Here is a 140121-nt window from a genome sequence, read left to right as displayed (position 1 = left end):
TAAAACTTCTGTTTTCTCTTTTATTTTTAAAATGAAATACCTTCACTGAGCTTAAGAACAAATACCAGTGCTGGACGGGGCACAAGCCTTGGTTCCTATTTTCTGCCTTTGCTCCACTTCAGGCGGTGCACTGCCAGTTCATGAGTCCACAGGTCCCTCTGTATCCTTCCCACTCAGTCCTCAGACTTGCACTTGAGCTGGCATTCATCGTCTTCCATAAAAAGCAGCACTATAGATGGCTCTCCACATGTCAGCCAGGCTATTTTTAAATCTCCTCTCCTTGAGAACCCTAAATAAAAGTATTGTGGGGTGGGTGAGGGCAGCCCTACTCCTGTCCAGCTCCTGCCCACCCCGTCCCCCACCCTCCTCCAGCCCTACTTGGGGGCCTGGCAGGTTGGATGGGGAACTGACCCCAGATCCTAGGGAAAGGACCATTCCTGGAGGGAGGTGCAGCCACCACCAGGCCCAGCTCTCTTCCTCCCAGTTCTCTGGCCCATGCTGCTTGCTTATCATGCTCTCCTAGGGAAAAGCTGCCCCCTCTCCCTTCTTGGGCCCCTTGCTATCCCCTTTCCCAGCCCTGACAATAGCCTGGTGCCCTCCTTTGGGCCAATTTCCTGGGGGCTTCCTCCTTAGTGGCCAAAGACCCAGAAGCCTTGTGTTTGAGTCCCCCACCCCTTACCTGTCATCCACTGAGGACCCTGCTGTCAGCTGGCTGGCCTGGACTGTGGCCTTAGGTCCTTCTCCTCTGCTGCTTTCCCTGGACAGCCCAGGCTAGCCAGCACCCCTGGGACAAGTACTTTGGTTCCCACAAAGAACTTGCCAGCTGCCATCCCTGCTTCCCCGCTACACACACACACACACACACACACACACACACACACACTCTACCACCACCACAGTCACCAAGCCAAGGTCTAAGTTTGTTGATTAAAACTCATCAGAGAATAAAGTGACCAGAAAATGAGGAGGAAGGGAAGCTTATTTCATACATGCCCTTTCTGACCTTTTGTATTTCATGTCATGTAAAATTATTCACATTATTGTGGACAAAAAAAGGGCTACATACTAAACCTGGTAAGTTAAGGGGAGGCCTGCATGGTGGGCCTTTCAAACTCAAGAGACTAAAAGTAAACACATAGGGACTTCCGCCCAAGATGGAGGCATAGGTAGACATACTGTGCCTCCTTGCACAGCCAGAATAAGGACAACAGAAATTTAGAAGCAAAAAAATAACCAGTACTGACAGAAAATTGAACTGTATGGAAGTCTACCAACCAAGAAGTTAAAGAAGAAACATTCATCTAGACCAGTAGGAGGGGAGGAGACAGGCAGCCAGGTGGAGAGTGCTCTTGGCAAAGCAAAGCAGTGGCTGGCATACCCTGGGCTTGCAAGGTGGCAATGGGCAGACCCAGCCAGGTGGTGATTGTGGAGGGGCATAATGCACAAGGCGACTGGCAGACCAGACAGTACCACATCCACACACAGATAAAACAGGCAAAACTGAGGAGTGGGACAGACTGCACAACCCAGAGTTCCAGCAAAGTAAAATAAAGCCTCAAAACACCAATTGAAAACATCTGTGGGGGTTGAGGTGCTGGGAGATACTCCCAGCCTCACAGGAAAGACCCGCAGTGTCCCAGGATGTACACAAACCCATCCACACAGGAATCAGCACCAGAAGGGCCCAGTTTGCTTGGGGAAAGCAGAGGAAGGGACTGAAATCTGGCAGAGAGCAGAGCAAGCACCATTGTTCCATCTCAGACCCCTCACCCACATACTGCGTAACAACCCAGGAACTGGGTTGCCCTGCCCTGGTGAACACCTAAGGCTCCACCCCTTACTGTGTAACAGGTGCATCAAGACAAAAAAAAAAAAAGGGCCCAAGTGAAAGTACAGGTCAAAGTTTCATAAAAAATACAACCAAGCAACAAAGAGATAACCAATCTATCAGATGCACAGTTCAAAGCATTGGTGATTAGGATGTTCATAAAACTGGTTGAATCTGGTCACAAATTAGATGAAAAAAATGAAGGCTATGCTAAGTGAAATGAAGAAAAATGCACAGGGAACCAATAGTGATGGGAAGAAATCTGGGACTCAAATCAGTGGAGTTGACCAGAAGGGAGAAAGAAACAACCGAACAGAAAAGAATGAAGAAACAAGAATTCAAAAAAATGAGGAGAGGCCTAGGAATATCCAAGACATCTTTAAACATTCCAACATCCGAATTATAGGGTACCAGAAGGGGAAGAGGAAGAGCAACAAGTGGAAAAGTTATTTGAACAAATAATAGAGAACTTCTCCAATCTGGCAAAAGAAATAGACTTCCAGGAAGTCTGGGAAGCTCAGAGAATCCCAAAGACGTTGGACCCAAGGAGGATAACACCAAGGCACATCATAATTACATTAGCCAAAATTAAAATGAAGGAGAGAATCCTAGAAGCAGCAAGAGATAAGGAGACAGTTACCTACAAAGGAGTTCCCATCAGACTGTCAGCTGATTTCACAAAAGAGACCTTACAGGCAAGAAGGGGCTGGAAAGAAGTATTCCAAGTCATGAAAGGCAAGGACCTACATCCAAGATTGCTCCACCCAGGACAGCTTTCATTTAGAATGGAAGGGCAGATCAACAGCTTCTCAGATAAGGTCAAGTTAAAGGAGTTCATCATAAAATGTTAAAGAGACTTATGTAAGAAAAAGAACATAAAAAACATGTATAGTAAAATGATAGCAAACTCACAATTATTAACAACCACACCTAAAACAAAACACAAAACAAACTAAGCAAATAACTAGAACAGGAACAGAATGACAAAATGGAGATCACATGGAGGGTTAGCAACCGGGGAGTGGGAGGAGAGAGGGGGAAAAGATTCAGAGAGTAAGTAGCATAGATGGTAGGTAGAAAATAGACAGGCGGAGGGTAAGAATAGTATGGGAAATGTAGAAGCTGAAGAATTTAATATGACACATGAACATGAACTAAAGGGGGAGAAGGTGGGTGGGAGAGGGTGTGCAGGGCAGAGGGACATAAAGGGAGGGAAATGGGACAACTGTAATATCACAATCAATAAACTATATTTTTAAAAAACAAGTAACCACATAGGATGGTCTGAATGTAAAATTCCTAACTAAAACCTGGTCATGGTGAGTAGTCACGCCCTAGGCTATAGCTTCCTTAACAAAGGTCAATCTTCATCTTAACTGAGCCTGTCTATTATTATCTTTTTGCATCTACAATAACAAAACTTTGAAAGGTCAGAAGAATCTACTTTTCAAGACCCCTCAGGACACAACACCCTTCAGCAGAACAGAAAACCACAGAACCCCTCATTGTCAGTTATCTTACTCCCCACATACCATGTCTATGTGCTGTAAATGTTAATTATTAATGATCTTGTACTCACCAGTGTAAAAGAAGTGTGTGACTCTCCATTTCACTTTTTAACCAATCCCAGAGATTTCCCTGCTTTGCTTTCCCCTGCCCCTACTCCACTACCAATGGATTTTATGTAATGCTCCCATGTTTCCTCCTTTGATTCTGTATTTTTTATTCTAATTTATAAAGTGAGACCGTTCTCCTTAGGAACATTTTCTCAATTCCTGGAGATATTTGCTTCCTAGCAATTTTCATTAGTTTGGCTCAAATAAACTCATAAAAATTCGCTACAGGTGTGGATGCTTCTTACATTGATATTATTAAAATAAAACCTTGCTTTTTAAGTTGAGGCTAGTTACATTGGTATGTTCAGTTTGTGAAAATTCAGTGAGTTCTGTGTTTAGGATATAGGTACTTCTCTGATATATATGTACTTGAATAAAAAGGTGTTGTTGTTGTTTTTAATAAAATAAAACCTGTGGGCAAGGAATAAAGTGCAGGCTCCTGTTGCACTGTAGGCAAGAGTGTGAATAAGAAGCCATACAGATGTGCTGGACACAAACAGACCAGAAGAACCGAAGAGCAGGTTCACACCCACATTTTATGGGACTTGTTTAAGTTGTGTTTGTATAGCTACAGTAGCAAGTTTTAGATTTGTTGTGCTGTTTTGTATTTGTTTTGATTGTTATTAGATGTTCGATAGGGTTAGGGAACATGATTTGTTTTTTTATTTTTTAATTTGTTTAGCCTCACCTGAGAACATGCTCATTGATTTTAAAGAGAAGGGAAGGAGGAGAGAAAGGGAGAGAAACATTGATGATCAATTTGTTGCTGCTTGTATGCACCCCCAACTGGAAATCAAACCCATGACCCTTCATTTCACAGGACCATGCTCAAACCAACTGAGCCACACCAGCCAGGGCCTATTTTTAGAGAGGAAGAGAGAAAGAAAGACAATGTGCTTTGTTGTTCCACATATTTATGCATTCATTGGTTGATTCTTGTATGTGCCCTGATCAGGGATCAAACCTACAACCTTGGTGTATGGGGATGACACTCCAACCAACTGAGCCATCCAGCCATGGAAATTTGTTGGGTTTTGAAGTCTGACAGAGCAGAGCACTTAAGTATGAAAGGGGATTTTGTCCAGGAGAATTATAAAAGTGCCTACTTATGTATTTTAAGTGTTTGAAGTAATCAGATATTACATTCATAATATAGATTGAACTAAGGTAATCCAATAAAGTTTGGAAGTACAAGTATACCTCATTTTATTGTGTTTTGCAGATGTTGCATGTTTGATAGATTGACTCCAAGACATCCCCACTGGCAAAAAGATTTTGTCATATTGTAACACGGGCTTTATTGATGTGGTCTGGAACCAAACCCAAAAAAGCTCCAAGGTATGTCTGTACTGTTGTTTGGAGATTTTTCTTGCGGGGGTGGGGAAATTTAATCTGTTCAATATATATACAAATTGAGCATTGTTTAAAGAATAAGGAAACAGTGTCTTTTCATTTTTTAACATTATTAGGTGTTTGAATCATTTAGCAAGATTTATAAACTGAACATAAGGGTTGAAGAACATAATGCCCCCTCCCCACCATTCAATTGACAGGTCTCCACAGTTCAGTTTAGAAAAATAAAGGAGATACAGCTGCTTGTACTACAGAAAAGCCCAAGGCTCTTTTCTCCTAACAACACATGATTTTTTTTTATCTGAAAAATAAAATTTTTGGAATGTTTATATAAAAGTAGTATTTTCTAATGAGATTTTCTTCCCTAAAAGGGCATTATCAAAGACAGATTTCCCTGTTCAGTCCTTAGAAGAGCTAAGGACTTACAAGGACTCATTAAGTCTTAGAAGTTCTGGGGATTCTCACCAATGATTTGTTTTTTCTTTCTTAATCAGGCAAGGATTAAATACCACCATTCAATGACATCCCTTCTATTTCTTCTACTCTTGGTTAAGGAAAGACTCAAGGGAAGCCCCTCAGTATATCCTGTGTCCTTTATTGTAGGTCTCATATTTCTATATCCTACAACCTGGCAATGTCTCAAAACTATTTTGTTTTGAAGACCTGCATAGATTTGTCAACCATTTATATGAACAAATATGCAGGAAACAAATAAATAAATAAAAATAAAACCATACCATTTCCCATCACAATTATTTTATTACAGAAATAACATTTTGACACCAAAATGCAGAAAGGACATGACTTTGACTAAGGACAATTTTTAACATGAAATACACACAGCTGAATGAAAATCTCACAGTTGTCCATATTCCCCTGGTAGAGGTATAAATGTCATAGGAGAGAGACCAATTTCCAGCTGGGAATCAGGGCCCAGAGAACAGGCTGTGTGCACAGTCTTGCCCCTGCTGTGAGCAGAAGCTCCTATACTCGAACCAGTCTAACTCTGTCACCAAACTGGCCCATTATGGTCAAGCGTGAGGACAGCTCTATTCCTCCCTCTGCCTCCTCCTGAAGAGCCCTGAACTTCCTGGCCCTCCTGGCCCTTTCATGGGCAAAATATCAGCCTCCTTTTTAAAGTATCTGTGTCTCTGGATTAATGAGCCTTTCAAATGATAAATCAATATTATTTTAGACTTCAAGGCTATCACTGGGCCAATTATGAGCTTGAAGACTTCACTTGAGTCCTTCACTTCCCCTGGGGAACAACTATGGAGAACAGCTATGATAGAAGAAACACCCTGCTTCAGAAAGGAGAAGCATCCTCCCATTGGACTGCGCTGCCTTCCTGGCAGAAAATTTAGTATTATTTGGCTATTTCCATCTTCTGTAAAGAATAGCCATCTTTCCCAAAGAACACGTGGGGGGGGGGGAACCTTCCATATATAAATATACCAGATCACAAGTATTTTCTCTGTGTGTTATTCATCTCATGCAGAGGCTTTTAGACTCCTAGAGAATAAGGCTTCCTGAAAAAACTACCCAGTATATTTGATTACTAAATTGATGTTATATTAGAGTTTTCTATAGACTTGGAAAATTTTTAAGCCCAGTATGCTTCACCTTCCTTTAAAGACTTTTGATTTGTGAGGGGAAGAAGATGGCAGAGCAGTGAATGGAAGTCACACAGACCTTCCCCCAGGACCATTCTGGAATTACAACTCAGTTGTGGAGAAACCACCCAGAACAAACAACTGAGCAATAGCAAGAGAGAAGCCTTATAACCTAGGACAGACAGAAGAATCAGCTTCAGCACAACCTATCTGGTAAGGAGTACAGTAGAGACTTGAGAGAGCTGGCTGGGCACCCACTAGCAGCAGCGCTGGAGGGATAATTAAGTGCCTGGTTGGATCCCCCTGAGAAGAATGGGATCCCTAAGCTGGGATGCCCAGCCTAGAACACCACAGCCCAAAAAGTACACAGATAACAACCAGCAGTGAAAGTGGCACAGTTGCTGTCTGCCAGAGATGGTCATCTGGAAGTGCAAGAGCTGATTAAAGGGCCAACACACAAATTTTAATTTACAGCCACTCTTCCCAGTCTCTGGCAAAGGCAAGGGGAGAATGGGCTGATGACAACTGAGGAGAGACTGAGGACAGAAGCTTCGGGGAGAGAACTAAGAGAGTAGATGCTGGGATCCTGGTGCTGAGTCATCTCCCATACAGCAGCAGCCATCCTGCTCAGGCAGACCACTCCCCTCCAAGCAGCTGCAGCCTGAGGGGAAACAATAGCCCCCACCCCAAGAGGGATTGGGCCCCACCTATGGTGCTTAAACCTGACTGTTGAGTGCTGAGTGACTAGATTAACAAGTGAAGGAAACAGCCATGGACAGTAGATCCCTGGAAGTCTCAAGCAGGCTGCCTAAGGCCAGATGGGGTCAAAATCTGATATTAGCAGAGGCAGATCCAGGAAAAAAAAAACAGCGGTAAATACAAGAAGCTACTGAGATGAAATACATTGTGGTCTTCTCCATGATTTGCAATATTTTCTTTCCTGCATAGCTTTTTAACATTCATTTCTTGTCCAGCGAGTTTGTGCATATTAGTCACTAGACACTTTTAAATATTTTATTTAATTACTTAATTAATTACTTAATTAATTATTTTTAGACAGAAGGGAAGGGAGGAAGAAAGAGGAGAGAAACATCAATATGTGGTTGTCTCTTGCATGTCCCCTACTAGGGACCTGGCCCACAGCCCAGGCATGTGCCCTGACTAAGAATGGAGCCAGCAACCCTTTGGTTTGAAGGCCAGTGCTCAATCCACTGAGTCATACCAGCCAGGGCTTAAGTCACTAGATTTTATACTATAGTGCATTTCAATTCATATATTTTGCCCCTCCCTTCTCTTATCTCATTTTACTTTCCTCTTTCCTTGCATTTTTTCATTTCAGATTCTGTTTTCTCTATTGCTACAACTTGTTTCCATTCTGCACTCTTACTGTTTCTCTCCCATCCAGACACACAAAACCAATTTTCTTGTCAATGGTCATGTCACTTTCTTTTTTCCCCCACCCTTAAAATAGCCACATTCTCTCTCTACCTTTAACAATCTTTGCTAGTTGGTTGTAGGTAGTTGTTGCATTTTTTTTTCAATTTTATCTCTAGAGCTTCACTAATTTTGTGTTTCAAATAAAAAATTTTAGTATTCCCTCTCTTACTCGTTTTTGTCTCAAATTTTTAATCTTGCCATCTTAGCCTGTTTTTTCTTTTTTTTGTCTTTCTTCTATTTCTCTTTCATACTGCGCTTTTATTTTGCTTTATTCTCCTTTTTATTCTTTTTCTTACATCCTAAATTTTAATTTTTCCCTGTCTTAGCCTAGTTTCTGTTCCTCACTCTTAGTATTCTCTCTCCTTCCATCATTTCAAAATCACTTCCCATTTCTCTACACATCTCTTAAATTTTTCTTTGGTTCTTTTTCCCTCTTATTCCTATACCACCTATATTAATTTTAGCTCATTTCTGGTTGATAGTACTGTGGTGGATCTTTCTCTCCAATTTGGCTCCTATATTTTTATTAATTATTTACTATTTTTCCTTCCTTTTTCTTTCTCTCTCTCTCACTTTATTTTATATTATTTTAATTTCTGTTTAAAACAATAGTATATACTTTTGAACTAAAGAACACAGTAGAAGAAATCAAAAGCAGGCTAGATGAAGAATCCATCAAGAAGACATAAATATTGTAAACATATATACACCCAACATAGGAACACCCAAATATATAAGGAAATTCTTGGAGGACTTCAACAAAGATATAGACACCAATACAATTATAGGAGGGGATTTTAACACCCACTGTCAAATATGGACAAATCTTCCAAATAAAATATCAACAAGGATATTGCGGCATTGAACAGTGCCCTAGATCAAATATACTTAACTGATATATATAGAACTTTTCATGCCAAATAAGCAAAATACACATCCTTTTCAAATGCATGTGGAACATTTTCAAAGATAGACCACATGATGGAACACAAAAAAAGTGTCAACAAATTCAAGAAAATTGAAATCTTATCAAGCATTTTCTCAGACCACAAGGGTCTGAAACTAGAAACCAACCTCAAAGAAAAAATTCATAAGTATTCAAACTCATGGAGCCTGAATAGCATGCTATTAAACAAGGAATAGGTTATTAATGAGATCAAGGAAGATATTGAAAAGTTTCTGGAAACAAATGAAAATGAACACACAGTAATCCAAAACATAGGATACAGTGAAGGTAGTCCTGAGAAGGAAGTTCATGACAATACAGGCCTACCTGAAAAAGATAGAAACATTTCAAATAAACAACCTAACCTTACATCTACAAGAACAGGAGGAACAACAAGAAACAAAGCCCAGAGCAAGTAGAAGGAAGGAAATAACCAAGATCAGAGAAAAATTACGTGACGTAAAGACTAAAAGAACAATTGAAAGGATCAATAAATCCAGGAGCTGGTTTTTTGAAAACATAAACAAAATCGACAAGGCTTTAACCAGACTCATCAAGAAAAAGGGAGAGAAGGCACAAATAAATAAAACCAGAAATGAATCAAAAGGAATTATAACTGATACCACAGAAATACAAGGGATTGTAAAAAGTTAGTATGAACAAACATATGCCAAGACATTTGAAAACCTGGGTGAAATAGAAAAATTTCTAGAAAAATATAATCTTCCAAAACTGAATCATGAAGAAGCAGAAAGCCTAAACAGACCAATAACAGCTGGTGAAATTGAAGCAGTACTGAAAAAACTCTGTCACTCAAAAGCCCTTGACTGTCTGGTTTTGTTACAGGGTGCAGCCAAGAGGGGGGACCCCAAATGGGCATTTGAAATGGGGTCCAGAACTTTAGGTGTCCAGGAGATTTTAAGATGTCTCCACCCCCCCACCCAGGGTGTGGGTTGGGGGAAGGGACAAATGGAGTAAGGCCACTGAGATCTGTTTTGCATAGCAACAGCCTTGCAGCTACCCTCTGGCATGGTCATTTAACATATCTATAGCCTTTGGCTGGTCGCTTAGATATGTTAAATAGCTGTGATCATCTCTGAGCCAGGGGAATGGAAGTAACTTCCCCACCAAGACGTGACTGGGGGCAGATCCCCCAAGCTACAGCGTCTGCGTGGGAGCTCGGAGAAGATTGGCTCCAGGACATGGGGCCACACCTGCCCAGACTCAAGATGGCAGCCCAGTAAAGCTGGAAGGACATGAATTCCGGCATGGGAAGCCGAGTGTGGGAGGAGTCGGAAATGAGGCTGCAGAGGAAGATTGTCCGCAGGGATTTAAAACCCAGACTTGGCGGCCATTGAGAGAGAACCACGTGGCTTTGACGGAGTGGAGACTCCCGCATCCCTGAGAAGGGAGAACCACGCGGCTTTGGACAGAGTGAGGACTCTCCCCTTCCCGCAGCCCTGAAAGGGAGAACCACGAAGCCTGGACAGAGCGGGGACCCCCACAGCTTTAGAAGGGGAACCACCACCTGGTTTTAGCAGAGATCCTGGCAACTCAGCCGAGGGTGCTGGGAACCCAGGGAGGTCTCCCAATCGAGAAGGAGGACTAACTAAGAACCAGAGGACTGTCTGAGCCATGGACTTCGTTTTCCTTCCCTGAGATACGGTACTCTGGACTGGGCAAAGGGGGGAAGGAAGGAAGGACTGTGTCTGTTTGTGGGTGTTTTGGGGGACTTTGGGATTTTTGATAAAGACATTAGGTCACTACTTTAAGTTTGTATAGCATTAAATAAACATTTCCTTTCCTTTACACGAATCTCTGGCATTGAGAGATGTCTTTCCTCTGGCGGCGGACATAACGGACCCGGGGCCTTCTTTCAATAATAGTATATCGTTCCAGGTCCTTGTTCTGTTCTGTAACAGTTTCACAGGAGAATTTTACAAAACGTTTAAGGAAGAGCTTACCCCTATCCTTCTCAAATTATTACAAAAAACCCAAGAAGAGAAAAGACTCCCAAACTCTTTTTACAAGGCCAGAATCATCCTAACCCCCAAAACAGACAAAGACACAACAAACAAAGATCGTTATTGGTCAACATTGCTGATGAACATTGCTGCTAAAATCCTCAACAAAATATTGGCAGACCACATCCAGCAATACATCAAAAAGATCATACACCATGATCAAGGGGGATTCATCCCAGGCATGCAAGGATGGTACAATATTCACAAATCAATAAATGTAATATATCACATAAACAAAAGAAAAGACAAAAATCATATGACTGTATCAATAGATGCAGAAAAAGTATTTGATAAGGTACAGCACCCATTTATGACAAAAAAAAAACCAGCAAAGTGGGAGTAGAGGGAGCATACCTCAACATAATAAAGGCCATATATAAAAAACCTACAGCCAACATCATACTCAATAGGCAAAAACCTTTCCCACAAAGATCAGGAACAAGACAAAGATGTCTGCTTTCACCACTTGTATTCAACATAGTATTGAAAGTCCTATCCACAGTGATCAGACAAGAAGAAGAAATAAAAGCATCCAAATTGGAAAGGAATAAGTAAAACTGTCATTGTTTGTAGATGACATGAGTCATTGTTTGTAGATGACATGATAGTGTACATAGAAAACCCTATAGACTCTCCCCCAAAACTACTCCTCCTAATAAGTGAATTTGGCAAAGCAGTGGGATACAAAATCAATATTCAGAAATTGAAGGCATTTTTGTATAGCAACAATGAAATATCAGAAACAGAAATCAGGAAAAAATACCATTTGATATAGCAACAAGAAAAATAAAGTACCTAGGAATAAACCTAACCAAGGAGGCAAAAGACCTGTACTCAGGAAACTACACAACACTGAAGAAAGGAAGACATAAATAAATGGAAGCATATACTGTGTTCATCAATTGGGAGAATTAACATCAAGATGTCCATACTTCCCAAAGCAATTTATAGATTCAACACATTCCCTATTAAAATACCAATGACATATTTCACAGATATAGAACAAACATTTAAAAAATTTATATGTAACCATAAGTGACCCTGAATAGCTGCAGCATTTTGAGAAAGAAGAACAAAGTAGGAGGAATCACCATACCTGACATCAAACTATATTAGAAGGCCATGGTAATCAAAGGAGCCTGGTACTGGCATAAGAACAGACACATAGATCAATGGAACAGGATAGAGAGCCTAGAAATAAACCCAGGTCTCTATGGTCAATTAATATTTGACAAAGAGGGCAGAAGCATAAAATGGGGCAAAAATAGCCTCTTCAACAAATAGTGTTGGGAGATCTGGACAGCTACATGCAAGAAAAAATGGAACTCAACTACCAACTTATGACATACACAAAAATAAATGCAAGATGGATAAAAGACCTAAATATAAGTCATGATACCATATAAGTCCTAAAGGAGAACATAGGCGGGAAAATCTCAGATATTCCATGCAGCAACATGTTCACCAATATGACCCCTAGAGCAAGGGATGTACAGGAAAGAATAAACAAATGGGACTTTATCAAAATAAAAAGCTTCTGCATGGCTAAAGAAAAAAACAGCGAAATGAAAAGGGAACCAACTGTTGGGAATACATATTTGCCAATGATACCTTAGTCAAGAGTTTGATCTCCACAATATATAAAGAACTCACATGACCCCACTTCAGGAAGACAAACAACCCAATTAAAAAATGGGCAAAAGACATGAACAGACTCTTCTCCAAGGAGTACTCACAGAGGGCCCAGAGACATATGAAAGGATGCTCAGCATCACTAGCCATCATAGAGATGCAAATTAAAACCACAATGAGATACCACTTCACACCAGTCAAAATGGTCATCATAAACAAATCAATAAACAAGTTCTGGCAAGGTTGTGAGAAGAGGGAACCCTAGTGTACTGTTGGTGGGTGTTGGGAACTGCCCTGCCTGGTATCAGAAGCTGTAACCCCCGCCTAGGCTAAGGCTAAGGGAACGCCCTTGGAACCATAAGCTAGCAAGGAGACAAAAGCTTATCTCCCTGGCAGGAATGCTGCTTCTGCTGCTTCATTCATAACTGAACCCCAAAGCTTGGTTGGTTAGCCAAAGATGGTTAAGATTCCCCAAGGGGGGAATGACCTAAGACAGGCACAATCACGTGGGAGGCCCCCCAAAAGAAGGACTTTGGGGGCTGCAGCAAAAGGGGGTGATGGACCCTCACTCCTCGGCTTTGACATAGCCTGAGTTCTCACCGTCTGGGAGAAAATCTCCTTATCTCTTGGTTGCCTTAGTTCCCATGCTCCAACTAAGCCTGAAACAATGACAGGGTGGTGCAGCTCTGTGCTGAAAAGGGCAGATTCCCCGGGTGATCAGGCCTAAGAAAGAATATGTAAATTACTGTGAAACCTTCTTTGTTTAGAATGCTCTCAGTTGAATGAGAAGGGTCCAAGGAGGAAGTTAGTTTGTTCCTCAAAGTCTTACAGCTCTTTGACCCCAACTCAAAATAGACCGGCAGAGTTCCTTGTTATCTATTGTTCCTTACTTCCCCCGATTGAGTACTGTACTTTACCTGAATTATTATGCAAAACGAGCCCAATAAAAGCAGGTTTGGACAGTAAATCGGCGTGCTCCCCACTAGAGGGGATGGACATTCCGTCCCTACTTCTCCACAGAAACTAGTCTGTCTCTGTGCATGTTTTTGTCAAGCCACCTGCAGTGTTCCGTGATCACTGCTGGCCAGTGACCCACGCATCAGGTGGGAATGCAGACTGGTGTAGTGACTGTAGAAAACAGTATGGAATTTCCTCAGAAAACTAAAAATGGATCTGCCTTTTGACTTTGCAATTCCACTGCTGAGATTATACCCTAAGAATCCTAAAACACCAATTCAAAAGAACCTATGCATATTAATGTTGATAATAGCACAGTTTATAACAGTCAAGTGCTGGAAGCAAGCTAGGTGACCATCAGTAAATGAGTGGATCAAAAAACTGTGGTATGGCCCTGGGTGGTGTGACTCAGTGGATTGAGTGCTGGCCTGTGAACCAAAGAGTGCCTGGTTCAATTCCCAGTCAAGGCATATGCCTGGGTTGCAGGCCAGGTTCCAAGTGGGGGGTGCACAAGAGGCAACCACACATTGATGTTTTAAAAAAAAAGAAAAAAAGAAATACTGTGGTACATTTACACAATGGAATACTATGCAGCAGAAAGAAAAAAGGAGCTCCTACCCTTTGCAACAGCATGGATGGATCTGGAGAGCATTATGCTAAGTGACATAAGCCAGGCAGTGAAGGACAAATACCATATGATCTCACCTATATGTGGAACCTAATCAACAAAATAAACAAGCAAACAAACTATAACCAAAGACATTGAACTAAAGAACTAACTGACAGTGACCAGACGGGAGGGGCAAGAGGATAACATGGGAGGAAAGGGAAAGAGTCATCAAAGAACATATATAAAGGACATATGGACAAAGCCAAAGGGGGATAGGATAAAGGGTGGGAGGTGGAGATGGGTGGGGTGGTGGGGAGTGGTGTGGGGAAAATGGAGGCAACTGTACTTGAACAACAATAAAAAAAAAAAAGACTGCATACCATCTTAATACATGAATGTTCCACACATTTAGCACTTATTTTGTGAATGGAGTGATTTCAGTTATTTTGAAAGTATCCTTTGTTGCATTTTGTTCTTTTCCTTTGGAAGCCTGCATGTCTCTATTTCCTGGAAGTTTAAAATCTTTACCAAAATACATCAGACATTGATATCTCCTCATCAGTTTTTCCAGGAAAATGGCTGCTTGCTAAAATACAATATTTTCCATGCTTGCTACCTTCATGTACATAATATGTATCTTTTTGTTAAGTTCTTCTGAATTCTATAAATGTGTCTCTATCCTCCATTTTGCTGATTCAGTTTTGTGTTCTATCACATATTTTTTGTTGTTGCTTCAAAAAGAAATAATTGTGGCTAATGTTTTAATTTTAAACAGGTGTTCTTACTTAATAAATAAACAATTTTCTTTTCTAATTTAGGAAAAAAGAATATTTAAGTTTACTACTTTCTTAGCAAATTTCACTTATATAAAACAATGTTATCAACTAGAGACACCATGTTACACATTAGATCCTCAGAAATTACTCATTTTGTATCTGAAATTTTGTACCATTTGATCAACCTCTCCTTATTTTTCCCAACCCTCAGTCCCCAGCAACCACTTTTCTACTCTCTATTTGTATGAGTTCAACAGGTTTATTAATTCTACATAAAAGTGATGTTACAGAACAACAAGAAGGGCCTGGGACAATATACTATTACTGAAAGGAACCCCCAGGTCTGTTGTATCCGCCATCTATAGGAAAGACATCTCTCAATGCCAGAGATTCATGAAAAGGAAAGGAAATGTTTATTTAATGCTATACAAACTTAAAGTAGTGACCTAATGTCTTCATCAAAATCCTAATGTCCCTTGAAACACCCACAGACACCCACAGTCCTTCCTTCCCCCTTTGCCCAGTCTGGGGTACCATATCTCAGGAAAGGAAATAGAAGTCTGTGGTTCAGGCAGCCCCTGGTTCTTCTCAGTAATCCATCTTGGCTGGTAGACTTCCCTCAGTTCCTGGCAACCTCAGCTGTGTCACCATAATCTCTGCTAAAGCCGGGTGGTGGTTCTCCCTACCAATGTTGTGGGAGTTCCCACTCAGCCAAAACCACATGCTTCTTTCTCCTCAATGGCTGTGAGGAGAGAGGGTCACCACTCTGCCAAAGCCAAGTGGTGATTCTCTGCTAAATCTGCATGGTGATTCTCTCTTACAGGGCTGCAGGAGTCTCCACTCTCCCAAATCCAAGTGGTTCTCCCCTCAATGGCTGCTGTGTCTGGGTTTAAATCCCCGCGCCAGTCTTCCTCTGCAGCCCCATTTCTGACTCCTCCTACAGTCGGCCCCACATGCCAGAACTCATATCCTTCCAGCTTTACTGGGATGCCATCAGGAGTCTGGGCAGGTGTGGCCCCATGTCATGGAGCCCATCATCTCCAAGCTCCCATGCAGGTGCTGTAACTTGGGGGACCTGTCCCTCAGTTAGGTCTTGGTGGGGAATTTACTTCCATCCCCCTGGCTCAGAGCATGGCCACAGCTATTTAACATATCTATGTAACCAGTCAAAAGTTAAATATATGTTAAATGACCACGCCCAGAAGTTAGCTGCAAAGCTGTTGCTATGCAAAACAGCTCTCAAAGGCCCTGCTCCATTTGTCCCTTCCCCCAACCCACACCTGGTGCGTGGGGATGGGGGTGGGAGGACATCCTAATATTTCCTGAACACCTTGAGTTCTGGACCCCATTCCAAACCCCTATTTGGGGTCCCCCTCTTGGCTGTACCCTGTTACAGTGAAAACATGCAGTATTTATCTTTCTCCATCTGGCTTATTTCACTTTAGCATAGTGCCCTCCAGGTTCATCCATGTTGTCAAAAACAAAGGATTTCCTGTTTTAAGGCTGAATTTTATGTGTGTGTGGATGTGTCACATATCTGATATTTTCTTTATCCACTCATCTGTCCACAGAAACTTTGGTTGTTTCCATACCTTTGTTATTGAATAATGCTGCATTATTTTAAAATGTTCTCACTTGAATTCTTTTTTATTCATTTTAAGCAAATTAGTCTTTACATTTTTGGCAGTGTCTTTCACAAATCTTTTAATTTTACAGATTAGTTGATAATGAATGTTTTTCAGTTACTTGTTCATGTTTGCATAATTTCTTTACACAATGGGGAGAGAATGGTATTATTTTTAGGTATGTTTAAAGCAACCGTGGCACAAATACAAGTAGTCGAGCAAAGCCAAGCATATGGAGATATAAACTCTTTGGCCCAGCTAGACATTATGCCTAAAATTTCTGACCATCCTGCTGGCAGAATTTTAGAATCCTTCCATGTGCTCAAATTGTAAAATAAGGAATGTGTTCTCTGTAGCCGTGCCTAAATCTGGAACCTACCACAAACACTTAGATCTATCCCTAGGGTACTTGGAGAGTGATCATACTGACAGCCTGTGGAATAAACAGGTGGCGGTGCTCTGTGTAGCATCCAGCAAACGTGAGAACAAATATCGGAGACTTTCAGGGTACCAAAGATGTTACTTTATTGGCCAAGTTTAACCTGCGCAGGGGCGAACTCTCAAAGTGTCAGCGACACAGTGCCCACAAGGAGCTGCAAACGAGACCCGCGCTGAGCGCTTACAACTACGTCCTTATATAGGGGCGGGCAAGCAAGCATTATACAGAAGCAGACGTGGCAGTTAGCAATTCGCTTACAAAGACCGCGCACGGGAATTTCAAACCAAGCATTCTTGCATAAGGCAGGAAGGCAGGATGTTTGTTCATTAACCTAGTAATCTCCTGGCTCTAGCTAGCTAGGTTCCTATTTTCTCATTAAAAACTACAAAGCATTGCTTATCTAGCCTACCCAGGGGAGAGCATCTGCTCGACACAGGATGTTTGCTTAACTGCACTATGTCTCCCTTATCATTTCCTTTTAGCTACAATGTAGTTCTTGTCTACTAAAGTGAAATTTAGTTCTTAATTTCCTTATTCCCAACACTCTGCAGTCCCCTAAGGCCAGGGGCCCCAGGTTTGTTCTAACATTGCCCTTTCTCTGGGTGGGAGCTCGCAGTGCCTAGATAGTCATGCTTTTAACCCTAACAATACTGACTCAGAATGCAGCTTCTGGTTTTTCCTTCTAAGATTTAGGGAGCAATGGATGGTACCCCTTTTCTGTTTTTGCACTGTTTTTAGAAATCTTCACTTTATTATTAATACAAAATTCTTCAGAATCCTGGGAAATATGCTGTTGTCTTAAGTAAAAAGTCTTATAGAACACGAACTCAATAAAACTGCGAACTTGAACACAGAACTGAATCAAATGAATGAATAAACCCCAGTTTGAGGATTCAGGTATGTCATTTGTTAGTGTCACAGGTGGGCACAGGTACCCAGGTTCTTAGTGATCGGGACAAAGAATTGAACCGAACACCCATAGTTCATAGCAGAGAACGTGGGAGCAGGCCAACTCCAAGCAGAGATTGACCTCATGGGCTGAAGGGGCTCCATTCTTATAGGGCGGATCTTTCCTGGCTAGTTTTAGTGAGTTTTTATTGAGTATATAAAAGTAGTTGCATTACTTTAAAGCTAGTGCGCATGTGGTTTCCCATGATCCTCCCCAATTGGCCACCAGGGAAGAGGGTCCCACAATGCTACCGAATTGATCCCTGTTTCTCTTGGGGTCTCCCTGTACTAGGTTCACCTTTCCCTAAGCCAAAGAATTATAGCCCTCCATGCTAGAGACTGGTGAAAAAGCAAAGAGTTATTTATTCAAGTTATACAGACTAAAAGTAATGACTTAATGTCTTTGTCAAAATCCCAAAGTCCCTTGAAACACCCACAAACATACACAGTCCTTCCTTCCCCCCTTTGCCCAGTCTGGGGTACCGTATCTCAGGGAAAGAAGTAGAAGTCTATGGCTCAGGCAGCTCTCGGTTTTTCCTAGTAATTTGTGCTCAGCTGGCAGGTCTTCCTTAGTTCCCAGCACCATTGGTTGTGTTGCCAGGATCTCCAGCTAAAGCCACGTGGTGATTCTTCTCATGGCTGTGGTGGGGGGCGGGGGGTGGATCCCCCTTTCTGGGAGAGCGACGGTGGCAGCAGTGGTGGCAGCAGTGGTGGCAGCAGTGGTGGCAGCAGTGGTGGCAGCAGCGGCAGCAGCAGCAGCAGCGCCCAGAGGGCTAGCGCGGAGCTCATTGTGCCCTGGCCCCAGATCCAGAGCATGTGGCTGCGAGGTTGGCTGAGCCTGAGCAGTGAGAGCGCAGGCACAGTGAGCGGAGGCCTGGCCATGGCTGCGGTGGCCGGGCAGTGACCCAGTGCTCCCAAGTCACTTACTGGTGGTCCCTTCTCACGGTTGTGGCTGCAGAGCTGGCTGGGGCTCAGAGCCAGGCGGTAGAGGAGCAGCAGGCGGCTGCATTGCGGACAGTGTCTGCATGGCTGCGGGACTCCCCACTCTGCTAAAGCCGCATGGTTCTCTCCTCAGTGGCTACGGTCCTCCCTGCACTGCCACAGCTGCATGGTTCTCCCCCCAATGGCTGCCACATCTGGGTTTAAATCCCTGCGCCAATCTTCTTCTGCAGCCCCATTTCTGATTCCTCCCACACTCGGCCTCACATGCCAGAACTCATATCCTTCCAGCTTTACTGGGCTGCCATCATGAGTCTGGGCAGGTGTGGCCCCATGTCATGGAGCCAATCTTCTCTGAGCTCCCACACAGGCACTGTAACTCGGGGGACCTGCCCCCCAGTTACATCTTGGTGGGGTAGTTACTTCCATTCCCCTGGCTCAGAGCATGGCCACAGCTATTTAACATATCTAAGCAACCAGCCAAAGGCTATAGATATGTTAAATGACCACACCAGAGGGTATCTGCAAGGCTGTTGCTATGTGAAACAACTCTCAATGGCCCTGCTTCATTTGTCTCTTCCCCCAACCCACACCTGGGGGGTGGGGATGAGGACATCTTAAAATCACCTGGACACCTTGAGTTCTGACCTTCATTCCAAATCTCTATTTGGGGCCCCCTCTGGCTGCACCCTCCTACATTAGGAATATGAGAAAGCAGTGCAAGTAGCCAAACAAAAAGCAAATTATTAAATTCTGGAATGCAGATGACGTGAGAACAGTGCTGATACTATAAACATGAAGTCAGGCTGACCTTGTAGAATAAAACTCTATTAACAACTTTGAAAGAACTGACCTATATGGGAATAAAAGAGACATCTCTATATACTTTGTTTTCTGACTCAAGTCTCAGTGATGGCCTATACTACTACCGTCACCCCCAAGAGAAATATGCTTGGAGGGGAAAGTTGCATGGAGCAATGAATGGTTCAGTGTCCTTAGGGATGTTTTTGTACACTGGAAAGATTATTCAGAGCTGATATTTTGTCCTAAAAATTAATATTTGATTATTAAATTTTTAGTTCATACTCTATTTAGCAAATTTTAAGAATCACTATTAAAGTGATTTTTATTATTATTTGCAAATTTTGTTAAAAGAATTTAATCCTACTAGATTGCACTTATATATTTAATAAATAAATATTCACAGATAATTTCTTAACATAGAGATATTGATAATATGAGAGGGCTTTTTTTAGTATTTCTTTATCTAGTTTTACATCCTGCTGTGGCTAAAAGATGCTCATCCACCCAGGAAACAATGCTCAAGCAAATTCAACAAAGGTGAGGTTTCTGCTCCATGCCTTTGCACTTAATAGAATTCTGGATCATTTTCTTATTCTTGTTGTTGTTGGGACTGCAGAGCTCACCAATATGACAATGATGGCTGATTGAATTTTGCATTTATCCTCTGGTTTTTGTCTGACTCTACAAACCAATTTTCAAAGTCATCTGATGCCAATCTGTTGCTTTACCCACCCACCAGTTTGGCATCCTGATTCTCTTGCATCCTACGTAATGTTTTCTCCTGTCCAGCCACATTTCCAACTTCACCCAAGACCCTCAGTGGTGCCTGCTTTCATTGGACAGGGCCACCAAATGAAATAACTGATAATATCTAATTCTGCATCTCTCTCCTCTTGTTTTCCTAATCACCAAGGAACAATAGACAATGAAGAAATATCTTCATGGATATGTGAATGAATTAATGAATAAACAAATGATATACATACAGATAAATATACACCAAAATATGAAATTTATGTTCACTTTGTTTTCCCCTTAAATTGGGTTCTTCTCTTGGCAGAAGAGACTCAAATGTTAGTGCTGATTATTATATTTCCTTTTGATGACACAGACAAGTAGAAAATTTGCTAATTCAACATATGAATTTCCTATATTTGCTAGCTTTCTTCTTCATCTACATATTCCTAAAAGGTATATGATGTATGTGCTCACTTACTCACTCTCTTTTTTTTCTGTGTGTACACACCTATACTGAACAGTTTTTTTAAATTTCTAAGTTCAAATCAGATTTTTAAAAATGTAATATAAAATGTTGTCTTAATGAAAATATGACTGAATTTGATAATTGCCAGGAACTCTATTTTAATAAATTTAATCTACCTTCAAAAAGCATGTGAATTTTTTAAAGTGCTCCATACAACATAGCTGGTTTAGAAAGCATGCGTGTTTGTTTCTTTAACTATAAGCATTGGAGCTAGATGCAGGCTACTACAAAAGAGGGAGTATAAACAAATGAAAGCATGGAGAAGAATATATGAAAAATGAAGATATGTCAGGAGAAGAAAGAGGCCTGGCAGGATTGAGCACATTCATGCATTTCCCTGTTTCTGCTGTGGTTACCAAAACAACCTGATAAAGAGAGTACATGTGTGAATACCTCAAAAAATACTGTTTGTATAATGAAGACGTAAAGCTTTGAAATGAATTTCCTTGGCTCAGTGTTGGTCATTGTTCCATATACCTCAAAATGTCAAGTATTTTGAAAATTGAAACAAGTGTAGCAGAGTCTCATTGTGTCTTCCTCTCAAATATTATTAATAACTTTGTAGCATTTTTATGTACCAACATACAGTGTCTCTTTAGGTTAAAAAAGAAAACTTTGCAAATGGATCATAAGCTTTCAATAAAAAAGGCAGAGAAGCATTTCCTTGAAAACTATCCAGTTTTAAAATATAAGCATATAAAAGAATCTGTTAGTTTGTTCCCCCTTCCATTTATTTTCAACCCCCTAAACCTTCCCCAGTCTGAGATCTGAGGGTGAATTACCTAAGGGGGCGGGGCCATCTATTACAGGAAGAACTCAAAAGAAAGCATTGCCCCTTTGGTTAGTGCTGACAAAGTACACATTTTGAAAAAATATATGAGGCAAAGCTCATGTCTCTCCCATTCCCAGTAGAAGAGGCAGGGGAGGGTGGGCGGAGAAAGAACACAGTGAAGGAAGAGTTAAAGCCTAAGGCCAGGCACCCTGCTTTCTCCTGAAGAAAAGTGGAGCTGGAAGCAGTGGGAGAAGATGTTTCCTGGAAAACTTTTAGGGAGGCTAGGCCCCTTTCCCTGAAACCTGGGAAACATGAATGGTCCTGGTTTACTCCTGCATGACACCAGCTTAGGGGAGGGAGCACCAACTAGTGGAAAATGTCCATGATGAGAGGACCAGGCTGGAAGTCCTCCATGGGGAGCCTCCCAAAGCCACAATGCTGCTCAAAGGGCTCATCCAGGAACCAAATGACCTCAGGGTTTGAGGAAGAAACTAGCATGTAGCTCAGTCAAAACCCAACCAGGATAACCAGGGCTACTTAGGTGTGGATGGCCAAAGGGAGGAATGATTGCAGGAGCCTGGACCTGGCAGGTCTTACCTCACCACCTGCCAGTGTTGGACAGAGCAAGGACCAAGGGACAATGTCCTCTCCCAAGGCCAGTCCCTTTTGCATGGACCCACCTAGGAAAAAGGGAACAGCTCAAAGCTGAATTGATTGAATTTTAAACTTGAAATGTCTGAAAAATCATTGATATGTTTGAGATATCTTGGAAATAAATAGATTTAATTTTCTGCTGTCATGCAGGAGGGGAGGCTAGAAAGAGAATTTGGTTATGGGGAAATAAAGAGTTACATGTACCTTATGTAATACCATCTGCTCTGTATCATTAATCTCATAAACATCATCAGGAAGAATTTCAGATGCATGGAATTAGAAATAATGAAAAATATTAAGTATTTTAGGAAGTCTGGGCACCTTCCTGGTGGGACTTGTTATAAATAATTTGTTTCATTATTTTACAGGACTGAGGCCTTACAGGTTAGAGTTTAATAGAATGAAGGTGGTGCCAATTATTGAAGTATAACTTCATTGTCTCTAGGACCTATCAGTGACCATAGGTCAAGGTAGGAGTGAGTGGAAGGCATAGCAAAGAAGAAATAGGAGTCCCAGAAATGCTTTGCAATGTTCTAAAAGCCAGCATACCATGTGCATTTTAGGGGTGAATCACATTCAGCAGGCACGGTAATGACCACACATTAACCTTTTCCTCAATGAGAAATGACTTGGGAGGTTTTTCCAGAGTAGGAAAAAGCATCTTCTGTTTTACAGTGGAAATAAGTGAGTAGAAATGACCCTGCAGAGAATTTCACAGACAATTCTGCTGGAGAAGAGCTTTTTCCAAGGACTCAGAGAATTGTTCCAGGAATTGTTCTTTTTTGTACACAGAGTGTTGGGTGATACTGAAATACAGAACACTTGCTGGTAATGACCTGTCTGTTATAATTTAGTGAGAAGTTGTGGTGCTGACTGAATTTATTGCATAAGTAACCCTGAGTACCCGTCAGGTTGTGGGTAGAAGGGTTCCCTCTACTATTCTGTTCTGGAGAGCCATGAGCTATACTCCCTACTGCCCTTTACAAGACCTCTTGTCGGAGAAGAGCTACTGATAACCTTGAGTATAGTGATGCATGAAGCAAACCTCTTTGGTTCCTAGCTATATCAGTTTGTTAGAGTTGCCATGAATAAGTACTACAGACTGGGCGCTTAAACAACAGAATTTTATTTTCTTGCAGTTCTGAAGGCTAGAAGTCCAAGATCAAGGTGTCCTCAGGTTTGGTTTCTCCCAAGGCCTTTCTCTGTGTCTTGCAGATGACCTCCTCCCTCTTTCTAGGTCTGTGTCCAATTCTGTCTTTTTATAAGGACACCAGTCATATAGGATTAGGGCTCACCCATATGACTTCATTTTAATTTAAGTAACTCCTTAAAGGCCCTATCCTCAGATACAGTCACATAAATGGGTACTAGGGGTTTTGATTCAGCATATGAATTTTGGGGGAGACACAAGTTAGCCCCTGACACCAACTTTCAACATATGAGGTTAAGAAGGGTCAGATATTTTCCTAGGCCTGTTTCTAGCAATTCAGATGGGACAGGAGTGAAAATCTGCTCAGGAAATGTCCAAATTAGCACATCTTGGTCCTGGAAGATAATATCAGGTTTCAAAGTAACTGGGAAGCCAGAAAAGTAGGTAGAAGAAAAGAAAAACTTCATTTGACATTTGGTTTATTTAGACTTTGCTTTGTCCAGAAAGGACATGGCAGAGGGGAGGGGGATTTTCAGATTAACAAGAACATAAAGGGCAAGACAAGGAGACAAAAGACCCTGTGCAGGAACCTTGCATACCTCTTCCTGTGACCAGAGTGCCTACCAAGTTTCCACTCTTGGAGTGGGAATGTGAAGGAGGCAGTTAGGAAAGTTTTTCAAGGCAGGGAAAGGTACTCTGGGGGCATACCACAGTTAATGTGATTTCCCACATTGAAGAAGCAACGTACAGACTGGTGGTGAAGAATATTTTATGTTGCCAGGGAGAATCATCACTAAAGCACGAAAAACTTGAATAATCCATTAGAGAAAAAGCTGATTTTAGTATTCAATGATTAGCAGATACTTATTAGGCCCGTATTATGTACCGAGCCATATGCCAATCACTGGAGGCTACATTAGTGAGCCAACTTTTAGTATTGGCAAACACACAAGTGCCAACCACATGTATATTAACCCATATAACACTTACCCCCCAAAATTCTTATAGTTGAGGAAAACGAGGCAAAGAGGGTATCTGTAACTTGCTCAAATCCACATAGCAAGGAAGAATTGGAGCCAGTGTTTTATCTTAGGAAAACCTGGCCAGCTGCAAACTTCTTACTGGTAAAAACCCCATAATTCTGCCTTAAGATATTTGGAAGTTAGGCAAGGAAGCTATGAAGGCTCTCTCTCTAGAAATTTAGGTAGGCTGAGATCTGTAATAAGAGTTTATCTAAAGCTATAACTAAGCTTTAGGATTGGTCCAGATAGAAAGTAGCAGAAGGAGGAGCAAGATGTTCAGAAAGGGAAGCCGAAAAGAGGCCAAAGACAAATTTCATCACTTCTAAGTTTGCTTAGAAGTCCAGCTTCCTATCTTGAAAATCATGAAAAAAATGAACAAAAAAGATAGTGTAAACCGTGGCCTGTAGTGGGAGCTGATCCAATTCTAGGTCTAGTTTTCTGAGCTGTGGGACTAAGAGACTGGGCAAGTCAAATAGAGAAACCAGCTCTCTCAACCCAGCTCTCGCTTCCTAATTCCGTCTTGTTGTTTTTTTAATTTTTATTTGTCTCATACCGTACACCTAGAGTTTCTCTACACTGAGTGTTGTGAAAACTTATTTAACATAAAGTGCTCGAAGACGAAAGCTAAAAACATTTAATCCTATCATTAGGTTAATTGGGTAAAATATATGTCATAAAAGTTCTTGTACAAACTTCCATTGTTCTCCCAGGCTCTGAGACGTAGCAATCCAGAATAATTTTATGTGGGTCAGCATCTTTTATAAAGGAGTAGCAGGCAAAACAGCTTATGAAATTAAACTCTTGGAAACTGCGGAGTCTCTCTCTTGGGAAATGCCTTTTGTTTATTTATGTTTAGGTGGTGCCAGGATTCAGCAGTGTTAAAGGCTCGAAAGGTCATTCCTCATTATAGAGATGAGCTAGTCACAAGCTAGGGCTCCACATCGGAGCTGTGAGGTCAGGCAGTTATGAAATCCAGAGACTGTCATCGTAATGTTTGGTTTTTAGCTGAGGTGAAAGCTTCTTGTTTACATCCAAGCATTACGGAACACAGGAGCTTTGTGTTCTCTGCCGCGAAGGACTAGCGCCCGCGGCTGACAGAGCAGGCTGAGAGCAGCACTGGACATTCAATGGCCGATTCGTTAGGAGTTGAAAAAAGTTCCTTAAGATCTGACTACCCCTCGAGCCACGTGTGCGCCCGCCGTCAGGGGGTGGTCTTGAGGGTAGGAGGCGTCCCCAGCACGTCCGTGCTGGGCAGAGTCTTGGCCTCGGCCGCGCACGCCCACCCAGAGTGCAGCCAGTCCCGGGATCCGGACCCCGCCAGGCCTGAAGGCTTCTGCCCTAGGCCTACGGTCACCAGCACCCTCCCTTCTCCCGCCTAGCTAAAGTGACCAGAGCGCGACTCCAGGTTCTGCGGACGGTGCGGAGAGGAGACTGACAGGAGGGAGCAGGACGGAGCGAGTAGGCGTGGAAGGCTGGACGCGCTGCGAGGGAGGGCGGGACTCAGGAGAAACGTAGTGCAGCCCTAGGCTCTGGGTAGGGCGGGGCTCGGTGAAGAGGGGTGGGGCGGGGGGGGGGTTGCCCGAAGTAACGAGTAGGGTTGAGAGCTGTGAGGGGAAAGGCTGAAGCGGGGAGGACACGCAGCGGGGTGGGGCGAGGCTGGGCGCCGGGTCGCAAAACTCTCAGAGAAAGGCGGGGCTTGGCGCTAGGAGGGGCGGGGAGAGGTGCAGAGTGGGGCATTTCGCGGGACAGTAGGAGGGCGGGGCTTAGTGGAAAGGACAGAGTTAGGGGTGGGACTTGGGACCCGCGGCTCGGCTTCCTCCGCCCCCGCCCGTTGCTCGCTCTTTCCGCGGCACAGCTGTGGTGGGACTGGTGGAGGCAAGAGTGGCGGGAGTAAGGCTGAGGGCGGAACCTGGTTTCGGAGCTGCGGGGGACGGTGAGACACCGGCGTGGAGGGCTGGAGGTGGCAGGGCCCGGCGAGGCCGAGATGAAGCCTAGCCGCGAGGACGAGGCGGTGCCCACTGGGGGCCCCTGGGAAGAGTGCTTCGAATTGGCAGTGCAGCTGGCGCTGCGGGCGGGACAGGTGAGCGCTGCGGCCCTCCTCCGCCCTGAGTCCGCGTGAGCGTGGCTCCGCGGGCCGGGCTAGCACTCTTGTCTCATCACACCAACTCGTCGCTTAAGAAAGTCTGAGCAGTAGTAAAGTCGAGTCAAAGGGGCTTCTCTAGGACTCTGGAGAGCACGGCCCTGGACCACGTGCGGCCGCGAACTGGCGGGCTTGGGCTGAAGGGGGGGGAGGGGGGTCTTAGAGTGGGAAGCCGGACCCGCGCAACTGGGTGGTGTGCGGTGGGTGTTTGGTGACTGCGGTCGAGGCATGATACAGTGAAAGAAGCCTTTGTGTTCTTTTCCTACATAGACCTTTCCTTTACCTTCTCTACCCCAGGAGCCGGAGGTGAGCACCTCTCTCTTCCGTGGTGGTGGCAGTCACCCAATAAAGCATCCTGGACACGACCCGCCTCTCTCCTTTGGCAGTTGAATGGCTAACTGTAGGTGACTTGACCTTTGCGTAAAAAAAGAGCAGGTTAGAATATATTGACTATGCAAATCAGTCCAGGGCTTTAAATTGTTCTTCCTCGTTTGAATGCCACAGCTGTTGATTTTTAAAGACCTTTGAATTGATCTAGTGGCCAGGACATGGGTGTGGTTTGCTCCAGGTTTAAACCCCAGCTGCGTTGGGACCTGAGAGGCTTGCTGTTTTTCTTTCCTCATGCATCTTAAATGCAGTCTTACTCTGACCCACAACCCAAAGTGGTTCCACTCAGTGATTGAAGGAACTTCTTAATAACTGACCTACAGGATTAAAATCAAGTAGCAGAGCTTAAACCTATGACTAGAGTTTGAAAAATGCAGCCCCTCTTCTCACTTTCATATTTGTGTGCTTTGTTTCACATATTTTCCTCAGTAGCTTCAGTAGTGCCTGGCACGTTAGGGACGTGTTCCATATTGTGGGATTCATCTATGTGTATGGGTTCTCCCAGGACTGTCAGGGAGGGGTTAGATGAGTGGGAAGATGGTTTACTCCTGCTTTGCTTGGTAAGGTACTTGATTGTGTTTTGGTGATCTGGAGGATAAAGATGAACAGAAGTTGCTGTGAGAGGAGATTGACATATATCCAAACAGCATTTTCTTTATCAGGTCTACCAGTCTGAAAATGCTCTGTACGTTTGCCCACAGTGTAAAGATCAGGCTGTTTTGAATCCTAAATTTGGAGTAGTCATGTGCACAGTGGATAGTTCTTTATCTTGGTATGAATCCTCTCATCCTCTTTAATAGTTAATCTTCAACAATGAGTAAACTTGGATTTGAAATACCCAAGACTCTGTAAGGAATACATGATTTAAAGGAGTATTGTGAAGCTATCCTTTGGCTTCATCACCTGGTCTTCCTGTGCAGAAAGGAACCCCCCCCCCCCAACCTTATGAGCTAGAATGATGAAGCTCCCAAAAACATTCTTCCTGGAAAGTAGACCCACTGTGTGGGGGGCTGGTGAGGGGAGTGGGTATTCATTCTCCTGTGCCTCCCTTCAAGCCCCCTTCCTTCCTTTCCAGAGTGACCATAACCAGAATATTGAGTAACTTTTAGGTTCCATCATAAAACTTTTCTTTCTGGAGATTTTGAGAAGCCAGCTTAGGAGTCAAGCACTGCTATGGAAATCCTGGTGAGTTGTTAGGGGTTTCTGTGGTTTTTCAAATTTAGATCTTTGAAGATACAGCTCGGGGGGGGGGGGGGTGCAGTAAACATTTTAGCAAATGATTATGTAGAGCTTGTAATATGACAAGCACAATTCTAAAAATCTTATGAATTTTAACTTACTTAGGAGGTAATCTTGTGTTTGCAACTTGCAAACAACAAAAAGCTTTTTTTTTTTTTAAGAGTGGGGAAAGGGTGAAATAAAGATTCTGCCATTAGGAGTCTGGTCAGGGAGCCCAGGACTCCGGGCTCCCTCTTGAGCATTATGCCGATGTTTCCTGCCTGCCCAGCAGTGAGGAGGATGGCCAGAATGGTCTGTCTGTGCTGGAACAAATAAGCCACACATGGTCATTACAACCTGTGTAAAGAGGGACAAATTATCTTAATAATGTTCTCACAATAATGGGGTGCTGGTCAGAGAAAATCTGACCTATAACCAGATGGGCCAACAAAGATGAAATTGTAGCCAGTGGTGATTCTTTTTGAGTCCTTCTTAACTAAGGCACTGTTTGGCACATTTTTCATGGCCTTGTGGCCCAGCATGTCCACCCCTTCACCAGTACCCAGTGTTTTGCTATTTTATTGAGTTTGCTACCCTCAGTTGCTCCTGAGAGGGTTCTGTGTTCTGAATTCTGGAATCTGGGTTCTATTTGCTGAAAGGTGGGAGCAGAGGGAGGGGACTCCCAAGTGATAAATGTCACTGCCCTTGATCTTTCAGACATTGGTTCCGGTCGGGGTAGCCCTAGACAATTAGCTCCCCATTGTTCTGTCCTCAGAGGTCTCCACAAAAACAACCTGAGTGGCCTTCTTGGCCCAGAGTGCTGCCTTTGCATAAATGGCCTTACCATTTTCCTCCCTTCCTCCTTGCCTTTCTACCAGGCTTCCTGTAGTGCCTCTAAAACTCATCCCCTGCCTTCCAAGCCTAACCACCCACACCACTGCAGGAGCCCTCACTGGCTATTGGCCTTTGGTGTGTGTGGGGTGGGGACTTCAACTCCACTCATCACCACCACCAAATACAAATAGCAGGGTTCACTGAGATAGGTGTCTGTCGGGTCAGGGCAGGGGGTTTGTGACAGGTGAACAAACATATCATGGAAAACTGCTTTTTTAGTTGTCCTGCTAAAGTAGATTCAGGTTTTGTTGGGCATGAAGCTTAAACAAGTTCGTGACCCTCTTCATAACAAAAAAAAAATAACCTAAAATAAATTTAGAATAAGAGAAATCAGTAAAATTTTAAGATGCTAACAATATAACAATACATACAAATGATTCTTTAACTGCTTCTCAATCTTCTGTAATACTTTTTCACATGGTTTGGCTTTATACTCTGCATCTTCAAATGACAATGATTTTGTAATATTTTCTCTGGAGACAACAGAAAGATAAATTAGGCTTTCCTATATCATGGTTGATCATAATTGATGAGTGATGGTTTAGAAAAGTTTATTTAGACTTCAAACTTGTTACTGGTGAAGTTTTATAAATTTTTAGAATTGCCTTCAAATTTGAGAGTCCTGTCAATTTTCTTTTATATATTAGTTGTAAAATGTGGGGAAATTTTCCACAGACTAGCATCTGGCTCCATATAGTTGAAGCCTTGTTTCTTTCCATGATCCTTTGTGCCGACTGCCCCTGCCCATGCTCACACAATTCTCTGGTCTTGCTCCTTATGTCACCATGCCAGGTGAGTTGATGTGGTGGATGACAGAAGCACTTCTGGAAGCCATTCCTACACAGGATGACTAATAGTAACTTACAGACAGATGTGACTACAAACTCCACAGATATATCCCATCAAACCCAAAATAAATGCATGTCCACTCAACTTACCTTTAGCCAAAAAGGCCAATACCCCACTCCAATGCCACCTGACATGAAACGTGATGGAGGGGAGGTCATAGTGGAAAGAGCAGTTAGATCTGCAATTAGAGGAACTGAATTTTACAAACTTAAAATAGATATTTATGTGTGACCGTGTCAACACATGTTGCTGTGGTCCCTAACAGAACCTCATGCGAGGAAAAGGCCTCGAAGCCTCATTGTCATTAGCTTTACAGTAAATTCATCTCTGTTTACTGGTAACAAAATCTCAGGACAAAGAAGAAAACAAAAATCCAGTCCTTATCCTTAGGGTTTCATACATCACCTGTCTAGTTTAGCCTTACATACCCTTGCAGGTTATGCTTACCAAGGCATAGTCTTGAGAAATGGAGTCTGTTGTCCCAACAGCCCCTGAGTGGACCAGCCTTTTGTTTAACAATATGAAACTATTCTCCATTTTCAAACCACACATGGTATTTTCCTGCCCTTTTTCTTGTCTTTGTTTATTGGAAACCACACTCTTCCTCCAGGGCCAGGCCCAGGCCCCTGTGCCCCTTCCTTTGTGGACCTTCCCATGTGACATTATTTATCTGGCCTGCGCCTCTCCCCATCCTGCTGACACTATCCTCTCTGATCTGGTTGGTGTGCTTTTCTCACAGTGGGCTCTGAACATGGAGCAGTTTTATCTGGCTCCCTAAGAGCAAAGAGTGCACATTGGTGGGTTCTGACAAAGTATTGTTTTGACTTGTGATTTTAATTTTTGTTAGTTATTGACACAGGGAATTTAATAGGTGAAATACTGCTAAAAGGACTATCATGAAAAACAGCAATGCCCTGGCCCATGTCATCCTTCTATATTTTCCCAGAGATCATTGTTTTCAATTTTCTGAGTGACAACCATTTTCTAAATAATAGAATTCTACTGCTCATTTTAGACACTATATTATGTTGTGTGGCTGTGTTACCTGTTTGGTTCCATTGGTATCCATATCACATTCTGATGACCATACAGTGGTAATGCAAGGTTGAATCAGGCAGTACAGTGAATACTACATATTCTTTTCTTTCTTATACAACCTGTGTTTTTCTTAAAGTAAAAAAAAGTTTGTTTTGTTTCTTTTAATTTGCTTAGTTTTTCGACAGTCATCTTCCCAACAGAATTTTTCATGCTCTCAGCATGGTCAAACTCATCAGGTTAGTTGCTGTAGAGAAGTGGTTCTTACACTTTAACTTGTATCAGAAGCACCTGGAAGGCTTTTCCAAGCAAGCTGAGTCCCACTCCAAATATCTGATTCTCAAAGTCTGGAATTAATTAGCATTTCCACCAAATTTCCCACTGATACCGCTAGTCTAAAGAGCAACCCTTTGTCCACCTTGATCAAACTACTCTATGTTTTCAAAGCACTTTGATAACCACTGCTATATAGTACAGTATTTTGTTATGTGAATACATGAAAATTTGTTCATTCAGCTCTCAAGGACACATTGGATAATGTCTAGTTTGGAGTTATTATGAATAATGTTGCTATGGACATTCTTGCATGTTTTAGTTATGTATGTATGCATTTCTGCTGGGGATATACTAATAATAGGAGTGAAATTGTGTCATCAGATATGAAATTGTGCCAGGTTTTTTAAACTGGATGTATCAAGTGTGTATACCTTTCATGGGAGTGAATCCTGGTCCATGACAGTCATGGTGCATAGCAGTTGCTTGTTGTTCAGAAAGGTCAGTGACTGTTGCCCTTCCACCTGATGCCCAAAGGCCAGGTGCTCCTAGGCCCACCTGAGAACTCTGGTGCTGCTTCTCTTCCTCCTTTCTGGGGGCTTGCTTTTTTTCTACCATAGTCTGACCTCTTTCCCTCCAAGAGTTGGGGTTAGTCTCTGAGAGGTGAGAAGGGTGAGTCTGTCTTCCTGGTATGGTTAGGATGGTTCTTTGGGGACAGTGTTTAAGATACTTCTGGGGGCTTGTGTGCATATGGAATGAAGGGCTAAGCATCTGCTTTTTAGACATGCAATATGGTATATGTGGAGTTACAAAAACTTCACTGATAATCTAAGACTCCAGCAGGGCAGGATGTGGTGGAATGGGTTATCATCATCATTGAGGTGGAGAAAGTAAAAAAGATAGTGATGTCTGGGTTGTAGCACATAACAAAATGACTTTAAAACAATTCTCAGACAAATATCCTCAAAAACAGTTTGTGGCTGGAGAAGGAACAAATAGGAAAAGACTGAAATTCCAGTAGCTGTGGGTATGTCAATAATTGATGAAAATGGTAAAATTATTGGAGAAGTCAATGAGGAGAAAGACAGTTTTGGTAGCTGAAGGAAGTTTTGGTGGTACTTACAAATTTCTTAGCATTTAAAGGCTGGAAATAAGTAGTTCGCCTTAATCTAAAACTTATAGCTAATAAAGCCTATTGGGAGTACCAAATGCTGGAAAATCTTTGCTAAGTCAGACTTCTCATGCAAAACCTGTGATTGCAGATTATACATTTAAAAAGCCTAAACTTGAAAGTTTATGTATAAAGGTTTCAAACAGGTCGATAATTCTGGATTTTATCTTTCTTCCCAAACTCAATGTAGAAGTGCCTTTGAAACTACAGCACTTCTTACAAAAGAGTTGGAGTTGTATAAAGAGGAACTTCAGATAAAACCTGCACTCCTGGCAGTTAACAAAATGGACCTGACAGTTTCCAAAGATAAATTACATGTACTGATGAACCAACTTAAGGATCGTAAAGATTTCCTGCATTTATTTGAAAAAAAAAAACAAACAAAAAACTAAACAACAACGAAAACATTCCAGAGTAGACTGTGGAGTTTCAACATATCATCTCCATCTCTGCAATTACCAGAGAAGGAATTGACAAATTAAAGAACTGTATAAGGATATCTCTGAGTGAACACACCAACTGAGAAAATGATGCACATTATAAGAAACACTTGCTTAATTTATAGATTTCCAATGTAATATCTCGTAGTGAGCCACCATGAAAGAATGCTGTCACTAGTTCCAAAATGGATATAATTTAAACCTACTAAAAATGATATTGAAATTGTGTTCATTTGAAAGCTTTTCCACAGACACATATTTTTTTAATGTTATTAATAACTTTCTGATATATAAGGTCTGTCTGGAAAAAGTCCAGCCGTTGGTAATATGATGAGAACAGTTTGCACAACATTGATGTAACCTGACAGCCAAGGAGAGTGGACTGGAATGTGCATGTGTGAACGATAACTTCACTGTACTAGTCAGTGGGGGCAGTAGATGCTGTTGAATGAGCGTGTGTACTGTGTGGCCATCACATTCAAAATGACTGAGCTAGTAGAACAATGAATCTGCATCAAATTTTGTATCAAGCTTGAACATTCCTTCGTGGAAACTATTTGGATGATTAATAAATCCACAGCTATAGGCAACTGGTGATTGGCAGCTTCATCATGACAACACGCCCAGTCATGCATCACATCTTGTGCAGAGTTTTTTTTTGTGAAACATCAAATCACTCAGGAGACTCAGGTCCCCTAGAGCCCATATTTGGCGCCCTGCAACTTCTGGATTTCCCAAAACTAAAAAAGTTGCCCCATCACCTTTGAAATAGGAAGAGATATCAGACCATCAGTGAGATTCAAGAAAATATGATGGAGCAACTGATGGCACTTGGGAGAATTGTGTGAGGTTCTAAGGTGCTTACGTTAAAGGGAACTGAGGTGTCATCATCCTTTGTACAATGTTTCTTGTACCTTGTATCTTCTTCAGTAAATGTCTCTTTTTCATAGTACCTGGCTAGATATTTTCTGGGCAGACTTTGACTATTCCCACTTGAAAACCATCTTTTTTCATTTTTAAAAAACATTTTATTGATTATGCTGTTACAATTGTCCCATTTTTTTCTCCACTTTATCCCCCTCCACCCTGCACCCCACCTCTCAACATCACCCCTCCACTCAGTTCATGTCCATGGGTTGCACATATAAGTTCTTTGGCTTCTCCATTTCCTATACTGTTCTTAACCTCCTCCTGTCTCTTTCCTACCTACTATTTATGCTACTTATTCTCTGTACCTTTCCCCCCTATTCTGCCACTCCCCCTCCCCACTGATAACCTTCCATGTGTTCTTCATTTCTGTGATTCTGTTCCTGTTCTAGTAGTTTGCTTTGTTATTGTTGTTTAGGCTCAGTTGTTGATAGTTGTGAGTTTATTGTCATTTTACTGTTCATATTTTTCATCATTTTCTTTTTCTTAATAAGTGTTTGGTGATGATGAACTCCTTTAATTTTACCTTATCTGGGAAGCACTTTACCTGCCCTTCTATTCTAAATGATAGCTTTGTTGAATAGAGTAATCTTGGATATAGGTCCTTGCCTTTCATGACTTGAAATACTTCTTTCCAGCCCCTTCTTGCCTGCAAGGTTTCTTTTGAGAAATCAACTGATAGTCTTATGGGAATTCCTTTGTAGGTAACTGTCTCCTTTTCTTTTGCTGCTTTTAAGATTCTCTCCTTATCTTTGATCTTGGGTAACGTAATTATGATGTGCCTTGGTGTGTTTCTTCTTGGGTCCAACTTCTTTGGGACTCTGAACTTCCTGGACTTTCTGGAAGTCTATTTCCTTTGCCATATTAGGAAAGTTCTCTTTCATTATTTTATCAAATAAGGTTTCAATTTCTTGCTCTTCATCTTCTGGCACCACTATGATTAAGATGTTGGAACATTTGAAGTCATCCCAGGGATTCCTAAGCCTCTCCTCATTTTTTGAATTCTTTTCTCTTCGTTCTGTTCTGGTTGAATGTTTATTTCTTCCTTCTGGTCCAAACCGTTGATTTGAGTTCTGATTTCCTTCCTGTCTGTGTTGGTTCCCTTTGTTTCACTTTTCATAGCCTTCACTTTTCCCCCTATTTTGTGACCATACTCAACCATTTCTGTGAGCATCCTGATTACCAGTGTTTTGAACTCTGCGTCTGATAGGTTGGCTATTTCTTCATTGCTTAGTTCTTGCTTGGAGCTTTGATCTTGAGAACCATATCTTTTAAAGTTGTTTTGTAGTTAAGTGTATTGACAGTAAAGAAGTAACTGTGAGCTAAAAATGACGGTTTATAATTTTATGGCCAGTCCACCTATAATCAAACCCTCTGATATTCCTGTAAAAAGTAAAATAAAATGGAGGTACCACGTTACACTTCTCCTAGCAGTGAAGGTTCCTGTTGCTCCACATCTTAGACTACACTTGGTATTGTCTGTCTTTTCATTTTAACCATTCTGTTGGATTTGAGGAAGTATTTTATTATGGTTTTAATTTGTATGTCCCATATGATTAACTTAAATGTCTTTTATGTGTGTTTATTGGACTCCTGGATATCCTGTTTTTAAAAATGGTGGTACTAAAATGCTGACTAGAAATTTATGTATTTACTTAACAAATATTTACAGAGTAACTCTAGAAAGAACTTTAGTCTGAGTGTGATGTGAGGTTTTGGGCAGAGTCCTGTGTGTGGCCCTACAACATGGTGGGACCAGAATCGGATACCTGAAAGGAAGCTGTTAAAATAGTCCAGGTGAGAAATGAGGGTAGGTTTGATTGGGTAGTTAAGAAGGTGGCAAAAACATGTACCATATTTTTCAGACCATAAGATGCACCTAGGTTTTAGAGGAAGAAAATAGAGAAAAAAATTCTGAAGCAAAAAATGTGGTAAAATATTTAATAACATAAATAGCATAATATTTCACCAATGTAAATGTAAACAGAACTCAACAGCAGCATTAACAACCATTATTCCTCCCAAATTTGGGGAAAATATACCAAAAAATACGGTACTTTAAAGGCTGAGGTTCAAGTTTTTTTTTTTGCTTTTTTGTTTTTTTTTAGATTTTATTTATTTATTTTTAGAGAGGGAAGGGAGGGAGAAAGAGAGAGAGAGAAACATCAGTGTGCGGTTGCTGGGGGCCGTGGCCTGCAACCCAGGCATGTGCCCTGACTGGGAATCGAACCTGTGATGCTTTCGTTCACAGCCCGCGCTCAATCCACTGAGCTATGCCAGCCAGGGCAGGTTCAAGTTTTGTCAGAATTGAATTAGGGTGTGAGAAAAAGAAGAGGAAAGGATGCCTTCAAGGGTTCTGGCTTGAAAAACTGGTTGAATTAATTTTCTCATTCCTGAGATGGTGAAACTTCAGGAGGAACAGGTTTGGAGGTGGAAGTCTGGTGTTGTGTTTTGATCAAGTTAAATTTGAATTGCCTCATGGATTATTCTAAGTGATGTTGAGTTTGGAACCAGAGTTCAGAGGAGAGATTAAGGGTGGAGATTTCAGTTGAGAGCCATTGACCTGTGGTGATTTTAAGGCCAGATCCAGGAAAAAAGCAAGATTGTTCACCCCTGGGCTCTGCTGTGGGATAATCCCAGGTCAAGCCTCTGGTTTTTCCTCTAGGAGAGTCCCAAACGTCAATATGTAGAGGTCTTGGGTTGCCCGTTTTTTCACAAAAGACTTGTCTACTCTCCTGGCTAGGCTGAATGCACCTCCCACTGGAGGAAGGGAAGGTGGCAGATGGTGATTTCACCATTTCCTCGCCTTCAGGCCCCTGCCTCATCATGGTCTCACACTGTGCTCCATGGCCTGAGTCTAGGCCTCCAGTTTTCACTTAGCTCCACAGGGTGGGAGTCGGTCTGATAGTTGTAAAACTTTCACCAACATTTAAACTTCAGCCAAGACAATTCCTGTGAGAAAACCGGCAGGTGCAGAGTAGCAGCTGCCCCTTTTTGGGTCCAAGTGTCCAGGGACCACTACTCCCTGACCCTGTGTGCAAAGCCAGCCATCATTTTCCTTATCCATGGTTGTAATAAAAGTGGCATGTTTCTTATGCCCATTTTGCTAGCAAAAGCTGTTCGAGAAAAATGAGGAGCACTTTTTTTCCAGAGGTGTTTGGACCCACAGCCCTTGCATCAGCCCACCTCTTGGTGCAGGACTGAGTCAGTGAATTCCCCCCCTGCATCTCACTAAAGGGCTAGAAGGAAAGGCTGGTGTCACCCCATGTGGAAGTGAATTGGTCTCTGTGGATATTTACCAAGACGTTTACTTGCTAGCCCCAATGAAGCAGTTAGTAGCAGAGAGTTCTGTCTTCAGGGTTGGAGTGAGAGGAGCCAGAGGACGGAAATGTGGCTAGTGGATTCCAGGGAGGGAATAGAAGAAGGGTGCTTATGATTACTGGGGCTTATCATCTATCCCCAACCCTACAAGTGGGGGTTTGGATGGTGGAACTCAGATCTGAAGAACCTGAGGTTTAGGGGAGAAAAAAGGGAGTTTTGAGTCCAGGCTCCTTCCTGTCTCTTGGCTCCATAAGACAGAACCCAAGGGTGGCCTGGCTCACGTCTTTCTCCCAGGGGATGAGGGAAGAATTCAGCCCACAGGCAGTGTGTGTCCATGTAGCTAAGCCAGTCTCAGAATCATGTGTCCACTGTCCCAGCTCCAAACTCCAGGGGCCAGGCAGTGCCTTGGCCACCTGGATGTTGTATTTAGCATGGAGCAGAGTGGACATTGCAGCTTGCCTCACAGACTGCCCCAGGACAGAGGCCTAAGTCTGGATGACTGTGGTGGGGGTGATCCCTGGGGGAGACTAGAGACAACTTCCTGGAAGAAATGTACCTGAATTGTATCTTTAAAAGGAAAAGCAGGAGTCACCTGTAGCAGTTGGGTGAGGGGCTTGGGGAGGGTGGAGGGGAAGAGAAGGGGGTGGAAGCAAAGAAAGAAGATTGACACTGCAAGGGGTGAAAGTGAAGGCAGAACCTAGGAACTGCACCATGGCTGAACCGTAAGATGGAAGAAGAGAGTCATCCACTGGGTGGGAGAAGTTTGAGGGATATGAGAAAGCCCTCAGTGAAGAGCAGAGTTGCAGGTAGGTGTTACACTCAAGACTGCCCAAGGTGAATCTTGATAATTAATTGCATGTTGGGTGGACTTGGTGATGAATTGTAAGTTGGAGGTGTAGCAGTAAAGAACTTCTGGGTTCCTTGCTTGGAAAACTGGGTGGATTTCATTGTTTTAAAGGAAACTGCACTAGAGAAGGATTTGGCAACTATCAGTCATGATAAACACACCCTGGGAGAGTAGACTCCATTTAGTGGTGGAAGATTTGAAGTACTGGTATTAAAATTCCTTTTCCTGCATTTACCTGGCAACTTTCCTAATTTATTAGTGCCTCAGTTTCCTCATATTTAACAGAAGAATAATAGTTATGATTACCTCAGTGTTATTGTGAGGTCTAAATAACTGGGTATGCATGAACTAATTAGAACTGGGATAGAGTTAGCCCTCAGCAAGTGTGAGCACAAAAATTGTGGTGATGGAACAGGTAGAGTCTAGAAAACACAGCTCCTGCGGGTGGGGCCCAGCTTCAGTTCTTGTGAAAAATGGTCTGAGGAAGAAGCACCAAAGGACAGTGGTCTCAGAGGCCCTGGCCAAGAGGGTTAGATGACAACGAGAACACACCTGAGGTATAGTTGAAGAGGGTCCCCTGAATTTGGCGTGGGAGGTGGCTGAGTGCCCATCAGGGCTGGTTGAGAGGAGTGCTAGGGTGCAGGGGAAGGCAGTGGGCTGGAGCATAATGGGAGTTAGAAAGTAGAGAAGGCAATTTTGAGGAAACCTAGCCATGAAACTGAAGAGGGAGGCAATTACATTGGAGAGCCTTGAGACTCACTGGTGTGTGAACCCAGGAGAATCTGGTGTCCTTGGCCCACTTCTGCTTTAACCAGCCTGCCTCCTTTCCTGTGGTTAAGGTTCTGCAGCCATTTGTAATGTATTAACAAATGTGAACTGCTTACCACTGTGCCATGTGATAGCACTATTATTACCTGGGTATCTGATTTACTTAAAAGGTTTTATTGATTGTTACATGTGTTTGTCAGGGTTCTCCAGAGAAACAACCATTTGAAGACTGGCAAGTCCAATCTTCAGTGTCAGTTAGCAGCCTGGAGACCCAGGGAGAGCCATTATCCCAGTTGCAGGGCTGTAGGCAGCAACATTTGATACTGCATATGAAGTCCTAATTCAGTCTGCTGGAGAATTCTCTTACTCAGAGGAGAGTCTATCTTTTTCTTCTATTCAGACCTTCAGCTGATTGGGTGAAGCCCACCCACATTATGAAGAACAGTCTGTTTTACTACAGATTAAAATGTTATTTTCATTTAAAAACACCCTTCCAAAAACACCCAAAATAATGTTTGATGAAATATCCGGGTACCCCATTGGCAGTCTCATTGACCCATAATATTAGCCATCACGTCACATTCATTTATGTTCAAGTAAGTCTAGAGCCTGAAATATGACAATATCATCAGGACCACACCTCTGGTCCTTTTCCTGTGATGTTTTCCTGATATGAAAAGGAAACTTCACCCTTTCACCCTTTGCCTGTTGGAAACCCCACTTCTGGCAGATCTTTGGGCATATTTCCCATGGGTTCTGGGGCACACACAGGTAGTTCTGTAGTGATGGGTGACAATTGTATGGCAGACTCGGGGACAGTAATACAGAACAACCTGGTGTACAAACAGTCATTTGGACATGTCTGTGAATGATGCCCCTGATGCTGGAGCTGATTTAGTTCTTTTTTTTTAGATATGAAATTCATACTATAGTGGCTAAAGACCATACTTTATATATTAAACATTAACAGAATGTTATTTGGAGGGAGAGACCCAGGTCAGGATGCCTGTGAAGTGCATGCATAGTTAGTGAGTAGCTGAAAAAACATTAATTAAGATACAGCATACACTAACTTATTGCTGGCAGAATGAGAATGTTTAAAATCTAAGACTAAGAGAAAATAGCCATGGGAAAAGGCTTTCCGCTGATAACTCGCATGGCAGCCCCACAGGCTGTTCCCCTGTGGATGCAACTGTGGCTAAAGGGCAGGGCGGTTTGAGTTAATACTAGTTATTTGAAAAATGCAGCATCCTATCACTGCCTTTTCTTTCAATGTAGGAAAACTTATGAATTAATGTTTTTTTAACCTACTATTTTAGATTTGTGCATTGTGCATATGGTAGGGTTTGTTGGGTTTTTTTGGTCACAAATCATTAACGTTTGTCAAATACATGTTCTCACAAATAACTATTTAGAATGGTGAAGGTCTGTGTATATATAATACATAAAAATTATTTTGTGTACCAGGTCCATTATATACAATTCCTAATTTAATCCTTGTGACACTCCAATGTCTTAGATACTACTGTTATTACAGATGTGGAAACTAGGGATCTGAGAAGCTCAGTGATTCCCCCAAGGTCTCCCAAGTGGAGTTTGAAATCAGGTCTGTTTGATGCTGAACTGTAGATTTATCTTCTATACTCAGTATTAATGTTATGAAATTGGTGGAAACAAGAATTACATTCTAGACAGTGAAGTTTTTCACACGCACTTTCTTCACGAAGAACTGTTTCCAAGTTGTAAAATGTTTATTATTATTATTTGTTATTTTTAAACTCAACGGTACACCTCTAGAGCCTTAGCTACTCTACCTTTTTAAAAAATTTTATTCAATTTACTTAAAAAAAAATCAGTTCATCAATTTCTCCCACCCTTCTTTTACTCCCTGCCTTTTACAACCACCAATCTGTTCTCCATATCTATGAGTTTGGAAATTTATATATATATAAATTTCCCAACTCAATTTCCTTTGCTGTATAGTAAAAAACCTGTAAGATGCAATATATATATATATATATATATATATATATATCATTCTTTCAACAAGGGACATCTAGGTTGCTTCCATATCTTGGTTATTGTATATAATGCTGCAATAAAAATAGAGTGCAGATATCTTCTTGAATTAGAGTTTTTGTTTTCTTAAGTGGAATGGCCGGATCATTTTAAATTTTTGAGGAACCTCTATACTATTTTTCATAGTGGTTTTAGCAATTTACATTTTCACCAACAGTGCACAAGTTTCCTTTTCTCCACATCTTCGCTAACACTTATTTCCTGTGTTTTTTGATGATAGCCATTCTAACAGGTTTGAGGTAAAATACCTCACTGTGATTTTTGATTTGCATTTCCCTGGTGATTAGTGATGTTGAGCACCTTTTCATATGCCTGTTGGCAATCCATATGTCTTCAGAAAATGTCTATTCAGATCTGCCCATTTTTAATTGGGTTGTTTGTTTCTTTGCTATTGAGTTGTGTGAGTTCTTTATATGTTCTGGATATTAGTCTCTTAATCAGCTATATGATTTGCAATTATTTTCTTCCATTTAATAGGCTGGCTTTTCATTTTGTTGATAGTTTTCTTTGCTGTGCAGAATCTTTTTAGTTGAATGTATTCCCACTTGTTGATATTTTTGTTCTTGTTACTTTTCCCATTGGTGTCATAGTAAAAAAATCATCACCAAGACCTATGTCAAGGAGAGCTTACCACCAATGTTTTCTTCTAGGAGTTTTGTGTTTTCAGGTTGTAAGTTCAAGTATTTCATCCATTTTAAGTTAATTTTTGTGTATGGGGTAAGATAGTGGTCCAGCTTAATTCTTTTGCATGTGATCCAGTTTTCCCAACACCATTTATTGCAGAGATTATCCTTCCCCATTGTATATTATTAGCTCCTTTGTTGTAAATTAATTGACCGTGATGTGTAGGTTTATTTCTGGGCTCTGTTCTCTTCCATTGATCTGTGTGTCTGTTTTGTAGGCAATAGCATATGTTTTAATTGCGATAGCTTTGTAATATAGTTTTAAATCAGGGAGTGTGATGCCTCCAGCTTTGTTCTTCTTTCTCAAGATTGCTTTGGCTATTCAGGGTTTCTCATGGTTCCATAAAAATTTCAGGATTGTTTTTTCTATTTCTGTGAACAATGGCATTGGAATTTTGATAGGATTTGCATTGGACCTGTGCGTTGTTTGGGGTAGTTTTTTTTGTTTGTTTTAGATTGGCTTACTGCCATTGACAGATTGTGACTGAAAGGAAGCTAATTTTTATAATCTCATATTTGGAAATCCACTAGATAAGTTTGATAAAGTCTCATTACAACACATATTGCCCTAGCGGGCCTGGGGCCAAGAGGGAGAGAGTAGAATCTATTTGTTATTGTAGGGAAAGGTGGTCTAGTGCTACTAGGAAGAAAAGCAAATAAATCTCCTACCCACAGGAAGTTTACAGTCTAGTGGAAGAGACAGGCCCATGCCTGACAGTGATGAAACACCAATATCTGTGCAGTAACTGAGATGTGTGTTTAGTGTTTTAGAACCACTGACCCAAAGGAAGGGGCCTCACCCAGGGTTGATGAGTGGAGGGCTACACAGACAGCTTCCCGAGGAGATGGGCTTGAATGGAATCCTCAAGGACAAATGGGTAGGAGGTTTCTAGGGTGGCCATTGTAGGCACAAAGCACATCATGTCCAAAAACATAAATGTATGAGAACATCGAAGAGTGCTTGAGTACAGCAAGGGGAACAAGGCCAGGGTGCCATGGGCCAAGTGTTGCCAGGGCTGGTTCTGGAGGACCTCACACCAGACACAGGCTCACCATCCTCGTGGTAAGCCCAGCAAGCTACAGAGAATGCCAGGAGAAAGATCTGCTTTCCAGAGAAGCCACTCTGCACAGGGTGGATGACACTTCTGAGGAGCAATAAAGGGTGTTTGGAGGCAGTATTTGCAATACAGGCAAGTGATGGTAGGCAATGTGAGAAGAGCAGTACTTGAGGAAAATAATTCAGAAATGCAATCTAAATATCTGGGTGTGTAACTGGATGAGTTGGTGGTGAACCAGGGCCTGAAGCAGCAGGAGCAGATGAGAGAGAGCTGGCCACAGCACTATGTTACAAGTTGCTAGTGCAATGTAGCCTGCCTTGCTGCTACAAGACACAGGAATATTTAAGCCCTGTGACCTTCCTTGTGATACATACCACAATGCAATGATTGTAGCACAACAATAATACTAATAAAAGCAGAAAAGAAATACATAGAAAGAGAACATGATAGAACATGCTCCTTCTGAATCCATAAATCTGCCCTTCTTTATATGATTTGTAACTAGGAGCTTGGTTCTTCTGGAAGGTTTGCCCAGATGTCATCAGACATTACCCAAACTGTCCACATACCCCTGAGCATGCATCTCCTCAACATAGTAGAGTTGTGTGTATTTTGGATATGGAAGACCAAGTGCATCAATACCAGTGAGGTTAAATTTGATTTCACAAGCGCACTTGCTAAAAAGTCTTCCAGACTTTAGTGACCATATGTACTCAGTGTGCAGCAGCCAATAAATCTTTCTTCATTCATTCAACAGATGTTCACAGAGACCCAACTGTGTGGCTGCCCCTGTATAGCAAAACAGCCTGTGGGAGGTGGATACAGAGACAGATAGACCAGGGTTCTTAAGCTGTTGTGGATTGACATGGAATCCCAAGGGACCAGTTATATGGTTTGCATAAATGCCCTAGGAGCACCCTTGAAGTCTGGATGTTTTGCTTTGCCCAAAGAAATTGGAGACTCCTCAAAGAGGAGGTAACATTTGAACTGAGACACAAAGGAAGAGAACATGTGGGCTAGAGGAAGGCTGGTAGTTCTGTCGGAAGGAGACTTTAGGGTAAATGATGCAGTTTAGCTGAAGCTTAACAGTAACGCAATGAGAAGGAGGGGTAGGGGGAGATGAGAAGGCAAAGGCTTAGGTGAGACCTGTATTTATGAGGTTGATGATTTGGCTTTCCTCACAGAAACCAATGACAAAAGCAAGGCAGATCTACTTCTCTTTTCCATGGCAGTACACTTAGAGATCTGGGGAGCAAGGCCTCTGCTTCACAAAATCATTCGGGACCCAGGTTTATTTTTGCTTGTTGCTCTAAGGGGATGTTCTTTTTTTCCACGTGACCAAAGCTGACTTCTTTTTTTTCTTTGTTTAATATATTTTATTGATTATGCTATTATAGTTGTCCCATTTTCCCCCCTTCACTCCCCTCCACCCTGTATACCCTCTCCCACCCATATCCCCACTTTTGCTCATGTCCATGTGTCATACTTATAAGTTCTTTAGCTTCTACATTTCCTTTACTATTCTCACCCTCCCCCTATCTATTTTCAACCTACAATCTATGCTATTTATTCTCTGTACCTTTTCCCCCTCTCTCCTCCTCCCACTCCCCTGTTGCTAACCCTCTATATGATCTCCATTTCTGTGGTTCTGTTCCTGTTCTAGTTTGCTTAGTTTCTTTTGGTTTTGCTTTAGGTGTGGTTGTTAATAATTGTGAGTTTGCTGTCATTTTACTATACATGTTTTTTTCTGTATCTTCTTTTCTTAGATAAGTCCCTTTAACATTTCATAAAATAAGGGCTTGGTGATGATGAAGTCCTTTAACTTGACCTTATCTGAGAAGCACTTTATCTGCCCTTCCATTCTAAATGAGAGCTTTGCTAGATAGAGCAATCTGGGATGTAGGTCCTTGTCTTTCATGACTTGGAATATTTCTTTCCATCCCCTTCTTGCCTGTAAGATCTCTTTTGAGAAATCAGCTGACAGTCTGATGGGAACTCCTTTGGAGGTTACTGTCCCCTTATCTCTTGCTGCTCCTAAGATTCTCTCCTTCATTTTTACCTTGGCTAATGTAATTGTGATGTGCCTTGGTATGTTCCTCCTTGGGTCCAACTTCTTTGGGGCTCTCTAGCTTCCTGGATTTCCTGGAAGTCTATTTCCTTTGCCAGAATGGGGAAGTCCTCCTTTATTATTTGTTCAAATACGTGTTCAATCTGTTGCTTTTCCTCTTCCCCTTCTGGTACCCCTATAATTCGGATGTTGGAACATTTAAAGATGTCCTGGAGGTTCCTAAGCTTCTCCTCATTTTTTTGAATTCTTATTTCTCCATAATTTCCTGTTTGGTTTTTTTTTTCTTCCTTCTGGTCCACTCCATTGACTTGAGTCCCAGTTTCCTTCCCTTCACTATTGGTTCTCCATGCATCTTTCTTCATCTCTTTTATGGTAACCTGCATTTGTTCATCTAATTTGTGCCCAAAATCAACCAATTCTGTGAGCTTTCTGATCACCGGTGTTTTGAACTGTTTATCTGATAGATTGGCTATTTCTTGGTCGCTCAAAAGGATGAGTCCTGGGACACTGATCTGTTCTTCTGTTTGAGACACGTCTCTCTCTCTCTCTCTCTCTCTCTCTCTCTCTCTTTTTTGGGAGGGGGGTCTGGTCGCTCCCATTACGGTGAGGGGCGGAGCCTTAGGTGTTCACCAGGGCTGGGCACCCCAGTCGCTAGATTTTGACATTGTATGTGGGGATGGGGACAGGAGGGAACAATGGCGATAGCTCCGTTCTCCTGGGACCTCAGTCCCTTCTCTGGGATCCTGGGTTGCGTGCTCTGCCCTGGTCCACAATCACCACCTCACTGGGTCTGCCAGCTGCCGCTTATGAACTCAGGGTCCACCCACTGCAATCTTGTGCACCCCAGATGCCTTATGCACCCACTGCTCTCTGTGCCACAACCCATGCTGTGACCCGCACCCGGCTGCTCCTCTTCGCCCCTCCTACCGGCCTGGATGAACGGGTCTACTTCAACTTCTTGGCTGTCCGACTTCCATTCAGATAAATTCTCTGTCAGTTCTGGGTGTCATTCTGCCTCTTAATTGTTGTTGTTCTAATCTTGGTTGTGTGCGGAGGTACGGTGCATCCACCTATGCCTCCTTCTTGCCAGAAGTCTCCAAAGCTGACTTCTTAATGCCACACTCACCTCACACCTGTTCCTAAAGGGTAAAACAACAAAAGGAAATGGAGTATAAGCAGTGCCCTTTTAAGAATGTGACTCAGAATTGTACATACATCCATTCACATACTCTTACACAGAACTTAATCACACCTACCTGCACAAGAGGCAGAGAGGTACAAATTGTTGAGGTAGCTCTGCGCCTTCCTAAACTTGGGGCTTATGTTGCTAACAGGAAGAGGGGGAGACTGGCTATTTGAGGTCAAATTGCCTGCTATAAGACCAACTCTGAAAAACCATTGCATGCCACTTTCACTGTGGTTTTGACTTTATCCTTGGTGTAACAGAGAGCCTTGAAGTGCTTTATGCTGGGAAGACCCATGATTAAGATCAGAGTTTTAGCAAACTCTTCTGGCTGTGGTGTGGAGAATGGACTTGAGTGCTATAAAGCAGATTTGGGCTGGCGCCAAGAGGTAGGACTAGCTGGTGGAGGCTAGAGGATGGCAGACTTCAAGCACAATAGGACTTGTTAACAGGACAACCAAAAAAAAAACACAATGAAAGGAAACAAAAAGACCAAGGTGGTTATTATTCACACAAACATGAGTGGTCCAGTTGGATAAAGGGTACAAATCTATTCAAGTAGTCTGATGTGTTTTTTATTCTTGATTCAAAGAATTTTGTGCACCTGTTCTGTGCCAGGTACAATTCTAGATGCTAGGGGTGTGGCAGGGAACAAAAGAAAGTGAACCCTGTTCTCCCTGAGCTCATGTGCCAGTGGGGAGAGTCATTTCATCAACCATGAAACAAGATGACTTTAGATGGCAAAGAATTCCAGACAGAAGAACCAGAAAACACAGAGTCACTGGGACAGAAACAAATTTGGTTGTGATGGTCCAGAAAACCAGAGTGGCAGAAGGAGAGCAAGTATGCAGGTGGCCTTTGGGAGGTGAGATTGGCAGGTGGTGAGGACCTCATGTGGGATCTGTTCTAAGATCAATGGGAAGCCATTGGGTAGTTCTAGCATTTAAATGATATAAGCTGATATATGTTTAAAAATCCTCAATCCAGGGACTTCCGGCCAAGATGGAGGCATAGGTAGACACACTGTGCCTCCTCACACAACCAAAAGAAGTACAGCAACAAATTTAAAAACAAAAAACAACCAGAACTGACAGAAAATCGAACTGTATGGAAGTCCAACAACCAAGGAGCTAAAGAAGAAATATTCATCCAGACCGGTAGGAGGGGTGGAGATGGGCAGCTGGGCAGAGAGGACTTGCAGCAAGGCAGCTGCTGGCAGACCGGGGTGGGCAAGGCTGCACCTGTGGCTGGTGAGCCCAGTAAGGGAGCAGATTCTGGTCTGGGCGGTCCCACATTTTCATGCAGAGAAACCGGGAGGAACAACTTGAGAGCAATACAGACCACACAACCCAGGGTTCCAGTGTGGGGAAATAAAGCCTCAAAGCCTCTGGTTGAAAAACACCTGTGGAGGTTGAGGTAGCAGCGGGAGAAAATCCCAGCCTCACAGGAGAGTTCACTGGAGAGACCAACAGGGTCCTAGAATGTATACAAGCCCATGCACCAGGGAATCAGCACCCAGAAGGGCACAATTTGCCTGTGGGTAGCTGGGGAAATGACTGAAAACTGGCAGAGAGCAGAGCAAGTAGCATTGTTCCCTCTCAGACCCCTCCCCCACATACAGCATCACAGTGCAGCAATGTGGGTTGCCCTGCCCTAGTGAACACCTAAGGCTCCGCTGCTTACTATGTAGCAGGCGTGCAGAGACAAAAAAAAAAAGGCCCAAATGAAAGAACAGATCAAAGCTCCAGAATAAACACAACTAAGCAATGAAGAGAGCCAACCTATCAGATGCACAGTTCAAAACACTGGTAATCAGGATGCCCACAGAATTGGTTGAATATGGCCACAAATTAGATAAAAAAATGAAGGCTATGCTAAGTGAAATAAAGGAAAATGCACAGGGAACCAACAGTGAAGGGAAGAAAACCAGGTCTCAAATCAACGATGTGGACCAGAAGAAAGAAACATTCAACCAGAACACAATGAAGAAATAAGAATTCAAAAAATGAGGAGAGGCTTAGGAACCTCCAGGACATCTTTAAACGTTTCAACATGCAAATCATAGGGGTACCAGAGGGAGAGAGGAAGAACAAGAAATTGAAAACTTAATTGAACAAATATGAAGGAGAATTTCCCCAATCTGGCACAGGAAATAAACTTCCAGGAAGCTCAGAGAGTCCCAAAGAAGTTGGACCCGAGGAGGAATACGCCAAGGCACATCATAATTACATTACCCAAGATTAAAGATAAGGAGAGAATCTTAAAAGCAGCAAGAGAAAAGGAGAGAGTTACCTACAAAGGAGTTCCCATAAGATTGTATGCTGATTTCTCAAAAGAAACCTTGCAGGCAAGAAGGTACTGGAAAGAAGTATTCCAAGTCATGACAGGTAAGGATCTATATCCAAGATTACTCTCTCAAGCAAAGCTTTCATTTATAATAGAAGGGCAGATAAAGTGCTTTCCAGATAAAGTCAAGTTAAAAGAGTTCATCATAACTCAGCCCTTATTCTATGAAATGTCAAAGGGACTTATCTAAGAAAAAGAAGATAAAAAATAAGAACAGTAAAATGACAGCAAACACAGCTATTAACAACCAAACCTAAAACAAAAACAAACTAAGCAAACAACTAGATCAGGAACAGATTCACAGAAATGGAGATCACATGGAGAGTTATCAGCAGGGGAGTAGAAGGGGGAGAGAGCGGGGAAAGGTACAGAGAATAAGTAGCATAAATAATAGGTAGAAAATAGACAGGGGGAGGTTAAGAATAGTGTAGGAAATGTAGAAGCCAAAGAACTTATATGTGTGACTCAGGGACATGAACTAAAGGTGGGGAATGTGGGTGGGAGGGGTTGTGCAAGGCCAAGGGGAATAAAGGGGGGAAATGGGACAACTATAATAGCATAATCAAATACATCTTAAAAAATAAAAATTCTCAATCCAGCTTCTACATAGAAACCACCGGGTGGAGGGTTGGAATCATGATCTTGAATTATATGGGATCAGGGTATAGGAATACATGTGGGATAGGGTAGGTGAAAATTAAGCTTTTATCCTCTCAGGGTGGAGGCCCCAGGACTCACATGCCATCCCAGAACATCCCAGCCTTCTGAGTACCCTCCTCACTCAGAACCTGCTCTAGTCCCTGCTACTCAAGTGTGGCCCCAGCATCAGGGTTGCTACAGAACTTTTCAGAAATGCAAATCTCAGACCTCAAAACCCATACCTATTCAACCACAAACTTCATATCAAAAAGATCCTAGGTGATTCATGCACATTAATATTCGATAAGCTCTGATAGCATATCCTCTGTTCAGAGTGTATTTCTCTCAATTTCTAACCATATATATATGCAAATATCTATACACACAACAACCTCACAAGCACATATAAACCATACATACACATGTACCACATATATGTACCCCACCTACACACCACGTATTCCCCCAACATACTACATAAACCCTCATATATACACCATACATCCCCACACATACACACATAAACCACACAACACATATACTCTCCCCCGCCCCCCACCCCCACCCCATATCACTGAACTGCAATACAAGGTACGAGCTTACTGCAAGTGATCTATGGACAGGAAGTCTGGACTAGCTCAAAATTTAGGGATTCCTGGAGGATGGGGCAGGTTCTATATGAGCTAGATTTGAGGAGTTTGGTATTTATAAACAAGGAACCAATGGAGGTTTAATTGGTGGTAAATAAATCTATGTGCAAATTGGTGTTTTAAGGAGATGAACCTGACAGCAATGAACAGGATGTTGCAAATAGAAGGAACAGGAAGGCCTCTGAGGGCTGGCACAGAAATATGAAAGAGACTGTCTTTGGTTAATGTGTGACTGCTATGTGCTTTCTCTTTTTCCCCCCACACCAAAACTACTTTATTTTGTAAATTTAAACCTGCTATTACTCCCATGTTATGATTTTTTAGCTGTCAACTGTACAAGAGAAAAAACTTAGATGGGCACCACATCTGGAAAATAAATTTTCTAAACTCCATATACTTGTTCCAAACTGCTGGGCTCCAAGTCCAACTATGAACTCCAGGGTTGCTGGTATCATGTGCAGCATACTAAAGCTACACTACCCGCATAGTTTCTTAATGTTGTATACATCAAGTCAATCAATGTATCAACCTGTAACAGAGTGGACACTTTTAACTGAACATGGCAAAATATTCAGTCTTTTGAGCTTTACATTATCATTTGATATTAAACAATGAAGCAAATATCAACAATATATACAAAAAGAGTTTTGTATTTACAAAAGATTGTTTCCCATACTGATTAATCCAGGTAGCTAACTCATTGGTTTATGTAACTTTATTGAAGAAAAATAAAACAATTACTAGCAGAGCTATTAGTTTATCACTCATTCATTGATGACCTGCGTGTTTTATTCAGTGCTCTACTAAATAGTATATTGGAAGATGGATTAACTAATAGCTCCAAGTCTCCTAACAATTTAAATGAAAGTTACAAAATGTTTGAGACCCTATTTTGGAATAAAAGGGTGTTTTACTTCCAATTTCCATTCTCTATGGAACAAGAACAGATTATCCCTTTATTGACATTCATAAAATACATCACATTTTCTGTTCTGATGCTATAAATGCAATACCAGTTCCTCAGCCACATCAGTTACGAGCATAAAGTATATCATGTAACCTCAGTTCTCAGCAGTGGAAGGCTTAAACAAGAATTAATGCTGCTACTATCAGCTGATTTCTCAAAAGAAACTGCAGGCAAGTAGGGACTGGAAAGAAGTATTCCAAGTCATGAAAGGCAAGGACCTACATCCAAGATTACTCTCTCCAGCAAAGCTATCAATTAGAATGGAAGGGCACATAAAGTGCTTCCCAGGTAAGGTCAATTTAAAGGAGTTCTTCATCACTAAGCGCTTATTAATGAAATGTTAAAGGGACTTATCTAAGAAAAAGAAGATGATCAAAAATATGAACAATAAAATGACAACAAACTCACAACTATCAACAACCAAACCTAAAAAAAAAAAAAAAAAAAAAACTAAGCAAACTAGAACAGGAACAGATTCACAGAAATATGTATCACATGGAAGGTTATCAGCAGGGAGGAGAGGGGAGAATGGGGTTAAAAGGTACAGGGAATAAGAAGCATAAATGGTAGGTACAAAATAGGAGGAGTTTATGAATAGTATGGGAAATGGAGAAACCAAAGAACTTACATATATGACCCATGGACGTGAGCAAAGGTGGGACAATGAAGGTGGGGGCGGGGGGAGGAGTAAAGGGGAGAAAAAAATGGTACAACTATAATAGCATAATCAATAAAATATATTTTTTAAAAAAGAATGAATGCTGCTAGAACAATACTGCTTCCTTTGATGCGACAACTGAGCATCCATCTCCCTCCCCCTCAGGTGACTTCTTCAGCGTGTTAGGGCAGTGAGGAATGGTTTCACTCTCATAATCAAGTTAGAGTGAAGACACTGGCCACATAATACACATGCTCCATTTTTTAAAAATTCTGAATCGTGAGCAACTGCTCTCTTGTAACTACAGTTTCTAAAAGCAGTTACTGTCCGAAGCTGGAAGAACTTAAGTCTTCTCAGATGAGCATGTGAATTAATGGAGGGAGGTAAACAAAAAATTAAAAAGATGAGGTCTGATAGGGGAACAGCCAGATAAGAAGATCGAAAAAGGAACAGCAGTTTAAAGTTTATTCCAGCTATAATGCAGGTTATTCTGACTGAAAGGTAGCAACACATGGCATACTTCTGAATCCATTCCCGAGATGTGCTATTGTACTTATCTCTGTCTGTTTTATAGATCTGTGCAGTCTCTGGCACTAGGGGATCATCTAGGTTTGGATCAGATGGCAGTGAACAAGTGGATAAAAGAACTTTAGAAATAGTTAAACCAGGAGACTACTTAGATCTTAGAATATTGAGACATATACTGCCATTACTGTTAATATTTGGATGATAAATTCTTGTAAATGCAACCTTAGGTGGTTTGAAGGAGTAGTCTGTAGGAAAATGAATTGTCAGAAAGAATAGACTGCTTTGATGTGGGCTGCTGTTAGGTCCCATAATTGTGGTTTGCCAATGATACACTAAAAAAAGGAAAACTTACTGTCCCCAACTGGACCTGCAGAACATTGTGCTGGAGGGTCATGGGCCACATCACTAAGTTCCTTATTAATCTGTTTCAGCACCATAGTCGGAGCTTTGGATCTGGCTCCTTCCTCTGTCAGTGTGTACTCAAACATCTGGCCAAAACTCTTGATTATCCTGGTGGCAAGGAAGGTTGTCTCTTTGTCGCACACTGCCTGTGCAGACTCAGGCGCACACATGACATAGCCACAAGATGTCTGCCTGTGCAAAATACATTATACTACAAATTTTCTATGATCCATATCTGTTATCTTTACAACTAAGATGGGGGAAAAAACACACAAAACCTGTCTAGGCTCAGTATTTGGGCCAGTAGTAGGACAGGAGACTACTGTGAGAAAAGAGGAGGGACTGCTCTCAATGTCTAGAAGGTTCTCCTGCTTAACCTTTAAAATTCCACGTGAGCATCTGCTATCTGCAAACTTCTGCATGAATCTCTGCCTGCCCTCCTCTTTAGTTTCTTTAGTACATAATGCAGGCTGGACAAGAAAAAATTATCAGGAAATGCTTAAGTAGGAGAATGAGTGTCGTGATGGGCAAAAGATGTCAAGTCTGGGAAGCTGAGTGATTGAGGTGCTTTAGAAAGAAATGCAGGGTGTTGGGGTAATGTCCAGTTTTGGAGGAGAGGTCTAATGTCGTATTTAGGTATTCTAACTTTGTCATCATGGTAAGGACAGAAATTACAAGAAAGGCCTGAGCTGGAATAGGTGGTTTTGATTTTACAAACTAGAATGGACCTCTTTGAAGCATCCTATGACTGATTAACCACTCTACCTGCCCTCCTGTTCTGTCCTGTTTGGTTTCCAGGCGTTCCTGGAACCAGATTAGGCTGGGCAGGAGGTAGTAGAGGTCAGGGGCCCTCCATTCCTGGGCCCTATATTTAGCCACAGTACCTTTAAACAGGATGTGCTTGGCAGACAGCACATCTGCAGAGCTTGCCTGTGAGCTCAGCCCTGAGGGCTCAGGGAGGCCACTGGCATCAAAGCTAGTTTCTGTGTGAGTTCTCTTGGATGGTCAATAATGCCCTTACCCAGAGCAGCAGGGAGATAGAGTCTTCATGTTCTTCAAGTACATTTTAGCTTTCCCAGGCTTCTCAGTCTGAACCTTTGTAATCTGGATGCAAGAGCATATTCCATTTCATGTGATTCACAAAGTGAATTAGGGAAAATAAGTTTTTACACTAAGTTTTCAAATTAATGGGACCCTTTGCATCAAAGTTATGTTACATCATCTTACGTTGGATGAAGTTTCATGCTCTTCACAAACATTGTTTTTCTTCAAAGAAAAATTGTTTCAAAGGTAGATCAAATAATTACAACAAATGGGTCTGTCATTCTTATAAAAAGAATATCAGGTAATTAAGGCTCAGTAGAGACCCAAATAGAAAGGCTTAAGTGTAACATTAAGCCCTGAGGGCCTGTCAGTGATGGTAGGAGTGAGTGGTCTACATGCCCACACCCATTGGCTCTCCCTAGTGCCCTCCAAAGTCAGAGCTGGCCCCACGGGAGGGCAGAGTTCCTTTGTCTGGGACAAGAGGATACTTGTCAGTTTAACCTACCCTCCTGGACATTTATTCCAGATCATCAGAAAAGCCCTTTCTGAGGAAAAACATGTCTCAACAAAAACATCAGCTGCAGATCTTGTGACAGAAACAGATCACCTTGTGGAAGATTTAATTATTTCTGAGCTGCAGAAGAATTTTCCTTCACACAGGTAAGTATATTCCTTGGGGAAAACAACCCAGGCACATGGTGCCACATTCATAAAGAAACCCAGGGTGTAACTTGGGGAGGCTGTGCTGTTGTTCAGTGGGGACAGACCTCAACACGGAAGCCTCACAGTATGCCCCCTGATATTTTGATTGCATGGTAAACAAACTGACCCTTGTTTTCATTCTTTTTAGTATTATCTTGATAACCCTCATGTCACTGCATTACCTTACAAATACTGAAAAGGCTTCACTTTCCACAACACATGCTCAGGGAAGAACTCTGCTCCCCTCTGCCACTTAGCACTATCTCTGGAGGGAGCTAGAGCAGTAACGTTCCCTGGCAGCCCATGTCTGCTGGGTGGTGCCACACAGGTATGCTGATGATGTGACCCTGAATGGCGCTGTCAGCTGTGTGGGCCCCAGGCCCACCTACTGCTGGTGTGCCCCTGTTGGTGTGCAGTGATGCAGTCTCCTCGCCAGGCCACAGCAAGCCACAGGGAAGGCTGCTCTTCACCCCTAGGTCTTTATGAGGACCCCACCCTCTTCTCTAGAGAAGTTCTTAACATTTTTGAAGTCACCGTGTAGAGAATCCAGTGCCAATTACAAATGTTTTCCTCAATATTTGAAAAACTCAAATATTTACACAGCATTTGGCATCTAGTTCCCAGGAAGCCATAGGTCCCAGAAGACTCTCCTTGACCTCTGAGGGGCTTCTCAAGTCTCTCTGTCACTCCCAGAGTTCCACAGGACAGACTTTGGAAACCACTGCCTTGGGTGCAAAGGGTCTCTTTCCTTTCTTGTGGAGAATTGCTAAAACTAGAATACCAGGTATTGGATTTCTGGATATAGATCACTACAGTGGTCAGATTCCACATTTCAATGTACATATACAGCAGAAATATCTAAGGCCATCTCCCTCAGCAGCCATCTAGTGGAGGGGTAGGCACAGTAGACTTTTTTTTCCCTCTGAATGATTAGTTGAAGGAAAGGACAAGGTAGTGTTCAACTTAGTTCCTTTTTCTCCTGCTGTTTTCTTCTAACTGGTTAGGTTATCTCAGGGTCATCACCTCTCCCTTCAGAATTCTCTCTGCCAGTGGGTTGTATTTATTTTCTTTTGTTGATAGCCTTTGTGTTTGAGTATCTGTTATTTCATATTTCCTTATGCTGTGTGAAGTCAGGATCTCTGACATCCATTATAATTTTTTTCTTGATTGATCTTAGAGAGATAGAGAAAGGGAGAGAGAAACAGAGAGAGGAACATCGATTTGCTGTTTCATTTATTTATGTATTAATTGGTTGTTTCTTGTATGTGCTTCTTGTATGACTGGAGATCAAATCCACAACCTGATGTATTGGGACAACACTCCAACCAACTGAGCTACCCAGCCAGGGCTGTTGCAGTTTTTATAAGCTCTAAAATGTTTATAATCTCTTGACTTTTTAAAGTCTAAATTAAATGGCAATGTCAAAAGAATCATATAGTTTGCTTTTATTTTTTGAGAGAAAAAAAGCTATGGCAACCAGCCTGCTGTTTCTGGTTGAGGAATTATTTTGGTTCTTGAGATTTCAGTGGGATTGGTCCAGTTGGCTATGACAGAAATGAAGTCGGCTGGGTTGGCTATGTGGGGTCCTGGTAAAGAGCTTGAGGTCATGGCAAACTAGGTATAAAGGCATTATCGGGGCTCTGGCAGTTTTCAATCCCATTATAGTATGTGACAAACAAAATTCTGAAATTACATGCCCTATTGTATGTGTTGACAGCAGTTGCTAGTGGTTTGGATTCACCATTGTGTCAAGATGGGGTCTGGATTCCATTTTCACAAGGTAAATTTAAATATTGCTGTGTATTACAGAATATGGGTGAATGCAGCTTCTCCCACCTCCACTTGGCAGCCTCACAGTCACCAGGGGACCATTGGGCTCCAAAGCCCCTTTGGAAAACCATCTACCCAGAGCAGAGTACCTCACTAGAGTGTTCAACAGGCTCATCTAGGAGCATCTCCAACTGGCTAATGCCAAGCCTCCATTTCTGAAAAGCCCTGGGGGGTGCAAATACACACACCTAACCAGAAATCAGTGATTTAGGGAAGTGGTTCCCAAACTGCAGTCCACAAACTCATACCACCCAGGCATGAGGGCAGAGATGTGCTGGCCTGTGGTCAGCCCCTGGCTTTTTCTTACCACTTTCTTCTCTGCTCTGAGGGCAGTGCTGGGACAGGCTGAAGGCTGGATGTTGCTGTTCTATTCTCTGCTTAGTTTGTCTAGAAAATTCAAATTAGATGGAATAATTTTTCAACATATCTAGGGTCAAGTTTGGTTTTTGCCAAAGACTAGGATTTAAAAGGAAAGTATCAGAAATGTTGGCATTTAATTATGTTTTAGATCATAGACAAATTTATGATGGGAAAAATTGTGTTCATGTCATAAAATAGTACATTGTAATTTTTCTGCATTCACAGTATTTCAATATATTCCTTAAACAATGTGTTAGCAGAAGTTTGCCTATCGACCTTTCTTAGGAAGGACTTTCATTCTGAATTTATGTCCTTATTTTCAGTCTTTCATGAAAGAATATTAAAGATAGATTCCAACAACTCTTTTGTTTTAACTACCTGATGTAGGCTCCCTGGTTTATTATTTTATTTTACTCATTCATGCAATCCAAAGTCTGGGTTTCTGATCTGAACAGGCATAGACTGAATCAAACATTATTAAGGTTTAAACTTGCTTCTGCACCAGCTTTGGCAATCACCTGCTTCCCAGGGTCTCAAACTCCTCACCTGGGAATGAGAGACCCACCAAGGTCAGCCCTGTGGTTCCTGCACCAATGCTGACATATGGTGGTAATGCCAGCAAGCAAACCAGTAGGTAGATGAAGGTTGAGAGTTCCACATTCTCCATCCAGGCCTGCCCATGTTGGATTCTCAAACTTGTTTTCAGTTGATTTTAATTTAAATCCAAGTTTTGCAACTTTGAAAATATGCAGTAGCATCACTGACCCATATGTTTATATGCCTCTCCTTGTCCCTTTTATCTGGGTTGACACAGGCAAAGGACAGCAGCTTGAGCTGCTTGGTATCTACAACTGCCTGCTCTGTCCTAGTCTGAGCCCCACTTGGCAGGATGGGGCCTGTCCATCATGACTCCTGTGCCCTGCAGTATGCCCAGCACAGTTCTGGACTTGGAGAAAATATGTTCCCAGCCCACTGCCAGCTAAACACTTGCTTTCCTTCATGTCCCCACTGTATTTTTCACTGGGTACACATGTCCAGGGCAGCAGTGCTGCTAAGGTGCTGGGAGTGGGGAGGACTACAGCCTGAGAAGATGAGGCTGAAGAACATTGACTCCCTAGTGGCCTGACCTTGTCACAGAGAAAATAACCAGGAAGAAAAGCCCCAGATGCACTTGGTCATCAGTCACAAGTATTTAAATTATACAGCAGAATGTACCATTCCAATTTGTTACCAAACTTCAAACCATATCCCATTTGTTATTTTCCTCTTATATATTAGATAGGTTAATGAAGTGGCCCTTGAGCTCCTCAAATTTAGTTACATGCATTGTTTCTTTCTATTTGTGTTGCAGATTTTATGTAGATGTTCCAGTGATCTTCTTAAGGTCTCACTTTTTCTTTTCTCACTTCCATTTGTCCAAGGTAATGTCCTCACCCCCTCTGTGAAGAGCTGAAAAATATTCTCTCCTATTCCATGGTATTAACTTTCCACACAAGGACAGTCAGATTTAAGTGAATAAAACCTCTACATCCCTCCCCACATACCAATGAGGTATTTTTAGTGCCTCAAGAGTGGACACGGTCCACACCCATGTTAGCTTCCAGGAGGCCCAGCCCCAGAATGCCACCCACAGGCACAGAGCAGGTAGGGAGGTGACTGATACACCTTTCATCTCCTTTCACTCGGGCAGCTGGGTAAAGAGAAGAACTATTGGGCATGAATAAACAACTGCTAAAAATATTCAGGGCTCAGTAAGGGCACTTTGAGTTATTGCTGCCTGGTGAACCCCAGAGATGGCATTCCACACATTTTGCTAATGAACTAACAGACCCTTTGGCCCTGTGTGTCACAGGAAGTCCTGTTGGTGTGCCAGGTGAATGGCCTTTGTGCTGCCAACCGTGCTCTCTGACGCTCAGATCATCAGATCAGTCTCACAAGATGTTCTTCCTTCCTCTTCCCAGGAGACCCCAGCAATTTCCCCTCTACCTTTTATAGGTACCAGCTTCCCACTAAAATCACATTTAATTTCAAAAAAGAAAAAATCTCCACATTCCTCCTTAGTTTTCTGGAAACTGATCTTTGCATGTAAGTCATTTCCATTCCCATCTTGACCTTAGTAATGTTTTCTTACTGCTTTATTGAACTTATGCTCAATTTCAGCTTTGGTACTTGGTCCAAGTGTTTTGAGGGTGTGGACCCTTTAAGAATGTATTCATAAGCCATTTCAGGAAAAAATCATTTCACTACAAAAGGAGACATTCAAAATAGATTCAAGTCCTTAAGACTTTGGACAAGGAAACTGGCACAGCTAATACCATGTTTAATCATCAGCTAAGTGGAGTGATTCTTTGTGTGTATCACGTGTGTATGCTTCTGCTATGGCCAGGAGTTCCAGTGTCACTGCCTGGCCTCACCCCACCCAGCATGGCTCCTTGAACTGCTTCATGTCTTTCACCATGCCATTTCTTCCATTTGGACTTGCCTGCCTAGATTATATGAGCAAAGGATCCAACAGCCCATGGAGGGAGGTGATGGTAGGGAAGCACTTCCCAGCAGGAGGAGGGGACACTGAGCAGACGGAAGCAGGTAACCAGCACCCACTGTCTCTGATTGCACTCTAGACTGTAAGCTTCTGGGGGCAGATGGTACTTGACCAATTTCCTGCACAGCTGCTATTTTTCAGGGCATGAATTTCTCAGGTGTCTCAGTCAGTGCCCCCCAATCTCAGTGCTTTGGTTGTTCCTACATGGGTTTCTCTATAAGACCACAGGGAAAAGAAGGGGGAAGCACCAACCTGAAGATGATATGTATACACTCATCATATACTCTGATGCATTTCTATATACTTTATCTATAAGATGAGGGGGCTAGATGACTGTGCATATAGAGCATGAATTTCATAAATCTTTGAAATGGAAGTGGTAGTTCCAGAGTTGTTGGGGAGCAGTGAATTAACAGTGCATATGACAGCACTGTAATTGACTGAGAAGTGATATTAGAATGCAAGGTACTTATTCTCATTATAGAGCACGACAGATAGGACAACCCTGAGGACCTACAGAACTTCTGTGAAGACAGGAATGTTCTATCTTCACTTTTCACTGTGATAGCCTCAAGCCCATGTGACTAGTGAGCACTTGAAATGTGACTAGAGAGACTAAGGAACAGACTTTAATTGTTTAAATTCTATTTATTTTAAATTATTTAAATTTAAACAGCCATAGGTAGCTAGTGGCTATTGGATTGGCTAGAGCAGTTACAGAGGTTTCCATTTTAGTCTTTTTATTAACAATATGATGTCAATCTCATCTGCAAGTCCATTGATGACAAATCTTAGGACACATGGCCCCTCTGGAAAAAGTGATTTCTAGGAATGCTGGAAGGGAGGGAGTGTCCTGCCCAGCACTCTGACCTCTTAGCCTCCGACATCAGGGGTTAAGCAGCTGGCTGATGACCATGACTGACAGTACACCAAATGCCAGCAGTAGGACATGAAGCATTTTTTCTCACTCAGTGTCCCCATCTTAGTAAAAACATGGGTATTTCATGAGATGCTAATGGAGGACCTCTCAGGAGGGCCTCGTATTCACACATAAAACAAAGGTTTGCTTGACACCTGCCACGGACCAGGCCCTGGTGGCATGATAGTGCAGGGCAGGAGCCCCACCCTTGGTGAACCTGGCTCTGTGACAGTTAGGAACACATACTGAACATTGTTGCGTGCCAAGCACTGTCTTATTTGATTTAGATAGAATATGCTCTTTCCTCCTGAGAACAGTTCTGGGGGCATAAGTAGTAGCCAGCTTTGTGGGACCCCAGCTTGTGGATGTCGGCTGTGATGCACTTACCAGTGCCTGAGTAACCCTTGCCATGCTGAGCTGAGCCTGTGCGGATGTCTAGAGGAGGGAGAAGGACAGGAGGGAAGAACTGGGTCTTTGGTGGTGCCTTTGTTGAGGCAGACATGACTGAGGACAGCCAGGAGCACTCTTCTGTGCAGGCTGATTCAAGATGTTGGTTGTTTTATCCAGGTTCCTAATAGGAAGTAGATGACCCGCTCCCATGAGTGTGGTTTTAGGAGGCTTGGACCACAGAGGACTAATTACAAAGGAGGGGCAAGGGATGGGCCTGCTGTACCTGGTGCAGGATGGTGCTTAGGTCTGTGGCTAGGATGCACATGTGTGGACTGCTAGGGATGGTGAGTAAGGGACCTAAAAAGGGAGGGATAGGGCAATAATCATAACCTCATTCTCCCACTTCCTCCTCTCCTTTGAGTTCCCAAGGGGCAGAAGTACCCTGTGGGACAGTCTACCCCAGGCCCGTGGGCCAGAGGCCAGAGTGGAGAGGGCCTCTGTGGAAAATTGTCAGCTCCCATTGAGCCCACCTGGTGAAGGATGGTGGGCACAGGTACAATTGTCACCTTTTCTGCAGTTCAGGAGAGGCCAGCTGGATAGAGACCTGGGAAGAATCAGCTCTAGGTGGCAATTAACACCTCAGAACCAGCAAGACTGTCTTCCCCAGACACTACTACTATAGTACTACTGGTGGGAGGAATGGAGCTTGGGCCCTGCTCTGAGGCTGCTGTTCATGTTCTTCCTTGTCGTGTCTTTGGCCTTCTCTTCTCCAGACTAAAATTAAAACAGAGTTAGCATTGCTTTACGAGATCTTCCCAGGGTTTTTCATTCTTGTATTTCTTTATTACCTAGCCCACTCACACCTCCCTGATGCTTCTCCAAAACTCCTACATCAAGGTGTCACTTTACATTTTCTAAATCCTGCTGAGTCAGAAAACTAGCAGACAGATGGAAACACAGATAAGTCTTATAGACTCTGCCTCTGCTTGACCTGGAAAATTATAAGGAAATCTCTTTACTGTGTCAGCTTTGTCTTTGACGGGACTGGAAGCAGTTTGAAGTGCTTTGTCTTGAGTTCTTGGTGCGTTTTCTCAGGCTGAGCTCCTGCCCACCACAGGTTCATTGCAGAAGAGGCTGCAGCTGCAGGGGCCAAGTGCGTGCTCACCCCTAGCCCCACCTGGATTGTTGACCCCATTGATGGCACCTGCAACTTCGTGCACAGGTGAGCATAAGCACAGGTCACCCCATTCTAGTGCCTAAGCTGTTCTCTAAGACTTTGTCTTTCCCAAAGTAGTATTTTTGGAGGCAGGAGTATATAAGCAAACCTCTAATAGGCTTATAGTTTCATTACAAAGGTGATCAAGTCTTGATAGTTTTAAAATAAGGTTTTCCATTTATGAGAAACTCTCAGAACATGTAGGAAATCTTCACTTGTTTAAAAACCATATGTCTTTGTGTTGGGTTGACTTAAGAAGGATCTATGGAGAAGCAAGCAAGTTTAGAAAGAAACATGTAGAGCCCAGCAGCTGCCAGAGTGTGAGGTGTAGACAGGAGCATGTGGGGTGGGTAACATTCCAGAGCCACCTTCAGAATAGGAGCAAACCTCATGTCACCATGAAATAGGACAAGGAACCCATCAGAAGCTGGTCAGGGCTAATCTGACTGAATTGATGCAGCTAAAGAGCAGAAGTTTTAGAGAAGTCAGGGGGGCCAGTGGAGGTAGGGGAAGGAAAGTGAGCTATAGAGCTGGGGAGGTGACAGGGACATGGTCCCAGAAGCTGTGACCAATGGAGCAGGTGTTGGAACTATACCCACTTGTCCAGGACTGACAGCATTGAAAGCAATGTTGTCTCCACAGAGGCCGGTTCTCCTTTGGGAACATGCATAGAACCCCAGGACTGCTGGCACAGGTTCCTGGCCCATCTGCAGGTCCCTATTCAGTAGGTTGGGACAGCCCATGGATTTGCATTACTGGGCCATACTTTGAGAGCCCCTGCCATAGATGACAAGGAAATGCTCCATTTTTTTCACTTAAAGTGATGAAAGCCAGATGATGGGGTCCTCGCTGTTGTTACTGTTCTCTTACATGTTGCAGCAAACAGTATGTTTGTATATATAATTATGTAAACTAATTCTGATATAGCATGTTAATCATCACCCTTTTCTAAATGTGGTTTATCTTAATTCAGTCAGTCATGCCCACACAGGTGACCCTTTGAGGCAATTGAATAGTGCCATCTGGTGACAGCAACAGTGTCACCAGACTATAATTTAACTAAAGCTTGACACTCCCTGGGGAGTTTATGTGGAATCACAGGTCTCCCCTCTTAAATGTGTTTGCCTGATGGAGCACCTGTTATTTCTGTCTCATCTGCCATCCTAGTATGCTGGTATTGGGGACAGAGTCAGCCAAGCCCTTTGGTGTGGTAAAGGCCACACATCCACTGACCCTAGGGCCAAGGGAAATATGGAGCCAGAGAGACAACTTGGAAATGAGCATCAGTTGGAGAACAAGCTGTGTTGCTGACCCTTATAGTTACAGAACACCATCAAGGTGATTCTCATGGCCTAAAGGCATCCAGAAGACTTTGGCCACTGCAGCTCAGATAGGACCTGTGTGTTCTTATGTCCAGCAGTGTTGGGACTAAAGCCAGTGGGAGAGAGCTCCTCTGAGAGTCAGAACTATACTTGCTCAGTGAGCCAGCCACCAATGTGTGACAGTGTCACACAGCTGCCACCTCAGCAGTCAGGGCTCAGATCTGTGTATGACTGGTTTCCTGTAGGTTAGCAGTACCCAGCCTTTCCTTGTTCCTACTTGTTAAGCTCTGATGATCTTCACATCAAGGAAAGATTATTTTGAAAACACAGAGTAGCAACAATAAAATCAGAAAATAAACCACAGGCAAACTGTGACATCACAGCCAGCCTTCAACCACTGTGGCTCATGCCTGTTGTTGGTTGCTTGGGTGCTCACAGGAGAGACAGGGTGATAAGGGCTGTTGTTGTCACCCAGGCCCATCCATCCTCTGGGAGGGTGGATGCTGCGCCCTGGGGCTTGTGATGTCACCTCCTGCCGCGGTGGGAGGCACCTCACTCCACCTGGGACACGAGTCTGGCCTTTTTGGAGGTTTCGGCTGTTCCTTTAGATCTCTGAGAACCAGAAAGTTGATTATTATTGTATGGTCCCTCTCAATTGGGTACTTGGTCATTGTTGAATTCCATCAATTTTGCATGACTTTTGAAATATCACTTTCTTTCAAGGTCAGCTGTCTTACAACACGGTCAGCTAAGCCTGTTTGTTTTGAAAGCAGTTAGTGAAAATTGTGGGAAGTAGTTTTTTAAAAAAACAAAGCCATCCATAGTAAGATGGCTCTTACTAGAAAGCTCCTTCTGTGCCATGAGAGATGGTAGGACACAGCCACACAGAGGCGCCTAAGTGCATGCAAGAGGTTTTTGCAAGAGGCCATTTATATGTTTTAGAGTGCAAACCATTTTGTTTTCCTTTGCAGATTTCCAACCGTGGCAGTAAGCATTGGATTTGCTGTAAACCAAGAGGTACGTGGTGGGTGGGGCTCTTGGTCCCTGGGGCCCCAGTTCAGGTTTCATTTAGTCACCTTCTTTTTTGGTTTCGACCTCTGCACTCCTGTTTTGCTCTCTTTGTCATGTGCCTGAATCATGACTAGTAAGTCCAAGCATGTGTTTTTCAAATATGAGAAAGTAAACAAATGCAAACCAGTTTGGAGGTGTGCAGGCTTGGGGCTCTGTGGCCGGCCTTTGTTTCTACCATGTTTTTTTTCTGACATGGTCGTGGAAGAGGAAGTTCTGAGCAAATTGTCCAAGTCAGTCTCCATCTGACCCCTGGGGCATGTGATTTAGTTACACACAAAAAGAACTCCTATTTTTGGAGGACATTTTTAATCCCAATATTCCATTAATTCTTCATCTTCCTCTAGCTATTAGTGTGAGAATGTGGCTGTTTCAGGGTTCCCATAGGACCTTGGAACTAAGCAAGATCAGAGGGCCTGCAACAAAGGCGTGGGATCCAGGCTTAAACTTTACTAGTCAGTTTAAGCAATAACACAGAAAAGCCATAGTTTCTTTGTAGTTACTACACTTATATTTAAATGAGACTGGGGGCTCAGTGTTTTTCAAAAGCAGCCTTCCTTTACAGCACCATTTTTTCATCTTAATCCTCGGTGTTACCATAGATTGCCTAACATGGAAACTTAGAGAAGTTTATATCTGTGTAGAAGTATTTAAGATTTTTAATATTGAAATTTAGGTAAGGAATTAATTACTTGTTTCTTTATTAAATGTTGTCACTGAAGCAAGTGGCGAATTGAGTGCTCCCCTCAGAGGGTGATGCTCATCACCACGGTGTCAGTAACTGAGGGAGAGGACCAAGTACTGTGGTCTGGCAAGGTCACCCACTGGTAAGGCCACATCCTCTGATGGGTCTGGTGTGTATGACTGAACAGGTGGTCTGGGCCTGTAGTGGATGGCCCCTGGTCAAAGGGAGCATCCCACCCTACCCTCAAGGCCTCAGGGCCACCTGCTGGCCCCAGGGGCACAGGGCCCCCACAGTAGGCTCCCTGAGTCCAGCCCAATTCTAGGACTGACCTGGATTTGGGAAGCCCTTTAAAGCCAGGGTAGTGGAGGGGGGAGGATAGTTAAGTATTGCTGGAAGGCTATAGGCCCTTGGTAAGTGCTGGCTCCAACATCCTTCTCAGCAATAAACCCAATTCCCTCTCACAGTGGGCAAGCTCAGCCAGGGCCGGCAGAGACTTTCCTGAGGCATTTGGTCTGGGTCTCTCTTTATTTTCCAAAGAGATGAATACTTAGCTAACCTCCAGCACACTTGCTCTTGTTAACCCTGAATAGTGAGAAGTCAGTAGAGGAAAGGAACAAAAACACATAGGGTCAGGTAGCATTTTTTTCATACTCACCTCTTCTTTTCACCATCCCTAACTGTGGCCCATGGCCTCATCGCTGATTTATGGCAGTATTGCTGCTGGTTAGCACGTGCCTGCTCAGGGCAGAGCCCCCTTGGTGAGTCCCAGCTGTCTTCCTGGGACTGCCTTTGGGTTCCATGATTCTGCTGGCATTCTTCATTCTTCACACATCAGCAATTTTGAGGAGGGGGTCTTGTGGAGTTTGATTAGAGGCACAAGTAACCTCACTCCACCCCCCAGAAAAAATAAGCCTTTCTAAAGATTCAAGCTTTTTCAGTAACTTTTAGTTACTTATGTTTGTTTATGTTGTTTTAATATGTTTTTTTAGTTTTAGTATATTTTTAAATATAGTAATTTTTTAAAAAAGAAATCTTGTTTTTATGCCATTTTGAATCTAGATGCTGATTTTTTTAATTCCCTTTTGTATTTTCTATTGCATCATCATTGCATTAGTTAAAACACCTTCACCTTTGAATTACTGTGTTATTTTCTGTACTCATTAAATGAATGGCACTTGTTTTCTGTACTGCTCCTGCCCCCCAGCTTGAATTTGGAGTGATTTACCACTGCACAGAGGAGCGGCTGTACACAGGTCGGAGAGGCCGGGGTGCCTTCTGCAATGGCCAGCAGCTGCGGGTCTCCGGGGAGACAGGTGGGGACTTCATGCATCTTGTCACAGTTCACTTCAGATTAAGAAATGTCCATGGAAAATGCCAAAAAATCACCGTTCCATGAGACAGTGGTGAAATCTCCTGCTGAGAGTTCAGTCTCTTTTTAGGGATACCATGTCCCTGAATAACTGGAAATTGAGCCAGTTCTATATCTTAATGTTTTTGTGAATGTGGCCAGAGCTTTAAATAGTCTCATTCTATTTTGTACTCACATCTTTCTTCTTCATTACTAAAAGAAACCCAGTCATTAATTATGATTTGGTCTCTAGCAGTCCAATGAATACCACAGGCAGAGTCAGAAGCATGCTGTGGCTTCAAAGTGTTTAGGTGAATCTCAGTAATCATGTCACCTGGATGATGTCACCCAGGTACGGTCTGTGGCTCCTTGGATGTGGACTAACTATAGCTGGCTTCGGTTTCTGTAAGAAGTCATATACACAAGTAATGTTTTCACTCACCACCAATGTTCCATTGTCATTATTATTCTTAAAGCAGAACCTCAGGGGCATCCAGTTGTTCTTATAAAGGGACTGTGTTATATTTAATCTGCATATAACTGTGTATCAATAACAATATGCTGGTTTAGGTGGCTTACTCTTTTTGTTCCCTCTCACTGATTAAACTGGTAATATTTTAGCATTTTGTAGGATACTCTCAGGCACAGAATATTACAAGACAAATAAAGAGAAGAGCCCAAGACTAGGAACAGGTGGATTAGAAGACTGTAAAAGATCCATAATATCCATGATTGGACATTCCTACTAACATCTCACTTGTGTGTTTCTTTAGTAGGACATCATAAGGTCCCCTCTCTCCTCAGTTGTCTCCTTTACTGATCATGGAGTCAGTTTGTGTTATCAACACTTCTCTGAGCTCCTCTGCCTTCCTTACTGCCTCCCTCTACCCATTTCCAGCTTCTCTTTTAAACATTTCTTTCCTGCCCTGGCTGGTGTGGCTCAGGGGATTGAGTGCTGGCTCACAATCCAAAGGGTTACTGGTTCAATTCCCAGTCAGGGCACATGCCTTGGTGGCGTGTGAGGTCCCCGGTAGGGGGCACTCAAGAGGCAGCTACTTATCGATGTTTCTCTCCCTCTTCTTTCTCCCTCCCTCTCTCTAAAAATAAATAAATAAAATCTAAAAAAAAATTATTTCCTAGTGCCCCTCTTCCATTGCCTATTTATTCTGCCTTTACCTCCTCCTTGGATGACACCTGTGTGCCTAGATGGCCTCAGAGGCAATAAGAGGTATGCTGTGCCCTCCAGCTACTCCTCATCTGTTAAGAAGTAACAGTTCCCCAGCTGTGATCCACAATGATCTGGTGAAAGCAGCATCATCCATGAGCCCTGTACTGTTACTTTCTTATATTTGGGTTTCTATAATACCAAAGATGTTGATCCAGGTGCAGCAGGAAGTATTTACTTATTTGCAGTGATACAAACTCCTCTTTGCAGTGTTATGACCCTATGAACAGCTGGTCTGTTAGGGAGGTGACCTGTCATTGTATTAAGGTCGGGGCAGAGCTGCCTTGCAGAGTCTGAGGAGGCTCCCAAGGAGGCCTATGAGAGTCATGAGCACACCCAGGGTGAGAAGGGGAGACAGTCACGATAGGCTTCAGAGAGAGGTGGGAAAAGCAGGACATACTAACCAGTTACCACTTGAGTCCCAGCCCTGCCCCATTCCTCCCTCTCCCAGAAATGTTTTGTTTGGCTGTGTAAAAAGTGGGATTAATTACAGCCACACATGCCAAGAGGCAACCACTCAAGCTGAATTGTGTAACTCGGTAGTGAGAAAGCATATTATTAAATATGCTTATGTGAACTTGGCTCTATCTTCAGTCTGACTTTAACACTCAGCTCTATTCACACACACTCAGCTCTAGTCAGCTGCCTGCATTGCTTGGTAGTGCATTAGAACTTCATGTCCTTGCTGGGGCTCTCAGACCTCTCGTCCTGCACTGGCGACCCCATCCACATGGGCACTGTATTTGGCCCATCATTGGCCTTTTTGTCCCAAATGTTCATTGCTCACTGTTATAAACCCCCCTCTGCTACACACATGTTCAAAAACTCTTTTGTGATTTAAAAAAAATTTTTATCCTTACCAAGGACATTTTTTTTCATTGCTTTTTAAAGAGGGAGAGAAATAGGGAGAAACATTGATGCAAGAGAAAAAATAGCAATTGGTGACCTTTTCATACATTGCACAATCGGGAATCAAACCTGGTATGTGCCCTGACTGAGAATTGAACCCACAACCTTTTGGTTTGTGGGACAACACTCCAACCAACTGAGCTACACTGGCCAGGGCTGATTTTTTTTTTTTAATTCTAACTTACTTACAAAGTCCAGTGAGTGTTTCAACCTGGTCATTTTCTATTTAATGGGTGACTAGGTTTCTATGGAATGTGATGGAGTATACTCTTTATCAGCACAGTCTTTAGGCATTGTGCAGACCTAGTTTCAAATCCTGATTCTGCTATTTTCTAATGCTGTAGCTTGTCAGTTAACCTATCCAAACCTCAATCCTCATGTATAAAGTGATATGATGATAATTATCATCATAATGTAAACTTTGAGGGTTAAATAAAATTATATATAGAAAGCGTTTGGCAAAGTCCCTGGCACATGGTACCCAAAAAATCAGAGTCATTATCTTTTTAATCATTTTTTTATTTTTCAATCACAGTAGACATACAATATTATAGTAGTTTCAGGTGTACATACCAATGATTAGACATTATATAACTTACCCAATAAATCTTGTATCCATCTGACACCATTCATAGTTACTCAGATATTAACAACTATATTCACTATGCTGTATTCTACATCTCCATGACTATTCTGTAACTATTTGTACTTCTTAATCCCCTCACCTATTTCACCCATTTACCGAAGCCCCCTCCCATCTGGCAACCATCAAAATATTCTCTATCTATGAGTCTGTTTCTGTTGTGCTTGTTCACTTCTTTTGTTTTTCAGATTGAATGGTTGATAGATGTATATTTATTGCCTTTTTAAAAATATTTTTATCTTTTCCCCCCTTTTTTTTAAAGAAGACCCTTTAACATTTCTTGTAATACAGGTTTAGAAGTGAAGAACTCCTTTAACTTTTTCTTGTCTGGAAAGCTCTTTATCTGTCCTTCTTTTCTAAATGACACCTTTGCTGTATAATCTTGATTGTAGGTCCTTGCTTTTCATCACTTTGAATATTTCTTGCCAAACTGCTGTAGCCTGCAAAGTTTCTGTTGAGAAATCAGCTGAAGGTCTTTTGGAAGCTTCCTTGTAGGTAACTGACTGCTTTTCTCTTGCTTCTTTTAAGATTTTCTTTTTGTCTTTAACCTTTTGCATTTAATTAATATGTGTCTTGGTGTGGGCCTCTTTAGGTTCATCTTATTTGGAACTCTCTGTGCTTCCTGGGCTTATATGTCTAGTTTATTTACCAGGTTACGGAAGTTTTATGTTACAATTTTCTCAAATAAGTTTTCATTTCTTGCTCTCTCTTTTCTACTTCCAGCAACCCATGATGCTAATGTTGGTAGACATGAAGTTGTCCCAGTGGCTCCTTACACTATCTTCATTTTTTTTTGAGGGGGGGCGGGTCTTTTTTCTGTTCTGATTGGATGTTTTTTGCTTCCTTGTATTCCAAATTGTTGATCTGATTTTTGGCTTCATCTACTATACTGTTGATTCCCTATAAATTATTCTTCATTTCAGTTATTGTATCCTTTATTTCTGGCTGGTACTTTTTGATGATGTTGTGGTTCTCACTAAGTTCATGGAACATCCTTATAACCAGTGTTTTGAACTCTGCATCTAATAGATTGTTTATCCTTATTTTGTTTAGTTCTTTTTCTTGAGTTTTGTTCTGTTCTTTCATTTGGGACATGTTTTTTTATCTCCTCATTTTGGCAGCCTCCCTATGTTTGTTTCTATGTATTAGAGCTGCTATGTCTCCTGGGCTTGGTAGAGTGGCCTTATGTAGTAGGTGTCCTGTAGGGTCCAGTGGCACAGAGTCCCTAATTCCTCAGGCTGGGTACTACAGGTATGCCCCATCCCTGCCCCATGTCCTGCCCTGTGTACACCCCTCTGTTATATTTGAGCCTTGGTTGCTTTTGGCACGTCAATGGAAGGGATGTACCCTCAGGCCTATCAACGATATGGACTGGTCGCAACCACTAACCGCCATGGAGGATCAGTTGTTCCAGGGCCTGCCCCACAGAGCAGGACTTACTTCAGCAGGGCTCTGGTGCCAACTGAATCCACCCCTTGAGTGCGTCACTTATAGAGGTGGCTGGATAGTGGTGCTTCCACATGGTCTGAAGCTGCCCACCAGGTATGCTGACTCTGGGGCCTCTTGGGAGCTTCAGGCCAAGGTCAGCCACCACCTGTGTTCTGCACAGAGTTACCTGGCATGAGCCACAAAGCAGTCTGCAGATGACTGCTACTTGTGTGGGCTTGGAGGTGCCCAGGAGAGGTCAAGCTGAAAAACCAAGGCTGTCTGCCACTAGAGCTGGATTTGGGACCACTTAGCGAGAGATACTGGGCACGCTGATGCCAGAAGCTGCTTGTTTGAGAGATTTTAGGAAAGTCTGAGGCATGAGCCAAGACAGGCCATTCATATGGGTAAGCCACTGGAAACAGCTTGGGTGGGCCCAAAAATTGACTGGGGCAGGGTCTCAGGGAATCACCGAGGCAGAGGGAACATTGTGAACTGGGCTGATGGAGACTCAGATATGGTGCCCAGCTGCTAGCTCTGCCAGGACTTATCTGGGAGAAAGCTGCCCCCTCAGCTCTTGCCCTGATACCAGACAATGCATTTCCTCCCCATATGTCCCTGGCACCTTTTGAGCTGCTGTCCCTGTGCTGGAGCTCAGAGGGAGTAAATTAGAGGAAGTCCATGCATGAGCCCTTTAAGAGGAACTGCATGGGACTCCAGAAGCCCTCTGTCTCCTTCAGCCGCAATCCCTGACAGTTTTTACAGGCAGAGGTAATGGGGAGTTCTCTTCCTGGCACTGGAACTCTGGGCTGGGGGTCCTGGTGTGGGCCTGGGACTCCTCACTCCTCGATGGGGACCTCCGAACCTGAAATCCCTCCCAATTTTTATCCACTACACATGAGTGTGGGACAAGCCCATTTTCAAATCTCTACCCCTCTTACTAGATTCAATGTGGCTTCTTTAAATCTCTGGCTAGATTTCAGGTGGTTCTGAATTCTGGTTGTTCTGCAGTTTAGTTGTAATTTTGATGTGGTTGTGGGAGTTGGTGAGTACCGCATTTATCTGTGCTACCATCTTGACTGAAAGTCAAACGATTAGCGATAGTCGTTATTAAAGAAGAAACTTGAGTCTTTGCACAAGATCATAGACCATTATTAAAATTAAAATGCATTTCTGGAGGAAACAGCCATTAAAATGAGTACCACTGATTTTTTTCTCCTGTGCTGCTTCTTTTTTTTTTTTTTTTGCTTTCTCTTTTCCAGTTCCTATTATACCTTTCTGTAATGTCTTCAAAAACAAAAACGAAATCTCCAACAAACAAACAAAAAAAGCTACCCTGGATTAGGGTGAAGGATTAGATGAGGCCAGGTTTTATTTGTAGCCTTTTCTTCAAATTTTACTTGAGAAAATTTCAAACATCCACAAAGCAGACAGAAAAAGCACAGTGAACCCATCACACAGCTCCAGTACTGCCAACTCACAGCCAATTCTGCTTCAGCCATACCCCCAGCCAATTCCCAGCTCCCCCATACAATTCCCTGATACAAATCCCAAACATGATTCCACTTTCTAGCTAGCATTTTTGTATGGATCTCTAAAACATGCAGACAATTCTCTGAAAACCTAATCACAATACCAATAATATCACAACCCTCCAAAAATTAATAATCATTCCTAAAATCATTAAGTGTCCAGTCAGTGTCCAAATTGCCACTTATCTCATCTATGGAAAATGGCCTTCCAGAGCCACAATCTGAGTTCTAGCTGTCATTATAGCTCGTAGGAAATTTAGTTGTTTTATGATACGAAATTCATCATGAGTTCATACTGATGTTTTCTAGTCTTTATTTAACACTTCTGTGTATGTCTCCTCTGCCCCATGGTAAAAATCCCTATGCACAGTGATGCCAGGAATTTAATAGTGTCACACTATCCATGTTTGCTTTATCCTACAACACACACCCATCAGTTTCAGAATATAATACTAGCCGTACTATTAACAAATGATTACTAAAAATAGTTTGAAAGAGTTTTTTGGTGGTTTTGTTTTGTCTTTTTGGAATTTTTTTTTTGCCCTTCACAAATATTCCACTAGGGTCTGGGGTCAGATTGCTGTGAGAGTCTCTGAAGTGGTTCTTTGTTCCCTTAGGTTATGCCACCAACTGAGGATAATCACTTAGATACTTTTGTTTTACTTTATTTTTTATTTAGAAGGATTACTTTTGTAAAATTGATTTTATTTTGTAATTATTTTTTAAAAAGTGAACGGTTCCAAAGTCAAATCTATAATACAAAATATATTCAAAGAAATTTAGCTTCTGTCCTTCCTTGTCCTTTTTACCCTATAGATAACCATTAAAAATTTTAATAAACTATTAACATTTTTATTTTAATAAAATAAAATAGTCCATTTTTATTCTTTAAAAAATAAGCAGCTGTTTTATTTGCTTTTATTGTTTTCATATAATTTTTGGTGTTTAGAAAGGTTTATATTTTTATTATAATAATTATCTTTGACTTAAAATATTTATATAACATCCCTAGTTCTCTCTTTTTAGAGTTATTGTCTATTGAGTCCCTATTATAATTAATACTAAACTTAGCTTGTAACCTCTTCTCCCTGCTCTTTGCATACTCTAGTATATCACTTAAAAATGATATTCTTTTACTCTCCAAAACTACAACACAATCAGTGAGCATATTCTAGTTGTCACATCCTCACCCATTATCTTTAACAAAGATTTTATTTATTTATTTTTTAGAGAGGGGGGAAGGGAGGGAGAAACGGAGAGGAAACATCAATGCGTAGTTGCCTCTCATGCACCCCCTACTGGGGGACCTGGCCTGCAACCCAGGCATGTGCCCTGACTGGCAATCAAACCTGCGACCCTTTGGGTTGGATTGGATTGCCAGCACTCAATCCACTGATCCACACCAGCCAGGGCACATACTCACCCATTATCTTTTCAATTTTGGATGGTTGTGCTGTAGATGCATTGGCAGAGCAAATAGCCATTATGCACTATGCTTTTACCCTAACACTGTCATTTAGTATTTAGCCTTGATTCCACAGGTAAATGTATATTTAATACCCACCACATTATGTTGATGTTTCTGCAACCATTTTGGTTGTGTGAAGCTCATTCACTAGCACAGCTTTCTCAAACTTTCTGAAATTAGGACCAACTCATTTACATTCCTGAAAAGATTGTTGAAGACCTCTAAAGAACTTTTGTTTATATAAGTTATATCTATATTTATATATTAGAAATTTGAATAGAAATTTAAAAATACTTATTAATTTATCTTTTTTTGCTTTTTAAATTTATTATTTAAAATGAAGAACTTTAAATTTTAATATGAATAGTATATTTTTATGGAAAATAACCACATTTTCCACAACAAAAAATTTTTTTTGCTGTGAGAAGAGTGGCAATGTTTTACTTTTTCTCTTCCAAATCTCTTTGCTGTCTGGCTTAATGGAAGACAATTAGATTCTCATATCTGCTTCTATATTCAGTCTTTTATAATATATTGGGGGGGGTTGTTCTTTTTTAAAATTTAATCTTTATTGTGTTTTTTTTGCCATTACCATTTCATCCCCTTATACCCCCTTGCCTGTAGTAATTACCACACTGATGTCCATGAGTCCTTTTTCCTTTTTGTTGAATCCCTCCACCCCCTACATCACCCCCACCACTAGCTGTCATCAACTTTCCATATATGAGGCTGTCTCTGTTTTGCTAGTTACATCAGTTTGTTCATTAGATTCCACATATGAGTAAGCTCATATGGTATTTATCTTTCTCTCACTGGCTTATTTCACTTAGTATAACATTCTGCAGATCCATCCATTCTGTTCCAAAAAATAAAATTTTCTTCATTTTTACGGCCAAGCAGAATTCCATTGTGTAAATATCCCAGCGTTGTTTTATCCACTCAGCTATTGATGGACACTTGGGCTACTTCCATATCTTGGCAACTGTAAATAATGCTGTAATGAGCATAGGGGTGCTTATGTTCTTTTGAATTAGTGTTTTGGGTTCATTCAGATATATTTCAGAAGTGGGATAGCTGGGTCAAAAGGCAGATCCATTTTTAATTTTTTGAAGTATCTCCATACTGCTTTCCACAATGGCTACACAAGTCTGCATTCCCACCAACTGTGCAAAAGGTTCCCTTTTTCCACATTCTCGCCAGCACTTGTTCTTTGTTGATTTGTTGATGATACCCATTCTGACAGGTGTGAGCTGATATCTGACTGTGGTTTTAATCTGCATTTCTCAGATGATTAGTGACGTTGAGCATCTTTTCATATGTCTTTTAGCCATCTGTATGTCCTATTTGCAGAAGAGTCTATTCAGGTCCATTGCCCATTTTTTTAAGTATATTTTATTGATTATGCTATTACACTTGTCCCATTTTTTTCTCCACTTTATACCCTTCTGCCCTGCACCCCACCAGCCTTCAAACTTAGTTCATGTCCATGGGTCATACATCTAAGTTCTTTGGCTTCTCCATTTCCTATACTATTCTTAACCGCCCCTTCTATTTTGTACCTAACATTTATGCTTCTTATTCCCTGTACATTTTCCCCCACTTTCCCCTTCCCTGCTGATAACCCTCCATGTGATCTTCATTTCTGTGATTCTGTTCCTGTTCTAATTGTTTAGTTCGTTTTTCTTTTGTTTTTTTTTTAGGTTCAGTTGTCGATAGTTGTGAATTTGTTGTGATTTTACTGTTCACAGTTTTGATCATCTTTTTCATAGGTAAATCCCTTTAACATTTCATATAATAAGGGTTTGGTGATGATGAGCTCCTTTAACTTGACTTTATCAGGAAAGCACTTTATTTGCCCTTCAATTCTAAATGATATCTTTGCTGAACAGAGTAATCTTGGATGTAGGTCCTTGCCTTTCATGACTGAATACTTCTTTCAAGCCCCTTCTTACCTGCAAGATTTCTTTTGAGAAATCAGCTAATAGTCTTAAAAGAACTCTTTGGAAGTAACTGTCTCCTTTTCTCTTGCTGCTTTTAAGATTCTCTCCTCATCTTCAATCTTGGGTAATATAATTATGATGTGCCTTGGTGTGTGCTTCCTTGGATCCAACTTCCTTGGGACTCTCTGAGCTTCCTGGACTTCCTGGAAGTCTATTTCCTTTGCCAGATTGGGGAAGTTCTCCTTCATTATTTTTTTCAAATAAATTTTCAATTTCTTGCTCTTCCTCTTCTCCTTCTGGTACCCCTATGATTTGCTCTGAAGTTACTAAACTTCTCCTCATTTTTTTGAATTCTCATTTCTTCATTCTCTTCTGGTTGAATGTTTGTTTTTTCTGTCTGCTCCAAATTGTTGATTTGAGTTCCAGTTTCCTTCCCTTAACTGTTTGATCCCTATATATTTTTTATTTCACTTTTCATAGCCTTTACTTTTCCCTCTATTTTGCGACCATACTCAACCATTTCCATAAACATCATGATTACCAGTGTTTTGAATTCTGCATCTGATAGGTTAACTATCTCTTCATTGCTTATTTCTGTTTTTGGAGTTTTGATCTGTTCTTTCATTTGAACCATATTTTGTCTTGGCACAGATGTTACATTTTAAGGGGCAGAACCCTAGGTACTTGCAAGGGCAGCAGAACTCATTGTGTTGTGGTGCTATATGTGAGGGTGGTGCCAGAGAGGGAGTACTGCTGCTTGCTCAGCTCTGGGCCAGTGTTCAGTCACTTCCCCCGTTACCCACAAGTAAATTGGGTCCTTCTGGTGCTGATTCCTGGGTGGGTGGGTGGGTGGGTTTGTGTACATTCTGGGACTCTCCAACAAACTCTCCTGTGAGGCTGGGAGTTTTTCCCACCACCACAACCTGCACAGGTTTTTGCAGCCAGAGGTTTTGAGGCTTTCTTTTCTTGCACTGGAACCCTGGGTTGCAAAGTCTTTCTTGCTCCCCAGTTATTCTCAGTTTATCCACAGGCAAATGTGGGACTACCTGGTCCACCAGCCACTGCCTCACCCACTCGGTCCTCCAGCTACTGCCTTGCCTGGTGCATCCTTTCCGCCCCAGCTGCCCTTCTCCACACCTCCTACCAGTCTGAATTAATGTTTCATCTTTAACTCCTTGGTTGCCTGATTTCCATACAGTTCAGTTTTCTGGCAGTTCCAGCTATTTTTTGTTTTTAAATTTGTTGTTGTCCTTCTTTCCATTGTGTGAGGAGGCAAAGTGTATCTACCTATGCCTCCATCTTAGCTGGAAGTCCATTGCCCATTTTTTAACTGGGTTGTTTGTTATGGTGTTGAGTTTTGTAAGTACTTTATACACTTTGGATATTAACCCTTTATCAGATGTATTGACAAATATGTTCTCCCATCCTATGGGTTTTCTTTTTATTTTGTTGAAAATTTCCTTTGCTGTGCAAAAACTTTAGTTTAATGTAGTCCCATTTACTTATTTTTTCTTTTATTTCCCTTGCCTGGGGAGATATATTCAATAAAAAATTGCTGTGAACAATGTCTGTGATTTTGCTGCCTATGTTTTCTTCAAGGATTCTTATGGTTTGGGGTCTAACATTTAAGTCTTTGATCCATTTTGAATTTATTGTTGTATGTTGTGTAAGAGGGTGGTCTAGTTTCATTTTTCTGCACATATCTGTCCAATTTCCCCAACACCATTTATTGCATAAGCTATCACTAGCCCATTATATGTATTTGCTTCCTTTGTTGAATATTAATAGACTATAAATATCTGAGTTTATTTCTGGGCTCTCTGTTCTATTCCATTGATCTCTGTGTCTGTTTTTATGCCAGTACCATGTTGTTTCAATTACTATGGCCTTATAATATAGTTTGATATTAGGTAGTGTGGTTCCTCCAACTTTGTTCTTCTTTCTCAGGATCGCTGTTGCTATGTGAGGCCTTTTGTGGTTCCATATAAATTTTTGAAATATTTGTTCTACTTCCTTGAAATACATCATTGGAATCTGGATAGCAATTGCTTTGAATCTATAGATTACTTAGGGTAGTATGGACATTTTAATTATGTTAATTCTTCCCATCCATGAACACAGTATGTGCTTCCAATTATTTGTATCTTCTTCAATTTCTTCAGTGTCTTATAATTTTCCTTGTGCAGGTCTTTTACATCCTGGTTAGGTTTATTCCTAGATATTTTATTCTTTTTGTAGCTGTTGTGAATGGGATGGTTTTCTTAATTTCCCTTTCTGTTAGTTTGTTATTGGCATATAAAACTGCAGCTGATTTCTGCATATTAATTTTGTATACTGCTACTTTGCTGAATTCATTTATCAGTTCTAGTAGTTTCTTGGTGGAATCTTTGGGGTTCTCTATGTATCTCTAGGTATCTTGTCATCTGCAAATAAAGACTTACTTCTTCCTTTCCAATTTGGATGACTTTTATTTCTCATTCTTATTTGATCACTGTCACTAGGACTTCCAGTAAAATGTTAAGAAAGGTGAAAGTGAACATCTTTGTCTTGTTCCCAATCTTAAGGGAAAATACTTGTAGTTTTTGCCCATTGAGTATGATGCTGGCAGTGGGTTTTTCACATAAGGGCTTTATTTTGTTTAGGTATGTTCCCTCTATTCCCATTTAGCTGAGAGGTTTGATAAAAAATGGGTGTTAGGTTTTATGAAAAGCTTTTTCTGCATCTATTGATATGATCATGTCGTTTTTATCCTTCATTTTATTTATGTGGTGAATCACATTTGTTGGTTTGCGAATGTTGTACCAACCTTGCATTCCTGGAATAAATCCCACTTGATTATGGTGTATGATTTTTTTATGCATTGGTATATTTGGTTTGCTAATATTTTGTTGAGGACTTTAGCATCTATGTTCATCAGGGATATTGGCCTATAATTGTCTTTCTTTGTAGTATCGTTACCTGACTTTGGTAATAGGATAATGCTGGCTTTGAAAAATGAGTTTGAGAGCCTTCTCTCCTCTTGAATTGTATGAAACAGTTTGAGAAGGAGAAGTGTTAGTTCCTCTTAGAATGTTTGGTAAATTTACCTGTGAAGCCATCTGGTCCAGGGTTTTTTTTTGTTGGTTTTTTTTTTTAATACTATTTCAATTTCATTAGGTGTAATCTGTCTGTTCAGGCTCTCTGATTCTACCTGGTTTATTTTTGGAAGATTGTATGTTTCTAGGAATTCATCCATTTTGGCCAGGTTGTCCAGTTTATTGGCATATAGTTGTTCATAATATTTTCTTACAATCTTTTGTATTTCTTTACTGTCGGTTGTGATTTCTCTTCTTTCATTTTTTATTTTATTTATTTTGGTACTTTCTCTTTTTTTCTTGATGAGTCTCATTGAAGGCTTGTCCATCTTGTTCTTCTTTTCAAAGAATCAGATCTTAGATTCATTGATGTTTTGTATTATTTTTATAGACTCTTTCATTTATTTGTGTGCTGATCTTATTTCCTTCTTTCAGTTACTCTGGGCTTTGTTTGTTTTTCAAGTTCCTTTAAGTGTGAAGTTAAATTGTTTATTTGAGCATTTTCTTCTTTTTTGAGATAGGCTTGTAATGCTATGAATTTCCCTCTTAGGATTGCTTTCCCTGTGTCCCACAGATTTTGGATTGTTGTGTCCTCATTTTTATTTGTATCAAGATATCTTTTGATTTCTTCCTTGATCTCATTGTTGACTCATTCATTGTTTAATAACATGTTACATAGCTTCCATGTCTTTGTGTGTTTTTCAGTGTTTTTCTTGTGATCGATTTCTAGTTTCGTAACATTGTGGTCAGAGAAGATGCTTGATATGATTTCAGTCTTCTTATATTTATTGAGATTTATTCTGTGTCCTAACATGTGGTCTATCCTAGAAAACATTACATGTGCACTTGAAAAAAATGTATATTCTGTGACTTTGGGGTGAAATGTGGTGGATACTAGCCAGCAATATCCATCTCTGCTGCAGATGCCCGTTGAAACATGAGAAAAACATACACAGAGACAACCAGGTCCTGTGGGGAAATAGGGACAGAACGGCCACTCTCTCTAGTGGAGAGCCCCTCGTCTCCATTCCCAAGCAGATTTTTATTGAGAATACAGACTTAGTTTGTGGATTTACAGTCTGGCAGAAAAGATCAAAAGAAGTAGGTGACTTACAAAAGTGCAGACAAAACCCCCGCTGTGATTCTGGGCAGAGCTTGGAATTTTATCATTTGAAAGGAGTAACAGGGCTCAAAGGGCAGTTTTGGTTTCCTGTCTATGCCTACAAATTCTAATCCAATAACATCTTCCAGCAAACAGATCTCACAGGATCTTGCATATTCTATGTCCCAGGCCTGATTACCCCAGGGGTCCACCATTTCTGGTCTGGACTGCACCACCCCTGCTATTTCTGCAGGCCTGAGTTAACAGAGGAGACAAAGGCAGCCAGGAGACTTGGATTTCCCAACTCTAAGAACAAGGACTCAGGCTTTGACAAAGCCAAGGGGGCAGGGGTTGATGTCCATCACCCCTTCATTTCCACAGCCCTGAATCTCTTCCCAGAAGCCTCCACGTGATCATGCCTGTCTTAGGCGATTCCCTCCATGGGAAATCTTACCCATCATTGGCTAACTGATCAAGCTTAGGAGGTTTAGGCGCAGAACAGGCAGCGTTCTTGCCAGGGAAATAAGTTTTTGTCTCCTTAGTGGCTCCTGGTCCAGAGGTCTCTCATTCAGCCTAAGTCATGGGGGGTTACAGTTTCCTGAGACCAGGCAGGGCAGTCCCCAACAGTGAAATGCTCTGAAAATGTCAATTAAATACATTTGATCTAGTGTGCTGTTTAAGGCTGCTGTCTGCTTGTTAATTTTCTGCCTGGAAGATCTCTCCATTGAAGTCAATGAGGTGTTAAAATCCCCAACTGTGAGTGTATTTTCCTTGGTCTCTCCCTTTATGTCCATCAAGATTTGCTTTACATATTTAGGTGCTCCTGTGTTGGGTGCATAAATGTTTACTAGGGTTATATCCTCTTGTTGGATTGTTCCTTTATCATTATGTAGTGTCCTTCTTTGTCTCTTATGATAGCCATGGTTATAAAGCCTATCTTGTCTGGTATAAGTACGGCTACCCCAGCTTTTTTTTTTCTTTTCCATTTGCATGAAATATCTTTTTCCCCCCTACTTTTAGTCTGTGTGTGTCTTTCAATCTGAGATGGGTTTCTTGGAGGCAGCATATATATGGGTCTTTTTTCTTATCCTTTTGCATGCTATCCATGTCTTTTGTTTGGAGCACTTAAGCCACTTATATTTAAGGTGATTATTGATAGTTATGTACGTAGTACCATTTTATTGTACATTGTTTTCCTGTTTTTTTTTCTTTAACTTTTCTGCTGCTGCATAAAGCAAGGCCTTTAACATTTGTTGCAGTACTGGTTTGACGTTAACAAACTCCTTTAGCTTTTTCTTATTTGGGAAGCTCCTTATTTCTCCTTCAATTTTACATGATAGCCTTGCTGGGTAAAGCAGCCTTAGTTGTTGGTCCTTGCTTTTCATCCCCTTGAATATTTCATGCCACTCCCTTCTGGCCTGAAATGTTTCTGTTGAGAAATCAGATGCCAGTCTAATTGGTGCTCGCTTGTAGGTAACTACCTGCTTTTCTCTTGTGGCTTTTAGTATTCTCTTCTTGTCTTTGAGCCTTGTCATTTTAATTATGATGTGTCTCAGTAGAGGCCTCTTTGGGTTCAACTTGTTTGGGATTCTCTGAGCTTCCTGAACTTCTGTGTCTTTTTCCTTCACCAGATTAGGGAAGTTTTCACTCCTTATTTCTTCAAATAGGTTCTCGATCCCTTACTCACTCTCTTCTTCTGCTATTCCCATGATGTGGATGTTGTTATGCTTCATGTTGTCTAAAATGTTTCCTAAGCTCTTCTCATTTTTTAAAATTCTTTCTTCTTTTTGCTGTTCTGCTTGGATATTTTTTCTACCTTGTCTTCCAAATCACTGATTCAGTGCTCTGCTTCATCTAACCTACTATTTATTCTTCCAATGTATTATTTATTTCAGATATTGTATTCTTTACTTCTGACTGGTCCTTTTTTATGGTTTCTATGTCCTTTTTTCATGCTGTTGAGTTTGTCCTTATAATCATTACTCTGAACTCTCTATCTTATAAATCACTTGCCTTCATTTCACCTAAGTCTTCTGAAGAATTCTCTCCTTCTTTCATTGGGAGATGTTTCTTTGTCTCCCTATTTTGGCTGCTGCTTTGTATTTTCTGCCTCAGTTGTTAAACTAATTAGACATTAAACTGGTCAGATGTTACTCTAATCCAGTTGTAATCAGCAGCCTGACTTAAGCATCACAGGGTGGACCTATTGCTTCCCCTCAGGCTGATGCCACTTGGAGAGGAGTGCTCTGCCTGAAAAAGATGGCTCCTGCAGTGTGCGGAGTGACTCAGCACAGGGATCCTGGTGGCTGTTCCTTCAGCTCTCTCCCAAGAGTTACCAGCTCCAGACTCTCCTCAAGCATCTCTAGTCCACTCTGCCCTCCCTCTGCTGGAGCCCAGGGTATATGGCTATAAATGAAATTTTGTATGTTGGTCCTTTAAGAGACTCTCTGCAACTCCAGCCATCTCTCCCTGGCAGACAGAAACCCTGTTGTTTTTCACAGCTGGACATTGGGTTCCTCCCCGGATTTGGTGCTGTAGGCTGGGGAGCCCAGCTTGGGGTCTAGACCCCACACTTCTTAGGGAGAACCCCTGGCTGCTGAAATATCCCTCTGTAACTTCAGCTGTGGCATGTGGGAACCCAGCCAACCCGCTCACACCTCCTCTATACTGCCTATCAGTCTTATTGTGGTGAAGTGGTTTCTTCTGTCCTTGATTATAAGGCTTCTCTCCAGCTGGTGTTCACCTGGTCATTCTGGATGATTTCTCTACAATTTAATTGTAATTCCAGATTGGTCCTGGCAAGAGGTTAGTATAGCTTCCACTTACTGCTCCACCATCCTTCCATCTTGGATCCTTCATGTAATGTATTGTTTTGATGTGTGAAGAAAATCTGACCACCCCCACACACACACACACACACACACATTAGTTGCATGTGAAATATAATGGCATATCAATGAACTTTCTTTGTACTCTGGTGCATTGAAATCCATTGGGCTGTTCTCTACTTTGAATGGATCTTTTGCTCATGGATGATTTTGTAATATACTCAGCTCTTTCAAATGTTGACGTTTAATTTATAAATACTTTAAAAGTCATACTCATTAATATCACCACTCTTCCTTTCATGAGAAATGTTTAGGTATTGGTTAGGTATCAAGCTACAATGGTGGATAGAAGTCTTCCCAAATTCTAATTTCTACTTGAAAGCTTGAATTCTGTCAGTGGTAATCTTGTCAGTTGAAGTGATGGGCAGATTTTATTCACTTTCAAAAAATATCTTCCAAATACCCATCTCTGAATAACTGTAGTTTATTGAGTTTCTAATCATACAGAGTATTCAAAAGACATGTATAGTACTTAGAGTTCAAGATTTAGTACAATTAGTAATTTTTATAACTTTATCATTGTTAAGTAAAACTGACATTTTCCCCAGTATATAAGTGTAGCAGAGAAGACTACAATGATTACTAAAACAGGTGAGGCCTTTCCTTGCTTTCTCTACCCATCATGCAAATATTAACACAATGGAAAAGGCAAATGTCTTAGCATTATTAGGAAATTTGCTTTTAACTCCACAGATTCCTAAAAGAAGCTCAGGGACCACACTTTGAGAACTACTCCAGTTGATTTCTCAGGAAGCTGCATGAGAACAATATTCCCAGACTTCTTACATGTTCATAAATTTATCAGTGGCCATTATACTTGAAAATCCATTTTTCTGCTAATAAAACACATGGCTCACATTTTCTTGTGTTAAATGCCTTAAATTGTTTCTGTCATCTTTTAGCATAAGCACATTATTTAAAAGTCTGCAGCTTTTTTCCCCTTATATGGGACTTTTAGTTTTTACCTAAAGACCCAAAGGTATTTTTTTTCTTTAGAGTACAGTAATTTTAATAGAGTGTTGTTTCTTCCAAGTCCATTTTCCTAGGTATATGGTATGTCCTTCCAATATGTAATTTTAAGTCTTTTTAAAAAATAATTTAGACCCTGGCTGGTGTGGCTCAGTGGTTAAACACTGTCCTGCAAATCAAAGGGTCGCCTGTTCGATTCCCAGTCTGGGCACATGCCTGGATTGTGGGCCAGGTCCCTGGTGGGGGTGGGGGAGGGGGGAGGAGCAAGAGAGGCAACCACACAATGTTTCTTTCCCTCTCTTTCTCTCTCCTTTCCTCTCTCTAAAAAATAAATAGGTAAAATATTTTTAAAAATAATTTAGGAGTTTTCTTGAATTATAGCCCTCAGTACTTGCTTATTTCCAAATTTGGTTGCTTAGATATTTGCCTTCCAGGTCTCTTATTATATGCACGAGTGGGAACCCCCACCCCCCCCCAATAGAATTTATCTTCTGGAGGGTAGGCCTCTTGTAATATAGGCTTCCCTCACTAGGTGAGTATTCTAGGAACCTATCTGTATCAGTGTACCAGCTAGTGTTGTTGTGAGAGGCTGCATTTGACTTCAGTGAATATTTTTTTTAAGACTTTCAATGTGTTTGCCCGTTTCATGATGGGTGATTTATGAACACACCTGCCCACACCACTCTAAGTATTCAGCAGTTTTTCACCAAAAATAGCATGACCCCAGTGCCCCACCCTCCTTATTCACCCGATCTCACCCCGAGGGACTTTTTTTGCTTCCCTGAATGAAAAACATCCTCAAAGGGAAATGTTTTGCTGGTGTGGAAGAGCTAGAACAAAAAACAGCAGAAGCACTAAAAGGCATCAAAATCAAAGGGTTCAAAAACTGTTTTGAGCAGTGGAAAAAAGTCTCAATAGGTGTATTGCACTAAATGGAGAGTACTTTGAAGGTGACTGGAGTTTAATTATGTAAGAATAAATAGTTTTTTATAAATAAATTCTGGATTTTGGGTGGCCTGTTGCATGTATGTTGGGTCTTTTCTGCTTAACCTTGTCTTTATCACTTCCTTTTGAATCCTTTTCATCTATTTCATCAGGTTTTTTATGTATTTTATTGATTATGCTATTACAGTTGTCCCATTTTCCTCTCTTCATTCCCCTACATCCTGCACACCCTCTCCCACCCATATTACCCCCCTTTAGTTCATGTCCATGTGTCATAAGTTCTTTAGCTTCTACATTTCCCATACTATTCTTGCCCTCCCCCTGTCTATTTTCTACTTACCATCTATGCTACTTATTCTCTGTATCTTTTCCCCCTCTCTCCTCCTCCCACCCCGCTGTTGATAACCCTTCATGTGATCTCCATTTTTGTCATTCTGTTCCTGTTCTAGTTGTTTGCTTAGTTTGTTTTTGTTTTTGGTATGGTTGTTAATAATTGTGAGTTTGCTGTCATTTTACTGTACATGTTTTTTATCTTCTTTTTCTTCGATAAGTCCCTTTAACATTTTATGCAATAAGGGCTTGGTGATGATGAACTCTAACTTGACCTTATCTGAGAAGCACTTTATCTGCCCTCCCATTCTAAATGAAAGCTTTGCTGGATAGAGAAATCTTGGATGTAGATCCTTGCCTTTCATGACTTGGAATACTTCTTTCCAGCCCCTTCTTGCCTGCAAGGTCTTTTTTGAGAAATCAGCTGACAGTTTGATGGGAACTCCTTTGTAGGTGACTGTCTCCTTATCTCTTGCTGCTTCTAGGATTCTCTCCTTCATTTTTACCTTGGCTAATGTAATTATGATATGCCTTGCTGTGTTCCTCCTTGGGTCCAACTTCTTTGGGACTCTCTGAGCTTCCTGGACTTCCTGGAAGTCTATTTCCCTTGCCAGATTGGGGAAGTTCTCCTCCATTATTTGTTCAAATAACTTTTCCACTTGTTGCTCTACCTCTTCCCCTTCTGGTACCCCTATCATTTGGATGCTGGAATGTTTAAAGATGTCCTGGAGGTTCCTAAGCCTCTCCTCATTTTTTTGAATTCTTGTTTCTTCATTCTTTTCTGTGTGGTTGTTTCTTTCTCCCTTCTGGTCAACTCCACTGATTTGAGTCCCAGATTTCTTCCCATCACTATTGGTTCCCTGTGCATTTTCCTTCATTTCACTTAGCATAGCCTTCATTTTTTTCATCTAATTTGTGACCAAATTCAACCAATTCTGTGAATATCCTGATCACCAGTGCTTTGAACTGTGCCTCTGATAGGTTGGCAATCTCTTGGTCACTTACTTTTGCTTGCTGTGTAGCTTTGATCTGTTCTTCCATTTGAGCCATTTTTTTTGTCTTGTTGCGCCTGTTATGTATGAGGGGCAGAGCCTTAGATGTTCACCAGGGCAGGGCAACCCAGTCCCTGGCTTGTGACGCTGTATGTGGGGGAGGGATCCAAGAGGGAACAATGGTGCCTGCTCTGCTCTCCATTGGATTTCAGTCCCTTCCACTGCTTTCCCCAAGAAAACTGGTCCTTTCTGGTGCTAATTCCCATGTGGGCGGGCTTGTGCACATTCTAAGACCCTGTGGGTCTCTCCAACTACCTCTCCTGTGAGGCTGGGAATCTCTCCTTGCACCTCAACCCCCACAGGTGTGTTCAATCAGTGCCCCGAGGATCTATTTCCCCGAGCTGAGACCCTGGGTTGCTAGCAGTGCCTTGCTTCACAATCGCTGCCTTGCTGGGTCTGCCCATTGCCATCCCATGCCTGGGATCTTCCAGTTGCCGCCTGAGAGCCCAGGGTTCGCCCGCTGCGGTCTTGTGTGCCCCGGGGTGCCTTACGTGCCTGGGGCCACCTCTCTTTGTGCCTGGACCCCTCTCCGCCCAGCTGCCAGAGTCTGCCCCCCTACTGGTCTGGATGAACGTGTCTATTTTAACTCCTTGGTTGTCCGACTTCCATACAGTTCAATTTTCTGTCAGTTCTGGTTGTTTTGGGGTTTCTTAATTGTTGTTGTCCCTATCTTGGTTGTGTGAGGAGGCACAGAGTGTCTACCTACACTTCCATCTTGGCCAGAAGTCCCTATTTCACCAGTTTTTAGAATCTTATTCATTCTTTATTTTTTGTAAAGCACAATACATTAGGTTATTTATTCTGTATTTCTTCAATTTAATGTTCTCATCTGAAATATTTTCTGATTCTTTACTAAGTTCTATCTCCTCTACTTTGAGTTATGGCGCTGTCTTTTCATATATTCTTTCTTTTTTATTTTTTAAAATTTTTCAATTACCATTGATACTCAGTATTATAATCTTTATTTCTTTTACATAAAGCTATTTCTGTCTTGTGGACAAATCTTTCTGGAATTCTTTGATTGACTGGAAAGATTTTTCTGCCCCTAATTCTTTTTTCTTATGATAATTGTGTATGGGATTTAACCATGATTTTTTTCCTTTTCCTTTTTTCTATTAGAAATCTGCATTCCTAAACTTGTGGTGGGGGGAGGGTTTGAGACAGTTTTTGTACTTTCACAGCTCTAGAGGTCCCTTTTTTGTTTTTGTGAAGTGTTCAAAAAACCCACATCCCATACCAGGGACCCATGAATTGATGTGCACACAACTCCTCTCACATTGGCCCAGGCTGGTTTCCAGTGAGTGGCTATTGGTGATTTTGAGGTTCTCCTGTTCTAAGGTCCAATATATGCTAGATGGTTCTCTCCTCCTGATGTCACAATGCCATGTGGTCTTGAAGCTGCTAGAGGTTTGCCACACCCATTGTTTTTTGCGGTTTGGCTATACCTTGTCAATACAGGTTTGTTTGTTTTTTTAAGATAATATCTATAGTTTTGTCTTTTGCTCTCCTAGTCATTCTGTCTGTTTTTATCAGAGGATGTTTAAAGAGGTTAAAATCTATATGGGTTGTTGCATAGATTTCCAATCCTGTCTTCCCCAGGAGTCTAAGCAATACTCTTTTTTTTCCAAGTTGTTTGCTTTTTAAAATTAACTTCTTAAGGTGAAAATCAAATAACATAAAATTAATAATTTCAAAATGAACAATTCAGTTCCAGTGTGTTCACAGGACTGCACAATTGCATTCTCCAAAGTAAAACCCTGCACCCATTAGGTACTCTCTCCCCGACATCCCCTCTTCCTACTCCACCTCCAACCACCAGGCTTCATTCTTAGTTCTTATGTTTCTAAGTTAAATAAAGTTAAATTTTATTTTTATGTTAATAGCTTGTAATGGTTTCTAAGAAGTCTGAAAAAATTAGGACATGTGTATAAAAATACATGCTGGTATAAGTGTTGTTTCAGGAGCTTTACATTCAGCAAAACCAGTTAGTGCCCAGGGGGGTATTTCCCAGACTTAAAGCACAATCGCCTCTTTCTCCATGAATACATATCTCAGTGTATACACACACCTTGCTTCCCTTGCCTTTAAGTTGTAAAATTTCTCTTTGATACTCTGGGTATTTTTAACTAACTGCTCAACTAGAAAAAGGGTTTTCAAAACTACTGGAAGTCAAACTATTGGGCTACATTTTTTCACCCTAAATAAAATCTGTTTATTGAAAGAGTATACAGAGATGTCCTACTTCAAAATCTATTAGTATTGTTTGTGGTAAAATATGCAATATATAATACAAAATTTGCCATTTTAGCCATTTTAAGTGTATAATTTAGTGGTATTTATTACATTCACCATGTTGTGCAGCCATTACCTCTGTACCCATTAAACAATAACTCTCCATTCCCAAGAAACACACCGGCAAAGATACAGAATATTTTAAATTAAAAATATAATTAGCACTAGATTAAAAACTAAAATGTTATGATAAACATTGGATTAATGCTAATAAAATGCAGAAATCATAGTAGTTGTATATATTCAGGAATAATCATAATGTAGGAAGATGGTAAATAGAAGAGATTTATAATTTTTCCTTATCTAGAACAAAATGAAACAGTAAAGCATTTTGCCTGCAGGTGGCAGCACTGAGACTTCTTTTTTTCTCTCTTCTTGATTTCACTTGGGGAAAAAATGTTTTAGCAAGAGTGAGAAAGAATAGATACATTGCAGCTAGAAAAAGAGGAAGGTACTGGATACACAGATATCTTTTCATGAATTTAAAACTATGGAAAGGAACCCCTTTTACATATCACCAGACAAGCTTGAGTTTAAGTCTGGGTCCCCCTGCTTAAGGGCTACATGACTTCAAGCAGGTCACTTTTCTGAGCTTGGTCTCCTCAGTTGTGAAACAAGGACAGTGAGACAGTGAACATAATGGAGGACTGAAAGCATACATGGAAGTGTCTGGAAGAGAGTAAGATGTGAACAACTGTTGTTTCCATACTCTGCTTAATTTCCCTTGTGAAATAGTCCGATGGCACTTAGTTTGAAAATTCCTGCTCTTTCTGCACCAGCCCTGCATGTAGGGGTGTCTGCTTGTCTAGGCTGACACTCTGGGGACTTTCTCTCTATTCACACTACAGCCAGGCTCTCCCTCTGATAAGGGCAGATTGGAGTAGGCCTTAGCCTGAGCAGTAGTCAGTCACATTGTATGAACCTGATTAAAAGTATCTCCCTATGGAAATTGATTGTCTGACTTTCTATTCCCTGGAGGGAAATCTTCAGTGTCTTCTGTAATTATCAAAATCTGAAATATGCACACTCTTTCATTCAGAAATCCTACTTATATTAATCTATCCTGAAAAATATATCAACATGACTACACAAATCCACACAGAAAAAGAGATAACATTGTTTACAATAACAAGACTTAAAAATGTTTATCTGGGGGGATGGTTAAACCACTTCTCCTATTGGTTAGAATAACATTCAATTGTTACAAGTATAGAAGGATGGTAAAAGGTGTACTCTATATTGTTGTATCAAAAGAGCAAGTAACGGAATAACCTGTAAAACTATGTTTTAAAATATGTTCATGCCCTAGCCAGGTAGAGCGTGGTTGGAGCATTGTCCTGTACACCAAAAGATTACAGATTCAATCCCCTGTCGGGGCACATACCCAGGTTGCAGGTTCAATCCTTTCGATCCGTGGTCATGGCACATGCAGGAGGCAATCAGTGGATGGTGTTCTCTCACATCATTGTTTCTCTCTCTCTCCCCCTGCCTCTCTCTCTCTCAAATCAATAAACATATCATTGGGTGAGGATTTTTAAAATGGTAAAAATAGAATGTTCATGTACACTTGTGGGTATATGTAAGATTTGAAGTTAGGTAAAGAAATTAGAAGTACGATTAGGCCAGATGCCACTGCAGCTTCACTTCCATTTTCTTCCCTGGCCTCCTCTGAAACTACTCATCTTGCTTCCTTGTTTTCCCTGGCAAAAATAACATGCATACTATCTAATGTCTTTTTTATTTTTAATATAATGGGTATTCCCCAGATTGTAATATGTTATCATTCAAAGGAACATTTTTAGCTAAATATTTATAATTCAGAATTCATTCTCTCCAAAATAGTGTTGTACATAGTGATTAGATTCTTAAGCTAGCCAACAAAATTCTACTTAACGCAAAAATTCTTCTAATAAATTTTAAAATATTAGCAATTTAACAACCCAGCCCAAGCAAGAAGACTCTTATCAATATTTCTTTAATGCTAGTATTTGAGAAAAAGTGTTCATTGGTTCAGTAACTATGTATTGAATGTCTACTGTGCCTGGCCCTGTGGATATCTTTTTCTTCAAAAGAAGTATATTTTTCCAGGGAACATACCATCTGAGTTTATAGCCTGGGTGCCAGTGTTAACTGGGTCCTGCCCATGGCGGTCATGGAGCTGCCTGGTGCCCTCACTTGTTGGGGGCAATGCCGGTGCACTCTCACTGCACATGTGGGAAGTGCATTAGCTCAGCTTTAGTGCTGGGTGTGCCTGGTGAGGAATGATTCAGACCTCCCAAAGGCAGGTAGCTTCGATGTGGAGCCAAGTGGTTTTTCAGGGAGTGTTTAAAGTATAAAATGAGAGCATCTGACATAAGAAAAGGGAGAAATTTGGTACAGATTCTGTCTGAGAGGAGATTGCCTTCTCACAGTCATCTGGTCCCTTAGAGATGACTTTGCAGATTTCACTGAGAGAGTAGGCCCATTGAATGCAATTAACTTGTGAAGTATGTGTTCCCTCCACTTCATAAAGTGGCTTTGTTGTGTTATCTGAACGTACCTGGTGTGGCTGGCTGATTATGCCTGAGCAACAGGCCTGAAGAGACATGACAGACTAAATTTGGTTGTGTTTGGGTATGTGGCCAGGCAAGGACAAGCTGCTTGTGATCCCCCACCAGTGAGTCAGGCACAGGAAGGGAGCCCAGTCACGTCCCTCCATGCCCATGGGCCAGCTTCCTGGCATAGGCAGTCCTCCAATCCCATCACAGGAACTGTGGGCTTAGCATGAGCACCTCACTGCTCTGTGCCATGGAGGCCACACAGCTACAGCATTGGTCTTTATACTGAGGTGGTTACTCCTGAGGACTCTCCAAAGATGTTACTTAAAAGTTGCTTTATCCACAGGGATAATGGTATTTCCATCTTTTTGATCCCAGCACAAAGAATGGCTTTGAAAGACAGATTTAATTGATGAGGCATTTTTTTCCTTCAAACATTGGGTGGTCCTGGTTTGGAATCATTTTGTTTTTATTTGTGATCAAATGATGGGGGCTTTCATAAGACACCAAACCTTTCTAGTTCTCATACTAACTGTTCCTGAAAAGAGAAAACTGAAAAATCTGCTGCCTCTGAAATCTGAATCAGAATGCAGCTTTAAAGGAATAATGATCAAATAGAGTATAAATTTTGTTTCTCTGTTAATTGTGTCCTTACTTTTCAACATTGCTATCAGAAAAACTTTATAGCATAAACCACTCTCAAAAGGTACTTATTCTAGAAGGAATGAGACTCTGATATTTGACGTTTGCTTCAGGGAAAACCCCGACTCTTCAGTTAGAACCAAGACTTGATTTTTCTGATTATGGGACATTTTTTCTATTGCAGATCTTTCAAAGGCCTTGGTTCTAACAGAAATCGGTCCCAAACGTGACCCTGCTACTCTGAAATTGTTCCTGAGCAACATGGAGAGGTTACTCCACGCCAAAGCTCATGGGTATGACTTTTCAGTTCCTGGAACACCCTGGGGCCAAGAAGGAGTGTGCCAAACACAGTCTTGCTACAGACTCCCCGGGGGCTGAAAGAGAAAAGATCCCTGTGACAGGAACACATGCACCCGTGCTGAGGCCCAGGGTAGCCACGTGGTGCTGCATCGTTCAGTATGGGAGCTCATGGAGCCAGCTGTTAGGAAACAGATAGGGGATATTTGTTCCTTTCTTAGCAACTTGGAGAAGCCATGGAACTGATCTCAAGCCACCTGTCCAGCCCATTCTGTGTGTGCTTAGAGCCCTTCCTAAATGATGTTTCTCTAGTAAACATTTAGGAAAATAAATCTGAGTCCGACTGAATACTCTTTATCTCCCATCCTGCATCTAGGTGTGTGCTATAACTACTGGCCACATGAGGTGATTTAAATTTAAGTTAAAGTTCAATATAGTTAAAAATTGAGTTCTTTAGTTGTGCTAGCCATATTTCAAGTGCCCTACAGCCACAGGTGGCTACAGCTACCACAGTGCAGAATGTTTCCATCTTTGCAGAAAGTTCAGTTTGGCAACACTGCGCCAGACTCTAGATTTGAATGTAGAGTTTGTTGGTAGAAGCCCCGTAACTCATTTTTAATGACCAGGAATGCTCAGCAGAGGGAGTGACTTTGGTTGAAGTAATCATGCACACTGTTTAAGAGCAGTCCAATTTATGCACAGTGCCACTCACATGTGTATTGCTCTCTTCCCTCTCTTCTAGGGTCCGAGTGATTGGGAGCTCCACCTTGGCGCTCTGCCACCTGGCCTCAGGGGCCGCAGATGCCTATTACCAGTTTGGCCTGCACTGCTGGGACCTGGCTGCTGCTACTGTCATCATCAGAGAAGCAGGCGGCATCGTGATGGACACCTCAGGTGAACCCATCTGATCCTTAGCTTGCCCTCAATCACCAGAGTCATGACAGCAGAAACGAGACTGAGTAACACCTCCAGACTGAACATCCCTCACTTCCTTCTCTACTGATGAGAGGGCATTGGAAAGGCAGTGGTCCAATGCCTTGCCACCCTTCCTACCTTCCTACTCTGTGCCTCTAGACATGAAAATATACCCTAGGATCAGAATATACCACCACTCCTTTCCATTTACATAACATTTGACAGTTTTCTACGCACACAATCCAATGATAATGGCAGAGCAGGCACTGTGCTCCCCAGTTGACGAAGAGGAGGCTAGTACCCCCATGGCCCAGTGGCTCGGCATTGGATCAGCATGGTGTACAGTGTGGGTATCCTCTGAGGATCTGAAAGATGACCTGTTACTTCTGCTTTGAAGTTATCTTGTCCCAGTGATTAACCCCACTAGGCAAATCTGACCCCACTTAGCATCGCTGCCCCTGTTACATCCACTTAGCTTCAGGAAGATCGCTCACCTAATATTTAGGAGTAACCCGTCAGAGGCTGTGTGAATTCTTTTAGATCTCATTCTCTCCTAGCTTTGTAGACCCAAGCTTATTAGCAGAAACACTGGGGCTCCCTTTTAACCATTGGGTATCTACAAGGGGTATTTGGTCATTTGATTTCTACTTTTTTCCTCTTTCTCCTTTGAAAGACCTCAGTTGAGCTACAAGAGAAGTATAAAAGTGAAGAGGTATCAGCTTTTGATGGCAAGGCCAGGCAGACCAGTTTCAGATTAAAAGCCAGTCTGACACTGGATTTAACCACTCGAGCACACATGTGTGCACAGAGGGCTCCAGCAAGTCCATTAGTCGTGTGTGTGCCCCCAGTAGGACACAGGGCTTCTTTGTCCACCCTCAGCTGCCTGGTCCCCACAGCAACCTACTGGGTTGCCAGTCAGAAAGGCCAACTCATAGGGTCCCGAGTGCCACCCATACCGTGTAGAGGTTGAAAACTCCTCTCCTCTCTCCTGATCTAACTAATCATTGGAAGTTCAGTCCTGAATGTTGGGCCTGAAATTACATTCTCCCAATATAGCCTGCAGGACGGCATTGATTCATGGCACCTCCACTGAACTCATATTGGGGTGGAGCTGATGCTGAAAGGCATCACCCCTTTCTCTGGCCAGGCTCACGTCTAGACCACAATGTTTGTTTTCAGCCTTGAGCGAGGCCTGGAAGCTTTGTTTTCCTTGGAATGTGCACATGCTGAGTTATTATCCAAGACTGTTCTGCCCTCTCCAGTAACCCAAGTGCTCTCTTCTCCCCCTCTGTCCTCAGGTGGACCTTTCGACCTCATGTCCTGCAGAGTGGTTGCTGCAGGCACCCGAGAAATGGCTACGCTCATAGCTCAGGCCTTACAAACAATTAACTATGGGCGGGATGATGATAAGTGAAAGGGAGCAGAGGACGGAGAAGTGTGACCTAAGGACTGGTTCTTCCTGGCAGTGCTGAAGCTGGCAGCCCATCCCTGGGGAGGAAGCTGCCTTGAGCAGCTTGCACTTGAGTCAAGTTCCTTCATTTTTAACCACCCCGAAGGGAGGTGTTCTTCTACAGTGTCTGGCTCTCTGGTTAAACCCACATCTTTCACCAGGATTTGGTGTATAGCTGGTTTCTTTCTTTAACCTTCTCTAACCCTTTTCAAGTTAGTACAGTTTCTTCTATTAGGGCCAAAACCCAAATCTCATGATGTACATATTGATAATTAAGTCTTGATTTTTTTTCCCCAGAATGCAAATCTCAGGTAATAAGACTTTAGAACTGCTGAAAAAGCAGATTTGTTCTCAGGCCCTCCCCCATGGTATTTCAGAATGCAATAAATCAAAATAATAGCACTCTGCTTATCTGTTTCCCTTCATAAGTGTGTCACCTGTTTCCTGGAACAACACTCAAAATCCACAGCTGTAGATGTGTTCAAGATTCTAATGATGACTATTAGGAGGATAATACCAAGAGTCAGAAGTATTCTCCTTAACCAGGGTCCACATGTACCAAACCAGTTGGTAACAAGTCAAAGAATGAGTACATATACCAGTTTTTTTATACACTCATCTACTGATGGGCACTTGGGCTGTTTCCAGCACTTGGCTATTGTAAATAGCATTGATATGAACATTGGGATGCATAATTTCTTTTGAACTGGTGTTTCAGGATTCTTCGGGTATAATCTCAGCAGTGGGATCTCTGGGTACAAAAAGGCAGTTCCGTTTTTATTTCTTTGGGGAAATCCCAAAAGGCAGTTCCATTTTTATGTTTTTGAGGAAATTCCACATTGTTTTACACAGTGGCTACACTAATCTGCATTTCCACCAAAAGTACACTAGGGTTCCCTTTTCTCCACATCCTCACCAGCACTTGTTTGTTAATTTATTAATGATAGCCATTTTGGCAGGTATGAGGTGATATCTCTCACACCCGCCAAGCATTTGCATCTCTCTGATAGCTAGTGATGTTGAGCTTTTTTAAATGTCTGTGGGCCCTCTGTATGTCTTCCTTGGAAAAGTGTCTATTCAGTTCTTTTGCCCAGTTTTTAGTTGGATTGTTTGTCTTCTAGTGTTGTCATGTGAGCTCTTTACATATTTTGGAGATTAAACCCTTGTCCATTGTGTCACTAGGAAATATGTTCTCCCATGCAGTTGGTTTCCTTTTCATTTTGATGATGGCTTCTTTAGCTGTACAGAAGCTTTTTAATTTGATGTAGTCCCATTTGCTTCTTTTTTCTTTGATTTCCCTTGCCCTAGGGGATATATCAGCAAAAATATTGCTATGTAAGATACTTGAAATTTTACTGCTTATGTTTTCCTCTAGGATTTTTATAGCATCCCAACTTATATTTAAGCCTTTTCTTTATTTTGAGTTTATTCTGGTGTATGGTATAACATGGTGGTCTAGTGTCATTTTTTGTGTGTGTACTTGTCTAGTATTCTCAATACCATTTATTGAAGAGACTGTTTTTATTCCATTGTATGCTCTTGCCTCCTTTGTCAAATATTAGTTGACCATAAAGATGTAGGCTTATTTCTGGGTTCTCTATTTTATTCCATTGATCTGTCTGCTTTTATGCCAGTACCACACTGCTTTGATTACAGTGACCTTGTAGTATAGTTTGATATCAAGTACTGTGATCTCTCCAACTTTGTTCTTCTTTCTCAAGATTGTTGAAGCTCTACAGAGTCTTTTTTGGTTCCATATAAATTTTTGGAATATTTGTTCTACTTCTGTGAAATATGTCATTGGTATCTAAATAGGAATTGTGTTGAAGCTATAGATTGCTTTGGATAGTACAAACACTTTAATGATGTTAATTCTTCCAATCCATTAACACAGTATAGGTTTCTATTTATTTGTATCTTCATCAGTTTCTTTCTTTAGTATTCTATAGTTTTCCAAGTATAGGTCTTTTACCTCCTTGGTTTAATTTATTATAGGTACTTTGTTGTCTTTGTTACAAAGTAAATGGGATTGTTTTCTTAGTTTCTCTTTCTGATAGTTCACTACTGGTGTACAAAAATGCCATCGATTTCTGAATATTGACTTTGTAGCCTGCTACTTTGCCCAATTCATTTATTAGGTCAGGTAGTTTTTTGGTGGGGCCTATCAGGTTTTTTATGTACAATAACATGTTGTTTGTGAATAATGACAGTCACTTCCTTCTTTCCAATTTGAATGCCTTTTATTTCTTCTTGTGTATTCACTGTGGCTAGGACTTCCAGTACTATGCTGAATAAGAGTGGTAAAAGCTGACACCCTTGTCTTCTTCCTGATCTTAAAGGAAATGCTTTTAGTTTTTGTCCATTGCATATGATATTGGCAGTAGGTTTTTTATATATGGCCTTCATTATGTTGAGGAATGCTCCCTCTACTCCCACTTTGCTAAGTGTTTTTATCATAAATGGGTGCTGGATTTTATCAAATGCTTTTTCTGCATCTGTTAATGTGATCATGTGACTTTTGTCTTTCATTTTGTTTATGTATCATGTTTATTGATTTGCGAATATTGTACCATCCTTGCATCCCTGGAATAAACGCAGCAAGGATGTGGAGAAGGGGGAGCCCTAGTGCACTGTTGGTAGAAATGCAGACTGGTGCAACCCCTATGGAAACCAGTATGGAATTTCCTCAGAAAACTGAAAAATGGAACTGCCTTTTGGGATTGTTCTACTGTGGAAGTAGGGAGTAGGCTGGGTGGAGGAGAGCAAAGGGGAAAATACTGGGACAACTGTAATAGCGTAAACAATAAAATATCTTAAAAATAAAAATAAAAACACCTTAGCAAGAGAGCCTAGGGACTTTTGTTGTCAGCTGTGGCCTTAACAGTAGACTCAGCAATGGTTACCAGAGTTAAGGATAAGTTTCTGATCACATATTCGTTTGTGCTAACTCCAGGCCAAGGAAGAAGGGACCATCCAAATGTTGCCCATCACAGGGGTTAGCATCTGGTAGTAAGCTTTTTTTGGTTGGTAGTATACATTAAAGAGTGTGGACCAATGTTGAATTTCTGAAGTTTGTGAAGGGACAGTGGAATAGTAAATGCAGCAATAGCACAGTGTCCTTTCATCCTCCAGTTCTCAAGACAATGAATTGTCCAAGCATAGAAGCCATTGACAAAACTTCCATATATAAAGGAATAGCCAGAAGGTGTACATAGGGCTCCTTCACAAATATTAGTATCCATGGTCCCATTGGTTGATGCAGAGGTGTTAGCAACAAAGACTCAAATACTGCATTATTACATATTAAAAGACCATCTAAATATGTGGAACTGACACTAAGCCTATAAATGATCTGATTTATACTAGCTGTTCTATGATGTCCTTTATACATGTGTTCAGTGGATCTCAATTTCCCATCCCAGGGTTGGGTTAAATTGAACGGGGAGTATGTGGCTTTAGTGCTTTAACTTTGTAAAAGTGACCTATGGGACAATTTAGGGATACAGTGGCATTTAGGATGCAAAAAAATCTCTTATAGGGTAGGTGAAGTGTCTCTTCTTTCACATGCTTTTTTTATGTGTGTTTAATGTGATAAATCCTGCAGTTAATTAAGTTTCCTACAGTAGCTATTATTTGTTAAATCATGATTATAGTGTTGTTTTCCCATGCATGAGTGGCGGGGGGGAAGCAGAATGCAGATATTTCCATTTCAGAATGTTTTATTAGATAGCATTGCATAGAACAATACTCTAATAATCTCTTCTAATCTGGATTTATTTTATATAGAGCACTCCCACCTCTATTTGGTGGAATCCACATTCTTCCCTGATTTTTGGAAATCAGTACTTGTCAGTCTCAGTCTTCAAGATTCCAAGTAGCAGTTTGCCTACAGGGTGGCTCCCATGTCACTTCTGTGCTTGGGGCTTGTGGAGCAGGAGGCTAATCAGAGGCCAGAGTAGGGCCAGAGCAAGCTGAATTACAAGTCCTGTTATCACAAAGGTGGAACCAGATTAGAATCTAGAATTATAGGTAATTCTGTATTAAAGTCAACCTTAAAGGGAAAACCTCACAAAAAGTGGAAGAGGTGGGAGGATGGTTCCTTGGTTCTGTGGGGGGCAGGGAAGGAGAGCAGTTGTGAGTCGGATGCTTGTATGGTAGTCCCAAATCTTTTAGAACTGGCTGGAAGACCTGTTTCTTCTCCCATGGGCAGCCTCTCTGCCCATGTCCCTAACCACCACCTAAAGGCCTGCAGATCGCTGATCTCCACAGAAGAAAGAGCACTGGCTTTGGGATCAAAAAACCCAATTCTAATGGAAGCTTCCTCCTGTCTGGCCTCAGATGCCACCCTGAAAACTGCAGATGCTGCCTCCCTCCCACGGTTGTTGAGATTGCTGAGGTGCATGCAAAGAGCCAGCTGCCAGCAGCACTCAATGCATACTAGCTCATCTCCAGCATCCACAACTTTCCGTCTCAGAGCTTCCCTTAGATAACAGTCAGGATCACTTATGTGCCCAGCAGTAAGTCCTGGCTTCAAGTTCAAAGCACATTCAAGATGCTTTGTTAAATGGGTGCTCAACAACTGCTTAATGAAGAGAACCAATTTGACCTGCCAGAGATTAGCAAATACAGTGATTTCCTCAGTACTTGTTAATTCATTCTAGAACTTGTGATGAGTACTAAATGATGAAGCATTTTCCCTTACGGGGTCATGTCATTACTCATACAAGTTCTAGCAAGTGTGATGAGTTCCACACAAGCTAAACATTTTCTTCTTGTCAAAATGGAACAAGTACAGTGTTTGACGAGTTCTGAAGCCAATGAATACCAAGGTATGACTGTACATTTTTTCCTGAATTCTGCTTTTATGAAAATAATGTGACAACATTAAAAGATTGTTTTGTTTCCCCATGAATCCCAGTGGACTAGAACCTCCCCAGTCTTTATCCTGCTTGTCTGTCATGTAGGATGTACTCCAGCTTTAGCAGTCCTATATCTGAGAGCTTTGAATTGAGCTGCATTCTGCCTGGTGAGGAGTGACCTGCTAGTGGGGAGAAGGTGGGATTGGAACCATTGGTGCCATTGGAACCTTAGACTTTTCAAGGCGCCTGAGGAGATTCTTTCAAGTACCTCCCTTATTCTATAGGGGCAGTTTCATGTGTTACTATTTTGGGAGCCTCTAGAACTACAGGCAGGGGAGACATCATCTATACCCTTAGGAGTCTTGGAGTTCTAAGTGTGAAAACCACCTGATATTTTATTCGTGTGTGTGTGTGTATGCATGTGTGTCTGTAACGCTGGTATATGCTATATATTAAAAGCCATGTTCAGATTAATTTGGAACAGCTGAAATATGTAAGCACTTAGCTAAGGCATTCTGCATGAGGTTAGTTTTAACACATTTTGAAGATTAATAACATAAATGAAAAAAAGCTATTCCCACTGAAGGGAGTGAACCTTGCAGATTCCTGGTTGGGGACCGAACAGGAGGGAGATTTCAGGGCTCAGGCTGATAGAATAACTGACAGAGAAGAAACCTATATTAAAAACAGTTATGTAAGCTAATGAGATACTTTTGTGGTCAATTTAATTTTCCAAATTGTGTAGTTTTGTAACTTAATGAACTAAGTTTTCCACAGAAGATTACAATCACTTCTTAAAATTGCTTTAGTGAGTCCCCTTTCTAAAATTTACTTCACCCTATTGAACTTCCTCTGCAGTCTTCACAGTAACAGGCTTCCCTCTTCAGGTGCTGGACATAGTTAAGTAAACACTTAATAACTTGGATGTGAAACCCCAAAGATGTGTGAGCTTTGAAGGCTGTAAACTGGCAAAAGGCTTATACCTTAATAGATTTTAGATATGTATATGTGGTCTTTGTTTTATACAAAAATGCCAGGGGTCAAAATAAATGATATTAATGTGTTAGCAGTCATGTTGAAAATATGGTTGTCCCACTGTCCTTGAAATGATTGCATCCATACTAAATAATATGTAAAGGCAGTGCTTAATAAAAGCATGCAGAACACATCTGCCCTCTGGGTTTTTCAAGCTTTTTGAAATTCTTCTGTGCAGTTAGAACAGCCATTGGTGTTCATACCACTATTTTATCATCTGGGTTCGGTGTGGGTGGTGCTAGGAGATTGTCTGATACCCTGACAATGCTAATTTTTAAAAAAATTTCTCCTGAACATCACTCATAATCTGTAGGCTGTATTTTCATGCACACATTGAGACAGGCTTTAGGTATTTTATAAAGAGCCTTGAGAGAATCTACTTCTGATATGGAGATACCATTAAAATTAAGTGAAGGTTTCTCTGAAACCTACATGTATCAAAAGGGAAAAAATAGAAGTATAAAGAAACACAATACCAAAATATAAGATTTAGATCATTTTGAACATACATTAATATCTCTAAGGCATACATTTGCAACTTTGAAAAATTCATGGGATTATTGGACATAAAATTTTAATGCTTAAAGGTTTGAGGGGAAATGTACAGAAATGTGTATAGTACACTAGACAAGGATCAGAATCTGGTTCTGTGTTCAAGTCCTGACTCTCCACTAATTAGCCATGTGATCTTGGACAAACCATTTAAGGAAATGGCGGTGTCTAGGGCTCTTTCCATATTCTTTTCCCTCAGTCTGTGAACCTAGCAAGTACCATGCCTCCCCCAAGTTCCTGGCAGGAAGAGAAAGGAAGCTGGATTTTCCAGCTGTGATAGTGAATACATTTTGTTTTCTACTAACTCTGTGTTTTTTGCATACTCCATAAGTTCACTCTAGAGTGAGCTCTGCATCTTATCACGTTATCACAGTTTCGTCTTTTTAGAAATAGAGCTTGCCCTGTGTCTGATTGACAAACCTGGAGAAAACCCCAACTTCTCCAGTAGTCTGTCCTCATGGTTTTCTCAAGCTACTGACTAGTTCCAAAAGTAAGTTCCAGTCATCTTTGAGGAGACTGGGTTTTCTTTCATCTCTGGGAGTGGCTTGATTTGTCATTTTATTGCTTTGTATAAATTTTTTAATGGGCTTTTTAATAAATGGTATGGATTTTTTAATGAGAGCTTAAAAATTTTTGCTCAGGCTTCACCAAATTTGCTGATTGTTCTTTAAGCTTAGATTTGCAGGTTTTTATTTTCTCAGAATATACTCTAATTCTCCTGAATGTATATGCAATTGCACAAGAAATTCCTTACATTCTTCAGTGTGCATTTTGAAGTGCTCTTTAATCATGTAATGTCTTCTAGTTCTGAAGTGTTTTTCTCTTTAAAGATATGCTCCCCACAGGAAAAGTCTGTCCACAGGCTCTAAGGGCAGCAGAGACCCTGGAGGACACAGCCGAAATAACTGGTTGCTTTATCAAGGGCCCTCTCACCCTCCACATGTGTTTCTGTCCTCTCACTCACTGATAGTCTGACACTGACTCTGGTAAACTTGGCCTGAGCATTACTGCTACCCCTTTGGGAGCAGCAGAGAGACCCTCTGCAGAACGGGTGTGTCTGAGACCCTGAGGTTGGTGGTGGAGCAAAGGGCTCAGGTCTGGGTGCCCTCCCAGAAACCAAACGGGCTGCTCACCTTTGTGATCTCCAAAGTCAGCAAACTGCTCACCATATTTTGACTCTGCAAAATAACATATACCTATTCTTTGATGACTACATTCTTCTAAATATTTGTTTTTTGCCCTAGTTTTTTCCCCTGTATTTCAACAACTTTACTGAAAGCATCTTCTGGACCAGAGTTGTCAAATGTTCTGGTGCCTTTATAATCTAACCTCAGATAAAAGGGACAACATTTCTTTAGTACATCACTAAATATCACTATCTAAAACAGACTAAGAGTCAGGAAACAATAATTCTGGTCCCAAGTATCTGTATGACCTTGAGGAAGTCTCTTCACCTGTCAGTCTTTGGTGAAACATGGAACATGAACCTGTCCAGCCCCCTCCCAAGGGTATTAGGAAGATGTCACAGGACAATATGTAAAAGTATCAAGAGCCATAAAATATTGGATAATTTTTTCCCTTTACAATTAATATTATTTAAGAGTAAAAAGTCATGGTATTTTTATAGCCAAATGATGGCTCAGCTATTAGAGATAACTAGAAATATTTAGTCAGATTATACCACGGTTTAGACAGACTTTGCCTGATTTGTTAAAGCATTTACCATCAGTTCTATAATATTCTGCACCCAACTTTAGACAATCTCAGAAAATACCTCTCATAGCTTTCCTTAATAGTAACCACATTCAAGTATGCAACAGACTTCAATCATAGTGCTTTTTCCTATGGAGGCAAGATTTAAATAAAACAGATTTTTGAAAGTATAAGCAAAAACCCAAATCAATTGTCTAAAAACTTGGATGATTGCCAGAAGTACCAGGCCCCTTAAATCAATGTTTTGGGTTCCCTGTTGATGGTGGGAAGTTTAGGGGCTGTGCATGTGGGTGCCACTTACCAGCTGGGTGAACCTGAACTACCCTTGGAACCTCTCAGGTCTTCTGTAAAATGAGTTAAACTATGCCCCTTCCAGGGCCAGGCAGAATAAATGAAATAGAGTGTGCACATGCTTGCATCAAACAGACGTCAAGAGAGCAGGTCTGTGGGAGGCCAGAGGACCTGAGCACGGGGGCTGCTCACCTGCCTGCTTCAGACCTTTCTCCTGCCCAGGCTGCTAGGCTTCCTTCATACTGATGAAGACCTCCAGGTGGAGTGCAGCTTAGTCACCTTGTAAATGTCCCTGTAAAGGACACAGGAAGGTAAACACCTAGATGTCCATATATGCATGTCTCAGCTGAGTGCCTAGACAGGATTCACCAAAACACTGGTGAGCTATATGGCTTCCTGATTATAGCCTGGACCTGTCCATCCAGGTGCCACTCAGTCACCATATATATCAGCAGCAACCCCATGATTAATCCAAAACAAAAGAGGAACAAATGACAGAAAATAGAATATGAAGACTAGTGTACAAAAAGAGGATTATTGTAAAAGATCCAAAATGGCAGTTTCAAAAGCAGACAGGCAGTTTCTGTGCATCCACAGAGCCCATGGAGGCAGATGAGGGCCAGGATCACCATCACTAAATGGCTAGGAAGTCCAAAATAACCTAAACTTGCAGTTCAGAGGACAAGGGAATCAGGGGTCAGAGAGGAAGGCCAAGTGTGGGTAGCAGGTGAGACCTGATTCTAGTATGAGGGACTGGGGAGATTTTTAGGTATGACACAGAATATACAAGTTCATGTTCCCGAAGCAACAGCTCCCTGAAATGTGGCATTCTATAAATACTTGGGCTCTTGGAATGCAGTGTTTCCTGTTTGTGACTGTTCATATACCCCATCTTTACATACATATGTGTAATTACGAAGCCCCTACCCTCCATGCCCACAGCACCCTGTCCAGTACCTGGTGTGAGGGAGGTCAACTAAAGAGGGCTCAAGTGGGGGTGGCACAGGGCCCCAGGGACACCTAGGAGCATGGGACTAGGCCTTCTGCAGTAAGTGATAATGAATCTGGGAGGTGAACAGGAGTTTTGTCAAGAATCAGGAGCAGGGCATTCCAGGTGGGGTCAAAGAGGACTGACCCCAAGGATACAGTGGAGGAAACTTGGAGTGCTGCATGGCTGGGAGGGACATGGTGTCACTCAGCAGAAGAGTAGGAAGATGACAATAAAGACACTGGGGCCAACTCAGAGGGCCTTGGGCACTAAGCAAAGCAGTCTTTGCTTCATGTTGAAAACACCTGGAGAGTATTTGTGTATGTGTTAGCACACTAGTGGAGAGGTGGTTTTAACAATTTTTTTCAGATCAAAACTATGTTTTCTGCTTTATTGAGAAATAATTTTCATACCATAAAATTCACCCTTTGTTAAGTGTGCAACTCTATGATTTTTAAGCACATTTATTTTTTAGTAAATATTTTATCGTTATTCTATTATAGTTGTCCCAATTTTCCCCCCTTTGCCCTCTTCTGCCCAGCCCACCCCCTGCTCCTACAGTCATTCTACACCCTGTTGTCCATGTCTATGGGTCATTCATACATGTTCCTTGACTAGTCCCTTCCCTTTCTTTCCACCCTTATCCCCTCCCCCCTCCTTTCTGTCCACTGTCAGTCTGTTCCATGCCTCTAGTTCTATTTTGCTCGTTTGTTTGTTTTGTTCATTAGTTTCCTGTTATAGGTGAGAACACATGGTATTTATCTTTCACCACCTGGCTTATTTCACTTGCATCTCCAGTTCCATCCATGCTGTCGCAAAGGGTAAGAGCTCCTTCTTTCTTTCTGCTGTATAGTATTCCATTGTGTAAATGTACCAGTTTTTTGATCCACTCATTTACCAATGGCACTTAGGATGTTTCCAACACTTGGCTATTGTAATTTGTGCTGCTATGAACATAAGGGTGTGTAAGTTCTTTTGAATTGGTGTTCCAGGATTTTTGAGGAAATGCCGTACTGTTTCTCACGGTGGCTGCAACAGTCTGAATTCCCACCAGCAGTGTACTAGGGTTCCTGTTACTCCACATCCTCGCCGTTACTTGTTGTTTATTGATTTATTAATGTTGTAACAATTTTTAAGTAAGAGGAAAGGGAGCTGTGAGGTAGGTGGTTGGTACAGTGTTCATCAGTCATGCAGTAGGGTTATCCTCTGTTCAGTAGAATGATATGATACATCTATGCATAAAGTAACTGGGGGCTTTAACAGTGCCTTTTGGAGATTTATATAATTGAACAATAGGATTTTGGAGGGCAGAAGCTTAAGAATCACCTGGTTCAACCTTCTACACAGGTAAATTATCTGACCTCTATGCTCCAGGTTTCAGCAGTCACTAATTTTATTGTAGATTGCCTGACATGTTCAACATAGAAAACAATGGTATTGGTCAGTTAATACCCTATCAACCTTGAGGGAGAAGGAGAAAGTACAAGGCCATGAATTGCTCAGGTCAAATAGTGTGTAGTGTCATATCCACTCCCTAGGCCAGCAGGTTAGGGACATGACCTGGCTCAACCAAGGGCTCGTCTTCCATCTGCTCCCATTCCCTGGGTTGCCTCTCTTTCTCACCCTCATGCTGAACCAGCACCATACACATCTGGCACCTGGACCAGATTATCAAAAACCGTCTCAAGAAGGGTTAGGATGATGAAAAACTCCTCTTTGTTTTAGGTTTCAGCCAACAACTGCTGCTCACTGGAAATATGTCTGGGTCCTAATGTCTTTGGTTCCCTACTCTCAGTTGGAATGTCACAGGGGTCCCAAGAACTTTGCCCTTGATAGTGAGGTAGCTCCCCATTCTTCCCATGCTGCAGGACCCACATGGTGCCGGGCCAAGTCTGCAACCCTCTCTACCCTGCTTGGAGAAGAGTGAGTCTCATTAAGATGATAATGACTTAAAGTCACATGCAGTAGGTATGTAGTTCCCTATTTCACTTTTAAACAACAAAAATTAAGTTAAAGCCTTCAATATGTGCTACTATGAAGATATGTGTCCATCCTCATGTCCCTGTAGAATTAGCTTTTAGACCTATTAGGGCTTTTAATACTTTTTTACCCCATAGCATTCCACTTTGTCGATGTGCCTTTAGACCTTTGGGATTCTGATTCTCTACTCTTATTGAAATTAATGCCAGCACTAAGGCAGTCAGGTGAGGGAGGCAGGTAAGCTTCCCCATGCCACTATGTCACATTGCCTAACACCCCCCTTAACCCAGGCCCCCCAAGCTCTCCTACCTCACAGGGCCAGCCTGCCTACAAATCATTCTGCTATTCCCCAGAGCAGGAAGATCCATTTTGCTGCTGGAGAAAAGAATATTTGAACAGTGTGTACCCATCCTAAGCACCCCATACAGTTAGCCTGGTAATGCCCCACAAAATGTTGTGAGCAGTTTCCCACATCCAGGTGGCATTCCCATATTACAGTCACACTGCAATCCTTGGTCCACCAGAGCTTTTGGACAGCTGGTTACACTTATTGCCTGGGACCATGCTGGCCCAGCTGCCCACCTGCACTGCAGGGGCATGAGTTCTGGCCAATGGCAGCTCTGTGCTCATCTTCATGAAACTCTGGGCTGTGAGGGTCCAGGCCAGTGCAACCTCCTGCACCAAACAGGAGTGACTTCTGCAAGATGAATGTTGGACCAACTTCTCCAGAGAGGTACTTAGCTTCTGGGGAAACTGGCCCAGCCCCTTGGGGATGATTTTCTGCATCCCTGGGCCCTGTTTCAGTGCTCCCCGCAGTGCTGTGCTTGGCGAAGCCTCTTCTTTGCCAACAGGGTCAGCTTGCCACCCACTATCTGAGTTGACAAACTGTATACCACCAGAGGCTACAGGGGATTCTCAGATGCTGGCTCCCTGCAAAAACAGACCATCTAGTTTCATAGTTGATCCTAAGCCATCATGCATGATATGAGATTGTTTGTCTCTGGACAGCAGGGAGAACTTAGCTGCAGTGCTCTTGTATCCATGACCTGTGGGCTCAGGATTTAGGAATAATGCCATTATTCCATGTAATGCATAGTATCTGTGTATAACAAAAAAAATGACATAGTTCATGGCCAAATTAAAAATATGTAAAATTTAAGTCCAATAATAATAGTAATAAAAGATGTAATTAGACTAGCTATCCAGAGTTTAATCAAGTTTTGGACAAGAGGGTTTTTGGTTTGGATTTTGTTTTGGGGTTTTGTTTTGTTTTGTGGTTGTTGTTGTTGTTATTTTTCCCCCCATAAATAAAGTAATGCCTTGGGAAAAACCATTTAATGATTTTAAATTTAAAATTTAATCGAGTTATAGGAAACTAACCTGTACAACTTTGTGATGGTAAATAATGTCAAAAAGGGACCATGGCTTTTATTTTTCCAACATCTTCCTAGAATTAGGAAAAATCCTAATTCAATTCCATTCAACATGCTAATAATCACTTATTTAATATATTTCAACAATATCACTTACTAGCTAGCTGAGACCTCAGGTAGGAGTCTTGTATTCTCTGTGCCTCAGTTTCAACATCTTTAAAATAGGGAATAATACCACCCACTCATAGGGTAAGTAGGAAGTGAGATTATATATGCAAAGCTATTAGCTCCATTACTGGATATAATGAGGGCCCATTAAAGTGTTAGTTATTATTTTCATGTTTACTACAGTTAGGTTCTGAGCTTGGTGCTGGAGTTATAATAAGACATGATTCCTCCCTCAAGAAGTTTACAATTTGGAGCAGAGAGAGACAAACATGTACACAAACAGGTATCAAAGGTTATAAATGATCAATGCCATAAAAACAACAAAGAGCTGGGGGAACAACAAAGAGGAGAAATGTGTTTGTCAGAGAGGGAGAAGAATTTATGGAAGGGGTTATATTGAGCTAGCTCTTCAAAGATAAGATAGGATTTAGATGAATGGAGAGAAGTTTTCTTGGCAGAATTGCATGAACAATGACACTGAGATGTCATGAAAACGTGTAGTAAATTCAGCAACAGCCAGTAGACTGTATGGTCAGAGAGTGGGAGCCAGAGATAGGGTCGGGGGCAGCAGGCAATCAGTGAGCATTAAGTGAAGGCTTACCCGGTGACAGGCATCATGGCCTAGAAGATCACGGGGCTTTATGAGCCATGTGTGGTTTGTCTTACAATGAGGAACCTTCAGAGATATCTTAGTCCCTATTTGCAGAAGGATGGTGCACACAGCAAGCTTTTGGTAAATGCCTGGTGAAATAAATTGTACTGGATGGTAGTAAAAAGAGTGAGTCTGGAGGCAAGTCCTAGACAGGTACAAATGGATATGAAGTAGACATCCTAGCAATGGCATAGTCCAAATGTAGTTGATACCTAGAAGGAATGAGTAGGCAGAATATTGAAGACACATGGCTTGTTTTAGAATCATTGAAAACTATGAGGACAAGTAGGGAAGCATTTTCTCTCTATCCAGAACCTCCATCCCACAAAGTTTGAACATAACAAGTATAAAGCTTCTTGGTGAAGGATCTTATGCCCAAGTCAGTGGGGAGGAGGAGATCAACCCCTGAGCTAGGACAGAAAAGTGTCATCCTGGGCTGGAGGGATATGCATTCCACATTACTGTCTAAGGATATGGGGGAGATCACATATACCCAGTGAAAGCCAAATTCGTAGCTTCCTGGCCTGACCCTTAAGAGTGCACCTGAAGCTGGGTTTTGCTCTCTCCCACGGATTTGGAAGGTTTTGTTCAGGGACACATAAAGCTATCTATACCTGTGCTAGGATAGGTATGCAGGGCATGCAAAAGTGACATCATCACTACTACAGGCTCTGAAAAGATCCAGGTGATTGGACTACAATCCACCACAATTTCACCTTTTCCAGAGCGTTATAGAATGTATAAGTTTACAAAGCAACAGATGTGGATATAAGCCTCAGTGTTTCCCCAGTGGTGTCACCAATTCATCTATTGACAGCTATGGCTAATGAATCTTTATGCAAAGCATAGAGTGTGAAAAGATAGACCAGTGTAGGGGAGACAGAGGACAGTAGGCCAGAGAAAAACCAGCCAGTCATCTAGGTGTTTAATCTCTCCACCAGACACCTAAGTCTGTCAGTGCCCAGGAGAGTGTCCTACTTATTGACACCTGGTGGCCAGGAGTAGATACACATCTCCCTGCAGGCTTTCTGTGGCCCCTCCTGATGAGGGTGGAGGGCCCCATGAGGAGCCAAATGGGGCCAGCAGTCAGTGTTGTGTAAGCAAATTAGAGCTGCTCCTCCTGACGGTCCAGAGGGGCTTGTCCCTGGGCACATACAAAAGATGACCTTTGCTATCTTTTGGCTTGGAATAATCTCCAACTGTATTTCTACATTGCCGCCAAAGACACATTTTAGCCTTTAAGAAAAACATGAACTTTTGCTCACCCAGAGTCACTGTCATTATTCAGTGCTGGGCATGAGTGTCATACCCTGTTGCTACACTGGTCTCTGTCAAACTTCTGGTCATCAACAAGGTCAATACAGAAAAGGAAAGAAAAGGTGACAGTAAAACTATGTGACCCTGGTTTTTTATTTTTAAAAAACGATGCCATATTTGTACATCCATGTTGTGGATGTACACAATGTGTACATGCTGCTATAAATGCATAGCAGCATTTATTCACAATAACCAAAGGGTTGAAGCAACCCAAGTGTCTATTGATGGAAGAATGGATAAAAAATATATATGGTTAATCCATACAATGAAATATGATTTAGCCTTCAAAAGGAAGTTCTGCATGCTAAAACATGGATAAACCTTGAAGACATCATGCTAAGCAAAATAAGCCAGTCACAAAAGGACAAATACTATATGCTTCTATTTTTATATGCGGTACCCAGAGCAATCAAAGTCACAGAGACAGAAAGTAGAGTGGTGGTTGCCAGGGGCTGGGTGGGGGGAAGAGAAATAGGGATAACTGATTAAAGGATATGGAGATTCAGTTTTGTAAGATGAAAAAGTTCTGGATATCCATTGCACAGTAGTGTGAATATATTTAACACTACTGAACTGTACACTTAAAATTGTTAAGATGGTAAATTTTGTGTTTTTACCACAATTAAAGTATTTTAAAATTATTTTTTAAAATATGCCTATTGGTCTTACTGCTCTCTGTTTTTTCTATCATGTATTTTTTCATCATGGTTATAATTACATATAGTAAAATACACAATTTGTAGGACATTGCTTGTGAGTTTTAACAAATGTCAATGTCATTTATTGAACACACTAATCAAGATCTAGATCTTCTCTGTAACTCCAGAAAGTTCCCTGTATCCCTTCCCAGTCTATGACCTCCCCTGTCTGAGGCAGCCACTACTCTCATTTCTGTCCCCACAGATTATTTTATCTCTTCTTGAACTTCACATAAATGGAGTCATGCAATATGTGCTTTATCATGTTTGGCTTCCTTCACTCAGCAGAATGTTTTCAGGATTTATCCATGGTGCCTGTGGATCAATACTTTGTTTCTTTTTATTAAAGAGTAGTATGTCCTACTGCATAATTGCACTGAAAATTTGTTTACCCATGCTGTTAATGGAGATTAAGGCTGTTTCTAGTTTGGGGACTATTATGAATAAGGGTGCTATTAATATTACTGGATTTTCATGGACAAAGATTTCATTTTTCTTGAATAAACTACCTAGGAATAGTGGAATCACTAGCCAATAGGGTAAATGTATATTTATCATTATTCATAAAACTGCCAAAAAGAATTCCAAAGTGATACCATTTTGCATTCCTACTACTGTTTTTTTAATTGAAGTATGATTTATATATGGCAAATATCACCCTTTTAAAGTACATTTCTGCAATTTTTGACAAATGCATACAATTGTGTAACTGCCACCGCAATCAAGAGTTTCAACAAGCCCTCCTTGGCTCATGTGGCTCAGTGGATTGAGCACCAGCCTGTGAACCAAAAGGTTGCCATTTTGATTCCCCATTGGGGCATATGACTGGGTAGCAGGCCAGGTCCCTAGCTGGGGACGTGTGAGACGCAACCAGTTGATGTATCTCTCACACATCAATGATTCTCTATCTCTCTTTCTCCCTTGCTTTTCGTCTCTCTAAAGATAAATAAAATATTTAAAAAATATTTCTTTTTTTAAAGTATAATTTCTTGATTATGCTATTACAGTTGTCCCATTTTTTCTCCCCTTTATTCCCCTCCACCCAGACCCCTCTCCCACCAGCATGCTGCCACCATAGTTCACGTCCATGGGCCATACGTATAAGTTCTTTGGCTTCTTTATTTCCCATATTATTCTTAACATTCACCTGTCTGTTTTGTACTTACCATTTATGATTCTTATTCCCTGTACCTTTTCCCCTATCTCCCCTGCCCCTCCCTGCTGATTACCCTGCATGTGGTCTCCATTTCTGTCATTCTGATCCTGTTCTAGTGGTTTGCTTAGTTTGTTTTTGTTTTGTTTTTTTAGGTTTGGCTGTTGATAGTTGTGAGTTTGTTGTCATTTTACTGTTCCTAGTTTTGATCTTTTTCTTAGACAAGTCCCTTCAACATTTCATATAATAAGTGTTTGGTGATGGTGAACTCCTTTAACTTGACTTTATCTGGGAAGCACTATACCTGCCCTTCCATTCTAAATAATAGCTTTGTTGAATAAAGTAATCCTAAATGTAGTTCCTTGCCTTTCATGACTTTGAATACTTCTTTACAGCCCCTTCTTGCCTGGAAGGTCTCTTTTGAGAAATCAGCTGACAGTCTGATGGGAACTCCTTTGTAGGTAACTGTCTCCTTTTCTCTTGCTGCTTTTAAGATTCTCTCCTTATCTTTAATCTTGGGTAACTTAATGATGTGCCTTGGTGTATGCTTCCTTGGGACCAACTTCTTTGGGACTCTCTGAGCTTCCTGGACTTCCTGGAAGTCTATTTCCTTTGCCAGATTGGGGAAGTTCTCCTTCATTATTTTCTCAATTAAGTTTTCAATTTCTGGCCAAGAGGGAGGCGAAGGTAAACACACTGTGCCTCCTCACACAACCAAAATAAGGACAACAACAATTTAGAAACAAAATAACAACCAGAACTGACAGAAAATCGAACTGTATGGAAGTCTGACAACCAAGGAATTAAAGAAGAAACATTCATTCAGACCAGTAGGCAGGGCAGAGTCAGGTGGCCAGGTGGAGAGGGGTTGCAGCACAAAAAGCGGTGGCACCAGGCATGCAAAGCAGCAGCTGACAAACCCCAGGCCCGAGAGACAGCAGCAGGCAGAACCTGGGCCCACAGGGGGTGGCAATGGGCAGGCCCAGCAAGGCAGTGAATGTGAGGCAAGGCACCGCACACGAGGTGTCTGGCTGACCAGGTGGTCCCACATTTGCTCACAGATAAACCAGGCGAAACTGGGGAGCCAGGCAGACCTCACAACCCAGGGTCCCAGCGCCGGGAAATCCTCAAAACACCGATTGAAAACATTTGTGGGGGCTGAGGCAGCAGTAGGAGAAACTCCCAGCTTCATAGGAGAGTTCGTTGGAAAGACCCACAGGGTCCTAGAATGTGCACAAGCCCACCCACACAGGAATCAGCACCAGAAAGGCCCAGTTTGCTTGGGGAAAGCAGTGGAAGGGACTGAAACCCAACCGAGAGCAGAGCAGGCACCATTGTTCCCTCTCAGACCCCTCCCCCACATACAGCATCACAAGCCAGGGACTGTGTTGCTCTGCCCTGGTGAACATCTAAGGCTCTGCCCCTCATACATAACAGGTACAACAAGACAAAAAAAAAAAAAAGGCTCAAACGGCAGAATAGATCAAAGCTCCACAGCAAGTACAAGTAAGTGACCAAGAGATTGCCAAGCTATCAGAGGCATAGTTCAAAGCACTGGTGATCAGGGTGCTCACAGAATTGGTTGATTTTGGTCACAAATTAGATGAAAGAATGAAGGCTATGCTAAGTGAAATGAAGGAAAATGCACAGGGAACCAATAGTGATAGGAAGAAAACTAGGACTCAAATCAATGGAGGGGACCAGAAGGAAGAAAGAAACAACCAAGCAGAAAAGAATGAAGAAACAAGAATTCAAAAAAATGAGAGGCTTAGGAACCTCCAGGACATCTTTAAACGTTCCAGCATCTGAATTATAGGGGTACCAGAAGGGGAAGAGGTAGAGCAACAAGTGGAAAAGTTATTTGAACAAATAATGGAGGAGAACTTCCCCAATCTGGCAAGGGAAATAGACTTCCAGGAAGTCCAGGAAGCTCAGAGAGTCCCAAAGAAGTTGGACCCAAGGAGGAACACACCAAGGCACATCATAATTACATTAGCCAAGGTAAAAATGAAGGAGAGAATCCTAGAAGCAGCAAGAGATAAGGAGACAGTCACCTACAAAGGAGTTCCCATCAGACTGTCAGCTGATTTCTCAAAAGAGACCTTCCAGGCAAGAAGGGGCTGAAAAGTATTCCAAGTCATGAAAGGCAAGGACCTACATCCAAGATTCCTATCCAGCAAAGCTTTCATTTAGAATGGAAGGGCATATAAAGTGTTTCTCAGATAAGGCCAAGTTAAAGGAGTTCATGATCACCAAGCCCTTATTATATGAAATGTTAAAGGGATTTACCTAGGAAAAAGAAGATAAAAATATGAACAGTAAAATAACAGCAAACTCACAATTATTAACAACCACACCTAAAATAAAAACAAACTAAGCAAACAACTAGAACAGGAACAGAATGACAGAAATGGAGATCACATGGAGTGTTATCAACAGGGGAATGGGAGGAGGAGAGAGGGGGAAAAGGTATAGAGAATAAGTAGCATGGATGATAGGTAGAAAATAGGGGGAAGAAGGCGAGAAATGTATAAGCTAAAGAACTTATGACACATGGACATGAACTAAAGGGGGAGAATATGGATGGGAGAGGGTATGCAGGGTGTAGGGGAATGAAGGGAAAATGGGACAACTGTAATAGCATAATTGATAAACTATTCAAAGAATAAAAAATACAATTCAATAGTTTATATTTTAAAACATTCAATAAATTTGTTCATATTATAAAAAAGTTTTCAATTTCTTTCTCTTCTCCTTCTGGTGCCCCTATGATTCGGATGTTGGAATTTTTAAAGTTATCCCAGAGGTTCCTCAGCCTCCTTATTTTCTTGAATTCTGTTTTTTTCATTCTGTTCTGGTTGAATGTTTATTTCTTCCTTCTGCTCCAATCATTGATTTAAATCCTTGTTTCCTTCCCTTCACTGTTGGTGAAGGGAATATTTTTTTTTATTTCAGTTTGGATAGCCTTCACTTTTTCCTCTATTTTGTGACCATACTCAACCATTTCCTTGAACATCCTGATTACCAGTGTTTCGATCTTTGCATCTGATGGGTTGGCTATCTCTTCGTCACTTTGTTCTTTCTGGAGTTTTGATCAGTTTTCTCATTTGAGCCATATTTCTTTGTCTCAGTGCACCTTTTACTTTGTAAGGGGCAGAGGCTTCGGTATTCATCAGGGCGGGGCCCTGAGTTGGTCACTGTGTTGTGGTGCTGTATATGAGGGAGGGGTCAGAGCAGGAACAATACCATTTGCTCAGCTCTCCACCAGCTTTCAATCACTTCCCCCACTACCACAAGTAGGCCCTTCTGGTGTTGATTCCCAGGTGGGTGGGTTTGTGTACATTCTAGGACCATGTGGGTCTCTCCAATGAACTTTCCTGCACAGTTAGAAGTTTCTCTGGCCACTGCAACCTGCACAGGTTTTTACAGCCAGAGGTTTTGAGACTTTCTTTTTCCATGCTGGAACCCTAGGTTGCATGGTCTGAATCATTTCCCAGTTGTTCCTCCTGGTTTATCCACATGCAAATGTGGGACCACCATCCTCCACCTGCTGCCTTGCTGTGTGTCCTCTCCTCCCTGGCTACCCGTCTCCACCCCTCCTACCAGTCTGGATGAATATTTCTTCTTAAACTCTTTGTTTGTGAAACTTCCATACAGTTTGATTTTCTGGCAGTTCTGGTTGTTTTTTGTTTTTAAATTTTTTGTTGTCCTTTTGATTGTGTGAGGAAGCAAAGTGTATCCACCTATTTCTCCATCTTGGCTGGAAGTCCAGAGAAAGAGTTTCAACAAGCCATCACTATTCAAATCCCCTGTGCTCTCTTTGTGGTCACCTTCCACCCAATCCCAATCTCTTTATCAAAGCTCTGTTCCTTTATTTTTGCCTTTTCCAAAATGTCACATGAATAGAATTACAGTTTAAATTCTTTTGAATCTGGCTTTTTTCTCTTAGCATAATGTATTTCTGGTTCATCATGTTTCACATGTATCAGTTTAGTTTGTGCCTTTTTACTGTTGAGTAGTACTTCATTATTTATCCATTCCCAGTTGAGGCATATTTGAGTTGTTTCCAGTTTGGGACCATTATCAACTTTTGTGAACATAGGTTTCTGTTTTCTTGGGTAAATACCTAGAAGTGGGGATGCTGAGTTATTTGGTTGAACTGCCAAGCTGTTGTCCAATTTAGCATCTCCACCAGCAGTACATAAGAGTTTGAGTTGATCTGCATCCTTGTCAGCACTTTATACTGTAAGATATTTTTTAATTTTACATATCCTAATAGGGGATATCTCATAGTTTTAATTAGTATTTCTCTAATGACTAACAATATTGTCCATCTTTTTTTCTTTTCATTTATTTGTCTTCAATTTTGTTCATCATGATTATATTGTTTTAGTGTTTCTTTTACCATCCAGGGTGCTTATTTGCATATGAATTATCTTTTTAGTGAAATATCTGTTCAGGTCTTTTGCCCATTTTAGATTGGGTTGTTTGTTTTCTTATCATTGAATTTGAGTTCTTTATTCTGGATACAATTCCTTTATCATATATGTGATTTGCAAATATTTTCTCCAAATCTATAGCTTGTCTTTTCATTCTCCTAACAATGCCTTTTGAAAAGTGAATGTTCTTAATTTTTATGAAGTTTAATTTATCGAAAATTTTAATGAATCATAATGTAGCTAAGAAATCTGTCTAACCCAAGATCAAAAAATTTTTCTCCTATTTCATCATCCAGAAATGTTGTAGTTTTAGATTGTATGTTTAGGTTTTTTATTCATTTTGAGTAAATTTTGTATATGCTGTATCAAACAAAGCTTATTTTTTTCATATGAATATGCAATGTTCCAGCACCATTTGTTGGAAGACTATAATTTTTTCATTGGTTTATCTTTACACTTTGCTGAAAAACAATTCACCATATATTTTTGGATCTATTTCTGAATTCTCTAGTCTGTTCTGTTTTGATCTGTGTCTATTCTTTCACCAAAACTACACTTTCTTGATTACTGTAGCTTTATAGTAAGTCTTCAAGACAGGTAGATAGAGTTAGTCCTTCATTTTCTTTGTTTTCCAAATTCTTTTGGCTCCTTTGACTTTCCATATATAATTTAGAATTATCTTGTTAATTTCCAAAAGGAAAAAATTCTCTTAGGATTTTGATTGAGATTACATTGAATTTATAGATCAGTTTGGAGAGAAATTAGAAACAACAATATTGAACTGTACTGAATCCACAAACAAGGTTTCTGTCTCCATTTATTTATACTTTGCTTGATTTTTTTTTATCCTCACCTGAGATGAAAGAGAGAGAAACCCTGATGTGAGAGAGAAACATCGATTGGATGCCTCCCATAATGTGCCCAGACCAGGTGTGTTTTGATTTGCATTTCCCTAATGACTCATTATGTTGAGCAGCTCTTCATGTACTAGTTGGTCATTTAAACTTTTTGTATTGAGAAAATGTCTTCATATGCTTTGCCTTTTTAAATTTAATCTTTATTGTATTTTTTCCTTTGCCATTTTTAATGGTTTGTTTTTAGAGAGGGGAAGGGAAAGAGAAAGAGAGAGAGAGAAACATTAACATGTGGTTGCCTCTCACACACTCCCCCCACTGGGGACCTGGCCTGCAACCCAGGCACAGACCTTAGACCGGGAATCAAACCTGCAGCCCCTTGATTCACAGCCTGGCACTCAACCACTGAGCCACACCAGCCAGGGCTCCTTTGCCATTTATTCAGATTATTTTTGTTGTTGAGTCATCAGAGTTCTTTGTATATATTCTGGGTACAAGACCCTTATTTGATATGTAATTTACAAATATTTTCTCCTATTTTGTGAGTTGTCTTTTCACTTTCCTTGTTAGTATCCTTTGACACATTATAATTTTTAATTGTGATGAAGCCCAGCGTAGTTTTTCTTTCTTCTTTTTAATTAGGTGTCCTTAATCAGGTTGAGTGTTGGGGAGCTTTGCCCACAGAGCCTCCCTGTCTGCTGCGGATGAGAATAAGTCTACCAAGACATAATCTGCTTGGGGAGGAAAGATGGCTGTTCTCTCAAAGGAGAACGACCAAGAACCTTTTCCTCAATGGGCTTTTATTGGATTCATTTTGCACAGGAACACAGGTAAATCTCATCAATCATTGTCAGGCAGTAAGGATCAAACAATAGATAGCATACAAAGAGCAACAAGGGCTTATTCTGAGTCAGGGTCTGTTAGCTACAGGGCTACAAAACTTTGAGAAACAACTCATTTCCTGCTCGGACTCTTATCATTTAATTGAAAGCATTCTTAACAAAGCAGGTTTCACAGGATTTTATTCATTCTTTCTTAGGCCTGATCACCTGGGGAACTGGCCCTTTCCAGCACAGGGCTGCACTGCCTTCTGTCACTGTTTCAGGCTTAAGTCAGGCAGGTGGAGTAAGGCAGCCAAGAGATTAGGAGACTTCTCTCAGAGAGAATGAGGACTCAGGCTATGTCAAAGCCGAGGGGCGAGGGTCCATCATCCCCTTTTGCTGTAGCCCCCCAAGTCCTTCCATGGAGGCCCCCCATGATTATGCCTATCTTAGATCATCCCTCCCTTGAGGAATCTTACCCATCACTGGCTAACCAGTCATGCACTGGGGGCCAGGCAGGGTAAAGTAAAAGAGGCAGAGGTGGTACCCCTGCCAGGGATATAAGCTTTGTCTCCTTAGTGGCTTATGGTCCCAAGGTCTCTCACTCAGCCTTAGCCAAGGTGGGGGTGGGGGAGTTACAGCTTCTGAAACCAGGCAGGGCAGTTCCCAATAGTTGAGGAAGTTCTTTTCTATTTCTTGTTTGCTGAGAGTTTTTATTATGAACAGGTGTTTAATTTCATCAAATGCTTTTCTGCATCTACTGAGATGGTAACATGAATTGTCTTGATTGATTTTCAAATGTTGAACTTCCTTGACCAGTAATGACCACATTGAGTACCTTTCATGTATTTACTGGCCATTTTTTGTATATACCCTCTTTTGTGAAGTGACTGTTCAAGTCTCTTGTCCTTTTTTTATTTGGGTGGTTCATCTTTTTACCATTAATTTGCAGGAGTTCTCTAAACATTCTGGCTAAGAGTTCTCTGTCAGATATATTTTCTCCAAATATTTCCCCCTGTTTGTAACTTGACTGTCAGTTTCTTGAGATTATTGTTTCATAACTGGGACATTTTTAAATTTAATGAAGTCCAGTTTATGAAATTTTTTTGTAATATATTTTATTGATTATGCTATTACAGTTGTCCCATTTTCCCCCCTTCACTCCCCTCCACCCTGTACACCCTCTCCCACCCACATTCCCCCCTTTAGTTCATGTCCATGTGTCATACTTATAAGTTCTTTAGCTTCTACATTTCCCATACTATCCTTACCCTCCCCCTATCTATTTTCAACCTACAATCTATGCTATTTATTCTCTGTACCTTTTACCCCTCTCTCCTCCTCCCACTCCCCTGTTGCTAACCCTCCATGTGATCTCCATTTCTGTGGTTCTGTTCCTGTTCTAGTTGTTTGCTTAGTTTCTTTTGGTTTTGCTTTCCGTGTGATTGTTAATAATTGTGAGTTTGCTGTCCTTTTACTATACATGTTTTTTCTGTATCTTCTTTTCTTTACAGATAAGTCCCTTTAACATTTCATAAAATAAGGGCTTGGTGATGATGAACTCCTTTAACTTGACCTTATCTGAGAAGCACTTGATCTGCCCTTCCATTCTAAATGAAAGCTTTGCTGGATAGAGTAATCTGGGATGTAGGTCCTTGTCTTTCATGACTTGGAATATTTCTTTCCAGCCCCTTCTTGCCTGTAAGGTCCCTTTTGAGAAATCAGCTGACAGTCTGATGGGAACTCCTTTGGAGGTTACTGTCCCCTTATCTCTTGCTGCTTCTAGGATTCTCTCCTTCATTTTTACCTTGGCTAATATAATTATGATGTGCCTTGGTGTGTTTCTTTTTGGGTCCAACTTCTTTGGGGCTCGCTGAGCTTCCTGGATTTCCTGGAAGTCTATTTCCTTTGCCAGAATGGGGAAGTTCTCCTTTATTATTTGTTCAAATACATGCTCAATCTGTTGCTTTTCCTCTTCCCCTTCTGGTACTCCTATAATTCGGATGTTGGAACGTTTAAAGATGTCCTGGAGGTTCCTACGCTTCTCCTCATTTTTTTGAATTCTTATTTCTTCATTATTTCCTGTTTGGTGTTTTTTTTCTTCCTTCTGGTGCACTCTATTGTTTTGAGTCCTAGTTTCCTTCCCATCACTGTTGGTTCTCCATGCATCTTCCTTCATCTCTTTTATGGTAACCTGCATTTTTTCATGTAATTTGCACCCAAAATCAATCAATTCTGTGAGCTTCCTGATCACCAGTGTTTTGAACTGTGCATCTGATAGGTTAGCTATTTCTTGGTTGCTCAAAAGGATGAGTTCTGGGGCACTGATTTGTTCTTCTATTTGAGCCATTGCTCTCTCTTTTTTTTTCCAGTCTGGTCACTCCTGTTACGGTGAGGGGCAGAGCCTTAGGTATTCACCGGGGCTGGGCACCCCAGTCGCTAGATTGTGACGTTGTCTGTGGTGGCGGGCGGGTGGGGGGAACAATGGCAGCAGCCCCACTCTCCTGGGATCTCAGTCCCTTCCCTGGGATCCTGGGCTGCACGCTCCACCCTGGTCCACAATCACAGCCTCACTGGGTCCGCCAGTTGCCGCTTGTGGACTCAGGACCTGCCTGCTGCTTGCCCCGGATGGCTTACTCACTGCCTTAGGTGCCCAGCTTTCCCTGCACTCCACGCTTGTCTCCGCCCCTCCTACCTGTCTGGATGAATGGGTCTACTTCAACTTCTTGGCTGTCTGACTTCCACTCAGATAAATTCTCAATCAGTTCTGGGTGTTATTCTGCCTCTAAATTGTTGTTCTGTTCTTGGTTGTGTGTGGAGGTACAATGTGTCCACCTATGCCTCCATCTTGCTGGAAGTCCCCCCCGAAATTTTGTTTTGTAATTAATGCTGTTGGTGCCATGTTGAGGAAATCTTTGTCTATCCTGAGATTGCAAAGATTATTTTCTCTTGTTTTCTCCTAGAAGCTTTATGGTTCTGACTCTTATGTTCAGATCTATGATCTATCTTGGGTTAATTTTTGTAGATAAGGTGAGATAGGGGCCAAGTTTCTTTTTTTCTTTCTAGTAGTTCCCACTTCACTTGTTAAAAAAAACACTTTCCTTTCTGCCACTGGATAGACTTGGCCCCTCAGTAAGTTTTATTTTTATTTTAAGAATTCTCCATAATTATACCTGTATATTTACTGAGGCAACTAAGAGTTTAATGAGCTAACTTTTTAAAAAGAACTGATTAATTAATATTTTCAATTAGTAAAACATGCATGTGGTTTAAGTTAAAAGACACAAACTTCAGAAAGTGCAAAAGGCTATAGAATAAGAATCAGATTTCCTTCCCACCTCTGATTCTCCTCCCTAGTGTCATGCACTCAGGCACACACTGTTAGTGGTTCTCTGAGCAACTTAAAAAGACAGGCTTCATGTTACCCAATGTGGAGATGCTGATGGAGGCCGCAGAGTGTGTGTGTGTTTGAGTATGTGCACATGTGTGTCACAGGTATAAAGCATGATCAATTCCTCACTCATTCTAAGGGAGTCATTCACCAAAGATATTAGAAATGGGACAGAAAAATTTTTACAAGCCTTATGTAATTTTCTTCTTCCCACTTATATAGGTAAAGAGAAACATTGTATGACTAAGTTTTAGGTTTGTTCAGGAGGAGAAGTGTTAAGCTTTCCTATTTTCATTTTTTTTCTATTTTTGGCAATATTTATTGGCCAGATCATTGAATCCATATATCAAATAACTGTCTGAAATTGCAAACATAATAGGAAAGAAGTGGAGGGACTCAGGAAGATAATAATCAGGGTACACTTTTTAAAAAATGCATCTGTGTCAATAGTGAATGCAATCTCTAGACAACTATTATTACTGGGTTCCTGATATTTTTCTCTCCTTTAAGCAATTATCACCTATTTACATGATTCTTGGGATTCCACCATTATACATTGTTTTAATTATAAAGTGAAAAGGTAGAAACAACCTGTCTCTAGGGGCTAATCCTAGGTGTTATAAAATAATGAAGTGGTGAAGATTCAGGCTATGTAATACAATTTTTTTTATGAAAGCTATCCTTATCCTGAATTCTTGGCCATTGAATCCAGACACATTATTTAACAAATGTGCTTAGTAATTCATAAAGTGAGAGAGCATGAAACACATGCTCCATTATTGCTCTACTATACATCCTCCTGAAATGTCAAACCTTCACCCTTTCCATGCAAGTTCCTTTTGTTCCCTCCAGTGTGGCAGGCAGAGTTTGGCCTGCCCCACCTAGAAAGGAAGAGTGGGTCCAAGGAACATTACCCATCCTACAAATATGCTGGAGCCCTGAGCCATCATGGTGAGCATGACCCCATCTGCAGGGTCACCCTGAACATGCAGAAGTTGAGTGACCCTGGCCTGAAGGTCACTGTACTCCATCCACCCCCTAAGGCACTGAACCATGCCACAGGTGAGGCGAGGGCTGGCTTCCCATCAGGGCCACTATGACCTGACAGGCCCGAAGAAGGAGCTTTCCTACAGAGTAGAAGTGGAGGTGCCAGGGTGTGTTGCGCGTGGGTCACCGGCCAGCAGTGACCACGGAACACTGTGGATGGCTCGACGATAAACACGCGAGAAAAAACATGCACAGAGACAGACTAGTTTCTGTGGAGAAGTAGGGACGAAATGGCCACCCCTTCTAGTGAGGAGCGCGCCAATTTACAGTTCATACCTGCTTTTATTGGGCTCATGCTGTATAATAATTCAGGTAAAGTACAGTACTCATTAGGGGAAGTAAGGAACCATAGAAAACAAAGAACTCTGCCGGTCTATTGAGTTGGGGGTCAAAGAGCTGTAAGACTGAGGAACAAACTAACTTCCTCCTAAGACCCTTCTCATTCAACTGAGAGCATTCTAAACAAAGAAGGTTTCACAGTAATTTACATGTTCTTTCTTAGGCCTGATCACCCCGGGAAATCCGCACTTCTCAGTACCGAGCTGTACCACCCTGTCATTGTTTCAGGCTTAGGTGGAGCAAGGGAACTAAGGCAACTGAGAGATAAGGAGATTTTCTTCCAGACGCTGAGAACTCAGGCTATGTCAAAGCCGAGGAGCGAGGGTCCATCACCCCCTTTTGCTGCAGCCCCCCAAGTCCTTCTTTTGGGGGGCCTCCCAAAAGTGATCGTGCCTGGCTTAGGTCGTCTCCCCCGTGGGGAATCTTACCCGTCTTTGGCTAACCGACCAAGCTTTTGGGGGGTTCAGTCATGAATAAAGCAGCAGAAGCAGCATTCCTGCCAGGGAGATAAGCTTTTGTCTCCTTGCTGGCTCACGGTTCCAAGGGCGTTCCCTTAGCTTTAGCCTAGGCGGGGGTTTCAGCCTCTGATACCAGTCAGGGCGGTTCCCAACAAGGGTGAGCAGGAGTTCCAGGCTGGAGGCACCAGAGGGCAGGCCTAGGCATCAGGACTAAGGGCCCCTGGAGAGAAAGGGACAATTGAGGAGTACAAGTAAACATTTAGATCTGGTAGCCTGGACTGTATCCTCCTGATGTCCCAGTTCCATGTGAGAAAAATGGAGTTTATTGATTGAGAAGATAAAACACACAAAAATGATATTGGTATTTGCCAGAGTAGATTCTTGGAAGTAGAACTAACAGATCAAAGCTAGTGACCTTTCAGCCTTGGTTAGTGTGGCTCAATGAACTGAGCTCCGGCCTGCGATCCAAAGAGTCACTGGTTCAATTCCCAGTCAGGGCACATACCTGGGTTGCGTGCAGGCCAGGATCCCAGTATGGGATGTGTGAGAGGCAACCACACATTGGTGTTTCTCTCTCTTTCTATCTCCCTCCCTTCCCTTCTCTAAAATAAATAAATAAAATAAACAAAATAAAATAAATAAAATAAAAAAAATAAATAAATAAACAAAAAAGCTAATGACCATTTCTCATGTGCATGATACATATTCCTGGATTACGTCCCAAAGAGGTGGAGCAGTTCCTGCTCCCACCAGCAGTAAGAGTATAAATTCCTGTTTTGTCACACCTTCACCAGTGTTGATGGTTTTTAAAACAATCTTTACTAAAACCTAGGCGAGAGGTGGCGTCCAGGTACTGTTTTGACTTCTATTCCTTTGCTCATTAGCAAGCTTGGACTTTTTCTCAACTACATTTCTCACGAGCCACTTATTTTTCCATTTTTGGAAATGATTTTTATATTCTTTGAAAAAGTTTTAAATAAGTTTTGAAGGAAAGCATAAATGACAGCTATTAATGACAATTTAATAGAAGAGAGGAAAAGGGCATTCCAGAGAGATCTATTTGCCAGTTTACTTCTTGAGGTTCTGTTTTATACTCCAGAGAAACACACAGGTACACAGGATGCACTTACAGTACTCTTTATACTTGTGAACAATTGAAAGTAGCTTAATATTCAGCAAAATGGGAAAGTTAAATAGATATACATGCTGTGAAATATTATGCAGCAGTTAAAAAGTCTGAGCTGAGTTAAATATGTACTAAGGAAGAGCTACATATTATTGAGTGAAGAAGCAAATTTCGGAGAATTATGTGTATGATACCATTTATGTAAACAAACCACACAAAGAAATACTTATATGTGTATATAACAGGGTAGAAAAAGGCATGTAAGATTTATATTGAGCAGAGGAACTGGGCAGGAAAGGGGCCAGAATTGGTGACGGTGGTCTGAGAAGCTTTTGCCTTATTCTGTAATGTTTTAAGAAAAAAAATGTCTCATGACAACAGGGTATTTGTGTATTATCTGTAGAGTTAAAATTGCATTGAAACTTTATTAAAAGATCACCACACTTTGTGTTAAGAGTCTGGTGCTGGTTTCTGTAGTCATGGTGTTGACACTGGCACAACTGATTGCATAAAGCAGAGTTCTGCTGCGTCCTTCTGCCCAGTTGGGAAAGGCCAAGGACTGTTCACCCTGGAATTAGCCCCAAAATACAGGCTCCTTTGGGCACTTTCTTTGATGAGAAAGATTCAAATTGAAGTCAGTGGAAAAGAACATCACCTTTGTTCCTACATTTGGAAGGAAAAGAAACATCCACACCCAGTAACAACAACCAAAACAGGATCAGGGATTCAGAAGGGGACTGGAGGCCAATGGCCCAGGGCACTCACAGCCCAGCACAACCTGCTCACTGAGGGCTGGGCCAGCTTCCAGCCTGCAGCACACGGACCCTCAAAGTGGATGAGCATATGAGCCTTTCTGGAGAAAAGACCATAGCTTTCATCAGATATTTGAGGGAACTTGCACCCCAAAATGTTAAGAACCATTGAATTGAGGGCCTCACTGAATAGCACAGACATGTAAGAGTTCAAAACTGAGTCTTTAATGTAGGCTACACAAGAAATGGTGAAAATCTTAACATCTATTCCAGCATTAAAGGTATTTTTGCTTTTAATCTAGTTGGAAAACAGTTGTCCAGATCGAGGGCCCCTTGCACAAGTTTCCTGCCTGACCTGGCCTCTCCCCACAGCCTTGCTTACAATGCTTAACCCCATGGCTCTGCCTTTAGATGGGGTCCTGCTAAGGAAGGTGAATTGTCACCCAACCTGTTCTGAGCATATCACAGCTAAGTCTCAGGCAGACTGAGTGACTTGTCCAATGTCTTACCCTGGCAAGGGGTGGGGATGGCTCAAGTTAAGCTCTACCATACACACCACAGTGCAACCTATGTTCTTCCCCAATTCTGGGTTCTCTTATTCTGTGTGTGAATGTGAGACCACTGGGATACTAATAGAAGACTGTGTGCTGACTTTCTGAACGTCCCTTCTAAACCACAGGGGCTTCTCAGCCCCTGGGACTGTAAAATGTGACTTGACTAATGCCCCATTTATGGTCCTGCCCCTCCTGACCATAAATACATCCACTAGATCTGCTTTCCTCCCACCCACCCCTCTCCTCTGACCTAATCGTGGTCCCCATCTCATTAATTAACTTATGTGAAAAAAGACAGCTTAGTTGACTGCAAGCAATGCTACCCAATTTTATGAAAACTCACTTCAAATTTTGTTACTCATGATCAAGGCATATTTCTGTGTGTTTGTGACTCGGTTTCAAAGGCACTAGAACTCAAACTTGCCTTGGTAGAAATGCAGATGCCCAGGCCAGCCTTTGTGTGTAAGCCCTAAATCATACCTTCCACACCTGCCCCTGAGAAATGAAGTCTCTCCATCAGAACCACAGTCCTGAGATTTCCTCATTTTTCCCCTCTTCAAATGTGTCCCTCTCCTACCTGTCCCTCTGTCCCTTTGACTTCTCTGTCTTCCATCCAAGTCACCAGCCTCAGGTTATGTAGAGTGTTTCATGCACTCTTGCCTTCATGTCTCTATAGACGCATTCTGTTCCTTGCCTGGCTCTTCACTTTTTTCTAAAAGAAAACTCCATACTGTCAAGACACAGCTCCCCTCTGAAATCTTCCCTGCTCTCCCAGAGGTGAAAAGTGGAGGCTTTCCTCCTTTCTCATATAGCACCCTGTACTATAATTGCTGTGGACATGTCTATGCTCTCTCAAGTAAGCTCTAAAGGGGGTGGGAGGGTTCAGTTCATGACAACACCTGAAAAAGGGCAGGTGTGAGAAAATCGGGTGGCATGTAGTGAAACTGGAAGGATTTAACTGGGAAGAACTTAAGGGGCTATTGACAGCAGTGGGCAGAGTGAATGAGGTCACAGGGATGATGCAGTCCTGGAAGCAAGAGCAACATTAGGCAGCTATTACCACCCTGGGTTTGAAGGGGACAGGGATCAGGGGTGTTGGTACTGTAGCTGGGCCAGAACCAAAGAAAGGAAAGGTGGGTGGGCAGTGCCCCAGTCTTGCTGCCTGCTGATCTTCCATCTCCAATTTTCTGCCAATAATATGCACAAAGCTAAAACTATACCCATGCTACAAACCAGTAATTCCATGCCTGGTTTTTAATCAAAAGAAGGCAGCACAAATGTGCACCAAAGACATGTAGACAAATGCTCATAGTAGCCTTGCCTTTTTCTCACTAGCCAAATATCTATCAACAGTAGGACTATTAATTTATGCAATGATGTGGATGAATTTCACAGACACAGAGCCAAGCAAATAAAGCTAGGCATAAAAGAGAACATCCTGTTTGATTCAATTTATCTAAAGTTCAAGAGCATATAAAACTAACCTGTGTGGAAGTCAAAATAGTGTTATTGCTGGTGGAGGATGAAGAGTAGTGCCTAGAAGGGGCAAGAGGAAGCCTGCTTGGGTGTTGCAAACTATCTTGTTCTAAGGTGCTTATAAACATAAAAATTGTATTAGTTGTATGCCAAAGAGCTGTGCACTGTACCATATGTATGTTATTCTGCAATACAACTGTTTTTAATTTTTAAAAAAGTCCACCAGTGCCTCTCTTTAATGAAATCAATGGGAAGCCAAAGGGCAAAGCATCTCTAATGCAATCCCAAGGGCTGGGCAGAGAATGCACTGGGGGTAGGTTGGGGAATAATTACCAGGATGCTCATGGAACAGCTGAGTGAAATAGCAATCATTTACACCTTAGTATGAATAAACATATGGAATTGCTGGAAAGCAGTATGGAAATAGGAGGACCCTGGGAACTTTCGCTGTGGAAAATAATGGAGCAAAGTGAAAGAAATTTTTTGTCTTGTTGACAATTCTGTGAAACACGCCCTGGTTATGAAGTCAACAGTAGCTGAGTTAGTACCTTTCCAGGGCTCTATGCCCTTATCAATGTTATAATAAGACTGTCAACATAAGAAACATCCAAACCTGTAAGAATTTTTATGACTTTGAGCCAAACTGACAAATGCCAGGAAGCAAAACTTTAACAGATTGAGAAAATGCTCCAGAAAAATGGCAGTTTTGGACCTTATTTTATACATTACAATCAAAAGAGAAGATGTAAGTGACTTACATGAAATCCATTGGTGATAAGTTGGGGAGGTGGAAGAAAGCAAAACAGGGAAACCTCTGGAATTGTATAAAAAGCAAAATGATAGACACATCTTTTACATAGGTGGGTTCAGGATAGTAACAGTCAACAAATAACATAACAGTAACAATGTGAGGATTTGTGATCTTCCCCTGGTGTGGTGCCTGTGCTTTGAGGGGTCCAGAAAAAGGAAATTTGACATTCTAAAGTTGTTATGGTAGATGCAAAAAGTCAATAGACAGGCTCAGTTAAGGTAAAGACTGACTTTTGTCAGGGAAGATTCTAGCCTGGAACAAGACCGCCAGCCATGACCTGCTTTTAGTCAGAAAGTTTTAAATGTCAGACCATCCTATGTGGCTACTTTAGGTCTCTGAGTCTGTAAGACCATCATGCAGCTTGTCAGGTTTAATATTGGGCTAGTCAAAAGTTCATTTGTTTTTTTCTGTAAGATAGCTCTAGTAGCATTTAGTTGTCTTTAACTTCATTGGAAACAATTTTGTTAGCTTTACTGTGACAGCTGTCATATCACTGCATTTAAAAAACATCAAAATTGGTGAATTTTTGTATAGCCATTCTAATATTTGAGATAGAAGAAAATAAGCAACATTTTTGGCATATTATGCTTTATTATTTCAAGAAAGGTAAAAACACAACTGAAACACAATAAAAGATTTGTGTAGTGTAGAGAGAAGGTGCTGTGACTGATCGACTGTGTCAAAAGAAGTTTGTGAAGTTTCATGCTGGAGATTTCTTGCTAGATGATGCTCCAAGGTCAGGTAGACAAGTTGAAGTTGATAGCGATCAAATCAAGACATTAATTGAGAACAATCAACATTATACCATGTAAGGAGATAGCTGACATACTCAGAATATCCAAATCATGTGCTCAAAATCATTTGCACCAGCTTGGTTATCTTCATCACTTTGATGTTTGGGTTCCACATAAGTTAATCCAAAAAAACCTTCTCAACCACATTTCTACATGTGATTGATTTTCTACTGAAACATAATGAAAAAGTTCTGTTTTTAAAACAAATTGTGACAGGTGATGAAAAGTGTATACTTTACATTACTGTGGAAGGGAAGAGATCACGGGGCAAGTGAAATGAACCACCACCAACCACACCAAAGGCCAGTCTTCATCCAAGGAAGGTGATGTTGTATATATGGTGGGATTGGAAGGGAGTCCTCAATTATGAGCTCCTACCAGAAAATTTAATGATTAATTTCAACAACTACTGCTCCCAATAGACCAACTGAAAGCAGCACTTGACAAAATGTGTCTGCTATTAGTCAACAGAAAATGCATAATTTTTCATCAGGATAACACAAGATCACATGTTTCTTTGATGACCAGGCAAAAACTGTCACAGCTTGGTTGGGAAGTTCTGATTCATCTACTATATTCACCAGACATTGCACCTTCACAGTTCCACTTATTTTGGTCTTTACAAAATTCTCTTAATGGAAAAACTTTCAAGTTTTTGGAAGACTGCAAAAGGTACCTATAACAGTTGTTTGCTCAAAAAGATAAAAAGTTTTGGGATTATGGGCTTCTGGTCAAGATGGCAATGTAGGCAGACATGGCTTGCCTCTTCACAAAACCACATCAAAATTACAACTATAATATAGAACAACCATCACTCAGGAATGTCAGAAATTCAGAAGTCAAGTTGAGTAGAAACCTGACAACTACAAAATTGAATTGAATGGAAGTCTGGCAACTATGGAATTGAACAAACTACATCCATCCAGACTGGTAGGGAGGGTGTGGATGCGGAAAGGGCTGGCCTCACACCCACATGGATAGAAATCCGGGAGGGATAGCTCGGGAGTGAGAAGTCCCAGAGTTACACAAGGACCCCAGCCCAGGATTCCAATGCCAGGAAGGTAAGTCCCCACAATTTATGGCTGCAAAACCAGCAGGGATTGAGTCAGTGAAGGAGGCTGCTGGAGCCCTAAGCAGTTCCTCTTGGGAAACCCACACATGGACTCACCTACTCAGACTCATTTCCTCTGAGCTCCAGCACTGGGGTGGCAGCTTGAAGGGCACCAGTGATACACAAGGAGAGATTGAAGTGTCTGGCATCAGGGCAAGCAGAGGCCATTGTCCCTTTGCTGAGCCCTTCCCCCCAGAGAGCCAGCAGGCTGATGCCATACCTGAGACTCCATCAACCTAGCTAACACTAAGTGACTCACCTTGGAGATCCACAGAGGCTCTACCCCACGCATTTATGGGCCCACCCAAGCTGCTTTTCAGTAAGAATTGAGGTCTTGGCTCCTAAATCCTATCAAACAAGAAACAGCTGGCTTCAGAGAGTCCTAGTGCCAGCCAGATTAGAGTCACAGCTTAGCTTTTTCTGGGACTCTCCAAACCCATCACAAGTAGCAGCCATCCCAGATTGCTTTACAGCTCAGGCATGGTACCCCACACAAAACAGGTGTGGGCTGACCTTGGCCTATACCACCCAGGAAACTCCAGGGCCAATGCACCCAGGTGATAGCTACAAGCCTCATCAGAGCATCACCACCCTGCCTCTGCAGAACTGATCCTCCACAAAGGGCAGAGGATGATGGTCAGTGATAATAGCCAGTCCTTGCAGCTGACTAGCCTGGGTAATTAATTCCCTCCTGTTGATCTGCCAATAGCAACTAAGTCTCAACTACAGGAGAAGGGTGTACTCAGCCCAAAAGAAGCATGCACCTCAAGTACCCTGCTTGGGTGATAGGGGAGGCTGTGCCATTGGGTGCTATAGGACACCTACTACATTAGGCTACACTACCAAGACACAGAGTCAAAGCAGCTCTATCTAATACATAGAAATAAACATAGGGAGGCTGCCAAAACAAGGTGACAAAGAAACATGGTCCAAATGAAAGAACAGATCAAAACTCCAGAAAAGGAGCTAAATAAAGTGGAGATAAGCAATCTGTCAGATGCATCTTTATATTGTTTATAAGGATGCTGAAGGAACTTAGTGAGGACCTCAGCAGCATAAAAAAGACCCTGTCAAAAACAAAGGATACACTAATTGAAATAAAGAACAATTTACAGGGAAACAATAGTAGAATGGATGGAGCCAAGAATCAAATCAATGATTTGGAACATAAGGAAGTGAAAAAAAATCAGAACAATAAGAAAAAAGGAGAGTTCCAGCCAAGATGGAGGTGTAGGTAGAAACCCTTTACTTTCTTGCACAAACAAAAGGAGAAAAACAACCAAGCTAAAATCAATAAACAACCAGAAGTGCCAGAAAATCAAACTGCATGGAACTCCAACAACCATGGACTTAAATAGTCAAAGAGAACGTCCAGACCAGTAAGGCAAGGAATGGAGGGAAACTGCACTGCAGTGAGGCTGCAGACTGTGGGGGTGGGGCTGGCTGCAGTGCATCAGCAGGCTTCAAGAGTGGGGCTGACTTAAGGGGAAACTGAGACTCAGAGGTGACTGTGGACTATGGCAGTTGCCATAGTGAGCGAAACTTCCAGCCTCATACGAGAGTTTGTTGAAAAGTGCACTGGAGATGAGCAGGTGAGCAGCATTGTTCCCTCTCTGGCCCCTCCCCCACAGGCGCACAGCAAAGAGGTTTGCCCTGCCCAGGTGAATTCCTAAGGCCCCACCCCCTTAAAACTTCTCAGGTGCACTAAGAAAGAAATATGGCCCAAATGAAAGAACAGAGCATAACCTCAGAAACAGAACTAAACGATGAGGATATAGCCAACCTATCTGATGGAGAATCTAAAGCCCTGGTAACCAAAATGTTCACAGAACTGATTGAGCTTGGTTGAAAAATGAAAGATATCCAAAATGAAATAAAGCATAATATTCAGGGAACCAACAGTGACAGGAAGGAAACCAGGACTCAAAGCAACAATTTGGAACAAAAGGAAGAAATAAACATCCAACCGGATCAGAATGAAGAAACAAAAACCCAGAAAAAATGAAAAGAGGCTGAGGAATCTCTGGGACAACCTGAAACGTTCCAATATCTGAATTATAGGGGTGCCAGAAGGAGAACAATAGCAAGAAATTGAAAACTTCTTTGAATGAATAATGAAGGAACACTTCCCCAATCTGGCACAGGAAACAGACTTCCAGGAAGTCCAGGAAGCCCAGAGAGTCCCAAAGAAGTTGGACCCAAAGAGGAACACACCAAGGCACATCATCATTAAGCTACCCAAAATTAAAGACAAAGAGTCAATCTTAAAGGCAGCAAGAGAGAAGGAAAGAGCTACAAAGGAGTGCCCATAAGGCTATCAGGAGATTTCTCAAAAGAAACCTTGCAGTCAAAAAGGGGCTAGAAAGAAGTATTTGAAGTCAGGAAAGGCAAGGACCTACATCCAAGAATACTCTATCCAGCAAAGCTATCATTTAGAATGGAAGGGCAGATAAAGTGCTTCCCAGATAAGGTCAAGTTAAAGGAGTTCATCATCACCAAACACTTATTACATGAAATGTTAAAGGGACTTATCTAAGAAAAGGAAGATCAAAACTAGGAACAGTAAAATGACAACAAACTCAAAACTATCAACAAATGAACCTAAAAAAATAAAAGAAAGAAAAACAATGAAAACAAAAATTAAGAAAACAACTAGAATAGGAACAGAATCAGAGAAATGGACATCACATGGAGGGTTTTCAGTGGGGAAGGAAAGGGAAGGAATATGGGGGAAAAGGTACAGGGAAGAATAAGCATAATTAGTAGGCATTAAATAGATGGGGAGAGGTCAAAAATGGCATAGGAAACAGAGAACTCAAAGAACTTACATGTACAACCTATGGACATGAACTAAGACGGGGTGATGCTGGAGGGTTGGGTGTGGAAGGGAGACCAAGAGGGGAAAATTGGGAAAATTGTAATAGAATAATCAATAAAATATAATTTAAAAAACAAGAAAAAATAATCTAAAAACAGAGTATAAGCAGCCTCTGGGACAACTTTAAGAGGTCCAACATTTGCTTCATAGGGGTGCTGAAAGGAGATATGGCAAGAAATTAGAACTCTATCTGAAAAAAATAGCAAAAGAAAACTTCCCTAATTTGGTGAAGGAAATAGACATGCAAATCCATGAAGCACAGAGAATCCCAATTATGATGGATGCAAAGAGGCCCACTCCAAGGAACATCATTATCAAACAGGAAAATGTTAAAGATAAGAGACTCTTAAAAGCAGCAAGAGAAAAGAAGTTAGTTACCAGGTAGTTGTCAGATGGAAAGGGGAGAATGAGTGAAGAAGTGAGGGGATTAGGAAGTACAAATAGGTAATTACAGAATAGCCATGGGGATGTAAAGTACAGTATAGGAAGTGGAATAGCCAAAGAAGTTATATGCATGACCCATGGACATGAACAATGGTGGGGGGATTGCCTGAGGGAGTGGGGAGTGCTAGGTAGAGGGGTGCAAAGGGGGAAAAGTCAGGACAACTGTAATAGCATAATCAATAAAATATAATTTTTAAAGAGTTTTGGGAAGATGGAATTATGAAGTTTCCTGTAGATGGCAGAAGGTAGTGGAATAAAACAGTGAATATGTTGTTAAATAAAGTTATTGGTGAAAATGAAAAATGTGTCTTTTATTTTTACTTTAAAACAGAACATATTTTTTGGCCCATCCAATATGTGGTCCCTTTTTGTCCACAGGACATTAAACTTGTTAGTGCCTGGCAGTTTACAATGTATTTCAAAAGCATTATCTCATTTAACCCTCATTGGAACCCACTGAGAGTTCCTAAGAAATACTGATATCAGGGATTATTAGAAACAAAGAAATTCAAGCTCATCTGTTTAAAAAAAAAAAGAAATGAAAACTTGCCCATAAACAACAAATCTGAAAATAGCAAGGCCAAAGTTCAGACTCAACATTCAGACTCAACTTTGTACATAAAATATAGAAGTAGGATTAGATGTCTGCACAAGTTTCTTTGAGTTTAAGCATCTATGTTGTTTGTAATGCAGCCCCCATACTTAAGAAGCAGTTTCAGTACCAGGAACCCTGCCCCTAGCTAGGAGCTAGAATCCAGCTGTCCACCACCTGTATGGTAGTCATGTCCACTCTGGGCTGGACACTAGACTAGGCCAGCCTGCCCCCACAGGATTTGAGTCTCCCCCAACCGTATGACACAGAAAGCCCTGTGCCTTTTTACAGATGCAGATCTGAGAGTTGTGCAGTTACCATGCTACAATGAGGTAAAGCCCAACTAGGAACCCAGGTCTCTGCTCCAGAGTATGTGCTCTGCCAATCACCTGCCAGGACTCTGAGAGGACAGAGGAAGCCCTGCCTTAGAGAAGGAGCCCAGTCAACTGTAGCATCAACCTCATAGACAGCTGCAGGAAGCTAGAAGGTCTGCATGCTGGAAGGCCTCCTCCTTCAGGCACATTGTCAGGAGCACGCACACACAGGTTCTACAGAGACATGTCAACAATCAGTGGCTGAATTATGCACAAAACACTGGATTTCTAGTCTTGGTTATACCGAAACATTGTAGTTGCTGAATAAAATATACTAAATGATGTTGAATGGGAAAGCTTCGTGTGAGAGCCAGAAGATGGAAATGTGCTGGAAAGGCACCCTCCCAGCACATCTGGGCACGTGCTGCCACTTAACCCATTTTCTTTGTGGCCATCTGTTGGGCTTTACAGCCAAGTCCTTAGAAGCACATCATGCCCTGCCCTCACCTCCACCTCCAGACATCCTCCTGGAGTGAACCACCCACTTATATGGTACAGATCCCCATGTAGGAGCAGGGAGGCAGCTGGCTGGCCCTGACTTCCAGTAGTGCCTCTCCCCAAGCACCAGCACACACTTCTGAGTGTGTGAAATCCACAGGCCCATGGATTTCAACATAATCTCAATTCCAAACACAAACTTGTTTCCCCACCAGTATTTCTCATCTCATTTAAAGACATGCCACCTCTCCAGTTTCCCAAACTAGAAATACTGGAATTATCTGCAGCTGCTCCCCTGCTTGTTCATCACCACATCCTATAAAATCTTCCCTGGCTCCTTCCTCCTTTCTATGCCCACTATCAATGGCCAGCTCTGACACTTGACTCTTTACTGGGATCATCTACAGTCTTCCCCAGTCCAGTCTGGCCTCTGTGCCATCCCCAGAATGTCTTTCTCAAACCTATGTCTGAAGAGGTCACCCTGCCACACTGGCTGGCTCCCCACTGAGCAACACCCACTAGGTGTTCAGGACTATGCAGATTTGCTCCAATATGGTTGCTCAACTGGTTCCTACCATTCTCCTCTAGCATCCACCACACCCACCCAGGACTGCCAGACATGCCATTACTGGCTGTCCCTTTGTGCCTTTGGTCTTCCTAAAAGTACTGCGGAATAGTCACAACTACCCCCACACACTACGTACCTCACTCATCCTTGTCCCTTCCTGGACACCTTTTGGGCAGAATTCATTACTTTGTTCCCTTTGCATTTTGCATTCCTATATTACTGCTGACATAGCACCTTATTTATTCAGTCAGTCATTAACAAGCCTGCCCTAAATGCCTTCTGACAGCAGAGGCCTCTCTAGGACATAGAAATAAGTGATTAAATAGCACCTATTGCCCTAATTGGTTATTGGTGTGTGAGAATCACAGGTGATTCTCACCAATAATTCTCACACTATACAAGGACCACTTATACATATGGTGTCAATAAATCAGAATGGTGGGGGAGCTTGACTATAGGTTAATAGGTGCTACCAGATCATTTTTATTTTGTTAGGAGTGATGATGTCACTATAGCATATATGAGAATGATCTTGTTTCTATAGAGATGCAAGTTAAAGTATTTTATGTGATGGGGTTCAAATAAAAACACATGTAAAAGTGGGGCAAGGTGGGGTGAAAATGGAGACAAATGTACCTGAACAACAATAAAAAAATACACATAAAAACTAGCAAATATGTCAAAATGTTAACAGTGGTTAGACCCAAGCACTGGGTGTAAGGGTGCTCATGTAATGTCATTTATATTTGAAATTTTTCACAATAAAAGGTTTTTTTAAAAAGTGAAATGACTTGAATTGACTGGATGTAGGGAGCCATTCCAAGTGGCGCGAGAATGTAGCCCAGCCCCCATCTCAGAAATGCCAGTGGGGAGTGAGGTCTGGCACACAGGACCAACACTCACAGATAGGTTCTCCCATGGGGAATCAGGCCTGCGTTGTACCTAGGCTGCTATGAGACTTGCTTTTGCTAAAACTCCCTCACCCTGGATTGAGGCAGCACATGTTTTCTGCGTATCTTTAAAGTGACTTCCTAAAATCTGTGCTAAACCTCCCAAGTATGGAATATAACCAGTTCAACCACTTGTTCCCTTGGTCTGCAACATCCTTCCCTTTGAAGTAGTTAGCAACATTCTTTCCTTTGTTATCTGTAAAAGGTAATCACCTACAGCAAACCTGTGCATAGTAAATGAGGACCATCCTCAATGTAATGTACCCAGAAAAGCAATAAAAGCTTATTCAGGTGGGGGTCAGGGCTCTCTCTCACTCAGAGAGTGGCCCTGTGTCCCTTTTTATCTACAGGATTTCTGTTGTCCGTGTGAATTTGTCTCTTGCAGCCACAACGCACAGACTTCGAAGTCCGGAGTCCACATCAACTGGATCCATTTTCTCATTTATCAAACTATGGGTATGTCTTAGTCTGACCCAGCTCCCCTCACAGAACGCTATAGACTGGGCCCCGTGTTTTGCTGCCTCCCCATCTGGCCCCACAGACCACGACTCACTAAACCACTACCAGTCAATCTGCCCAGCTTTCACATGCACCATGTCTGGTTCCTCCAGCACCACTGCTATGATGAAAGTGGTTCAACAGCTCCAGCTGGAGGCCGGGCTTAAGGAAGTTTCCCAGGTAGCTGCAGATTTGAAACAGTTCTGTCTGCACAATGCTCAAAATGACCCCCCACTGACTAGAGTATTTTCAAGTGCCACTCCCTTCCCCAGAAAGTCCGTTCCTTTTTGCAGTGAATGAATCTTTGAAGATGTTCTAAACCACTTTTCATGAACCAGTGCATATTCAGAGAGATCTAATGTGAAGCCTGTATAAAAAGCTTATCCTTGGAACCCGTGCCACACTATACAAACTTCAGTATTTGCCAGTCCTTAATACCTACCTCTGTGAATTTTCATGAATTTCTATTTCACAAGGATGATTATTTTACATACACTCACAGCAGCATACGAATAAATACTTAGCATTAAAAAAAGATACCATAGACTGGGTGGCTTATAAATAACAGAAATTTATTGTTCACAGTTTTGGAGGCTGGAAGTCCAAGATCAGGGTGCCAGCATGGTGGGGTTCTGGGGAGGCCACTCATCCTGTTTCATAGTTAGCTGACTTCTCATTGTCCTCACATGGCAGAGGGAGCTAAGGATCACTCTGGAGCCTCTTTTATTTTTATATTTATTTATTTTTTAGGGAGAAAGAGGGAAACATCAATTTGTTGTTCCACTTATTAACACATTCATTGGTTGTTTCTTGTACCCCACCTTAGCATACCAGGAGGACATTCTAACCACCTGAGTTAGTTACCCAGCCAAGGCTGGAGCCTCTTTTATAAAGTGCTATTCCCATCCCAGAGGGCTCTACCCTCAAGACTTAAGCACCTCCCAAAATGGGCATTAGGATTTCAACATATGTATGTGGGGGGTGGGGAGACACATTCAGGCTATACAGCTGGGTGTCAGTGGGAGGGGTTGCTAATGATCTCTTAAACGCGCGCACCCCCCCCCCCCCACCCTAGGCCTCCAGTCCCAGTGGCTCTGGGCAGGAAACAACCCCTCCTTGAGCCCTGGAACTGGAGAGTCCCACCAGGCCCCTTTGAGTTCAGAATTCTGGAAGGAAATTGCTTTTGTCTTCGACATTCCTGCACGTAAAACGAGGCTTGTTGGCACTGGAGACCCTGAAGGGGAAGAAGTGTGTGTTCGTTTCTGTGAGCTCAACTGAGGAAGGAGGAGGGCAGGCAGAAGGGGGCACAATTTAAGTAATCAAGTCAATGTGCTAAAAACAAGTTGAGGCAGGAGAAACGCGCTTCAGGTCAAGCTACAGCTCTTTGGGAACATGGCTTACAATAGGGCAGTCAACAGTTGCTAATAATTGGTAGAACCAATCACTTAATTATGTGCTGGAGGGTATGCACTAGCAGATCTCTATCCCAGAAAGTTTACGCCTTTTAAAGGACTGGAATTAAGGATCTGTTCCAATCCTTACATACTCGAGAGAATTCTTCAATTTTGTAATTAAGAGCTCTATTGAATCCATGAGAAGCGCCACCTCCCACCCACTTTCTTCAAATTGTCTAAAAGTGTGGAACTGCATCTTCCCACATGGGCATCTGTGTAAGCGGGAGGTGGATAGAATCACCCTTAGTTCTGGCTCGGTTCCCTCTTGCCTTCCCTACTCTGAGAAGTTCCGTGCCTATAGCAAAAAGATTGCCAATGAAGTCCAAATGATTTCTTTACCCCTCTATTCTGAATGCCCTTCTTACTGCTCCTGAAATGTCCATGATATAGCCAGGAGGCAACTTAACGGGAGGAAGCTAAGGTGCCTCTGGTGTGTCCCAGTGTCTGCCACAACGTCCTCACCTCTGCAAGGAACCGGGTGGCTCTTGGAACCAGGCGTGGGGGGGGGGGGGGTGTTGGGGGGGGCTGGCGCAGTTCCAGCGCTGAGTGCGGCCTGGAGGGTCACTAAGGCGCACATCCTGCACCTCACTCCCCCCTTGTGGCCAGGGTTTAAAACAGCACATCCACCTTTCCACAGCCAAAGCCATTTTGTAGGGGTTGACGATGTCAACTGGCCCAACCTGAAATTGCAAGGTAAAGGTAGGCTGACAGACGATCATCAAGTGACCCATGGAGTATCTGGGATTCCTGGGTTGTCGGTACTGTTCTCTGCAGCGGTCTTGGAGAACTGCTCCCCTCGAGGAGGCCAGAATGGCTGTGGACTCCTACGCGTTTCCCTCCCTGCACTAGTCAGGCCGCGGTGGGGCGGGGCTTGGCGGCGGGGCTGGGCGGCCGGGCTTGGCAGCGGCGCTTTAAGAGGCAGCGTTCTTCAGTAGAGACTGCGCCTTTGAAGGGAGCAGAACCATGGAGATAGCCCGGGACTACGCGGGAGCCCTTATCAGGCGAGTTCCGCGACAGCTGGGCTCAGCACCACACCTGAGCCCCCCCGCCCCCCCTCCACCCGCGCACATTGCAACCGGAGCAAGGTGCCCCGCACCCTCCTGCGCCCGGCACCTCAGTGAGCCCGTCACTCCCCCTCTGCGAGCTCTCTCCAGCTGCACCCCATGCGCCCCACATTCCTACGCTCCCCGAAGCCCGGCTCCCCGCGTACTGACCCACTCACCTGGCGTCCACGCCGCGGGCCAGCTGGGTAGGCAGAGCCAGAGCCCGCTGCGAGTCTCCTCCCTCTCCTCCAGCTGGTTGCAAGCCTCAGGTGTGGCGGCCCCACGTGCGCGGGCGTCCGCGAAGCAAGTAACAGGGGTGAGTGCGGGAGTGGCAGCATCTCTTGCCTTAGCGGCTGACACAGATGAGGGCGACGTCCCGGGAACCCAGGTGCGTGGAAACAAGGCTTCTCAGGGTCCCCCGGTTCGCAGCGGGAGCTGGGGCGTCGGGAGAAGAGCTGGTGAGGACACTCAGAGGTCTCGGGCGCCCATGTTAATCCCTCGTAGCAAGTGCGGGCTGTGGGCTCCAACGGGAGGGTTAGCTGATGCGGGACGCACTTGTACGTTCCTGGCTCGCTGAGCCCCCCGGATTTGTAGGGGGTGGTGGGCTTGGAGAGAAGCCTTCCTCCTGTTCGCTGCATCCAAAGGGAGCTACACAGGCAGGAGTCCGGGGCCAGCAGACCCCGTCGCCTCTTGGCTTAGCGCCACTCCTTTCCTCTCCTTGGGTTTCTTTCACATCCTGAGGACATACCACACCAACCCCTGTTGATAAATCCTAAAGATTCCGCGTGGCGGTAACTTTATAGGTTTAAGGGAGAGACCTGGTTTCTCTGAAGATCTTCGAAGTACTCCAAAGAGGATGGAGAAGCCCTTGAGAACCTTAAAATGCAGGTTTTCAGAGATGATGGATCCCATTTGTATGGAGGGGAGGGACAGAGTAGGTGAAAGGGAGGGGAGAATCACTTTACAAAACTAGGCTCTGAACTTGGGTTCTTAAAGAGGCTGTGTGTAAAACTGAAAGTTAGAAAAACAGCTTCCAAAATGTATAGAGGATCGGTCTGGACTGCACTGGCTTTCTCTTTTTAAACAAGGAAAAAAAAAAAAAGGATGTCAGGCGGTGGGACCCTGGGAAAGTGAGAAACAGACTTGATCCAAGTGTATTCCCTAACATGGTTTAAGCATCAAGGTAAGGCCCTTGATTTCTTTCCTGATTTTCTCTTTCCAGCACTACCCACTCCACACTCCCACTCCCAGGCATAACAACTGTGAACAGTTTGGAGTGCATCCTCCAAACTTTTCTCCCATGAACATCGAAGCACGCACTGTCCAAGTTCCTCAGGAACACTGAGGAGCTGGTAGGCTGAATTTCAGGGATGGGCAAGAGGGCACTGACTCCTCCCTGGTACTGCCTGGACCAGGAGGAGAAGGCAACACCTGTAGAATTAAGGCTGACTCTGCCCATGCACCTGACCCCTACAAGAGTGTTCCCAAATCCAAAGTGTATCTGTATGAGGTTTTCATGGGTTCAACTGGAAAATCAAAGCATAAGGAAATATCTTACCTCCTGAAACACCTTTCTTCTGAACCTGGCAAGGTCTACGTACGATTGGCTACTTGTTGTTGCAGTTCTTTGAAATCTACCTACTTCCAAACTGAGCAGCTGTAATTCTTTGGAATCTACCTGCTTCCAAACTAAACAGGAAGAAAACAATCTGTAATACTTGTTGAAAAGAACACACTTTTCTTCCTGGCCCTTCTTTAAAACCATGTCCAGGCTGAACTGCCACACGAGCCAGTCACTGCCACATTTGTAATTATGGTCTTGCAGGATATCTCTCTCCTCTCAGTGCTCCTTAATAAAACTAACTGGAGAATGTGTCCTAGCTATGTCTCTCTTTCTTTTTTTTTAAGATTTTATTTATTTATTTTTAGAGAGTGGAGAAGGGAGGGAAAAAGAGAGGGAGAGAAACATAGATGTGTGAGAGATACATCAGTCGGTTGCATTTTGCACATACACCCCAATTCCGGGACCTGGCCTTCAACCCAGTCTTGTACGCTAACTGGGAATCGAAACAGCAATCCTTTGGTTCACAGGTTGGCACTCAGTCCACTGAGCCATACCAGCCAGGGCCTAACTCTGTCTTTTACTAGTAAATAACTGCATTTTGCCAAGAAAGTGACTGAATCACATCTTTTTAAGATCAGCTACGTGTAAGTGATTATCAAATCTTTAACCAGTCATTAGTCCATTACTCATCTGTAATCACTAAAGGCCTTAGTTGTAATGAAAGGAGCCTGAAGTCTTTTAGCACACACTGGACTTTGAGGATGTCCGTGTGTGTGCTGTCCCAGACAAAGCCTGCCCTGTCTTTTTGCCCTGTCGGTGACGACATTCAGATCAACTCTGAAATTCTTATAAAGCTGATGCATGTATTTTGCATTTTATAGCTGCCTTTGTAGCTGTTTAGTACATCTTTCCTTTTCTTGAATAAGAAACTCTAGGTTTTGTTGAGCTGCAACTTCAGTACAAATTTTTACCACAATATCCCTTGCTTATATCCCTAAGTTTACTTACAAATAAATTTCTACAGCTCTTAGAGACCTCACCAAAGCTAGGAATATTTCCCAAGCTGTCTTATTTCTCTGTATTCCTTTCTTTGCAATCAACACCTCCCTCCTTAACATTCTTTTGTCACTCTTGGCTCTGGCAATAGTGCTCAGTTGACTTATATCCTACCCCTGTCTGTGCTTTATTTCATATGGGTTCCTCTTTTTCCACATAGCAGTGAAATACGGGGTTCCCTCAGTCACTGTTTCACTGTGTATAGTTTCTTGCGCAGTGTCTTACCCAGCATTATGGAGTCACCTCATCACTGCTGACACCAAAATATTTTTCTCTGGCTGACAGAGACCTTGTTCCTGGGCCTGCCTTCTCTTCCAGCACTCTCAGAATAAACATCAACCCACAGGTGCCACATAAAGTCACTTACTCATGGCCTGTGGGGGTTCACTTTGTTTTACTGGAGTAAAGTTCACATCCACTGTCAGGCTGTTTGTTGCTTTATTTCTCACACTTTTATAAGTTGAGGATTCTTTGTTCCCTTGAGGAAAAATACAAAGATTGTTTCCCTC

At 41.9% G+C, this 140121-nt stretch overlaps 2 protein-coding genes and 2 pseudogenes across 3 annotated transcripts in view; 3 read left to right on the top strand and 1 right to left on the bottom strand.

Annotated features, from left to right (window-relative positions):
- The first annotated feature begins 26202 nt into the window (after positions 1-26202).
- On the top strand, positions 26203-93403 carry IMPA2 (inositol monophosphatase 2). Of its 2 annotated transcripts, XM_045850389.1 has the most exons (9): positions 26203-26489; positions 26847-26855; positions 53511-53644; positions 60845-60949; positions 63237-63282; positions 65223-65331; positions 90524-90632; positions 91379-91530; positions 92850-93403. In XM_045850389.1, exons 1-9 carry the CDS (start codon positions 26394-26396, stop codon positions 92963-92965), a joined length of 876 nt encoding a protein of 291 aa, XP_045706345.1. In that variant the 5' UTR covers positions 26203-26393; the 3' UTR covers positions 92966-93403. The 2 variants fall into 2 exon arrangements, with proteins under 2 accessions (XP_045706345.1, XP_045706347.1); XM_045850391.1 differs by lacking the exon at positions 26847-26855 and having other exon boundaries at positions 26208-26489.
- LOC123826410 lies at positions 31674-33016 on the top strand (annotated as a pseudogene).
- LOC123826292 lies at positions 45695-51975 on the bottom strand (annotated as a pseudogene).
- A 43431-nt stretch (positions 93404-136834) lies between the features above and the next one.
- The window catches only part of CIDEA (cell death inducing DFFA like effector a), a 17869-nt gene continuing 14582 nt past the window's right edge, over positions 136835-140121 (top strand). The window contains exon 1 of the mRNA XM_045850315.1: positions 136835-136950. Within this exon, the coding sequence (XP_045706271.1) occupies positions 136913-136950 (38 nt within the window). The 5' untranslated portion in view covers positions 136835-136912. The remainder of the gene's footprint in view (positions 136951-140121) is intronic.

Source organism: Phyllostomus hastatus, unplaced genomic scaffold, assembly GCF_019186645.2.
Source record: "Phyllostomus hastatus isolate PE091 unplaced genomic scaffold, TTU_PhHast_1.1 phas_contig_80, whole genome shotgun sequence".
Lineage (NCBI taxonomy): Eukaryota > Metazoa > Chordata > Mammalia > Chiroptera > Phyllostomidae > Phyllostomus > Phyllostomus hastatus.
Note: the sequence above shows the minus strand (reverse complement) of the source record. Positions and strands in the feature narration are given on the sequence as shown.

Bases quoted from the DNA above. Each gene is read 5' to 3' on its own strand.
- IMPA2 (XM_045850389.1), top strand. From the start codon at position 26,394: ATGAAGCCTAGCCGCGAGGACGAGGCGGTGCCCACTGGGGGCCCCTGG. The intron at 60,950-63,236 runs GTGAGCATAAGC...TTTCCTTTGCAG, and splicing joins ACCTGCAACTTCGTGCACAG to ATTTCCAACCGTGGCAGTAA. The intron at 63,283-65,222 runs GTACGTGGTGGG...CCTGCCCCCCAG, and splicing joins GATTTGCTGTAAACCAAGAG to CTTGAATTTGGAGTGATTTA.